Below are 144,179 nucleotides of genomic sequence, written 5' to 3' on the forward strand. Positions count from 1 at the left end.
TATATTGGTGCGTTAAATAGATTGGCACTCTCTGACATCGACTAATATTGAACATTATTTTGCCTGACTATACAGGCCAAGGTGACAGGTTAACAACCAGGCTGTCCATAGCTGGAGGAAAGAAGGCCAGTGATGAATGAAAGAGATACAATTTTTGCCTCGGAACGACCTCTACATTTGACGACACGCATGTTCTTGAAATATAAAATAACTTAAATTACACTAAATGAAAATAACAACTGTCTTACGCTTTTGGGAAAGGTCTATTTATTATTCAGGTACAACTGATTTGGTAACAGTTTGGAATGTGCATTTTACGAATTTTTATAGCTTCCTGTAGCAGTATTTCACTCATAAGCGAAGGCGTATTGGCAAATTAGATGACTACTTAATATCATATTGGAATACGCATAATAGTATGCACTTGTCTAGCCCTGAGTAGGCCAAACTTTTGTGGTAGCGTATAGCAGCTAAAGAGATTCGAGTTACAAACCTTAATCTTTTGGTCGAATTAAATGTATTGTCCCTATAGGTAGAGTGTTTGGTCACAAGATTTGCTAGCTATGCAGGAATATCGGCATTTTCATCAGGTATCAAAGGACCTTTGTGGCTCGTCATATCCGTATCGAAGTATTTCACTTATACGGTTGAACGGCCATAAAAAGTCTTCTATGGAAGTCGTCTTTAACTGTTTCTGGTAGACGAATCCAAAGATTGGTGCAAGAACTTTCGATACCCCATATGCAAATTTCCAATGAAATTTCTTGTTAATACCCCTCTCAACTGACTCGTAAATACGTTTGTTAACGCGTTGAGCTAGTCCACGGTCAGATTCTGCGCTAAGGAGCGTGTTCAGAACTTAGGAGACCGTATGACAATTATCCTATTTGACAGTATTCTATTTGCTGAACTTACGCCAAATCATTGAATTTCCTAGGTACGAACAATCTGTCTTCAATAGGCCTTCTATTTTTCTTAACTTACTATTTATATCGTAGTTATGGCTCTGACGAGTTATTCACCACTAATATAAGATCGGGACTTTTTCAAACGAACTACGTCTTTAACGTTGTAAATCGACCAATCTCGCCAATCATATCTACAGAAAATCCGTACAGATAGATAGAAATGTATCTGAAGTTTGGGTCCGAGAATTGCGCTAAAGTGTCGAGCGCTTAAGGTATCATAAAAATTGCTCGCGCTATGTCGCAGTACCAGCAAGAGAACCTTCAGAACGCGGAGCACGCCAAAATAGATTATAGTTATGGTCATCTCGGCCTGCTCAGCAAACGGTGCAGTAGAATCGTCATTGTACGCGATAACAGCATTGATAACTAGCACATCCAAGCCTCCATAAGTTGCCCTAAAGTAGCCCCGGAACTTCTTTACTGGCTTTCGATGGTTAATGCGGCCTCTTACTACGTTCTTTGGTAATTTTTATCTACAGTCTGACTTTCTTTGCTTTTACCAGCGGTTGTTAGTATCACACTGTCTTAGAGATACAAAGGAGACAATTGTCTGTAACCAAATATTCAGAAGTGATAACATTACAGCTTATTTTCGCTTTGTGCATAAAATCCGATATCAAAAAAAAGAGCATACAAAAATTGTTTCAAGTAACTCAAGTGAAACAAATAAGTGGAACCTTGGTGCTAGACAACGAAAAAGGAAACATGGAAAAAAATTTACAATGGCAAGACATTACGTCTCGGATAGAGTGGTCGTCGAGATACTAGAGCCATTAGCAAATTCGAATCGTACAATAAAATCTCGTTTAGAAAGAACTTGAATTATATGGTACAGTTTTATGATTATTCTAAATATTAATGCGCTTGATAAATTATTTCTTTGAATTGGTATGCAATAAGCTTACATTTATAATGTTATTCTGCTATTCTATTTAATAGTCGATTTGTCCAGCGATAAGGGCTAATGTTGGGATCCTCCAAGCATGTGCATGTTGGGATCCAAGCAAAACTGTATGCAGAAATATTGTTACGCAGTCAATAGATTATATTATGGGTCTGATCGTTTTGAAGATTCTGCGATAAAGTCACTTTCACCAATGAAGTTTACAGTGCGCAGCGATGCTGCGCATGCACTCCCATAGATCTGGTTTGACCCTCTAATTATAACCTGTAAGTAGAAGCTGTATGCACAAGCCCATGTGTACCTACTCGTCATTGACCATGAAAATAAAAATCCATTATGTAACGTGGCATCAACATTTCATATACTTTACGGAAAATATCCGCAATAACATGATAAGGCGAAAAGGGAACAGGCCTGGATACTGATAAACGCGTAAAGTCTAGATGGGATGGATCAAGGAAGATACAAGGAAAAAGACGACTCCTTGCGAACATAAATAAATTACCTCTATGAAACGTGAACCATGCCTCGATTGTGGTTTTTGTATCTGCCTGCATTTTCTACTAGGCATTTTCAAAATAGAGTACGTCGTTTTTTGAAAATTTTGTTTATATTTATAGATGGGTCTTTTTTAGCCATGACATACTTCAAATAACTGTTTTTTATGGATACTGTTTTTTACGTAGCTTAACAATAATTTGAATGGAAATGACTGCCTGCAGATTGTTGTTTACGCGTGTGGGCTCGCGTTTTCCGACATTTGTTATTCGAAGCAGAGTGCGTTACTGCACGTGCTATAGAGAATAGGGAATGAAGTGTTCATCATCTTAACATAAACCGTAGAAACCTACAATTCATTTTCTTCGACAGGTAGATAAGGGAGTACTTACTGACATATCTACGGCTGCACCTAGATGTTTCCCTACCAATTTCCCTTAGTTTAAAGTGATATAACCCGCTTCAAATACAGCCGGAAATTGAGCGCAACCTTTTAAATCCAGAATTGAGGACTGGGTCTTCCTATCGCATATGACCTTCCTGGCAAGTTATTCTTGATAAATTATGAAAATGCAAACAACTTATTTTGAACTCTCGGTTGTGAAGTTCTTTCAGGATGACACCGGAAAGTAGAGTACTTTTCAGCCTACATGATTACAACCGGAAATTATATATATATTAATCCGCCTGAGCAGCGCAGCTGCGAGTAACCGCCGACGAAGTAGCACTATGACCTTTGAAAATACCTGGGAATGAGAACTCTTTTTCTTTCACGTGTTTCAAAGGTCTTGTTGGTAACCTAATTGCATTATTGATATCACAACTCCTGACAATATACCATACATATCTATGATGTAGTCTTCCAGCTACCGTCGCGTAGCTGATCCGAAGATGCCGCTATGCCTAGATACGGTTATGTAAGGTAGAAAAAACCCTAGACTTCTACATTACATCCAGCATCCCGGCAAAAATCTTTTCGCGCTGGCAGTATTTCGAACGTGAGGTGAACCACTCTCCACGTCACAGTAAGGAGACAAAACAAACCAAAGTAACAGAAGATATCAATATTTATGCAAATAATTAAATGAACTACATGTCTAAGGTCAAACCCATTATACAATAATACTTTATGCGTTCAGCAAATTTCGCTTCATTAATTAGCAGCATAGGTAAAAGTTTAGTGTATTATTATTACAAAAAAAACTGAATATATAACGTGCAGTTACATAAATTTGCGGCACATAGGAATCGCATCCCAGTTATGTGTTAAGAATTCCTACGTTAACAAGCCAGCTCCTTCTAAGCTCTTTAAACGCATCTTTTAAAAGGCTCTTTTCTGAGCTCTTCAGACCTTGTCTTTAAACCAATATAAAGAAAATAGTGCAGGGCATTCAGTAGAATTGCAACTTCATATTACAGTTTTCCTGTCATGCCACATACATTTACATGACGTCCTTGGTTCAGGCGATAAGGACAACACTGTGAGTAACCCGGAGCGTCGGCTTTTTTTTTAATGTAAATACGTATACAGGATTTATCAGATTGACACTTACATCGTCTCTGCAATCGTTAAATCTAAGGCAAATTAAGCCCAATGTCAACACAAGAACCTTCGACTCGCCTGCCGAGTTGCTTATCCTTGTCTGTTTTGGCGGATCTGACGAACTCGTTTGCCACTGTACTTAGCTATTCGGCAACGAGACCGGGAGATCCTGTGCTATCAATCAATTACTAGATTCGTCTCTGTACAAGGTGTCCTGCTTTAGGCAATTACTAATGTGATAGTATAATACGTAGTTCTTTACCCCTGAGTAAAAATCTACTTCAGAATTAGAGCCAGCAATTTTTTCTTGCAAGAACTTCGTTTCAAAATTGAGTTAGCGAACAATAAGAGAAAAACCATATACATATTAGTATTTATGGCATTATTTGTATAGCATCACATTTTACCAGTGCTATTGTTACATAACCTGCAATATCATCTTCTAGGCATTTCACGTATTTTTTTTTACAAACGGCAAAAAATCATTAACAGTCTACTTTCTGATTATTGTAAACTATAAAAAAGTTTACTATTAGTAAACTTTGTATAAACTGGCCATGCTTACTCATGCTTACGAAATTTCATTTCGAAGTTTGGATTAGATTTTTTTTCGCTTATGGTCGATTGTTGGTAACGACACTAATAATACATACCCATAGATATCAGTTGGCTTATTTTTTAAATACGTTCCCACCAATTCACTGTCCTGATAAGACTGGCGGTTATTGATATACAGATTTTCCTTTTCTGGAGAACGGTAGAACCGCCATTGTTTGTAAGCCAATCAATTTGAGGGTATTTAATTGTATCTCATACATGGCACAACAAAAGGGCCACAATAGACTATATATTCTCCAAATATTAATTAATTGAGACTCCAAGCTATACATTGACGGATTCTTAATAGTAAACTCACTGAAACTCAAGTAACCTATAGATTCACCAGCAATTTATATGTTTATACATATATATTACTACTCTGCATGTTTATTAATTTAGCAAATTAACTGACACCGACGTCTAACTATCGAGCCGCTATTTTGAATGACTTCTTTTTTTCTTTTATTAAATCACACACTCTGTAATGCATGTCGAAATTTATATGCCCTCATGTCTACAGAATCGGTGCCGTAATCAAGCTGGCTTAGTGAGATGATGGAAAAAGAACTCGAGTTAAAACTAGAGACGCGGTTAAAATATTTTATTACGCTGTTTGATACCCAGTTAAGATAAAAAAAATTTCCAGCTAATCTGGCCTCTATGCCTAAGCAAAACAAATGTGTATTGAATAATGCTGGTTGGGATTAACAAGGCCGTGTGACGAAGTTCTAGGTTACTATGGGGTCGCGCTTAAAGGTGAATGAAACCATTAAAAGAGACGATTTTATTTAATTTAAAAAAAAAAACGTTCAGTCAAAATCTCTTTTAGTGTACTGTTGGTGTAGTACCATAATCAAATTATGGTGAATTAATATTGCTTTGTAAACTAAATTAGACAACCTTTAGATTTAAAAGCAAAACACGAACTGTATTGTAGTCAAAATAAACAGTAGTTCGTCCTCTTCAGCAATGAGCCAAAAAAATAGTATGCGTAGGAACGAGAAATACTGAAATGAAATCACTTTTAGGGGGGTTTTAGCATACTGACAAGAGATGAACGAATCGTTCAGTCTATATAATGCATATAAACATCACCAAGTAATACTGCTTTTTGATCTTCAAATCTATCCGTTAGTTCGCATACTGGTGAAAGGTGACCTGTTGGGAATTGTTCTATCAACAGCTAGGGAGCTTACATCACTGGTACGGAATTCGAGTCCCAAGGGACGATCTTACGGTCATACCAGATGTATTTTCCCTTTGGATTGTTAGCATCTTTAGGCGGCAGCAGCGCCAAGTAGGCTGGAGCATCAGCGCCCTGGTCGGGCGTCAGTGGGCCCTTGTGACTTGACATGTCCGTGTCCACGTAACCCGGGTGAACAGAGTTAACAATCAGATCTTCCCTAGAGTCAACCTCAAACTGTCGATGGTGAATCAGAGCCAGGGCTGAAACGAGAACCTTGGACACGCAATAAGCAGATGAGCCCCATCCGAGCTCCTGATTCTTGCCGTTTTTAGCTGCCTTTACGAATTCATTTGCCAGTGCACTCAGCTGCTCGATGGTCAGATCTGGCGCAGAAAAACGAGCCTAAAATTACAGCAACATTTACCATTAGACAATAACAAATAAATATATATGTATACGATTATCCATCCATTGCAGGGGCGGAATCTGACGGTGACTCCATTTAAGAATCTGTTTCAATAAAATCCCGAATGTATGTATACGGCAATAGTTCGTATAAAACGAACAATATCTAACATAATATTACGATTTTGATTATGAAACGTATTTTATCACGTATTACAAATACATAAGCACATGTTTCAGCACACCTGAAGCTCAGCATTGGGAATCTTGCTTAGGTGTCCACAAGACGAGGAAAGATGGACCACTCGTGCGCCAGGTCGTAGCAGCGGAAATAGAGTCTCGGAAACCCGAAGTGTTCCAAAATAGTTCGTTTTTACCGTTACCTCAGCCTGTTCGGCAAAGGGAGCGGTCGAATTGTTCTTATACGCGATACCGGCATTGTTAACGAGAACATCCAATCCGCCGTATACCACCTTCAACCAATCCCGCAACTTGTTAACAGAGTTGGCATCATCGATGTCCAGTTGGTGAAAGATTGGGGTCTTGCCGCACTCCTTGACCACTACTTCTACTGCCCGTCTTCCACGATCTTCATCTCGTGAGCAGAGAATCACGTCGCCCTGTAAGCAAATATCATGCGATCAAGTTAGATTACAACAGAAGCTACACATTGTGCCTACGTTTAGGTGTTTCATATTGTCTCCATCGATTAGGGCGTCTCAAGCAAAGGTTTTCAGGCATTGATTTATACTCATCTCAGAAATTCCATACTTTTTATTCATTTGTTGAGTTTTTTTAGCTGTTTTACGCTGTACTGTGCCTGTTTATTATTTCAGTTTACCTTGTTTATAACTGTACTCCAGAATGTCTACATATGCTGAATACTCGTCACCCTTCGTTACTAGTAGTGGCATATCGCAAAAGCACTTTAATGTAAAAATTACGGCAACACTCACAGTAGGCAGTGTGACAAGAAATCACACGCATTGCGACTACTATTATTATTATTTAATATGTACTATTGTGCCCGAAGGAATGTCAACCGTTCTGTTGTCATCGATACCTATAATATACATGTTATTTGCAATTTTGCAATAAATACGTTAGATCAGTCCAATCTTGTTGAGTTTATCTGTGTCAAACAAATAGTTACAGCTATCAGGACCTATACAAGTAGGCGTAATATTTCGCTAAAATTCGTTTTTAAAATAGGCTTTTTAATTTTTACAATGATGAAATGATAAGGCAGATAAACGTGGCGGCCGTAAAACTTGAATGGATGCCAATAACCCCAAAGCAACGGGCACCACTTAGCATATGTCACAGTGCACACCAATGATAATCAAACATTTACGATAGCCGCTCATACTAATCAGTTATTAATTGTGATACACTGATTCCTGTGGGGACTGAGGGCGAGCTTCGCCAGACCGACTGTTCTTGTTAGCAACGTCAAAAACATCTATGAAATACCTGGGCACGTCACAGTCCATGGCTTTTAGCTAGAAAACTTTGTCAAAACTGAAGCATAAATCCATTTAGAAGTCTGTGGAAGATGCTCATGCAGTTTTAATTACCGAAATTCAGTTAGGTAAACAAACTAATTTATTGATTTTTTTTTACCAGAGTATATACGACTGAACAGACAGATCATATTATAACGCAGTCGTCTGCACAATCTCGGCTGTCACCAGAAAACTGATCTATGTAGTCAGCTCTACCCAGGCGTAACGTGTTAGCGGGTCGGGCGTCCACTTACCTTCTTATCCAGGCATTGTTTCGGTTAATGCTTTCGAAACGTACTATTTGTCTATGTGCATGTCTCAATGACTTGCAAGGTGTGGATTTCCAACCCCCAGTTAATAGTAAGCAGATCCGTGCTTGACAGCTGTGTACAACAAACTATCAATTCGCTTACATTTTCAATGGCGTTATGTCACATAGTTCTTTACAACGATTCATATTCAATGCTGAAAAACGATGTCATTTTTAATGGGTTAAACTGGGTTGTAATGAAGAATGAAAATCGGAGAAAGGCGCGTCGGCGCCAATCGATTACATGGCTGTCACACACTTGTATATAAGCTTTACTTGTCCCCGGAGCCTGTACAAATCAAAGAAATCTTTTCAGAATACATGTCCCTTCTAGTGCACACACCTGTCACTCAATAAGTAGTTTTAGCAACTGATTTAGAAACTGACGTTTCGTCTTTAAGAGACCTGAGGCAATTTCACTGTTGGAATTCTTTAGGAGCAACATACCGGGAAACATCGATTAAGAAGATGCTTTACGATAGACAGACCAATCCCTTTATTGGCTCCAGTCACAACGGCAACTCGCTTTACGCTTGTCATGATAGCAATAGAAATCCCTCGGACTATGACTTGCTTTTTAAACCCGTTTAGGAGCTTGAAAAGGACATTCAGATGTCTTGATTCAACAGTAACCTCCACACGCAATTGGCAGGAATCTGCGAATGATAAAAATTGCTCACCGACTCCAAAAGGCATTCGATATACATAGAAGCTTCGTTGCTAGATGCTGCACCAGCACCTGCCGTGTATTCGCGCATTTCTCAGGTCAGCTGAATGAGCAAATCGGCAGGTCGAAAATGTTCATTCATACTCACTCTTAGGATTTTTTTTTAATCCTTTGCATATTCCGACATTCACGTAATACAGATGCGCAAATGAAGCCCCACCTGTTTACGATTTTGCAGTATCGATTCGTGAATTCGACGCGACGCTTACTCAATCCACGGAACTTGGTAAGCAAAAAGATGATTTGGTAATGAGTATCTACTAACTCGTGACGCCCACTGAAATACGCTATACCTTGTGCTGCGGCTATAAAAACTGCCTATATTCGAGATGGCAGTAATACAAACGGTTTTCTAGCGTGGCTTCTAAATGGGTCAAAGCTTAGCAAAATAAAAAAAGTCAAATCAATAACTATGCTCGATTTCTAAATACGTTGCATGTTTAAAACTAGTTAAAATAGTATAAAAGTTAATTTTAGAAACACGAATCACGCCGGTAGACTTAACTCGGCTATCTTGATATTAAGCATATATGTCGAATCTTTGTTAAGCCGCGCAAACACACATTCAAGTGAGAAACAAATTTACTCTAAAACGAGCTGAAGCTTAAAAATTAACCTGATGATTTCATACAAGAAATAGCTATAATTTTCCAAGTCTTGTCCTGACATGTGCTTTCTATACTTGAGAGATCGTAAAATGACAGATGTTTTGAGTGATTTCAGCAATTTCTATAAGTGATTTCCACAAACGGTGTTGCTTTAGTGCTGTGATCTATATTTGCACTGTATTTGACTCTGAATAGAAATGTAACACGTGTCAGATGTACAATTATTGACGTCTTGATTCAACCACAACAATTCCAGTTAATTTAATTTCGCTAAGTTGCTCCGGGTTTTCATTAAGTCTGTTTACTGTGCACTTTTTCAAATCATCACATAAGAATACTGTTATTTTCGACAGCTTGAGATCAATTCTAAATAGGTATTCCATGAGTGCGCAAAAATGAGCGGCTCTTAGCGATACAAAGAAGCCGATCAGCTGGTCAACAATACGAGTGACTAGTGCCCGTAGCTGACGTCAATGCAACGGCAAGCTTCTATCCTCTACCTTCTTTTCAATGATAAACAAATAGAGAGAAAACTAGAAGAACAACGTTGCAAGCATGTGATCATCCGGTCTCTTTGTCGAGTGCGGGATAGTAGTGTTGCTAAGCGCCTTCGCAACTCTCCCTCTTCTCGTGTTTGTGTGTCTATCTGTCCGTCGAACTGCCTGTCCAGCTGTTAAGTAGGCGACTGGAACGTACGAGACTATGCCCGGCGGCATTATTCGCCTCGATACGGAGACGTGTACAGTAAATGCTGCTATTCAAAGAAGGCAACGTGGAGTGAAGTATGTCTCCAGGGAAAACAAGGCTTTTGCCTGTTCATCGTTCGTTTGTTCAAAATGTATAGAGACGGAGGAAACGCCTGGTAGACACCGACTGTCTATACGGATATAAATAGAGGGAAGTACTTTACTGAATTCTTCATCAATGTTGACTAGTTGATCGGAAAGTCTAGACGTTCTCAAGAGAGAGCCTCGAAAAAGAGTGCAACTATGACGGATCCCTGCCGGGGTTACAGTGTCACAGCACTGAAACAATTCGAGTTTCCATTGTTGCCCGAAGATATTGCCAAAGTCGAAATCTCTCCATCAAGCGAGAGAATCAGCTGTTTAACTACGGATGGCGATCTGTGGACTCTCGACTGTCCATCGGGAGAGTCGACTCTACAATTGACGAACGTGGCCGAGTAAGTTCATTACCATATAGTTCGTCTATATATATAGCTTAACACGCCTGTAAACTCTTACGTTTCCATATATGTTTATGAATAGATTGCCATAGCGATTGCTATCAGGATAATTTGAAACTAATATAATATGATAAAATGATAATAAAAAAGATTCCCAGTTATCGATAGTAAAACGAACTAACTATAAATAGGTATTTTCTATTTTTGAGTATCCGAGTGGCAGTATAAAACTCGCTGCAACATGTAATGATACAATTGATTCATTTGATTTGTACTTGTTACAAATAGCTTGCAAAAACTCGTACTCATTGGAATGAATTACTACAATCTATTTATATATTAATAAATTATGTGATTTAGTATTGTTAAACAAAGTACTTATAAACAAGGCCGGATCAGGGTTATTATATGTATATGTAACCTTATATGTAAAGTAAAGAGCACCATAATCACACGCGTTGTCGCGGCTGAATACTCTAATCCTAAATTATCCACCTGCGATTACTGGCTACAGCTCTACAACGATGATTGCTAAATGTTGAAAGGTTATTTATGTTCATTATGTTATTTTTAGGTTATTTTTTGTTAAAAGGTTATTTATGTACATCAGATAGAAATGCATAGCTTGAGGTCACTGTTCAGGAGAGAACCATTTTCTACCGTCGTGACGCCGGTCGCTATTTTTGATACCAAATGACATTTTCAATTTCTGTTTGAATAGAGTCTGGGTACAATTTTATACGTCACGAATTCTATGCATATTGTTTAATATGCAATGTGACAATCGGTTCCACCTTTGGAAACATATTTTCTCCATGCAGATATCGCTTCTTAAGGTCGTGGGTCAACAAAATCGCTGAACCCCATTTTCGAGGTATACATTAAGTATCATTGCTGCTACGAATCCATGATTCGATGACGCGGTTTTATTGGTTAGCGAGGTTATATTTCTCAAACTAGAGATGACCTAAAGCCAAAAATGCTACTTTATATTATTATAGAAATACTAATAATTCGCAATTATGCGAAATCTCTCTGCATTTAGCTTCATCCGAATGAAAATTCGATGTCACATTTAACTGTCTCAGCAATTGTAAAACACTAGGACTAAGCAGCTTTCAATTTCATGATCTCCTTTGGCCATTCAGAAATATTTCTTTATGAAGCATGTGCAGAAATTAACTCATAATAATGCACCTCGTAAAAGTTTACGCCATGTATGAATGTGCCAGAGACGAACTTATTGATTTTTTTTTGTTGAAAAACGCGTCGGCTGTGTTATATTCTAAGTGTGCTGTAAAAATCTCTTATAAACCAAACAAGGCACAAACTATAAAAAGAGATCTAGGTACAGTGTATAGGTGAGAAACAGAATTTATCTAATTGAACTTTAACAACACAAGCGCCGCCATATTGTAGGCTTGAGAACTGTGTGAAAGTATTATATTTACATCCATCCGTCGGAATCATCCGAACTGGTACTATTTGTTTTACGTCCATTGCAAGAAGGGTTTACCAGTTATTTATTATTATTATTAAGCGTACGTTCTCATGTCAGCATAATAATTATCTTTTTAGCTTCGCTTGGCAGCACAATACGACGTCTGATACAGTATTTATCATAAAAAAAAGTGGTCCAGATATCTACAGCACGTATCAATTTGCTTCAAAATTCGTCACGACAAACACAAATTATACCTCAGAATTTACAAGTAAGTGGCTAGAAAAATAATACTTACTTAATTTGCTAGGATGCTTTTCAGGGTCACCGATAATTACGCTAGTGAAATACTAATAGTGATTGTCGTTTTTAGGCAAGCGTATAATTATGAAAATATTCAGAGACACCTTTTTGGACCTACAATACAGCAGCGATTTGTATAAGCTAGTTAAGCCTTATTCCAGTTTTTGGGTAGGCTGTATGGCGTCGAGAACGTTTCATAATATAATACATCGAGAGCCTTTGCTTTTGAAATTACCCATTACCTTGGCCTATGACCGAAAGTAGGGCAACCAGTTGTCGCAGTGAAACTTCAAACGGCTACATCTGCACGAAGGCGTGCTGTAGGGATAGAAAATGAAATCTCGCAAAGTAGTTTCAGCTAATTCATTTCGAGTGTTTGTTGTGAATTGTTATTACGAACGTTTTTATTTGCTCACGCAGGTTCTTTCAGCCAAATATCACTGATATATTGCAGCGACAAGTTGCTTGTGATTCTACTTGACAAGGATAGGATCCTGTATAAAACAATCTCATCTGTCGTCCTGTACGTACAGTGGACCTTCAAGCTTAGCGGAAATGCCGTTGCATTTCATACGCTCAGGAACAAGTACATCTTTGTATGTACTGAGCAAAAGGAAATCAATTGCCTAGTGCTGGAGGATGGTACCCAGATAGCATGCTGGCGTCTCTGTGAGATGGTGAAGGATAATATTCAGGATTTTCTGTTTACGGCTAATTTAAACAAGCTATATGTCTCGACTGGCCGCAAGCTATTAGAAATTGAATGTCAAGGCGAGAGCTGGTATAATTTTTCATGTTTCCTTGGTGGATCTCGCTATAGGAATTTTCGACGAACAAGGAAAGTGAAGGTGATTGTGGACTCTCCAACGCCATTTGCGTTGGGCATGTATCGCGGTAAAAGTGTCATTTGCGCTGGAGAAAAACTTACCCTTATTGATAAAGTTCCCATTGTATTTCCTGGTCCCATAATGATTATTTCAAATACGATTACAATGGAGACAGGAATTCCAACGTTTCTACAGAAAGATTGCCTTAAAGTTCTTTACCATGGGATCACTACAAGAAGCATTCTTCAGCAGGTCCTTGAAGGAAAGGGATCGGCAACAGCGGAGAAAATATGCAAGTTGAACAACTGGAGTAACATTTCAATGGACGTGACTGTCCTGCAGCAAGGCATCGCCAACGAGCATCAGGACATGATCCAGTTTTTTTTCAAGACCAAGCTAGAGCTGTCACAATCGGCTATTCACACTACGATGAGCCATGAACGCTTAAGAATTGAATTCTCGTCATGGCAAGCTGTCATTCAAGAAGTGACGCGTAACGTTCAAGATGCCCTTCTCAGAAGGGAGTTTGCAGAGCGACTGATTAAGCTTATAGTTTCGTATATAGCGCAGTTACTCCACTGGATTTCTTCAGTTGAGGCGGCCACGCCAGTGCAGGAAGAATTTGTCTCGTATCTGTGCGCCCAGATGAATGTTTTTCGAGGGTTTCTACTTCAGACGTCAACGTCGATACTAGATTCGAATGAAATCGTTGATAATTCCCTTAATGCGTCATGGGATTATTTCTCAGAAGAAGAGGTTCTTCAGGATGCCATTGCAAGGGGCAAGCTCAATCAAGCGCAGGTTTATTTGAGCAAGCGTAAAGATGACCAAGACCTACAGGACAAGGCGACAAGAATTGGTCAAGAACTTGTTCTAGATTACGTCTTGTCAGGTGAGATGGCTGATGCATATAAACTGATGGAAAGTCTCGGATGGGATGTTGATGATAAGCTGAAGTTTTTTTTCCTTCACGTAAAGTCGCAAGACGCACGAGTGACAATTTTAAGAAAGATTCTGGAACGGCCAAATTTTTCCGAAGATCTGGTTAGTCTGCTTGGAAAAATGGAAGTTTATCTCAAACATTACAGTTGTCCTTCTGCAAAAGGTGTGCTCGATTCGGAGACGAGAGGTGAAGCTATTTCGACAACGGGTAGCCTGTTAGAGGGACCTAACGTCAGACTGATTCAGCACCACATGATCATGGGAAGTGGACGTTGCTCCTCTGGTCATTATACCGGGATAGTGCTAGCTTGGTTAGCAAAATGGGACAAGGAGACTTTTGATAAAATACTGTTACACTCCGGCACCGCAAAGGACGAAGTCAAAGAGATGGAGCCTAATTTAGTGTGGAACCATCTGCTTAAATATGTCAAGACGGAGCAAATAGAAGCGTTAATTAACTGTGTGGCCGAGTCGACCGGCGAAGTGTTTTCTGAAGAGTTTCCTAACGTTATAGAGGTAACCAGCGACATGCTGGATGCGTTAGAGGATGACCATGTTCTTCCTGACTTGGCAGAGGAGACTCGATTGCAGATGGCGAGGAAGAATTTGTTAAACGATTCAATTTTAGAAGATTTTCCCCGTCTGCTTAACATTATGTCAAAGATCAAAGTGTCAGTTTATGATTTGTTCGATGTTGAAGTGCTCCTCGAAAAGCATGATTATGTACATCGAATGATTCATTTCTGCTTGTCAAATGGCTACTTGCACTTCCTCCATACGTTTCTAATGAAGGTGCAAATACAGCCCTCATGCAGCGAATGCATGACACCGCTGCTAGTCGCTATTATCAAGTACAACGAATGGAGGAAACAGCCGAAGAAGATCCTTGGCGTTACGCTAGCATTTGCCAACGAAATATACGGAGCTGAGACCGTTGACGATCTTTGGTCAAGTGGTCGATTGCGGTTGGCATGTATTGTCAGCACAATCACCCTGAACTGGGCAGTACCTAGAGAGTTTATTGTCAAATTACCTCTCCCTCTAGCAGGCTTCATTGAAGAAAGCAGTGGCCAGTTTCGTGAGGATATTAGCATGTATCAGCTTCTCTCCAAGAGCACCTTTTTCGATATAACGAAAATGTTTGGCTTCCAAAAACGGAATAATATCTACGAGGGCGAACCGATGGATCTGCCTTATTTCGCACAGGAAAAGTTGGTCAAAACATACGGCTTAAAGGAGCCATTAACATACATTTACTATCTACTCAAATATCGGGTCGGCTGTGCAATCGAATGCTTCTTCCGAGACTACCGCGTGAGTCCAAAAATCCTCAAGGCTGCAGCTAAGCAAACCACGCAAATTGCGCTAAATCTGTTTACTGATGACAAATTTGTGACATGCTGTGTTGCCTTTATTGAAGCCATCGGTCAGGACTCCTACAGTCTCCGACTGCTGGTCGCCGTTGGGCGCCAACTTCTTCCACGCCATGCTAAACAAGAGGTCGTCGAAAATCTATGTCACGTGCAGTTCGCTAACTTATCATCGCTCACGGCCAGCCAAAATGCTGTTTACAGGGAGACCGCACAGGTGATCCTCCAAGACTTGGATAATATTGTGAGGGAGCAGTTTGTCAATGACCATTCACAAATTCCGCTGCTGAAACCGGACAGTGTCGTCTTTCTACAGCACGATTTTAGCCAACTCCATCAGCTAGAGATACCGTGTACGATTCTAGAGCTCTGCGCAGAATCGGACAACTGGTTGGGCTTCATAATATGGGCTCAGACGCTCCAGATTAGTCGGCGCAGAGTCATGCCATTGTTAAAGAATTTCTCGAACGTAATCTATCGTGAACATCTCGAGAAGGCCCTGTCTCAAGTCAGTTCTCTAAAAGACATGAACACCAAAAGTCTGACAACGCCTCGTGGACGGGTAAGTCATTTAGACCAACTGCTGCCTGATTATAATTATTACATTAGAGCTATATTTATTATATGTTTGTACAGACGCATACTTATAGTATACCTGTCAGATACATTTCTTGGCATTTACCTCGTGTATATTAGTAGTTACAAACTAGAATACTACTACGATGTTTATTCTCCGCCGTGGAGAGTCAATATCAGAATGATATTCGGGGCCAGTATTTAGCTACTCCGTTTCCGAAAGCATGCATATTTCACATATATATATATATATATATATATATATAAAAGAACAAATGAGTGTGTACAGAAGAGAGGGCTTATAGAAGACAGGCTTTATTTTGGTGGAATTTTCATTCTGATACAGCCGCTTCATACACACCTATTGGGAACGCGGAGTGCGTTGACAACGTCTTTTTCGGTTTGTCAACGTCTGTTGCGTGATGGCGTCGTATTGATATTGTTGTCATTTCCCGTCTCGCTGAGCATCGTCTACTACATAGTGGAGCGTTACGAGCTATTCCTAACTTCAAACGGCATGCAAATATACTGCCTGTTGTATATGAAGCTCTACCATTTTACGAAAATGCTAAAAAATGTAATTTACATTTACTCCGCGGTTGATTCGCTGCAAATATTACGACCTCAACATAGTAACAACACACAATTGCCTTCGGCTCACAGGACCTGAGAGCGTCATTATATAACAAAATCGGAGTGGTTAAACCACAGCAACAAATGACTGAGCGGTTCAGTTACTCACCTCCAGACCAGTTTAAGAAAAGAGAAAAAGACTCGAACTCGAACTCGGATCCCGAGTCGTTCTCGGTTACGAGTGACGACTCTTCACACACGCTGCAATCATCCAACACCCAGGGCTCAGGTAACGCAGTTCACCCAAGTCGTACCGTACGATGCCTAGTCGAAAATTACCGCCGTAAGATGTAGCAAAGCTAATTTCGATAACTCACCAGTGCACGCAGAAAAAAAAATTCTTAGCCTTCTTATACAATGTTCCGTCGAAATAATTATGACTTGCACAGAAAAAAGCAATAACTAAATCATCTTCCAAATTAGATTTTAGATATCCTTGAATGTAAAATAAAAATCATTATCGACTGTTTGTTTACTTTGGTTTGCTAAGTACCTTAATCATCGCTGACATGAATGGTCATGAGTGATACTGAGTTTTGTGGGCCAGTGCTTCGCTCGGTTCCACATTGCTTCATCACTCACTGTGACAACTACCGCTGTATAGAGCAAATTAATGTGAATGCTAATTCATCATTAATGTATTATTTCTATCGTCTCAGGCGGAACTAGTCGTAAGTACCCTTTGAATTTGATCGATCTCGTGGTTTCTGCGCATAACAGCGCCTCACCGGTGAACGAGCTTCTAGCAGCAGCTACTTACCATTGGAATCCCGCACCAGCACTCATAGCTACCTACTACAACGAAAATGTCCAACAGTGCTTTGCCGTCTGGCTAGAAACAACGACAATTATGTCGCACACAAAAAACTCTTCAGACAGAAGTCTCAACAATTTGCTCGAATGCGTGGAAAATGCGCTTAAGCTGCGATGTATTGCCTCCTTGCTCTTGGGCTATCAACTGTTCATTCCAGGTTCTGTGTGTACACCTTTGGTTACTTACATTTACAAATTTCTTATCAACAAAGCCTATTTTGGCGGTGAGGAGGATTGGAAATCGTTTCTCGACAGATATACCAAGGAAAATGCTGACCACGAATACGTTCGAAAAATTCTTATTTACGGTGTGTTAATTTGCGAGTCAGTTTATGAGCAGCGGCTTCTCCTGCGCAAGTATAAGTCGCTTCCGCAAAAAGTAACACCGAACTTTACGTTCTTCGCACAAATTCTCGAGAGTGTTGCCGACGCCAATTGGCAGCTACCATTCGAGCATCTGCTACTGGCCACCGACGCCGAACAAGTAGACGATGCGTTACGGAAAGAAGTTACGAGGCTAATTAATCAGCAGTTATACGAACTGGCTATCCGGTTCAGTCGCGCAGCATGTTTGCCTTTTGATGATATCCTCTGCGAACTGCTCGATCATCAGTTCGAGACAAGGACGACGAGAGTAGTGAAACAGGTGGCCGCTGTCAATGACAGACACCTGCTCAGGCGAAAGCTTTCAGCCTTGCCCGGATCCTGCGAGAATGCCGTTAATCCGCACCAGATGATGCGATCGGGAAGTATCGGATCGATCGTAAGCGACAGCAGTGAACGAAAGATCTCAGCATTAGCGACTCAGCGCAGCATCGATGAATCTGAGGTAAAAGAGAAATCTTTTTGGGAAACGGCGCAAACTCTATTCCGGAAATACAGTGTCAAAGACACAACGGCATTTCTGTTTTTTAAAAAAAAGAGTGAAATTGTGGACAACTACAGAGATAAATTCATAGCGATGAAATATGGACTCCGATGGATAGATGCTGAGGTAAGCGGATGTATTGACTTCTGGTTACGCATGAAAGATCTAACCTTATAGCAATTTAGACAGCATTCTCTAGTGCAGTGACCTGAGCGACTAAACACGCTTATTAATGAAGTTTTTACCGATGCCTATAAACTAAATGCACATTGTAGTAGATTGGTTCTGGCGCTCCGTTTCAAGATGGCCTTCGTCTGAGGCTTCAACTAAGTCAAGTGCGTCTTCGGTTGACATTAAAAGGCGCTTGTGGGTTGAAAAGCAGCAACACATATCTTGGAATTAGATGGAATTTGTCAAAGAGCTATATATATATTCTTTATTTCCTGTTAACTAACAATAACTTTGGGGTATTTGATTATACGGTCGGAATTATAAAGGCTCCAAACATTACTAACTTTAAAAAGACTTATTTCTAACGTTGCTTTGACTAATTGAACTAACAGAAGCGTACTTTAGGATGTTTGGAATGAACGTATGATGTGGACTGTGTAGTTATCGATACATCTAGAATAAACATGTGGCTTGTGATAAGCAGACTTTGATGTAAGTGAATCGAGGCGGAAGATGACCGCATCTCTATGAAAGGGGCACCTACAAAGATGGAAATAAAGCTCGAATAAATATTGCTTGATCTTACTACCTGTCTGCAGTGTGCCATCTTTTTTCGGTGTTCATCTACTGCTATTTTTCTATGTAGTGGTATAAATTTTCATTCGTCTGTTTCTCAAGTCTTAAGAAACCTTTTATTGATAGAAAGTACTAACTTGCTAAGCTAGCGTAGTCTACGTAGTCTGTTTCACTGCTCTTCAAGTTCTGTCTGTGTGTATCTGCTTCAAGATGCATCGAGTCGTCTGTTGGGACTATTTGCTTAAATGTATTGAAGCTAAGGATATGGACATCTTAAATGAAATTGACTGTGAGTCCGAGGAGTTGACTCTACTACGTAATCAAGATATTCCATCCGCTAGGAGACACGTCAAAAGTGAATCGGTACCGTAACCTTTAGACACATATTTACATATTCGTTTATGTCCCTTTAGTTCACCACCTATACGGCGACAAAGTGTAACAATTTTTTATTTGCTTCTTATCGCTCACTTTTCCAAGAGATAAAATTAAACGTGCATACTGAATTTTTAGTTATAAAAAAAACACAAACAAACAAACAAGCGAGTGCTGTTATATGAAATAATTACTTCATAACTAATGAAGCACTAAGCAATCTAATAACGCAACTATATATAAAAAAACAAAAAAAAAACAAAATATCTACGTTGATGCAGGAAAGAAATGCTGTGCAGATTGTAATAGACGCCCTCCTGGCCAAAGTAGCGTTCCGTCAGGCGCAGTTTGTATCAACGGTATTTTGCACTGAGACGTTGGAGTACCAATTAGCAGTAACAGCTGTCCAGCTTTCCCAGGGACTTATTGTCAGAGATTCTTTTCATCCGAATATCAAAGAGTTCCTAAAAAAACTGGAGGAAGACCCGTCCAGGCCAAAGGTATGTGTTCTTAATTAGACGTATCGTGTGTCTAGTACTATAAACGTCATAGCAAATTGGAAGCGTCATAATAGCTTGACCGTTGAATAATGCACCAACTTTGTTGTGAGAAGTTTTATATAATAATAATAATAATTTTTATTAGAATACACCGAGCTGAAGTGCGCAAAATAGGGTTCTAAAAACAAAAATATTCTTATTCGTTTTCACACTTGTATCTGCGGTGCTCGTGCCTTAATAAATGACATGTTTTGCATATTTTATTATTATAATAGTTTAGTTGGGCATTCTTATTGGAAGTAACTCTCAATCATTCGAACGTTCGTGACAACTCGGTTTCATTCATATACGCCGAACACAGATATTGCTATTTATTTTTGCCAATAGGTTCGCTTGTCAAATGCACTGGATTCTGAATCTTGCCGAGCCATTGAAGATTTATCGTTCATTGCTCAATCGTCAAAAAGAATCTGCCGACGGATTTTGATTCTACATCTGTTGGCTTTGTCGCTCATGGTCGAATTCGATAGTCTTGCCAAAGAGTCTGACCCACTGCAGTTACTAAAGCGAATCCTAAATAGTTCGCTCAAACCAAAATTCGCGTTGGCCAAGGAACTTGTTGCTGTGTACTCTATAGAAGACGTGGTACTGTCGTCCTTTATCTACCGCGAAATACAGAAGGCCCTCTCGTTCAACAATGAAGAGTTCAACGAGTTTGACGTGCTCGGTAACTTTGAAAATGTTATTAGCATCTGCAAAGATGCTACGATTCTTGGTAACCGTATCTTTTATGGACTTAAAAAATATGAGGATGCTCAGCTGGAGACGGACAAACAAGGTAAGTGGAAAACACAAGTTCCAATGAACTACATAAGAAAACATTTCGAAAGGCTCGTGACATGCAGCTTGTCTTTGAAGTTAATAAAAATTTTATGAACTTTCACCTATATGCTCCATATCTGTTTCAGTACTTTACAACGAAGTGGAGCTGTGCATTCTGGCTCATAAATGCTTTTCAGTCGCGTGCTGTATGGAAGGGATTTCACACGTGCTCAAACATTGCCACACCCTTGTTCACTGGCTGATACGGTAAGAACAGGGATGTGTACATACGTCAGGATGACCTGTAATTGTCTTAAAATTAAGCCCCGCTTTCGTATTGACGCGGCATCCTTTATATCTTAATAGCTCTCCACTAGTCGAGCAGATGGCTCTATATATGAGACCAATTTACGGAGGCTTTTTTTCAGTTAGACTGTACATTATTGCCTCTTTTATTACTTCGTCCGTCTGTAACCTTATTCAACTCGTGTGCGTGCATTAACACCTATATGATATCTTTGTTATTCTATTGCAGACACAATAAGTTCGCTTTAATAATTCGTCTGCTAACGGGCATCGGTCAATACAGTGAGATGACATTCATATTTGACGCGCTCGGTAAACATGGCCACTTTGAAATGCTCATCCAGCAAAGCATGGAAAAGGTTACCACCGGCAGTACTTCGACAAAAACGGCTTATAGTCTAATTGCAGATCTCTTTAAAACAAGATCTTGCATATTTGGGTCATTTGTTCCCGATTTGACCTCTGCACATTAACGAATTACTAACGGTTAAGAATATTGCCAAGATTATTGATAATCAACAAATGCGAGGTCTGTTTATGATGCGCTAATTTCTCATTATACACTTTTTATTTCGGACATGTTGTGATAACTGTACAGGGACATTTCAGTTACTAGTACTAGCAAAGTCAATGAAATCAAGTTCATTCTTTAATAAAAAAAAATGTACGTAACGCTTTTTTTAAACTCTAATATATGGAACATATTGCAAAAAAACTTTATTGTTCGGATTACGATATGTTCGTAGACTTTCATGAAAAAAATTATTGATTTCACTCTTTAATTTTATTATAGGTACCGCATCTCAAAGTCGCCTTACTAGACTACTTGAAAAAAAAAAAAAAGCTTTCGCAGTTAGACAAAATTTTCAAGCTAAATTTCGCAATGCACCGTGAGATCGCGGAAATGAATTCTGAGTCGGCACAGGAACGAATAGTACAGATCGCCATTTCCGATGGTCAGTTAAACTTTTTCATTGAACGATTTAAACAGGATTTGTTTTTAATATGTTCAGACTGTGTGAATATCAATCTACAACGCTCACAAGAAGCGACAGAAGGCCTTTTTCGTAGCAGAATTTAAACATTAATAGATGTTCATCCCTGTTTCGTTAGTTTACACACAGCATACAGAAGTAGACGGTCCGGTGTTTGTATTCTCATTTTTACATCTGAATTGATTAAATATTCCCTTTTCAGTTCTAGTTGCATTCAAGAGACACTTACATGAGAAATGAGTTATTCAATTTCAAGCGATGGTGTGCCGTGCACATTTTCTCACCTAATGGCATTTGCTTCCTTTATGCATTGTATTCGATGGTGCTTCGTATTGCGCATGTGTCGTGGCAGGCATTACCTGGCCGGATTCCGTCGACCTCAATGAAGCACAAGCTGCCCTTGATGTCGTTATGGTTGATCTCGCTGATGCCGCCGAGGCTTTCGTGAAAGCTGATTGCCCTATGCGTGCACTTGAGTGCGCTCACAAAGCCGAATTGCTTGCACTTCAGATACATTACCTCAGCAGCCCCCAGCTTCACGGCATTGGTTTAAACAAACCTAACAAGATCATCAACCTTTCTGCCGAAAGTAGAATAACTTGGATAAACAACCACACGGTTAGTCTTTATCATGAGGTACACAGTATACACACGAAAGGTGAAAGCTAATTACGAACGCGCTCATTATACACAATGCTCTAGTACCAGCCATGGCCGAAAGCTATTGATGTAAAATGGGACTATAGGAAAAGCTGTTTTATGAAGTCAGATAAAGCATTTTAAGTGGTATTATAATGTTTTCATTATAATGCCACTTAAAATGGCTTGTTTACCTTTTTTGCGATCCTGTGTCTACCTTAAGAAAAGATATGAAACGCGAACACAGAGAATCCGTGGTCAAATTTTGTTGTTGACCTATTTTTTTAATATAGGTGTTTCCAGAGGCGTATCTTGTCGCAGAGGCATATCACATGCGGGTCGCTTGGCATGCTCCACTTTTCCTCAACGTTATAGTTAAAGGCAATGTTGATTACCTCAAGGACTTCGAGATGCGCTTACATCTTACCCAGGAAATCGTGCAGAAAATAACAGATTGGTAAGAGTCCAACTCGGCTTTGGCCGAGATGCTGTTTCAAAGCCAATGACTTTAAATCATCGCTGAAGTGTTTTATTTTTTTCAATTATTATGATATCGGTAATGATAATATCGTGAAAACAGGGTAATGCATTATCCGTTCTTGGAGTTAACAGTGATTTTCTCAGCCGCGGTATAAACTACTATATGTTTTCTTCGATCTGGATTAACTAATCACTACCACTATACTGTTAGATATTAGAAATATTCAACCAACTAGTAAAATGGAGCCCATTAAACAAATAAACAAACTAAGAAAAATGTTACGTTAAATAAAATATCCACACTTTCTAACTAAAAATTAATAACCTAGGTCAGTGTGTGGTAACGAAAATGCACGAAGCACCCCTACAAGGAGATTGAGATTTTATTTATGTAAACCATGGACAATATATAAATCTAAGTATCTATTATTTAGCTGTTCCAACATTCGTTACTTAACTCAAATGTATAGTGATCATGTAGGTATTGTACATATTTGCTATTCATATTAGAACAGTAAACACATGATGACAATTCGATATAACGCATATTTCGCATGGCTAACAAATGATTCTTTACTAATTGATTGTCTAGTTACGCGCGCTACCAGCGGCCGACACCGCAAATGGCTGAGGCGATGGAAAATATTCTCGAATGTTTTAATGATCTCGAAACGAAGTATCGCTGTGCAAGAAGACTCGGCTTCCAGCTTGCATCGAGGCTCGCTGCCAATAACGCTATACTCGCGGATTTACTCCAGGAGGCATTGGACCATTGAATAGCAGCATGAACCCCTAATGGAGCTTAATATACGGAAATGCCTGAGGTACAATTGGGCCTCGAATAAGAGACGTCGTTTTGTTTGTCAATATCCCAAATCGGAGTTTACCCCATTACTGTTTATGTGCCACTAGAGAGCAGCGTGTTCTAAAAGTGCGCTAATAAAGAACGTACTTTCCTCTTTGGAAGAATCTCGCTACCAGTGTCACATGTTTAAGCCCATTAGCTAGCTGGTAAGAAATTGCTTGTTATATTTAATTACTGACGTCACTAAGAAACTTCTGAATAAATAGATGATAAGGATATGGGATGCCGCTTACTTAGGCGGCAAACCAGGGTCTAAGAAATTGTGTGACAGGCATATGTAGGTTACTTTGTAGAGTATTTATAAAATTAATATAAATTTATGTCATGAATAAGGATGTGAAAAATCCTTAATATATTAATAGAAAGAGTACCTAGCTTCGTCGCTAATACACACATAGACAAATGGACCTTGCATGTAAAGAAATAGATATACCACTATGCTTTTTAGGAGCGGCATGTAGGAGGATGTATGGTTTAAAGTTTGCAGTGATCGATTGCCTAATTGTTGCTGAAAAAAGTGAGAACCAGCAACCATAAATTGATGAGAAGCACATATATTTATATATACTTATTTTATAATTTTGTTATATCAAATATAGAACAATTTCGTTATCAAATGATATACTGTAAAAATTAAATGAACATCTAGTCTCCCACCAAGAGGTAGGCTTATATATAAAATGCCACCGTATATTATTTGTGTACCAAATATTTCCGAGGTATCACCATACGTTCATCGATAGAATAATACGTGAAAAGCTGCGTTATAGTTTGTTATATTTATGAAATGATGCCGTTTATCGCTATAAGTTTCGACCGACGGCGGACGAAGTTGATATTTGTATATGGAGATTTATTTTGTTGAAATTCCAGTGAAAAGTAAAGAATACAGATACATGAAAATTCAAAATATGTACGTGTTTATGTATGCATACAAAATAATGCAAGCGTCTGTACCATGATATGCGGTATGTTGTTACAACAGGTTATGAATAAATGTTCCTATATTCCGTAGGGAGTCTATTAAATAAACTGGTACTGGAAGGTATTAAATGGAACAGAAAGAATCAGACGAGGAAAAAGGATAAATTAAAGTAAGTTTGTTGCAAGGAAGAGTTTACTATTAGACTAAATATGTAATAACTATTACATAATCATTGTATTTTACGGTTATCTTTCGTCGAATAGTCAACTTTGAATTCTACTAGTTTAGGTAGTTCTTTGAGCGAAAACCTAGATACGAAAGCGTCATTTTGCTTCGATCCTATATATATTTTTTAAAGACAGCCTATACCCAGATGTATAAAAAATCACGATTTCGTTCTTTGATTTATTCTTTTGATTCTAAACATCAATACCTATACTTCCAGACGAGTCTCGTACAACGCAATGAAAATTGCTATCGGTCAAATATCGCAAGCAATCATATACGCAAATCCTGGCGGATTCTATGTTCAGGCCTGGTAAACGACCTAATAAGTTGGCAAGTGCATCCTGTAAGCCAATTTTCTCGTTAATAATAGATGGTTCTCTATTATTTTTCGTGCAAATAATATGAGTATGTTTGAGCCAACTAAAGTCGCCGAAAATTAGGATTAAGCAGGATATATGTATATTTTTTATCTGCTCGGCAAAATACTAGATAGGTAAACGCTATATATTATGCTAATATAATGCCAAATATTTAACGGTTACTGGCTAAACTGGACGATACCTGTTTTGCTAGCTACACTACAATTGGGTAGCGGGCTTGTCTGAACCAAGACGACCGTTAAAGTGACACGATATAACTATGACCTGCTGATTGTGGGTCGCTAAAGCTTCGTAATGGGAATATTTGCGCGCGAGATTGGGCCGATCGGCTAAATATTTGTTCCGCCAACGGAAAACATTCTTTGTCTTTCAGGGAGCGTAAAGTTCGTCTAGCTGATCATAAGTGGAGGGCAGCAGTTTCTTTTTCATTTTCGACATTTAAAAACCAGCATTTACAAACACCATGGTGGCTGATAACCACCCGTGCTGATATTTCACCAGTTTGAGAATTCTGTCATGCAAACAAGCGTGCTAAACGTGCGTTGGGTGAGGAACTGTGGTTAAGAAGTGCGCCAACTAATACATTTTTTAAAGGATCCAGTTTACGTTTGCCTGCAACACCATTGTGATATTGAATGCTTCTGTAGGAGAGGTCATATACAATAGTGGTTAATAATGATACATTGTCAATAGACCAAAGTTGTAGGAGCCGAGGCGAGCTAGTCTTATGAGGGAATTCGTTCGCGTGGTTTATCCTCCTGACGAAGCGGCACTTTTTTGACGTTAAAGTCTACATAGATTTATTCACGAATGGAAAGCAACCATTGATTAATATGATTATGACGACCAGTAGCACTGTCGCCGAAGTCCTATTACCACATTATGGAAGTTAATACAGAGATCCCGTGCAAATGTACACATGCGTAAAAATTAAAAAAAAAGCTCCGACACTCAGGTCAACCCTAGTATAAAGACAGTCTGTCTCTTTGCCTCTATACAGGTAAAAGATTACGTGTGTAATAGCACAACAGGCGCGGAAGAAAGCCCGAAGCCGAACCAGCTCCGTTGCTATTGCGTTGCACGTATCACAGTACTTGTGATACGTTGACATTGGACCGCACAAACATATCTGCTCAAGTTTCGATCAACTTGTACCGCGCTGCGATATTCGGCCTGTTCAATCACGCTCAGGCAAGGCTGGCTAGCGCGTATAGTGATTCTGCCGACAAACCAGAATCCAGCAGTGACAGCGAAGGCTCACACACACCAGTCGAGCACGACACCCTGAAGCGCTCCGACTATATCAGTGAAATCTCACGAGAGGGCCTAAAGCCGCCTACCGACAGCGCTTGGACGTCCGGCATCCTGCCCCATCATATAAGCATGCCCAGATGTCATACCCTCGTCCTATGTTAACAGTGACAACTCCATTACTTTTACACGATGAGAACTAAGATATGCATTCGCTTCTCGTAACGGTGGACGACAACCCCGAGGGATACCCGGTGGGTCCGTAGCCATCCTTTCTTGTTAAGCGTACCCCCTGATCAAAGGCGACCTGTCAATAGGCATATGAGTGATCAATTCACAAGCCTATTTATAACGGCTTATTTAAGCATCTCAGTAAGAAAGGAACATGAGCTAGTGAAATAATCATTTATAGAATACGTCGAAAGGAGTACGTGAAGAGAGGTATGTTCAGTACTTACAGGCAAGTCGACAAAATATATAATTTTCACGTGCTCCAGTAAAATATTTGTTAAAATCTGCAGTCTTTCAAGCTGTTATAAGATAAGAATGTGTTGCAAGAAATGACGGCAAAAATTAACCGTCGAGAAGACTCTCCGTAACAAGCAAGCGCAGGAGGCGAACCATTTTGCCGTTCACCAAAATAAAGAGAAGTCTGATATAGGTAAGAAAAATATTTTGCCACGTTCTGTGATGGAACTTTAAACAACGCAAACCACAAATGTACATAGTATAAGTTGATAACTTTGTTCATTTGAATTTCTGTTACACGATATAAATTCAATAATTATTTTGACATAGTTTAAACAGGTAAGAGTGCTCAATGTTTACACGAATCTGTTGTGTATTCTTTGTTATATAGATATTTTAAAAACGTTTATCATCGAAAATGTTGGTCTTGATGCTTGGCTTCACTGTGGGGCTCAATGAGAATATTTCTTTCGAAAACGAGCTGGTGAAAGCGAAAAGGGATTGTGCAATTTACCTTCTTTACATAAAATATTATCACACGGTCCAGTACAACCAGGTGCAAAGTGACAGGCCTTGCGTTTCATTTCTTCTAACATCGCGGACGGTACGGTCTGTATTTGAGAATGCCAACGCGGTGCGATTTGATGATGGTCGTGGTTTTCCAGTCGTTATCGCGACGGAGTTCACGAACGACATAAGGACATTTTGAGTAGATTTTTTTGTCACCACCGGGTACTGGTACCGGAATTGTTAAAGTATGCTCTCCGCCGAAGTTGTAAAGATGTTCGAAGAAATCAACCCATTCATGTAGCAAAAGCTTGAAATATGACACTAGCAAATGAGGTCATAACGGTACATGTATCCAGCGGCATCAAAAGATATGCTCAAGATTCTATCTGCTTCTAATAGATAGATATCCTTATTTAGTAGAAATTTGCTGCAATCATAGGCATGATCTAAAAACATTTATCATTTTTTCATGATCGACCTCGGGGAAAACAGATTTCTATTCAAATATTAAGGAGAGCTTATACATAAAAGGATAAAACGCCTTTTAGTTGCTTGATACTCATCGGCCGAACTTTACCTGTTGTCAGTATTTATGTTTACTTCTCGAAGATATGATAAATTTCAAATCGCTCACAGGCGTGTCAGTGCTACGACCCGCATCTGACGTGTCACAAGTCAGTGAGCTGTATCTCGTTGGAACACGTCGACAGTTGAAAAAATGATAACCGACCATTGCTGAGAACGAAGACCTCGGAGCTGCCAATTCAATTTGAGCAAAGTAAATTAGTACTTCCGCCAATGTCAACGCTACGCGATAGAAGGACCTGTTCTTCAAATGCGAAAAATGTAACTCCAGTTTCATTCCAGGGAAGATAAAGTTGCCCGACATATAGCTCCTCGAGGAATTGGACCATTTATACAGAAGGGACAGAACCGGTTGTTCATTTTGAAAAAACGACTGCCACTACGATATGCTTGTGTCGACGACTTCATTTGGAGAGAGTGGGGTGTTCCGTGTTGTCGAAGGCACGTACAGTTCTTCGCTAATTATAAAAAGTCCAGTGTACCATAGCGTAGGTCCCCTAACGTAACCTTGTCACGAGCCGTGCCAATTTCTGCAGGTTTACTTCATAAAGCTTCAGAACATCGTTTAAGCCCTTGAAAATACTCAGACGGATCAATCGCTACTTTCTCCGTATGACGATAGGTAAAAGGCCCCTGCAGACGTTCGAGACGCTCGTATCATCATTGGGCCGGACAGGCGGCCAGTGAGGACCATGAAAGGACATGTAATACCCAATCAGCTAACACAGTTGGACTATGTAAACCGGCGCGGCCTCCCGTGTCACATTGCCCCACAGAAATTTAGTAGACATGGTTGCCTTGAAGGTTCAATCGGAGGCTTTTTTCTGTATTCAGGCCAACCAACAGACACTATGAATTACTAAATGTCGGGACCTCACCGACGCAGTAGATATTGAAAATGTTTTTTATATTTTATGTCTGGTATTTGAACCGTTAACTGTAACCTCAGGCTGGCTTTCGGCATGAAATGAAGTATGTCTACGTCCGGAGTAGAACCTAGACCACCACGTGTCTTTAAGTTTAACAGGCTCAGTGTATTGACTGATTTGGAACATGAAATGCGTTGCTATAGCAGGTCGCAAAGCTACGTAAAAAAAGGGTCCACAGGCGCTAGAAGGAATTGCCATTTTTATTCGCCGACAAACTTAAAATACGGTATCGGTTTATGTGCTCCGGACCCACGTGGACAGGCAAACAGGTAAAGTTTTTCCCTGACTGATTCTTGGTCAAGAGTGCCTCATTTTCATTTGGGGCCCTTTGAACGCGACTGTATAAAATCACGAGGTATTGATAAGTAAAAACAGAAAATTGTTCGCCAAAATCAGCACGAGATGACTGGGAGAGCGCTGTGTCTTATCATGACTTCCCCTTAGTTGGCGAAATTATGAGGTAAGTTTGCCCGCATATCGAAGCTCACGTAGAAGTAGACTTAGCTATGTTCAAATAAAAAAGGCAACATCGTTTACTTTCAAGATAGAACATTTGTACTCCGCCAAATGGGCTGATAGAATGGTTTTTGATTATGACAATTAATACAATTCGATCTTCTGAATTGATTTCTATACTTTAACGTTTCCCCGCGTCCTGTGCCATAAGGAAGCCAGACGATCAAACATTAAAAGATGCATGACATCAAGTCGAAAATAAGTGAAAAAGAAACGTTTTATACAAAATTTTCATTCTTCCTACCTTGATTCTTGGTAACTGTAATATTTATTCATCTTGAATTACTAAAGCCTTGAAGTAAAACTTCTGGGTAATGTTAATAGATTTGAATTGCCGTCTTTAACCAACAGGTGTCATTCACACGATTACATATTTGGTTCGCGTTGTCGTCCATAATTTTTCTTTTAAATAAAACGAAGCTTCTAGATCACGCATTTATTCAGGGTCGAACTTTCTAAATCTATCAAAGTAATCCCCAGCACTGGTCTTACAAAACATGCTGTCACGTAGCAGTTTCTGAGAAAAGCTCCCGTTTGATCGTAGTCGACCTTTCCGAAATACATATAGGCCAATTACAATTTAACATGTAAGACGACAAATTATTCCTTTTCTTATTTCATTAATCAGCTCCTTGATAGCAGCCACTCGTGTTTGAAAAACAGGACGCGAGGATTTTTCACATACAGTTTGCTTAATATAATCCGTTAAGACAAAGTAGGTCTTCGCATTACCCAGAAACTTAGCTGATACACTGCCTGTAACATAAATATGATAATAAACCTATGGGAATTGCCGTTGGAAAACAGTTAATGATTTTAGTTCAGAGCCATTTTTACACTTGCAGCCTATTACTTACACTCTGAATGGTCGAAGTGTACTTTGAAAGTGGACGCAGGGCACGTAATTCGACATAGCTAGCTCTTTCGATAGCATACAAAACAAAAATTTGTTTGAAAATGATTTCTGATTTACCTTTTAGGTTGGTTCGGAAAATGGAGGAATAGGATTACTGTTATAACAGAGCTAAAATGTTATAGGTAACTACGACGTTATTATTGCAAATGTTGCCGCATTGCTATATCCCTGCAATCCTGGGACATGTAATTCATGGAAGACGAAATGATGAACTCTAAATTGCCGAAGTAGCAAAAGGCGTTGCTTATACCTGTGCACTTTAGCCTCGAGTTTAAAAAGGGGCATTTTGTCTCAAAGCTACACTTCTTCGTTGAGTCTTGCTAGCAGCATCGACAAGCTTTCGGAATATCATATAAAATCGCTAACAAATGTGGCGGAGTACCACGCAGCTCAGTTTAAAAACGGTTTAAACGTCCGGTTTAGTGGTACTTGCTCAATTCGCACAATAATAAGTTGTCACAAATCGAGCTTTATAAGTATTATACCCATATTGAGCAACGACATCTGTCAATTCAAACGTCAATTCTACATCTCATTTCATGCTGTAATGCATGTTAGACACATCTCAGATTAGAGTTTTGGTCCTTAATAATATGGAAAAAATACTCCATCAAAATGCAATTGACGTTAGAAGCTTGAGAGCGTGCTTAGCAAGTTTCCAAGATAATCTATTGTTCCTGACAACGATTTTTAACGTGAACCGTTCTAATAATTCGGGATCTGTTATGCAGTTCAGCGCCAGTTTATTCTTATCCGAGCAGAAAAAAGAGGAAGTTAATTCTAGTACGATACCAAGGTTGCAGCATTTCGCGCAAGTTAACTCTTGAGGAAATTAGATATAGGGATAGCGATCAATCTGAGAATGGAAGAATAGGTGGATTAATAGAAATAAACATCCTAGAAATAATAAATGGAATGATAGAAAAACTACAACAAGACTTAAAACAGTGCAATAGGTAACAAATGAACCTACATGCTGCACTAAAAGCAGCGGTAGCTCTACTGCTTTATTTCAAGGCGCCGAACAAAAGATGCCGTATAAAAAATATGCAAGACAAAAAGGCGGTGGAGAAGCAACACAAAGTAAAAAAAAGTCTATATGAGGACAAGGGACAAAAATGCAGAAAAAGATCAACAAATCAGATTCATTTTTATTAGTAGATTATTGTGTTGTATTTGTAGTACAATATATCACAGCTTTGCTAGGTCAAAGTCGACTGCATACCTATAAGCTCTGTTAAAATTAAGTAGTAGAGGGCTCTCACTCTCTAATGGTCTATTTAGATGATCTGAAAAACCCAAGTTCGATGCTGACCTTCCTGCGAACCAGGTTATTGAGATACGAGTCAAAGTGCTTTAACACTGCCCAGATGAAGATTCTGTACGAGATCTTGGAACACGCCTTCAACAAAGGCTACGTATCGAGGGCTGCGCTCAGTAGCTCCCAATTTGTCAATCAACAGCTTCCAAAGATTTGGTGATCTTCCGCATCCTTGAGAACAATGGCATCGATCAAATCTGTCGCGTATACTGCGCTAAGCGCTGCGTAATCCATTTTGGTATGAGCGCTCCGTCGCTAGATGCGCTAATTGAACACGATTAGAACTTTATTTATAAACCTGTGATACAAGCTGGATTTACAGTATATGAGAACAATGTCTAACTATACAAAAGAGGTGTGACTGAAGACATACGAAAACTATTTTCAAGCGTTGTTCCACCATTTCTTAAAATTTGATCCGTTAGACTTGACGTTACAAGTACTGGAGTGTTGGCAAAGGCTACAAGGAAGCAGGGATGCTGAGTAAACATGTGTTCGGATTTACGTGGTGGTGAAGAGTCAAAAAAACGCCGATTGTTTGACATGTTAGTGAGACTTTTGCGGGGTATGAGCATGAGGCTGTCGAAGATTCCTCACAAATAGGTGGTTGGATACTTGTTGCATTGTAAATGTAAAATTTTAGGTGTAAAATCGGAAATACGAAGGTAACTAAAAATTTAGAGCATACAAAAACCGCTGCTGCTAAAGCTATGTGAGTTCAGCGGCACAAGTTCTTTGGTCACTTCAAATTCCACTGCAGGCCCCTTAGAGGACTTGGGGTCTTCCTCTTGTTTTTTAAGCTACAAACGTCGAACAGGTTTTATGGTAGTCATAGTGAAAGCAACAGAAAAAAATCTGTAATTCAACAGGTGAATAAGTTGTTCGTGGCTTCCAATAGCCACCGAGAATATATCGATTGGAATCATACACAACTTAGTATATAAAAATGTCCTATTAGCAGATCTTTCTTGAGACTTTAGGGAAAAGGTGTACGCTAACTGTTTATTACAGCTCTTTTTGGGCGTGCACATCCTATACGGATATGATTTGGCAAACTAAAGCTGTTGAAGTTGCATACGTTAACAATTGGCAAGGTAGACCTCTTGTGATGTGTTATATATCGTTTCTTAAGCTCACATGACAACGGCATTACACTTGTTAAATTTACAGCCAAAAGGACTTACTTATTATTCCTATAGTAGAAATCATTCATACCTTCGTCGTAACATGTTCAGCCTGGTCTTTTCCGTCCCGGCGATTGCGGGCCATATCTTGGCAAACCAGATCAACCTGGAACACACATTATGAAAAATAAATAGGTTGTTTGCATAAACACTAAGTACGTTTATTATTTCCAGACAGATAGCAATTTGCCACAGCAATTATCATTACTAAATCATTGCAAGACTGTTACATGAATTAGAATACTTATAAATCTATGGTTCAATATCAATCAAACAAATGTTTCGAGTTTGATGTCCGATACTGGCGTAAGGCATTGCTTTAAAAAACTAGTCCTCATGACATGAAATATGTGGCCTTCCCGCAGTTGATTAGCTAATATTAAAACTGGGCACGCTTTTCTAGGCTACGTTAGTCTCCAATAGGCATCAACGATAGGTCAACTCAGAAAATGTGTCTATCTCTTAATGTAGATTGAAAAATGTCTCGCTTTTCTAAGCTCAAATACAATATAGTGTAGTACATTCAGTTCTGTTTTTTTCCCCATCTATAGTGTTCGACAATTTTAACGTGTCCGTAAATAGCCGTGCTTGATGGCCTTTGAAGTTTTCCCAGTAAAAGGGTAGCGATACTATTTACGACGACTATATTATCCGCAACCAAAAGCTTAACGTAAGCTAAAGAGGATGGTTCCATACTTCCATGATTAAGTAAAGTTCTATATAGCAAGGCGACGTACCACGGTCGTACTAATAAGGATAGTTTTATACTGTAAGCGGACATGCACTTCTCCTCCAAGCAGTTGAACTCAACATTCATAGTTCTCCGCACACAAAACAAACTTATATGCGCGTATTAACCACTTCGTCACCCCACGAAACTACAAAACTGACCAAAAAATTGTATTGTGTTAGCCAAAGCATGGCAAAAGGAAGATCGACAAATTCAATACTTTGAACTACCGCATCTACTTGTCGTGAAAGTCTTGCTGTTCCATCTTGGTAAAAATTTGCGAATAAGCCTTTTTTTATTCTGATTTTCAGGTAGATTCGCTAACCTGACTACAGATCATGAAACCCTAGAGCAAAAAACGGACACGTTCATGACAGCTCGTTGCTTATTTTTTTCACCTTGATGCGGATAGGGTAGTGGTTGGAACAACTTAACCAGTCCTCGAATTAATAGATTATATACTGAATTTATTAAGCAACGCGCAAGCTGTCTGATTCAAATTGCTTTAACCTCTTACCAATTCATTATCATTGTGTTAATTAGCACATTTCAGACTATCACTGAGTAATGTCTCAGTAGATATAGATCTAATTGACAAAAAGGTCTCAGTTAGCCTGTGGATATCTACAGGTCACTTGTTCGTACTATGTGTCAGACATGACTATAATAGAAATTACCAAATAATCCTTCAAAAACTGGTAAAATCGTTTGTGATCGGATCTGGTAACTAACGGCCTCGTTCTAACACGGCTTCCGTCTGCACACTAATAGCCGCAATACCATACAATTACTAAAACCATCATTTATTAGCGCAGGGCGTCATTTATGCTAAGGATATACTTCCATATAACTGTGCTTTTCTTTGCACTCGGCACCAAGCAAACTTTACTATTTTATTTATTAATAGGCAAACTTTCCTTCGAGTAATCCTATTATAAATCGTATGCTTAAGTTTTCAATTCATCGCATACTGTTTCAATAGAATACTAGCTTGATTAACGCTATAGTGTATACTTTAGGTATTATTTGCACGTCATGATTTCAAAACAGGTGAACACCAACGGTAGTTTACCGCACCCGTGTTTTCGTTCTATTTGTTCAGATAATACATGGGTCGTTTCAGATCCAACCACCACGTGATATATTCGTATCATACATTGACCTTTGGACTTCTTTCCTCTTTACCTCCATTGAAGCAGATAGTAACAATAATGGAGTGATTGAATTGCAGATTTCTCCAAAATTATTAAAACACACTCCCTTATGTTAAACAAATGCTCACGCATTGACATGGCGTATGATCGCAAACGTTCAGCCTGCAAGAACGCATTTTCAAATATGATTAAAAGAGGCTTCCAGATGCCATAAATTATTAACAAAGTGGCGCAAGTAGTGTTATAAAACTATGCTAGAAAATATTAGGTCGTATCCTTGACTTCTGTTAGAAAAAGACGTCGAAACTTTAAAAACACACGTATTGAACATTTGAATAACAAATTGCATAATCTGCATTGTAGGAAAAAAAAATATCTTTTACCTAACTTAAATCAGGTCTAGGAGAGACATTTCACTATATACAAATTTACTTAGCCAGAGAGTAGGTGAAGGGCCTGATCTAATAGTTGCGTCTTTAAAAAGCAAAACCGAGGACAACTTCTGTTAACCCAAAGATGATTCGTTTCGACGACTTCAAAAACTTGAAACGTTAGCAGGACACTAATTCATATGAACGAAAACTTAACAAGCTATCCTGTGCAAGTGTATCACCTCTCCATATTAAATTAGCTCAAGCAGCAGATATGGTTTTCCTTCTTTCAAACTAATGTTAATAAGGAGGTTAAATTCACCAAAAACCCATGTTTGACAATTACCTTTTATTCATGCTTGGCAGTAAAATTGCTCAGTAGGTCTTGCATAAAATACTCTAATTTGACCAAACACCTATACAAATCAAGTAATTCTGTTTCCCGTATCACTGAAATAAGTTGTGAACATAAAAACCTGAGGCCAACTTAACCACTGCAAGTATTCCAGGAAGAAACTTAAATAAGCTATGACAACTAAATTTATCTAGAAGGTTATTATTAATATGAAGAACGGCCCTAATTTCAACAAAGACCTATTCGTTTTAATTATATTATTTATTCCGGCCAATATTTGAAAAGACTGGCCAGAATAAGTAATATAATTACCATAACATAAGGTGCCCATCTCTTTCACGGTAGTAGTGCAATCCAAACATTGATTAATACAAAGCTCGATGAACACCATTGCATAAAGGAACAGTAACGCTTAGACCGTGTATAATAATAATACCTAATAACCTAGGTTCTACTAACGTATTATAATTATATTCCAATAACAGTACTAATTGTTTACATATATTCTATGAAAGAACAACTCATCATTTATTATTGGCCCGGAAGCACCACAGTTGTCAGCAAGACGACTGTTCATTAGTTCTTATTTTTTATTAACAAATGTATGCCTTTTTTTCTTTATCATCACCTGACGCGTTCTTCTGGCTTTCACAGTTTTATAGTAGTGGTATTACTTTATCTTGCGTACAACAATTTTTCCATACAAAATAAATTGTACAACAAACTTCAATCTATATATCCTGCGCCTGTCGCCGATGACAAAACCGTTCATCTGATATAGTCGAGTCACGACTTACATTTTCGTTTCATTGGTCTTACCACCTATTCCATCCGAGTCTGCACCGACCCGACGTTATATTTCGCATCTACCACGATTATGCATCTTTTATTTCGTAATCTTATAATCATATCAGCCGATGCACGGATTGATCACCCAGCCACTTAATGGCGCCCATATGCACACACAAAGACATTCGAACGGGCCAGAGACAACATGAACACTCAACACCCAAATGTCATCAGCCCCATAACGATCATATGCACATACACACCTTCCCCGTTTAACCTCTTTCACACCCACGTCGTTTTTCTACTACTTTGTTTTTTTTCCACGGAACCTCTAAATCCCTTTTTACGACATCGGAACCACTGCAGAAACTACTATTCAGATATTGCTCAGTGTTACCGGTCATTTACATTTTTCTGAAAGGAAATTACCTGGTTCTTTCGTTTTTCTTTAAAAGTACGCTCTACGGCCATCTCCCTCCTTATTGACACCTCATTCTTCTGCACTTATCGACATCACATGCTCCCAGTGTATCACCAGTTCTGTACCTGCGCGCACAAGTTCTTCCTTAGCGCTGGTACATCCTTCACAAATAAAAATGTGTCTAGGACAAACAGGTATGAGTGACATTACTAGAACCTTACAGGTTCTGTAATAGCCAGAAGATTAGATAGCCGCTAGTTAACTGCATCTATCATATCCCTGACTAGTGCATGCTACACACGTAGGATTTAACCCTCCTGAATGGCATGTTTGGCTGGCAGATAGCAACGGTATTAAAGACACATCTATGCCTAATCCACCCGCACGTGCAGGTCGAGCCTGAATAATGTGTTATGATTTTTAGTCATTACGTTATCCTTAGTCAATCACAAACTTTATCTGCCTACGGACCCATTAATAACATCATCGCATAATAATTGCCTATTTTTGTGTGTATGCAGCATATATATATATATACTGCTCTCTATTTAGTATCTTCATTTTCTCTTCGTTTAAAGAGGGGGAAGGGGTATGCGCTTAGGGGTCGAAAAACAAGACAGGAGGGTACAAGGAAGATTGAAGTGTCGTGTTGATCGCGACAGGGCTCCGTGACTGATACTATCCCGATGCCTGCTGGGCAACTATATCCAGATGTGTTCTGATACGTTCCGGTGTAGATCATACTCTACGGTCGTCTTCGTCGTTGCTATGGCTTACTGATTTCCCTCAAACTATTTTTTTTAATAATCCTACATAAAGTCGTCATATTCGCATATATCATCACCACCCGTGTACGCGTCAAGTTCGCCCCGTTCCATCTTCAGTGAAGCTCCCTTCTTCTTCTTGCCTTTAGTTCCCTAAATAATTCCAAGTTAGCAAAAATATTTAATAGGAGATTTCATAGTAAACATAGAGATAATTAGCTTTCTTTCCGTTTAAACTACTAATGGGTCTTACCCGCTGGAGTACTTACTTTGCAAACTTTCTAAGATAAGATACGCGGTCAGATTTTCGAGACAAAGTGTGTGTACGTAAAAATCGAAAAATTGAAGCGTGCGTGCGCATGAAACGTAATTTTTATCTTGTCTGTTCTTTTGTTTTTATTCAACTTAGTCCTACTTACACTGAAGCTCTTCATATTCACGTCGTTTTTCTGTTTCTTATATATACGACCTATACAACTAAATTAAACCATTCTCTAGGTTTATCAATCAACCGGAATACATATGACGATTACAATCAAAGATTCCTTCAAAACTATACGCTCACTTTTGGTTTATCAAAAAGTATAACTGCTTTTCTACAATACGTGGTTATAACGTCTGTTAAATTTCAGCTTTTTCCTCAAGTAAAAATTCCATGCCTATCTTCCTTATAGTGATCTCGTTTTGGAATGTGATAATTACCTTAGCCATTTTTATTTTTTCATTTGCCAGAGTGTTGAGACTCGAGCTGAGCTTCTTAATGTCGTCCGCTTCAAGGTTAGCAGTGAGGTCCCTCAAAAGATCGTCCAAGAAGGGTATGTAAAGAGGGCTCTTCTCGTTCGGAGTCAGTTTGGCGACAAGCAATTTTCGCAAATTTTCATAGTCTTCCCGCTCCACTGGAGTGATACTGTCGATCGTACCTTGCGTGCTTATACCGAACGTCTCCATAGCCGCACGTAAGTCCGCTTCCTCTTGTAGCTTCTGACGACGCAGCTTTTCCGCGTTTTGTTCCTCGGGACCGGCATTTTTTTCCTCTTCGGCCTTCTACAGAAAAGGAAAAGATGAAACGATTGTCAACGAGCGACGCGGCGAACATCTTACATCAGAAAATCTGGTAAAAGATCATTCACAGATCATTGTATAACGCTACAGAAGCATTAGGCGCTACACATAATGAAGAGAGGTGGCATCCCACAACATTACAGGTGCAACTTGCGCTCCTTCTCTATGAAACCTAAACGAAGAAAACTATGATAACTCTATAATAAATTCAAATTGTGGATTATCGTTATGTATATATGTATATATATATATATATATATATATATATATATATATATATAACCTAAATAAAAACGTCAACGAACTTGTTGCTAAAAATCATGGCGATCATTTTTATTCAAGACGAACGAGTTTCTATCAACCGATATCGTATGTTTAATCTATGACTTTTTTTAGGTCATAGGTTAAGCATACGCTACATACAAAAATATCCAGGCCAAACGTCTCAAGAACGCGAAAAAAATGCAAAATTCTCAGAACGGTCGAACTCAAAAAGGCACGTAAAGTCTCAAAAAACTAACCCTTGGAGCTTATCTCGATAACCCAATTGAATATAAATATTGTCCGCTATTAAAAAATCCGAGTCATTTTGATTAGTTTTCAAATTCTTTGTCTTTCAGGGAATCTTTCGGCTTGCCTTATAAAAACCTTCCTAAAAAACTGGCACTATGGTAGGCCATATATTTCAAACAAAAAAGGAGGCTTTAATCTTACTGAGGAGTTTGTCTAGTGAGAATGTACTGGATAATAGCCCATTTCCAGTTAAATTGAGAGAAGGATGCGTTCTTTTTCTGCATAAAGTTTACTGCTTTGTTCCCAAAAAACATGATGTGCTGTAATGCAAAGAACGGCGGATGAACTTATAACAAACATAACTATAAACAAATAACCTGCCGAAGATTGTGCAAATGTAAGTACCGTGTATATACATATATAAATAAAAATGAAATTCACTCGCCGTTCTTACATTACAGCACAGCCTGTTTGCCGAGATTTTGCCTAGTGATTTTTTTGATATTCTTGCATGTACCGTAATACCTCATTCTCGCCCTGAACAATTGTAATCCTAATTTTTAGCAGTTTTCATGCTTTTGTGCTGACGTATATCGTTTGCTCTTTATCAACGACTTCGCAATACCATCTACAGCCGGCAAAGCTCCATTAATTTTATTTTTCTAACTGTAGGGTCCTCTGACGTACGGTCCAACTAGTTATGGCTCCATAGACATCAACCAGAACAAAACAATCAAGATAAAATGACGGAAAAACAAAAATTCGACAAAATGCTACTAACTCTTCTACGCCGTTCCTCGGCTTCACGTCGCTGTTTCTCCTCCTTCTCGGCTACAATCTGTTGGAAAGTCTTTCGTTTTCTGGGCTGAGGTGCTGGAACGCCAATCTGCAACTTTTCCACCTCCTCGTCCTCGTCATCCCAGTTGTCTTTAACCTGTAGAGCGTAACCGATTGTTCAGAATAAAGATCGTAAGAAATTGCTCTCATACTAATGGTACAAAGCAAGACGCGTGGAACTTATTGAGCATTGTTACTTCAAATAAGAACATTATCCCCTATTGTAATTCTTCATAAATGTCTGTACACGAATGCTATTTATGTACAAAAGTCGGTACATTTTGCTTTGGAATGTCATTGTTCAATATCATATACAGGCATCTATTATAAAAGATATTGTGAAAAAAATTCTATATTCTGCAAATGTAGCAATATATTCATTTGGTTTTTTCAATGTGCAATTGTCTTTTCATTGACTGATACTGTTAACACTATTGGTATTGTCGGCAGCTGCACATAAAATTGTGAGTGAGAAACCGTAATATCAATTATGTTTGCAGGCATGCAACAATACCCGCCATAGACGTAATAGGATCTCGACATGATATAAGAAATGTATCACATTACTACAGATCGAAAATGCGGTTCTTCACAAATCTACGATATCATTGTGTCTGCCAGTATTGATAAAACATCAGGATCATTATAAGCAAAACATGACTACTAGGTGCAAAATTTACCAGAGGAAAGACCAAACAATCAGCTCTTGTGATAGTCATCTTCAGGGATTGAATTACATTCACCAACGATAGACGAGATCTGGAGACTTGTTTACCGAAAGCCAACCACATTTTTTAATACATGCACTATACCCTCTACTCGAAGTCTTATACACGCCTGACAGAGCCACGCTGCAATGGCTGTGATTTCAGAAATGATTTATTTGAAATTGCAGCCAGCTCGAAATATATGACTATTATTGAATGAACGCTGATATTCCCTGACTACTTACGTCATCCTCGTCCTCGCCTTCCCAGCGATCCATCAGAACTGGTGGCTTGAAATCTTTACTGTCTGAAAATTAGAAAATAAATAAAGACGTCAACAAAGCCGTCAGTGCGTTCGCCACTGCATTCAATTATTGGTCTATTCAATATGATCGCCGATACGTAAAATCACAATATCTAGAACTATTGGTGAAACTCGCCAACAGATACATCGAAGTTTCTCCACAACGGATACATCTAACTTGCATTATTTTCATGATATCTCGCGATCAATGAGTACAGGTCGGTCAATGACCAAAGCAAATTTTGGGTTGAGCTGGCTTTTACAGGTGATCTGACCCATAACGTGCCTAGAACAGGAAGGCGTTGCTGTGCAATTGCCCAATAAGGTAATAATCACAACCATTGAAAAAGATCGCTTGTGACGATAAAAGCTGGCAGGACATGCGCCTCACGTTCGTCGAATTTACGTTACAAAGTAATTATCATAATGATGTTTCAAGACTTAAAATGGTGCCATTCTTTGATTAGCCATCTCTTCTTTCACTATTCCATCAGATACTCGATGACTCATTACTGAAGGACCAACATAGCGCTTCTTATTTTCCCATATTAGATCGAGCCTTCGAGCTCCGAACCAGACTTTTTTTATCGGCACTGTACACTGATAATTCATGTTATTTTTACCAGCATACCTTATCATACCATATGGCAGGTCCACATCATTCCAATATGGTTAAATTATTTAGGAATATTCCATTGCTCTTCGTTTTCATTATTATCTACATTTATTATCAAAAGGCTAAACATACATTTGACGGTGGTCACACAAACATACAATTTGTACAAGTAACACTTGGGAATGCGTCTACACGCTTCAGTCTTGAACGATACCTCGGTTGCACGACATTCAACGAAACTTCAACACGCGGCAGTGTTATACGTGTGGCGTAAAGTGACTTACGGCCACGTCTTTGGTTCCACTGCTGAAACAACAGACATATGGAACTTAACTAGATAGCGGGACAAGTTGGCTTTCACTATATATACATTTCATGATTCTAAATTAAGCCAAAAAGCCTACCGCATATGGCGTACGGTTTGTTTTGTTCGAATCGACAGTAACCGCCAGCCTGAACAACAGATTCCTTGTTCGTACACGAGGTCATTGACGACAAAGCGAGGTCAGATCAGACATGTGCTGCCCGGAACCCATCGTTTTATTTCAGCGAGATAATAAGGCGCTCGCTTACGCTAGCAAGTTCTCGAAGTTACCACCTTTGCAAACATGGCCAGCATATCGTCAGCCAGACAAGACAGCACGGAAATACGCTGACTGTTGATTTCGTTTTTTTCGTATTTCAGTGTGTTAAAATCTAACTAGTTATAATGGGCGAAACCAAAATCAGAGCAAATTCCGCTTCGGAAAAATGTCGCTCGTTTGAGTGACAGAACTTTCAAATTTCGCAAACCATGGTTGATGTTCAGCAACATCAAGGCAGGCCAGAAGGTGAGTGCACGTTCACACGTAGGTTCGCCATTTTCGGCCATATGTTAGATGTTTTGCCGGTTTCCGTTGTAGAGTTTATCACCTATCGTATTACAGTAATCGACGAAATTTTATTAACACCACACTTCGCACCGATATCGCTACTAGATTTTATGAAAGATTGGTAACAAAATTCACACCCCAGTCGTCGCTCATGACTGTGCCGGAATTTCCAGAAAGTGAACGCGGGCAATGTCTCGAAACAGCAGTACCGCCTTTTTCGGTGACAACAATTTCGAAACTTTCAAAAGGCCGCGAATTACCCGTCGAGAGGGATGAAATCAACTCGACGGTTCAGTGCAGCCAGCCGGCATTTAAACAACCTCCAATGTACAGATACAGTTCTATTTTCGATGCAGTTGCACGTGGCCGCCGCCGTCTACTGGCATTCGAAAAAAATCGTGGTGCCATTTTGGCCAAGCAGCGTGTACGGGGCTGAAATGTTTTGTTTTGTCTGCTGTCCCTTTTTTGATGTTGTTGTTCTTCGAACGAATTTGAGCAGTGTCTAACTACACGTAGCAGTCAAGATCCATGTGTTTCCCTGGGACGCGTGCTGTTCGTATATGTGTGTAATTGTTTATGATGGCTCCAGGCACGAGTTTTGAGAAGAATGTGTTTTCTTATGTCGACAGCGAGGTCGAATCGCTTACACAAGATATCACGCAATTTCTCAAGTGAGTCTCACGGTAACTGAAAATTCAGGTGAATATACAGGCATCGCACTGCCATGTTATGTAAGGTGCGCATTAAACTGTATCAAATAGAAGAATAGCACAGCGTAATCACTTGTTAATTTTCTTACACAGTTGTATCCAATGATCGTGCACACCTTTTTTAGCTTTATGGGTGTGTCTATCATAATTAATTTTCCTAGTTACATGTGTGCGAGTTATATGACACGATATATATATATATATATATATATATATATATATATATATATATATATATATATATATAGTCTTATATATGAGTGTGAATATTAGAGCTGTAAATTAGTACGTAATATACTTTCAAGACAGTTATTAGAATTGAACTAACCGGCTGCTCTCTAATAACTCTGGTATATCTCCATGATGGTTCAGTGATAACATGTTCACCTATTAAATTTAAGGGCACATGGTGCTCTGTGTTCGAAAGTGCATCATTTCGTGCTAATAGCAAGCTGTCTGAAGCAATGCTTAAGGCCAGTATCGGACGAAAAACTCAAAACATTTGAATGTGTATCTGTATACATTTGTATAGGACCCTTGTATAAATATCTACAATGTGAGGGTTTTCACGACAATACTACTGGCCGTTGCCAGCATTGTTGCTTTCAATTGGTACGCACACTTCGAAGTAAAAAAGAAGGTACTATTTGGTGTGGACAACGAATTATTTCTTAAAAAAACCTAGTTCAGCTTGCGCCCTACAACGTGGAATCTGTTAGTAACGTCCACTATTTTGACTTACCTTTCTTGTTATAGAAATCACAATTATTTGAGCTGAACAGGCAGTTAGTTCATCGCGAGCTTTAGAATGATGGTGCAAAGGAACATCCTTTTACATAAACCGCCCTATGAAAAGAGGATACCGTTTAATCAGGAAACCAAGTCCCAGACAAAGTTTCACCAAAAGATAACCTATACCTACAGCTCCAGCTCTCCATACACAGTCCTAACAAATTTCAAACAACAAAAACAAACAAAAATCACTCAAATAGGCGAATTTATCAGGAAGACCACGATAGGTTTTAAAGGCCAGCTCTAAACTTGTGTGTTTATTTGTGCAGTTGTGTACGCTTGCAAAAACCTTTATAGAAATTTCCGCAGTGCCATAGAGATTCCATGTTTTTACGATAACGCCGGTGACTATCGTCATTATGTTATTAAACGTCTCCTTTTGATGCGTGCCAAAAAAGAACTTCAAACACTTTTTCGAACTTATTTTCAGTAGGACGGAACGCCTGCTCATTATCATTGTGAGTATATCCTTATGAGTCTTCGAAAGAGTGCTATCGGACAAAGAAACAAAAAAAGACAAACAAAAAGAAAAAAATATGATAGCTTGATTATTTCAAGATCGGACGCCCGTGGGATTTTGCCATGCAAATGCATCTTGATCAAGTTACATTTACTCATCATTGCTGTTAATTCATCTCTTATCGATCAACAAAACAATATACCATTGTCAGAGAAAGTATACAAAGCAATTTCAGTCACTTTACGTCATTTAAGCTGTAAAAGTCTTGTTAAATTTATAAAACTAAGGGATCTGCCATATGCCTAAAGATGGTACTAGGATGCAGTGAGTGGCTTAATATCTATCGCAGTTTTCTCCTCATCTGGAGAACCTACGTGTATCGTCATACTCGTGAAAACCTGGTGTCCTGCAGGGTTTATGGTAGGCCAGCGTGAGAGACAAAACGCCTGTTTTCCATTCCCTTTCTTCTCACTATTCTTCATTGCACGCGAAACAAAAAAAACTCATCAACTTCCGCGAATTTTTTCTTTCAGTTTCTAAAATTGACTTCGGAAGCTCTTGTTGTTGAAAATACAACAACAATGTAGATCCTTGAATTAGTAATTATTAACTGGCTAGAAGATAAGGTTTTGAGTCATCGTGTCCTCCCAGTAGTTCTTTCAAAAAAGAAACGTTAAGACAAGTGAATTGTTTGCGGTTATTCACTGTAAGAACGTTCCAAATAATGTGTATCCCGTACGTTACAAGGAGCCATTCTAAGGCCGCACAAACCGACAGCGGTTACGAGGGACAAGCTATAAAACGACTTGATCACCAATACGGTCAACTCTGCCTTCCTGCACCTTTCGATTAAATGTGCGGTGAAACTTCTACTGCTCAAAGAAAAGCCATTTCAAGTGCAGAAACTCATTTACATAGGCAAAAGGCGACTTGGAAGAGCACAAGGTGATATTGCTTCAGTTACAGTCAAATTTAGATTCAACTCATATCTGTGACTGCTTTGTGGAGTCGAACTAGAGCTTTCTAACCTAACCTAATCTGTATGCCACGTATAGTACTACGTCGTCTTCATAAAAAATGACTTCGACAAATTTTTTCGGTCCTCTTTTATCAGGCCCTTAAACAAGATAAAGTATAAGAGTGGGCTTAGAGCGTCCCTTTGAACCAAACATTGTTTCGCGCGAGTTCAGCCATTACATAGTCAATAGTTATGCTTTTTTGCAGAGTTGCAGCGACAAGGATGAGCATAGTCATAATAGGGACATCCACCTCGGTTGGCGTGAGCATACCTTGTGCTTGAGCGCCGGGTCGAAGATCGCCTTGAAGTCGAGGAACACCATGTATAGAGGATTACGCAGCGCGGCCAGTGCTGTTTAGACTTTGGCCGCAAGAACCCTGCACACTGTTTCAATGAAGCATTCTATTCGAAACCCATATTTCTCTGTTGGGATGGGGGTACTTATTTAAAGCAGCTTATGACAAATGCTGTTCTCCGCTATTCCCTGTCATGATAACACTGCGGTGTCGGGTACTGCTTTTATTTACGGGTTATTAACAGGGTAGCATATCTCCACTGTGCTGGAAATGTACTGCTATGTAAATAATTATCTAGCAGTATGTCTAGCACAGCGGCTTTCTTTTTGCATAGGCTTTCAAGACTTTGCGTTACTACCCGAGGTGTAAAATACGAGGATGTCACATTGTATTGAGATTCGCTCTTCCAGGGGAGAAAAGGGGTACCGCGCGTAGTGTCGTATCCTTTGAAGCAAACATTTCGAAAAGCGATTTATGAGAGCCGAGGAGCTCATCGTACAAGCCGCCGATCTGCCATGGCGCGGTAGTCACCTGTATGGTTAGCGTCCTGCATCAACAAACAAACATGCCTCCAGGTGTTCATGGTTTACGCAGTACAGATGGTATCCAAAACGAAGGCTAGAAGATATAGATCCAGCTCTATTTTGGCTGTAAGCCTGAAACCATCTGGGTACTCTGAGCAAGGCTGCGGGTGTAGTCGAACTACGGCCTACACTTTCGGAGCCAGTAAAGATTCCACTAAAAGCTGCGTACAAGTTTCAGCATTCACCTCATCAGGTATAGAAATATAGAAATAAATTCCTAAATGCTTTCTAGGAGTTTGTCTATATGTAGGCACGCGATGGAACTTGGCGCTTGACAGTCCGTGCACATAAAACTTGCTCTATCGCTTTTGGTATGTGAACACGAGTGATTATGCCCTCTAACAGAAAATAATCCTCACCCTAAAACTTTACCTTATTCCTGGTTACGGTCGTTGTAAATATATCGATAAAAGTCAGCGTCGAGGTGGGACTGATTACCCACCAACGAAGGTTCGTCAGAGTGTTTTGAATGCCGTAATGCAGCTTGAATTCAGCTGGTCAAGGCAGGCGTTGAAATCGCCCGCAAGGATTAAAAAAGAGGCATAGTGAGAAGACAGCGCTTTCAGTCCACCATAGTCACTGGCCATATGGGGCAATCACGTTATTCTACACTAGGCATGGCGTGAAATCACCTATACTATGATTGTACAAAAGCAAGATGCTTTAATTAAGGTAGCATGGTTCGCTGTCCTTCGTCGCAGGGCAATACACTTAATATAAACGCCGTAAATTAAAAAAGCTAGCTATCCAAGACTTTGTTAGTACGTGAATGTTTGTGCTCGTAGGAGTGCCTTAAAATTAAGCCGACTCTAGAAAACCGACGACACTCGCAGATTTAAAAGCCGCATTCGAGTTAAGACAGGGCACGACACCTAATAAAAAGTATTAAGTTTCTGAATTAAGAGCCGACCGTTATATGTTGTGTTTTGATCAGAATGGTCACAATTTTCAATATTTGCGGTAAAAGAAAGTTGAATATTTTATATTTTTTTGGCGGTTTGAATATTAATTTATGTAAATAAAAATTTAGGTTATAATAACTAAAACTGTGTATGCATTTTTGGGGGCACTCTGTATATAATAGGCCCTGGTCGCACACAGACACCGCTAGCGTCAAAAGGTAACAAAAAAAAAGATAGAATAAGTAGACTCCTTTATTTACATATTTATTATTCAAATATTCACATCTGATTACTTAACATAATAACACAACAAAGGGTCGTGAGATTGGCCACTTGGTACAAATGTACCATTTGAAACTACGCCTTTTGAAAATATATATGCATATATCTTGTGAATCTGGTGTGCAAAATCCTATGAATAACCTTCTGTAAATTCAAAGCGATTTCATATACTGCATGTCATCTCTGATGAACTCTATTGACGGCTTTCAGAAAAAATGACAAGTCTGTAGACAAATTTCGCCAATTGTCGAAGTCGCTTTATGACGGATTGAAACGAGATGAACGGTGTCTGGATTTTCAGAGCGCAGAAGATCTTGATCAGCTGATCGTTGAAGAATTCGACGATGAACAAATCTGGTAAGCCAAAAACAAACCGCTATTCGTTTTTTAAGTGCCAGTTAATTTGATGCCACAGAGAAAGCTTCAAAAAACCTTAGGTTCAGGTTTGAACTCTGTGCTTACGTTGTTGTTACAGTTATCGCTTAACGATGTATCTTTTTTTTTTTATTAAACTGAGCATTGATTATTGAAATTTATAATGCTGTTAAATAGTATCTCCAAGATTTAAGTAGGAAACAGAGGTTACTACTGTTTCTTTCTGTAAAGTGTTGGTTTCGAGACGCTTTTAAATATGAAAATTTTCATCGTATACTTCTCCGACCCAATGTATAGTGTATAATACCTGGATTTTGCTAGTTGCTACTACAATCTTATGCCCTCGTTTTTTTTTGCTACTTGATGCGGATACATACCTGAGATTTATTCTACAGTTGTTAATATAGTGAACGGTATTTTGGAGATTAGAATAACGAGTCTCTTTGTTGTTTTAGGCAAGAGTTAGAACTGCGAAACGAACCTCTTTTCAATGTCGCATTGGCAGCGGTTGCCCGGCTGAGAGCCAAGACAGATCTTGACTTTGGAATTGAGCTTGAAAAAGAAAGTGCGAATGGCGATGAAGGTTAGTTCTTAAGCTGGATGCGTTCTGTAATCCTTGGAAGTTCCTAATTTCTCGGATATCAACAAAGGAGTTGTGCACAAGTAGCCGATCAAAGTTACAGCGTTTAATCAAATAAAAAAGGAAACGCTTTAGTTTGAAAAAAAACTAAAGTGTTTACTTCAAATGTAAAATAAACGGTCACTGCTCGGTGGACCACTATTGCTAAGTAAAAAGCAGTTGCTTGCAATTGTGCTTCTGTACACGTGGACGTGGTTGGCTGCAGTTCACTAACAAAATTCCCTTAGCAGATAGTCTTTTTACATTATCAAGGGGACTCTTTGATACCATAAAAGAAAAATTTGTTCATTTCTCTTCATAAATCGTTTCTAGAGCTCCACGACGAAGAGGTGAAAATGGGAAGCGAGGATGAAGACCTTGATAAAGATGAAGAGCTCGGCTTGGAGGCACAAGCTGCACATGGGAACAAAAAATCTAAGGAAGGTTCTGTCTTCTCGCCAGCTCCACGCCGAAAAGCTTTGCACAAAACGGCCGTCGATGATAATTTCTTTAGCTTGGGAGCGCTCGAGGAGTTCCTCAATAGTGAAGATCAACGGGAACAGCGTAAAATGAATAAAAAAAGACAAAGTAAGGTGGTGCTAAGAATATTATCGATACATTACATGAGTTCTGAAATAAAGCGAAAAGTAGGCTCAGCAAATATATATTAAAAAAAAAAAGAGAACAAAGTGCTGTACGTTGAATCGTGTTCAATTTTTCAAAGACGACTGTTGTGTAAATACGTTCTACTCACTACTTATGCAAAACGTACTCTTTCTTTGCTTAATCGACTCATCAGCTCAGGTCGGTTCTGTAATTAAACGTGTTTTGGTGTTTCTTGCAAATTATCATGATCGTTTATCAGATAAATTAATTCATAAAATAAATCTATACTAACTACATGTTTAAAAGCAAAACACACCGATTGTTAGTGTCTATATATGCACATAAATTTCGATTTAGTAGGTACGGAAATACAGTTAAATCTGTCTTAGACCATGGCCTAACAATTAATCTGTGTAATACAGAAATAACGTGATGCTGCGTTATTAACGTCTCTGTTCTTGATACGCAAGCTCACAGAGTTTGAATTGATATTTTCATGTAAATTTAGTAAAATGTGCCCAACATGTCGTTTCATCGAATCAGTTCGATGTGCTACACAGAATTCGCGTACGTCTGATAGGTACAACTAGCAAGGATCGCGCGTTGAGGTGTTGTAGGCATATAAATTCGTAGACATTTGAAAGCTGTGTTGACGAAACTTTGTTTGTTTTATATTTTTCCGGTATCCAATATATAGGCGAACCTGAGTTAGAAAAAAGCGAAAGCGAAGACGATGAATGGGTAGATTATTATGGAAACTTTACAAGCGATGATGAGGGGTGCGAGGCCAAATACGAAGATTTCTTTGACCCCATCGTGAATCTTAGGGAACTGGTAAATATTTCAACCATTTTATAAGTCTACCAATCTGGTCGTCAAATAAAGTGGTAATCTAATTCATGCATGAAGCAAATTTTAGTTTTCATTATCAGTCATAATTATTAGGTTTATTGGGTATAATATACTTTTATATATTATATAATATATAATACGCACACACATTCAACATTGGTCCGACCTATCGCTCAAAGTGGTTGATTTAAGTTACCGGGACGTTTTTTTTTACTGGTGCATACATTTACAGATAAAAGATATATTGTTTGTTTTTTTCAGGAAAATCAGGAAAAAGAAAAGGACAACGATGATCCGGCTTCCTGTAAGTTGAAAGCATCTGAGGGTCGGAAGTCCGTCCGATTTATTGACGAGGAAGTTAGTGAAACTGAAGATGATGATAAAAGTGGTGACGATTATGATGGTTATAGTAAAACAGAAATGGACGAAAAAGACAATAACTATGATTTACGAGACGCCGAAGACGAAGATGTTGAAAACAATGAACTTGAGGGGGCCTTGAAGACAACTCGAGACCTCTTTAAGGATTCAGATGATAACAAGACAGAGGACGAAAACAAGATGAGCACATTCGAGAAGAACGAGAAGAAGGTTCGTTGCAAAAAAGGGAAAACTAATCGTAATTTTTTAGCTTGTATAGGTTTTTCATTTCACTATTTTAAATATTTGAAATATGTTGTCGGGAATGAATAAGAGGAAGAATAACAGCCACACTAAAATATACACCAAAAGTTATCGAGCTTTACACGCTTTTAGAAATTTTAAGAGATAGTGCAATATAGAACAATATAGGAAAATTATAAACATCATGGAGTTTTAAATACACGTATTCAATGTTTCTGGTGTAAACCTTTCCAGTTGCGTGAGAGGATCACTAAGTTAGAGGAAGTCCGCTTGGCCGAAAAAGGGTGGCAAATGCGTGGTGAAGTGTCGGCCAAAAATCGACCGGAGAACTCATTGATGGAAGAACACCTCGACTTCGATCACCAAACGCGGCAGGCCCCACAGATTACGAGGACATTGACGCAGAAGTTAGAGGACTGGATTTTGCAACGCATTAAAGACAAGGTAAGAAGGCAATAGAAGGTTGAGAACTGGTAAATATCTAAAATAAGCACATTTGGCTTTTCTCACACGCTTCTAATATGAGAAACTATTATCTGCCAAGGCTACACCTATCGGATGCCCCGCTGCGCTAGACTTGGCTAGACAAGAGTTTTACCTTTCTTTAGTGTAACGTGCTCGTCCACTACCGATAGTTCAAAATTAATTGAAGTCCCTTCCGTACAATCGTATACAGATAAGGCGTAAGGCTTCATGATATTTAGTTCTCACCGTTTTAAACAAAATGTTCGTATACGTGATTCTGGGGGCGTAACAAAAGTTTTATAAAATTCTGCCAACTATAGTTACAACGTCTATTAGCTATTTAGATAGTTCTTTTTTCTACAGCATTACCGGAAGTTCATCTAAATAGTGGCTCTGGAAGACGGAATTAAGCAAAATAGTATAGATTTTGGCAAGGGCTGCCATTGTTCCTGAATTCTCAAAAATGTTTTTAAGCTGCCGCTAAAAAATATTAAACAGGCGCATATGTTTTTTGGTACTGTCGATTAAACCAACATATAAAGGGTACTCTTTTATTTCTCATAATAGAGTTCTTCTGTGACATGTGTAGCGTCTGCTTCATTTTGTTTTCTATTGGTTCACTTTTATTCACCTGTTGCATTTATTTATTTTATACTTCAACATGACATACCTAGTGAAACTAGCCGCCTAAAATTTTTCTTCTGGTAAATATTAAGTCCAAGCAGAAATAACAATGGCAACATCCTAATGTCGCTTTATGCCAATTTAAGACAGCAAGTTATTCGCCGATCATGTTAGTTCTATGCATATTAATTGTAGCCTAGGTTTTTTGAAAAAGAAAATACTACGAAACGTTATTGGGGCGTATGTTTGTGCGTTGTTAATAATTGTATTACGTTAATTTCGGAATATGATTGAAATAAATTTTATTTGCATCCGCAATGCTCTAATACCTTATTTTTTCGCACACAGTTGTGTACTTTAAGGCAGCGACTACTCCTTCAGTCGGAGCTTTAGTTAGGTATACGGCACAGTAGCATACTCCAATCATAATGATCTACTAAAACACAACAGTTTTTCATGTGATTGTGAAATTGCGTCCGAAATAGGTTGCTTTAGTACGTAAAAAGGTGTGACTCAGATAATGACTGACAGGCTTCGCAATAGTATATGTGGGGTGAGCCACCCGATTGTATATGTTCTATTCAAGTGCAGTCGTCCGAAGCAACGTTACCAGCAAATGGTTAGTAAAGGCAAAAGCTTAACAATATTCCAGTACGTGTAGATGATACTAGCTCTGCAGTACTGGGGAGCTGTGTCAATTTACCGTATGTTTGAGACAGAAAAGGCTTTTGTGTCTGCTTCTACAGTTGCAGTCTGTGATGATCTTGTTTGCGGAATTCAAGCTAATATTCATTACATAGCGCGGTCAGTTAGTATCTGTTCTCGAAGCCGATACTCAACGACTCTAAGTGGAGCCCCATTTGCATTAGACATCGGCCATCCCTTTTCTTTCCTCCTCGACTTCTGTGTCTCTAAGCATCTGGATCTGTTTTGCATGAGCCACTTCTTCACCGACTCACTGGTATTAAAAGTTTCTTTAAGAATCTTGTATTATAAGGCGATACGCTGTGGCGACACGACCCGCCTAAAGAATCTCTATATGCACGCTCGTCTTCGACCCGTAGACGTTCAAACGTATACAGTTGCAGCTCAGACTAATATACATACTCATTTCCAGAAATATTTCAAGTACAGCAAAGTTCTGCTAATATAATAATTTTGCATCCATGTGAAAGTAGAGGCGAGCTTGAAAGAATACATTGTGTCTAATCGAACTGGCCACTACAGTTCGCAATGTATAATATCGTAAGAATTCGCTAAAAGGCTTGATGATATTTGGTGGCCGATGATATTCTCGACAAAATGTTTCGTGTTCGCTATAATGGAAAGAGCTCGGTCGAGAAAAAAATGATGTAGAGTGTTCAAAGCAGATGCGTTCTATATTCTTATCAACGTGGTGAACCTTCTACGCACTAGAATGTATAAACAAGCGAATCTGCGTACGACCATAGGATCCTTCCTTTACTCAACCTTTGCAGATTAGCCAGTTGGCGTCAGAACTAGCTTTGGACTTTAGCCAGTGTAAACCAGATAGAAGGCGACACGTCAGGGAGTGCGCACATTTCTAATGGGGGAATATACGAGCATTACCTTCATACTCTTGGTATTGCCTTAGCATTAGCTTGCCTAAATATTTGCCTAGTAGTAGCCTCTACCCCACACCAGGATTTCAAACTGGCACCCATTACGTAAGCATCCGTAAGATGGCGTTCTTGGGGGGGGGCTTATGGGAATCGAAGTTTTAATGCTCACTGATTTTCGAACCGCTGTTACTCTCGTTCCGAGAGATTCATTCAGTACAGCAGACGCTTATATGTGCTTCGTAACGAGTATATAGGCGTGATGAGCAAAGTGCTCCCTAGAGTGAATTCGTTTCTACAGCGAAAGTGAGGCTCTCTCGTAAACAAGTGATGTGGATTACACAAGTGGAAAGTGTCCAAATTAAAGCTGTTCTCGCGGAGGAGTTACTATGATCTCGCAAGAAGCAATATGATAGTAGTTTTATGTGAGAAAGTGATGTAGCGATGTCTGTATAATTACCTGGTTTCTTTGCGTGCGAGTAGAGCACCTGCAATCCACCTGAGTATAGTGAACATGTTCACACGTTTTTGATCATTAGAGCAAATGAAGTTGCACAACAAGTCTAAGACAATATGAAGTCCCCAAATTGTACAACTTAATTTGCTTCTTTTTAATATTTTTAAATGTATTGAGTTTAGCCAATTTTGCGTCGGCTCTTTCGCTGTCGGCAATGAATAAAAACAGACTTCATTATAGAAATACAAACCTTATGAGTTAAACTTTCAAAACGATTGGCTTCATAATACGGTCTTTCGTATTGCATATGAATTTCGTGCGATTTTTTAGTAATTTTAGAGTCGCCGTTGTTTCGACGCCTTTATTTTTTAGGTACCGCCTCACCTGATATGGCCTTCCTCTGAATGGCCACCTCTTTACGGATATATTCAGTTTATAGGTTGCATTTCGTTGATTTCGTGTGGTCTCTACGTATCTCGACAATAATTTAGTTGAGAACTATATTAGTCTTTTATTTTACTACAGACTTAGTCCAAACGGCAGTTCTCTAGGCTAAAAGGATCCTGTTAAGAAGTACGTTGGAGCGCGACATGGAACAACCTGTTTTTTTAAGTTAACCTAACTTCAAATTATTTATCACGCTACGTACCATGCGTGTAATCTTTGCCAGTGCGAATAGTTTACCATTCTACCCTATTTAACATAGAAATAAGTCAAGAGATTGTACAAATCGACTGGAACACGCGATCTCCAGTCCAGACATCGCGCGAAACAGTCTTATGGATATCATTGTACCAAGAAGATATCTACCGACAGAATGAAGAGTATGGCTATGACCTGAGAATTCAGATCGTAGAAGGCAAATGTTGGAAGAGTGAGATGTCTGTAGATATTACCATAAGCTGACATCTGAAGCGCTGAAGAGAAACATGGAAGTTGCGTGGCTACAAGGCCTAAAGCGTTACTCACGGATTCCGTAGTAGTATTTGAGATTCCAAAGCTGGCAACTTCTAGACACAGCGAAGCAAGGATTGGTTAAAGAATTATCTACCTTAGTATGACACTTAAGGAAACTACCTGAAAAGAATTTTGATACGTTGATACTGTAATTAATTATCCGATTTCATTGTGACAGGCATGGGATGACGTTGTTAGGAAGGTGAAACCAACAGAAGAGGTATTCGAGTTCCGACGCCGTCTAACACTCGATCAGGAAAAGTCGAAAGTTGGTCTGGCGGAGGTCTACGAGCAAGAGTTCCTCAAGATGAAGGAAGGCGAAAAGGAAGCCACCAATCCCGAATATGACGAGATCAAAAAGCTGATGGGAGCACTGTTCAAACAGCTGGACGCCTTGAGCAATTATCACTTCATGCCTAGACCTGCGCAGGCTGAACTGAAACTTATCAATAACCTGCCAACCATCGCTGTAGAGGAAGTTGCTCCAGCTACTGTTAGCGATGCTACGATGCTTGCACCAGAAGAAATCAGAGTATGTAAATTTAGGCTTTAGGTAAAAATATATAGCTATATATGTGTCTTAATGTAAGTAAGGTTAACTTTAGCATACAAAGTAGATCAAAAATAATTAATATTATTATAAACTATGTCTTTACAGGAAAAACCAAAGCGTGAGGTATTGGCAAAGGACGAACGATCCAAGACAGACAAGAACCGTGAGAGGCGTCTGAAGAAAATACATCAGAGGAGAAAACGTTTCTTTGAAGAGGAGAAACAGAAAAAGCGTGCTGAGCGAGATCTGAAGTTTAGGGAACGTCTTGAACGCAAAACGGCCAGAGAGAACCTGCGAAACAGTACCAACACAAAGGTTCTAAAGACGGTACGTAAATTCACCTTCATGTTTCTGCCAAACCCGGGTAAAAAACGCATTAACTTCAATCTTTATCCTATCCTAATACAATTCAAAAGTTTTTTTTATATCCAAAAGGGTAAGCTTATTATAAATATTATCTGTATTTTGTGCCTATATTCAGCTCTCGGAACCTATTACAAATTATCTATGGCTCTATTCTATGAGAATTTAACACGAAATGATTATTTACTATACATATCTTGTTTACGTCAAAAAGTTCAGCACTAGCTTGCCGGTAAAACACAAGTCTCATTCACTTTATCTTGCCTAAAGTTTTCAAACACTGGCGGTTGGGCAGTCTTTGTATTTGAGTCTCATAAATGGGGCGTTACGTGCTCGATATTCATTTTCAACTGCACTTTTTCTAAATCAGTTATGCCGCTTATTATTTGTATGTTTCAGCCAAAAGAACGTGATTCAGGGTTGAAATCTTCGACGAAATTCTTCCAGCGGCTAGAGGATCAGCTTATAAATCAGGTCGACGCGAAAAAGAAAGCTCAAAAACAGCGCGAGCTGAAGCGAGTACGTGTGGGCAGTTTGAAGCTATAGGGGATGTATGATGACAATGATTATAACAGGCGGCATCGCCGAAAATGGAATGCCTGGGAAGCTAAGCAGACATGCTTGGCTTGTTGTATAACACCTTGTGTATAAATACATCTAATACATCTATCTATACATACTTCCATTAATGAGGTTGAGATAAATTGTTCAAACTTACATTTTTTTTTTAATTAATGGCTGTTGTTATTGTCGTTTTCAAGGCACATGCGAGCTTACACTACATAGAACCAATACATACTTAAAATAGGCTGTTTAAGCATTATATGTTTTGGCACGTGGATGGGTTAATGATACTTAGTTAAGAATAATTGCAGCACATACATTTAACTAGCGACAAAAGCATCGTTTCTAATTTTGTTGTCTGTTTGTTTTTATGGACGTTTTACTGAAAGTGTTCATCATTAATCGTTTGTATCGTAATATAACAAACGATACTATGGCTTTCAACCTTAAAGTGTGACCATGGTAATAAGATGGATGGAAGCTTATGTCGATTTTAAAAAAAGAATCCAGTTCCCACAAAAAATTCAGTTTATAATTTGTGCAATGTGTGTTGAAACACACGTATAGATTACATTTAATATAGTGATGTAAATTTAAATCTAACTTCGTTGTGTATAAAAACTAATTTTCTTTAGCGTTACTTACGTCCAAACAATTCAGCAATTTTAATTGACAGATTCTTTAACCATACTGAATTAAACTATTTTTACCATCCTGACTTTTCAGTTTTTAGTCGTTTTGATAAAGGTATTGAGTGGAAATTTGAATTGGCTTTCGGTCAAGCCTAAATTAACGTTCCGAGCTCTGCGTTAGTGCTGCCGCAAAGCATTGCTTCAGACGGCTGGCTCCCAGCACGAAACAAAGTGTATTTATGCCCAGTTTCGAATCTAGATAACCACTTGTCCTTACATTTTGTGGACAGTATTACGAAGGGGGAACTCCGGGCCAAAGGTACGAGATCTGATGAAAAAATATTTTGATAGGTCGGTACGCGAGATTGATTTTCACATTACTCAAATAATAATAAGCCTTGGAAACCTCCAAGCGAATCCTGACAAGCATATATACACAAGATAGTGGAACGGTGGACAAAGGACGGTGATCAGAGAACTAAAAATCCACCAACTAGGCCCAAAACAATTTGTGAAATGCATATATAACACGACAAGCCTTTGGATAATTGAGGCGGCAATTGCAAGAGATATGTTAGCGGACAAGGGCGATTCAGCCATATCAGGCCACAGAAACAGCTAGCAACTGAAATACTACGAGAACAAAATGCTGCTATACATTTACGCTTGGCCGGAGAAGAACGTATAAGACCTCGCTCGGGCCTTATCACGTCCGGTGAGGAGGAGAACCCGACAAAAGGATGGACTGGAACGCGACTAGTGGAGCAATAGTAACTCACTACCACTACTGTTCTGCAAGTTTTGGTTCAAAAACTAAGTTCCGAATAAAGGCCCAATAGCACGAGATCCAAGACTTAGTGGAGGAGGGTCTCACAATACCAGATAAATGCCTTAACCTTAAGGCCTGGGCTGCAAATGCGTTTGCCCTGAAGCACTTTTGAAAAAAGGTTTGTAGACAATTATTCTACCACTGCGTCGTTCTACAGGCAGTTCAACCAGGTCTCTCTACGTGTCAAGTTTTACGTCCGGTATCGACTTTAGGCATTCTATCAGATGATTAAGTCTAGCAGACATGCAGAGGCAGAGTTGGCCTTTGCCAGGACATCTTTCGGATTTAGTAGTTCAGAAGTAGTGAGTTAGTAGTAAGTTAACAACATACGTCTGAAGTAATACTTAAAGGCAATACCAGACGTAAAACTTGAAATACTGAGTCATAATAACATACTCAAAAATTCATTTTACATGTCAAGAACTTTCGATTATGAAAGTGGTAATTCTTATGCAAATTTTTCAACATCCTGCTAGTTTTTAGAATATAATTAGAATCTGATCCCTGGTAGACATGTAAGGATCACACAAAAAAGTCAAAAACGACGTTAGTTCCCGTGTCAGATAGACACACAGGAATGCGATGAACATTTTTTTCCGTATATTCACTTCAAAGTATACATTTTGTGCAAAATAAACGTTTTTTAAATGTACGTAAATGATAAAAATAACGGATTTCAATACCCGATGCATAGATATTGCCGATAAGAGTCTATATGCCAGAAAAAGCAAGAATATATTCTTGCTTTATGACTCACTCAATGTCACCTCACACAATAGATCTAATTAGGCAGGATATTGTTTCGATGTTTTTTTGCTAACCACTTTAACAGCAAGTGTTTTTCCGCATTTCTCCGTAGTAGTTTGTTATTTAGAGGTACGACAATTAGATGATCATAATTATGATTTTCTACTGCAAGGTTCATTTTTCTCCTCGACGACGCGCCCTCACAAAGGTGTTTCATGACAGTCAACTGAAACATATATATATCCTGGTCGCACACATTTGCATTAACCGACTCAAATTAAGCTGAAATACTAACTTAAGCTGGATTTACAAACCTGCTTAACGACGTTTGTCAAGCATCACAACCAGAAACGAGCATTAATGCCATAATGCACAGTATAAATTGAAATATCAATTTATATAGGGCAATAGGTATGGCTTTGAATATTCATTTCGTTGGTACATCAGGTGTCAAATGGTACGGAAAAGAAGTTATATGAAGAGAGCAGTTAAAAGAAAGCTAAACTATAATAGTCAAAACAAAGTTAAGTGCATTGCACGATCCAACAAATACATCCTCGGGTTAATTTAAATTTAGTTCGACAGATTGAACTTAGACCGCAAAGGCTTAAAAACAGCATTCATCTAAGACTTATGGCGCTTATCGCTTTGTTCGATATATAGCAATATTTGTTACGTATGCTGTGTACTTTTTACTTTGGGTTAGGGAAAATAAAAAGTTAGCGCGAACCTGCCACTCGATGGACCGTGGGGATGAAACGTTGGACGCCTAAAAATTGCAAATAACAAAAAAGATTTTTTGTTATTTCACACTTTGTGTTGACGAATATGTGAGAATACAGAGCTTTCGTAATGTTCTCTCGTCTTGAGAATGTACTTCGATAAACCGACTTAATCTTACAATTTCGCAAGATTCTTTGTGCTTTTTTTGAATCTCTAATTCATAAAAATGAACGGCTTGTTTTCCTGTGACCTGTGCAGTCACGTGTTCAGAGTTGATACCTTATTTGGGTCCCTTCGACTTCGAGAACCTTCCATATTACGATCGAGAAATTACTTCTAAGGCCGCTCTAAAAGTAATTACACCGTTCCTGTGTGGACGACAAATAAGTAAGGACCTAAATGCTTTAACGATATTAATCATCGGAGTTATGGACTCTTAAATACAACGGACCGTAGCTAACTGAATTCATCCGACAGCGATTCTACGATGCCGATCTTGGCATTGAGGGCCTTTTTACAAGGCAGCCTTTCTCACGGTCGGTTCTTTATAGTCGTAATTCTCAAACAAAATCGAAGCTCGTGCCAGCGTTCGATAAATGGTCCAATTGAACAATGTCACATAGCTCATTATTACGTACATATGCCATTTTTTCTTGTGCCACGAGCGCCACTGTCCATCAGACGTAATTTATCTGCGAAACTGTTTGCTGCTGCAGTATGGTTTATAGTTAACTGTAAACCGACAAATCTTCCATATGTGAACCTCTTTTAAAGTTTGACGTTCAGCCTATTGATCCGTGTTGTCCTTAAGATTTCTACTGTACTGACTACTACCACGGTATAGATTTGATCTCGTGACGAGATGCGTCACGCAATTTGGGTTGACTGAATTTGTCGCCTTTACGGAACGTTTCATAAGAGGGGGTATGAGCCTCAAAAATGAACGCACAAAACGCCAGCAGCCGACGACTCAAAAACAGGCAAGTGCCGTACGTGGAGACACGGGTTTCTCGGATCGTATTAAACTTCCTATGAAGAATAGAACGGCGCTTAGAAAGAATAGATTATAATGTACGTAACAGTCCAAGATCGTATTAATAATGAGGAGTCAATATGATGATGAGTATTATAGACTTTGGGCACAGTTCTAGCCGGAGACAAGAAGTCATGCAATTTTATTAAACATATGTGGATTAAGTCGCTTAGTAGTAGTTTATACTTCTACCTGATGTCAATGTACTATTATCTTTTTCTAAGCAAAATCAGCATTACTAATACATCCTGTATAAAACGTTTTTCGTAGTTGTATTCTTAGGTTTGAACTGAAAAGTAAAGAGTGCCGCATCGTAGAGTCAAACTTAAAAGTTGGCTCTAAATACTTCACAAAAAGTTATGTTTTTTAGAATAAAGTAAATAACTTTTAGATATGTTATTTGCTTTAGTCTAAAAAACATAGCATTTTACTGTGCCGTGTGTACCGCAGAACACAATCGCACTGGAACTAAATGCTTTTTCTTTTTTTTTTTTTATAAAAATGGCTACCTGAGTGCTTTAAAGATTTCGAAACTTACTCAGCCTCTTAAAACCAAAGCCAGATAACAATCAACTACTTCCTAAGACATCGCTGTTCCAAGTGATTGACTAGAAAACTTTCAAGGCCAAAGGAAAGGATAAACAGTGAAGGATAAGAGATTAGCTATCGTGCAGCTGGAATTCGCTTTGCGCTCAAGCCTTTGAGATTACTGATTAGGTGATGACCTTGCCTAATGCTAAACTATAATGTAGACGGTTTTATAGGTAAGAGGATGTTGCGTATGCTCAGAAGTCTGAGCCTCGTTTAACTTTCGTTTAATTATAGCATGTGAATCGTCGTTGCGAACTTAAGTGTCAGCTCAAGTATCTTCAGACATTAATTGTTAGTGTCTTAGGAAATGTAAGGAAAAAATATATGTAGAAATTTGGACTAACTTAGCTTTGATATTACTGCCGAAAACGAGCAGTGCTATGAAATTCACTTTGCACCTTTAGAAGTGTGTTTGTTGATTCGTATCACATATTTGCTTGGTCTCATCTATAATCTGCTATCCCGAAGATTTTCTGTGGAAAAAGTTCACATTTTTAAACGACATAGAAGAGTTATCGCCGTAGCTGATACGTGGATTTTTCCAAAAATTGACATCACCCGTTGACAAAACACAATAAGATGCTTGGTTTAATTAAAATAGCTGTGTCTGTTGGAATTAAACCATCTGAACATTGCATTGTTTACCCGCTACGCTGCTGGCGCTGCGGATAACTTTACGGTAGAGGAGAACCATTGAAAGATTTCAGCGCAAAACTCAGCCCATAGATACATTTTCCATATATTCATTTTGTGTCCCATCCTCTAACTGGCCTCAACGAATGATTTCCAGCACGATACTGAACACACCCCGGAACCTTGTTTTTTTCACTAGTAGCAACACATGAAGGTACTTAGTATATACAGAGACCATGCAGCGTTTTGCTGTATGGTCTCTGTCTATGCTGACATACTGGCACACAGCGCTGTTGTTATTCAGACAGACTATTTGGCAATGACACAAGTCTAGTCGATTCGGCTATTGAAAACAGGCCAGATAAAGTGATTGACAAAGCCAGTCACGCCTGAACCCTAAGAAGGCAGCCCCTTCACCTGATTAGACGACCGGCTTATTGGTTCTAACTCGTATTTACTGTAAGGCATGCATGCCCAATTACATAATATTTGTTGAAGGTGCAATTTTAAGAGATCATTTAAATGTACGTATTGTAAGGCCTGAGAGTAGATTTTTAAGGGTAAATTGACGGAACAGTGGACGTAATTATTTGCCTCGATCGAATTTGTTGTTGGACACGTCTCGTTGGACGACCGCCCCATTATTAATGTTATCGTTATTGTTACCAACTGAAAAAGGTTATCAACAATTTTCTTGTTAGCCTGTAAAATTTACTGGAGAAAGATGCTTTCGCCCAACTTTCCTTCGACGCGCTGAATATTGTTCATGATTGATCGTTCATGCCACCAACTTATCCCTTCGATTGTTAAGAATATCTCCTTGTCACACAAACTTGAGTATTTACTCATGCGTTTTTCAAACGAAGGTTTTTTTGTTTGAAAAACGCATGAGGAAATATTTTCTGAAAACAAATAACTTTTGTTTCTTTTTGTTTTAGTCATTTACGTCACAATCTAATCTATTTGCGTAACTATAGACTTGAAGTAAAGTTGTAAACTACATTGACTTGTACTTGTGAGTTGTAAAGTAATCACCTAACACAAACTAGCGAAATATAGAATATAAAAATACCTGCAAATAGAATATATGAAGCAACGAATCGAAGCGAAGAGCAGATAGCTACATTTGCCTGAGTAGAAATAAAATAATTCAATATATATATATAGTAACTTTAATTACAGTTTTGTCATCCCTGAATTACAAAATATAGATTAAATGTGTATTTATAACAGTCGCAGCATTAATTTGCTTGAAAGTCGTTAGCCGAAATAACCAGAGATCGCTGCTAGTTAAAGTTGCATTGTGCGATATGTGCGTATACGTTTTGAGTGAAGGAAATGGAACTAGTTCGTTGTTCCCACAGCTACCCAACAAAATAACATCTACAGATGGCTTCATTTCACTGTATCTCTATTGATATGTGCACCAGTTCAATTTTCATGGCTACAGAAATTCTAGCGATTGTGTGCAAACGTCTACAACAGATTATGTACCCGTCCGTTCGCCATACGTTATTACAGGACGCACAAATAATTTCCCGTATTGGAATCAACTGAATCTCATTGTAATACGATTACTGGCATTTAAAACGTTATTCGTGGCCGTCTCAGTTAGGAAAACTACCATAAGCGCAGCACGTGACTTAACTTTTTTTCAGGATCGCTAGCCTACGGTTGGGTCCGGACTACACTGGGCTCGCTGTTAAATCAGGTTTTTGCATGCGTACATGTGTGCTTGTCGAGCCGTCCAAGGATCCCTTCGTGGCTTGACTAGCGAAAAATTCTATTGGCTGCCCAGTCCAGCAGCGGCAGTCTCCGCCTAGCCTTTCAAGTTCGTCGTCAACCGGCAGCCGCCAATCTGTCCGTTAGCTTTCGCTAGCCCATCTCGACTAGTAGCAGGTCGAGATTCGGCCTGTAGGCTTGCCGGTCTGCGGACCAGCCGACCTGTAGGTCTACTGCCTGCCAGCCTGACTACATTCAACGTATATGGCCTGCTGAAAACGCTGTTATAAATATAATAAGGGGTTTCTCACACAATTTCAACCATTCTCTCATAAGCCGCCTGGTGGTCCGCCGCCGGCCGCTGAAAAGCTTACGCCAGCCGAGTGCTGAGTGGCGAGTCTGTAGACCCTGAATTCTATACCAAGCCAGCCAGATGGGTCGCACGGCTGGCTATTCATTTCGTTCGGTGGTAGAGGCAGCCGTGTTACGATTTTGGTCAACGCTAACTCCGATGGTTCACTTTCTACCCTACGCAAAGCCTTGCCCATCCAGCTATCCAGAGGTTTCTTTCCTTTTGTACGTCGTCCTTACACACGGACCTACCCCATACACAGACAGACACGGTCATACTTACTATGCCAGCTGTACGAAGTATGGTATCCACAATCAGGCGTCCAACACACACATAAAGCCTAGTTCGGCTCAGCTCACTGAGGCTCGTCCTCCTGAGCGGTAAAAAGCAGATCTACAATGAACATAAAAAAATCTGCGCGTAGACCGGTCGCGGCTCAGGGTGTGGGTTCGTCTCCTCTGCAGGGAAGATACATTTACATCTTAAATTTAGAAAACTTTAATCGTTTATTTGGCGTACGTACGATTATCCATAGGGGCTAACTCGTATAATTAGCTATCCGCAAGTTCTAAATCTGAAATAAACGAGCAGATTGTTGTATCAAAAAATAGTTCCCCTTTTACAGCTTAGTCAACCAATGTAATCCACAAAATCTATGATAAATGCGGCACTGAAATTCATCTTATTATTTAAAAAAAAGATATTATATCGTCTTATACATAATTTTTGCCACGATATTTAATCTACTCTACTGTTGATCATTGGTAAAGCTGTACGAATCTAAAAATGGCTTCATTTACTGTCCGGACGAAATAAAGTGAAATCTGAAGTAATTCCACAGAGTAGCGCTTAAGAAAATTCTTGTAAACAAATTATCAAACATATTTTCCACATTTATCCTAGGCAAGCGATGGGGCTAGGCGTGATGGACATTTAGAGCCATCCTACAGCCACCTATGTTCATAGCTCTGGTACTCCGTATAGTATTTAACTGAGAAATAACTCATATAATTATCCTCTCTATACATATAATGAAATATTGATTATATTCTAAGTTGAATCTACTCAGTCTTTTATGAAAATAGTTTAAATACCCTAAAATTACCTTGTCTATGGGTGGGAAGGAATACGCTACATTCAGGTGACGAATTTACTAGATGATATTTTACAAACTATTAAGGCGTATAAAAGGAAGATAGAAAAACAATTTCTATCAACGAGGTACAGCGGCATAGTACTCACTTGCAGATAAGCGCTAAAATATTATATTTATACGACAATCAAAGCCATGTACTGCTAATGATTGATTACTTGCTGTGCCCTCTAGCGTGTGTTCCGCTGTATCTCTTTGATACACTACCCTACCCTGTTTCTGCTTATACGTATCATGAGAAGATTAACGAGACCCGCACAAGTTCGTTAGTTGTTCAAGCGAGCTCAGTGGTCGCTTTGCCAGCGATAGTGACAGAGAGCACTGAATGGAAGGGACGGAATGACGCAACAAAGAAACGCTTCCTGGATTTAATTTGATAGCGTCTTTCGAGCAGTACGATAGCATCTGAGATTCACTTCCCTCCAGATGCATCGGACGACGTCTAGTCAACCTAGTTGGTATGTGTTTCATCTTATACCCGATCCTAGAGCTTAAGTATGGACTTTTGAGTTGACGTGCTATTTGGAGAACGCATACACGTGCTCGCAAAGGACCTAATAAGAATTTGACGAGTTTGGATGTATTGAAAATCGGTCTGCCGTTTACTCATATACTTTCCAGATATCTTTTAAACCGATGGCCAATCAATACGGTGAGTTCTATAGGGAAGACAGCAGTAATGAACGCTGATTTTAGAAAATCATTCATCGGGTGTTAATAGCGTTCGGAAAAGTTTTTACATTTTGGCTCTTCTCAGAAATTTTCTATATATTTGGTATATGCTTCGCTGCTTCGAGTGACCCATTATTACACGCTGAGTGCCAGTCCTGACACTAATGAGGATCTAGTAAAAATAATAATATTGTTCTTATGATTATTAATACAGGTAAAGCACTCTGATTATGCCAGTGAATAGTTGCAAGCTTCTGCTTGTACGGTGTTAAAATATTTAGCCAGCAATTTTTAGGATTTTTGCCAGATTTTTTACTTCAAGACCGTTTCCAAGCTGGTAACAAAGCTGTACCTATTACTAAATGCTGTATGGGTTCATGTCCTTGCACGAACCGTATTTAGAAGAGATCTAGAAAAATTAATAGAGCAACTGAAATGCAACAGTAACAACCACGAAATAGTGCTCTGAGGAAATATAGTTTTTATACTATCGTAAGACGACTCCACCTAGCACTGATATCTGTTTTATCATGAACTGGTTTTCCCCTGGACTATCGCAATCACAACACGTAGGGAAAATACAACTGAAACATCATTGTCTATAACAACGTATGCTGAATTCCATACTAATTGTAGTCTCACGTTTTTTGTCCAAACGTATTCTGTCCAAATTACATGACAAATTATAGATAAGCCTCACTTTCTCGTGGAGAACTAATCTAATCGTGCTAGCATATAGTTATATATTGGGTATTTCGTCTGTTCGGCTATTAGAGGCCGTCCCTCAATGTTTGTATGTAGAGCCCATTTCAGAGCCAATTGCTTCTTTGCGAGCTGAAAATATTACGTCAAAACGTATATTCATTCGGTATGTATCGTCGCACAGGGATGTATAAGTGAATTTTTCATCATATTTTTATTTACCTTCCAAGGCACGATCGTGTTACGCGAAGCCAACCCTGATCAGGCATCTGAAAGTGTATTGGCGCCGGGTTATTACTAAACTTCTCGATTTTTTTATTATTATTATTACTATTATTTCTCAATCTGATGTCATAGAAAAACTGTGTTGACCGTTAAAGGAAGGAGGGTATTGTTATCGAGGTCTTACAGTTCAGATTATGAAAAGTTACGATGTATGGTAATAAAATTGAAATACCCTCAGCTGAGTGAAGACTACATACGGTACTGTAAATAGATCAGCTAAAGGAGAAAGCACATTAATAAAAGGAGGATGTTTTAAGTATGAAATGTAGCTATTTATTTATGATATTTCTGCTAAGTATGGAGATTATAACTAAGGCTACCGAAACCTAGCCTATCAATAAATATTAGATACTATAATAACTAGTTAAAGAGCGTTCTCGCATATTTCTGGTAATAAAATACCAATAATTCATTGGAGTGCTCGCTGATGCACAAAGGTAATGTTCCCACAAAGGTATGTAATGTAGACAACTTTCGCATCAAATTAAATTAGTTCGAAACCTTTCATTAATACGTGCCTAGGCTCGAGGTCGCTATCGCTTTGTATAGAATATATAAATCCTATCTTCTAACTATGAACCGGTACGGGTCTTCGGCGACAGGATTTTTGCATCAAATATTAAAATTAGTCCAATGAGGCAAGAAATGTTTACAGTCCGTTTATAGGGCGAAAGTTTCGGAGGCGCTTTCATAGGTCCTAAATAAGCAAGATGACCGTGGCAACAGCATTCGCGGCGGTAACAACTCCTGGCACAATAAGTTAATAGCTTGTTATTGGCCATTTCTCAATAGATTAAGAAGCTTTAAGGGACCAAGCAATATGACTCGTGCTTGTAATACGATTTGGAGTTACTGAATCACGCCTATTCTACTGGGATTTATTTTCTATGGCACCGATCGCCGAAATTTACGCTTTACCTCTGAATTAGGTTGCGCTAGAACCGTGCTACCATGTTCAGAAGAAATAAGTGTACATACATACATACATACAGACATACATGTATACATGCATGCATATATATATACATATGTATACATTATATATACATATACATATATACATACATATATACATATATATATATATATACACATACATACATACATACATATATATACACATACATACACATACATACATATACATATACATATACATACATATATATACATACATACATACATATACATACATGCATACAAGAAAATCATAAAACAACCATATTCATCATATGTGTATTAGACACATGAATTGCCTCATATTTCTAGCATTTTAGATTTATCTCAATCAAACAATATTATACGCTGTAGACTGGTGATTCCTAACTTTGTCTAATGTGGACTTTGAGCCTTGCTCGACTGAGGCCGAACCTTAATGTAGCCTAACATATGATCGACTCATTTTCATAATTTGCTGGCAGCATTTAAGACACAAAGACTCGAAGGCTTGAAGCAGACGTCGTTTGAGCTCGAAATTTGCATCGTTTTTCGATGCAATGCAGGCGACCATAGGCGAGAATATTAGAGGGTCCCCATTCGAGCAGGGTCAGCAGCAATAAAGCTAAGCAGATTCTCAAAGAGTTGGCTCAGTCTCTTAGTATTACGACGATCTGTACCATTTCATTTTATGTACACAGCTAAGCACTGCGACTGATTCCGATGAAAAAACATAGAAGAGGAGTAATCGGACCCTGGGGCCGTAATGATTTTAAAGGAGAAGTAGAAGAAATGGAAAGAGAAACAGATTTCATACGAGGAAATGGGTAGAAGCACATCTACCCCTAAGCAAAAATTTACGAGTAGAGAAGAGTTCGGCGATCTTTGATCGGCTTTCTCTATGTAAGGGTTTTTTTAGGTGAGTATAAAAGCACAAGGATATACATAAGGTACAGTGAGTGAAGAACTGTTAAACAGACTAATAAACAGAATTCATTAGATTATTATTAACGTTAGTGACTGTCGGCAGTGGTAGCTAGAGCACCAAGCTGCCGCCTGAAATAATGCAATTAAGGGTTTGGACGTAAAACATTTTGGTGGTAACTAGAGGTGGTGGCCTAAGTTATAAGTGGACGACCCACCTGGAAGGAGGCTGGTCTGTTTCATATATTAAGCTAGTTGATGAATACATGTATGAATAGGGATTATGACAACAGTTTGCAAAAATGAGCGGATACCGCATTTACGTAAAACGAATGTAGGCATTATGCTTTAGCCATTCCATACTCTTCCGTTCTTGGCCTCTGATAGCGAAATGAGGTACATTCATAAGCGGATGACATTGCTCATTTGAAACACCTTGTAGAAAAAATGGTTATCTGATAAAGTTGAGTCTAGATGTTGGATAGAATGAAGATCGATACTATACGATTTCGGCAGAATCCTGGGCAAAAGACTCCAGAACTAACGGAGTCTGCTTGAGTAGTAAAGATCATAAGGTTGTTTGACTATACAGTGTCTGACCATACAGACAACAAATTCAAGGAGAGAATTTTCTATCAAGACAAAATCACACGTGTAAGTGTATGTAAATATAATATTTCTTTTCTGCCTAGAAAAATTTTGGTATTTTGTCCTGACAGGCAAGCATGTTCATGTTACGACAACACAGGTTACGATGAAAAGCTTAAATGGCCTTCAAGGTAAATCATCGTCACATTCGTTTCCCCATATGGTCCTAACGGCCACAGGCGATACTACAATACACATAACAAATATTATAAACAAGCTAACATGCCCCATATTTGCTGTGCGACTCCATGTTCACCTCACTAAAATCTCATTTCCGCCAAAATCAAACACTTGTTCTAGTGACCACCCACGGTTCGTTAGTTTTTATATCTAGTTAGCTTATGCAGCGTTCGATACTTGTTTGACGATGAGAATACTACCATAAAAATTGTTAGACTATCTGATTTGCTGTAACGTTTTTGTAGGTTACACAAACGAGCAAAACTGTCGAGGGTTCAGTGACTTCGGACTTCAGAAGTTGACTATGCCAATTCCCGTAGAATGCGTTATGCGCATCGATGGAAACATTAATTTCCTTGTTATGTTTACTTTGTATGTTACTCTCTGTCCATATCTTTTTTTAACGATTAACAAAGATTTTTTAGAGCATAATGCTTTCAGCTTTTGACAGGCAAAGCGTTTCCTGCCATCAATAACTAAGTCCGCATAAGCTATAACGAACGTGATCCGACCAGAAGCAGTGAAAATCACAAGTGCTTTGCGTATCAGACAGGCGTATATACAAAATATGATGACATATGTACGAATATATTGTTAAATAAACGAATGCATTGGACCCTTTACGTGCGGGTATTTTTTTCTCTTTCCTATTTTTGTATCTATTTATGTTGTCTCTCGATCGAATTGCTTTAAGACATAGTATCGACAATAGGTTCTTTTTCACTCACTGCGATCGATAGCTTCGTCTAAATAGTAAACATCATTGAGTAAACTCACGAATCGTGAACGGCATTTCGTTCGAAGATCATCCGCCCCGTTTACCGACCCCGAAACGTCTTTTCTGGCATTACCCGTCCTAACAAATCTTTGTTGTTAGAAAGTGAAGAAGTTTTTCCACCAATAATAAGTGCAACGGCAGGTAACTGGTCATTGGTTGCTGTTACGTAAATAGCTATCACGTTCGTCTCTTTCATACTCTTTATGTTGCATATTCTTGCTATTATGCAACGACGAAAAGTGGGCCACTGATTTCCTAGCTCATGTGGCGCTGATAGTCTCCGCGAATTTGTCAAGTAGAGTGCGTCGCTTCGAGTGGAGTGTCGTTTGCGAATTTGTGCCAAACAGGAACTGACTGGCAGCGAGCTCAATGAGTGGGCCCCTCTTTCAACTATGCGCCCTATTTCCTATACGAACACATATACATGGTTTGTCTTTGTATTTGACTTTTTTCATAGCTCTTCCTCGTTCTCTCTTTTCCTGTCTTTCTGAAAAACGTTTTGTAAAAGAGACGTGCGCTCCGCACAACAAGTTGTGACGGACCCCGATTTTTATGTTACGGCGGTAGGGCGTCCAGTTCATGGCGCACCCGCCCCTATGGTGGCTTTCAATGTAAGAATGTTCACTTTCTCTCTCTCCCTCCCCCCTCTCTCTCTCTCTCTCTCTCTCTCTCTCCTGCCCCCCCCACTGGTCGGCCAGTGTGGCTTTTTTCTTAAATATTCACTCTTCCCGGCTTGCGTGGATATACGGGACTTCCCGTGAGCGGGCGTGTTGTTGGGTTTGCGATTGTGTGTGAGAATAGGTGTGGACAGTGTTGTCCTCGTACAGGCCGGTGAGTGGCAAGCTGTTTATCGGCTGCTGTTTATTTTCTGACTGTTTCACGCGTTGCTGAAGTCATTCTCCGCCATGTCTGTACTGATCGACCAGTCAAAAGCAATTTTCTAACTTTGAGGAGTGAAGCAGCAGACGAAATGGAACTGAACAACACAACTGAACGCCATTACTGCTACTGACTATTTGGGCCGGGTATTCATTCTTTTTACCGACGCGCAGCCACGCCACAGTATCCAGAATTCGATGGCAAAGAACGCTGTTTTTTTGGAAGGGTCCAAAGAAGACGGGAAAAAGTCAGTCAAATTTATGGGTACGAAGAAAGGCGAACTCAAATGGTTACAGGCGAGGATGTACTTTACATTGTAATCGTGACAAGCGAAATAGAAATTAAGCTATTGCTAGAGATCGATACCTGACATTTATTGTTTCTTTATGTCCTCCTTTGCTCCTATTTCGTTTGTCACATGTAACAGCTGAGGTCAAAATTGGCGGGACATTTGACGGGGGAAAGAGGGGGACAAACTGTAATATTTTATTCGTTTTTGCATTTTCTATATCTACGGGACGTTTGTCCTTTGTCTCCTTGCTTCTTTAAATGCTAATAACAGTTGTAATTAGTGCGAAGTGTTACTAATCTAGAATAATAATCAACTTATGTGATCAATGTTAGCGTGAGAATAGAGCGGCTCAACTGAGCTACCCGCCGCAAATATTATGGAATAAACCTCAGCGTCGTGGAACTGCCGACGGCCAATAAACACAGTTAGTTTTATGTTGCTTGTTTTGCCGATTCATTGTCATGGGCCGTAGCCGTCAGGGTTATCTGACTGAACTCGCTGTACATACACGAACGTTTTCTTATTCTCGCGTTTAGCAATATGTGTGCGTTAGATTCCCTTCAAAAGGACTGAGGGGTCACAAGTGACTCGTGATGCGCCGACTTCAAAATAAATACTGACGTAAATTACGCTAGGAGCTTGATGCTTAATGTCGCCGCTCTATTTCTGATGTTGATCAATCGCTCATTTAGCAAACCGTACGAAGGGCTTTCCTGTACGAGGAGCGAAGTATGTCAATCGAAGTGAAACTTTACATTTAGCCAACTCATTCAAATACGAAAAATATATTCAAATTAGATGGATATACTCTTAGCTATCAAAAATATAAACAAAAAATGTCGATCCAGCGATCCTGTCTAGGTCTTTGATTACTTTGTTGCGTAGGCTCAGTGTATTGTCGGAAAATAAAAAACAACGTAGATATATAACGATGTTTCGACACTTAGCAACGCTCCAAGACATTTCTATCACTTAAACCATCTACAAACTACTACCTGAATTAAACAAGGACCAGTGCGTCGCCATTAATATTTACATAGATATAATTATCCTCACCTTCTGTAGCTTATATATATATATATAATTAACTGAAAAATTGAATCTATTTTTAAACAGCTATATGTTATTTAAGAAATCTTCCCAAATACTCCATTTGAAGAATCTAGCTTCAATTAGGATGTCGTATTATGTGTCTGTCTTCCAATCTTAGGCAGATTACGCATTTAAGTGTTGCACGCATAGATTCGTTATTTAGGGCGTAGCATCGGCTCATATGCCAGACAAAACTGAAATCAACTGCTTGGAATAAAGGTAGGTGGAGCAGATAACAAATTTGTAAGAAGTGGTCATTAGTGGATCTACGAAACGTCTACAGTTCCTTTTGTTGTTTGTTTGTCATTTTTAAGATATTAGAAAGCTTTCCTGATTTTTTTTTAAGTGACAAAAAATGGGCTTCCAGCCATGCTCACGTTCTGAGAGCGAAGCTTGTACGTCAACAAGCTGCTCGCAGAAGAATGCTAGGAAACGTTCGTACTGCAATCTTTTTAGTTGTGGACGGCCCGTTCTTTTCTTTGATGCAGAAACACTCATGGAAAATTCATTTACCTATAGAAGAACTAAGCTGGTTCCTGCTGACTTTCAAGGTTTTATCGGGCGAACAGTATAGTCTGTATACTAAGGTAAAACTATGTCTATCTGGTAAAAACTTTGCCCAAAATTGTGTAGTCGATCTCAATAGCCGACTCCACACACACTGAGTCTGCAGCTTCATGCGATTGTAAGTTAGATATAAACTCGACCATGAGGTCCAAGATGAGAACGCGCAGCCTTTTTTTTTTTATTGTTGACGAAGATGAATTCGTATACCGTCCTCTCTTCCCCAATTCCAGCCTACAGCTCCAGCGACAGAGATTACGGGCGTAAAAACTACGCTGTACGTTGACGTCACTCAGTGTTGAGCGAGGCGTATACCACCAGAACAAGAAATGGGGAGACGACCTCCCTAACCAATGCTTTCCGTTGGTAGGCTTCGTTTTGACGAGATTTTTTTCAGTCGTATGAAGACGCGGGAAACTCCAGATAAAGGACTATATTTCCAAATAGTACAACTGGCTAAAAATAGGTACCAAGCACAGGAAAGCCAAAAAACGACTCGGAAGAAAACCCCGATGTTAATCTAGCTCGCTGATTGTGTTTCTGATCAATAACAAATTGGTTTGCCCTGGTCAGCTCATACTCCAGAGATCCTGATTGGAATAAGTATTTTTCAGACAGTCCTTTCATCGTGCGCGATCACTCGTTACATTACATTCGTTACTGTAATGTGATTTCTCATATTGTCTTGTTATTGTTATGGTGGTGTACCTGTGCTGAGAGCTTTTCTAAATCGATGCGCGCAACAATCTTGTACTCGAGCGGTTTTGCAGATCGGGTTTAATGAACTGGGCTGTCTATCTCTCGCTTGAGTACGCACGTCTCTGAACCCTATCAGTTGCCTCTAAAAGTGCAGGAAGAATAACTCGAGGTATTTGACGTCACTTATTCACACGGTGGCTCCTGTTACTGCAATGTCATGGACTTCCAGTAACCTTACCTGTGCTGTTTCTCTATCTTTTTCTGCTATGTAGTCGAGATGGTTCCCGACATTGGCAGGCTCAGATTTATTTTGTTCCATTCTTGTTTATAGCAACGTCGAGAGGTTATTTGGCTTCGGCGTAAGATAGAAGATCTCTTTCTCTTCAAATACGATCCTATTCTGCATAGACATGACCAACGTGGCAGAAATTTAGCCAATGGACGAAACGAGCGTATTTTGCATAAGCGAACCCGTTAGCATATTCGTAAACCCTTGACAGGTCCTTCAGAACCCTATTTGGCATAGTATCTGGGACATAAGGGTTGCCCAGGCACCGACCTGTCACCTTGGCAACAGCAGAGGAAATCCTGTCTAACTCCAGCTGGCAATACACAATAATAGATGTTCACTCGCGCCATGAACACGTCTAATGGGATTTTCACAACACGAGCTGTGCGGTAAAAAGAAGAAATCATTTAAATGATTCTTCACAAATTTACGTGCTGGTCGTGGCTGAAGAAAACGTATATGTAGGTTAGCAATGAGGTAGAACAGCCACTTGAAAATAAAAACAACTGCGGCCGATTGCTTTCGTAAAGGAGGCAACGGACCGCAAGTGTCGTCCTATGATAGTGTCAGTTTAAACAAATACAGTATTGTATATCATATAAAGTTCTAAACAACAAAAGGACACTGTCTGGATGAGCTATACTGTCATAAGAGGTTTATTAGGCTCGTCTCACGCATACATCGGCAACTTCGCATCTTGAGATATGCTTTTTGTGCAAAGTAAAATACCTCGTTGGTCTATCATACTATTAGATATATATATAACCGATTATCGTACGCAATCCACGTAACCCGGCTGTGAAGTTTCTTCGCTCGCGATGTGGTGTGTTTTTTGTCACCTATTGATTTTGTCCTAGGTGGTCAAATGGAAATCGGTTCCCTTATTGATTGTTTTGTCTGTGTCCATTCAGAATGGTACTACGGTTGGACTCGTTCCTCTGTTCCATTTTGTTATCGAACAAATCTCAAAATTTATATTCAACGTGCGTATCATCCTACCGATAGTTATGATTCCCTGTCTAGGGTAAAACTCCATGTTCACTGAAACTGGTTAGCAAAAATTAAAAAAGTGATCTATTAGTATACGAAATACTACTATTTCTTTGGAAACCGAATATGTGACGGGGGGGTCTAACGAATGTCGGTATATTAAAAGACATTAGGCAAACTTAGGAGCTGCCTAGGTGAGAAGTGAAGTTTAGATATGAATTAATGTGCTATATTTAACTACAACTTACTGGGTATCGGTACGGTACAGAGCAGAACAGTAATAAACATTGTTACTGACATTATTATTTGTATCAAAACCGAATAGCTATCGCTACTTTTCCTTTGTGCTAATAATCGGTACCAGTTTATTTTTATTTATATTTAATTTAATATATTACGTTGGACGGTTTTAAGCCATTTCTAAGCACAGTCTGAGGCCTTTCGGCACCAACGTTTACGGCAAAGCCTAGTTTTGCGTGTTGAAGTGGGGACTTATTGCGAGAAATCTAAGACTGAGCTCAGGGCCACACAATTTAAGTGAAACGTCATACCTACTTTGTTATTGCGGCCGATTTTATGAAGATAAGATCGTGGCAATACCGAACCATGAAGACAACTAGCTTAAATGATATCTATCAAAGCCTCTTAGTGTTGTTTAACCCCTATCATAACAGGCATCACTCTCTCTATTTAAAACTATTATCAACGTCCTGCGCACCGGTACTTGCATTGACTAATGGTTATTCTTATGAAACCCTTGATCATTATCAGTATTCTATTCTCACAGTAATCGTACACACGTCGCCTACGTACGCTTGTCTTGCAAGTCTTATAAAAGCAACGATACAATGATCACGCTCCAAGTTCTTTTAATCGCAGCTAAGACGATTTAATAGCGACATGCACAAACCTATACGCCCAAGACTTTCACAATTAAGTGATCTGGGCGGAACTTTTCCCTTCTTTTTTGTTTCTTGAGTTTTGCATTTTCTATCATTCACATTTGTTATATAGACCCCACACTAATTTGTGGCCGTAGTCATCAATATAGCCTTAGTTTTTGCCAAAGGATGATGAGACGGGAACAGCAAGATGGTGACGAAGCTTGTAGGCTTCAACTGTAGATCACTTGCATGAATGTTTTCTAAAAGTATAAATGGGCGACGTCCAAGTCAAATAGCCATTGTCTGTGACGCGACAGCGGTGCCGAATCGGCTTATGTAAACATGCACATGTATATTTATCGGTAATGGACCCGGGTACATGTGTGCGTGCGAGTTGTGTGACGAGCTCTATCGGCGGTCGCTTGGATCCGCTTGCATGCAGCTATGCTGGCTTATGACTCTGTGCGTCTGTCACCCACTAGCTAACGGAAATGAACTAAAAGAACTACTTTCTAGGTGTCACAGCAGCCTCGGATACTATGGCTACTAGATCTTGGGAGCTTTCAATCCTCATATGGAGACGATAACTCTTAACGCCTCAAGCATTTTTTAGTATTTGATGCTTACGGCTCAAATTCCAGCCGTTGCCGTGCGATCCATAGTTAATGTCGATTTCGATGCACGCGGCGCGGCGCAGTTCGTCCCCTTTGAAGACGGAAGAAGACTCGCTACCGCCCCCGGCCGTGACGCCCAGCAAGTGGTTGAACTTCTCGATCAAATGAGACCTAGGATCTCGTCCCTAGGATCAACCCGGTGCTTAAAGCAACTTCATTTGCCTATGTACTACTATCGCCACTTCTACTATCACCACCAGCTCATGTTCTAATTTCCCACCAGCATCAACAGCCCTCTCTGATCTCATCATACCCTCTTTAATCTAACAGCAAAAGTCTGCTTTCATTCCGCAGTCCCATATTCACTTATATAGCATTATATGGCGGATTCGCCTCCGGCGTCATCGCCCCAACAGCATCACCCTACATGTTAGTTGAGATGAAACGCAGCGGAACGGGCATGTGAAAAAAGACCTGAAGTAGCTCACATCGATCTACACCAATCCTTGCTACCTTACACACGTGCACATGTACACGTACACGTGCACGCTTTACTCCGATCTCTCCCTTGATTTGTCCTCATCCACCGAAGTCGTCGCCACCTTCACCCTTACCACCAGCACCACTAGTGTTACAACCTCTATCGACGGATACAGCGCTGCGGCTTCTCCCACCAGCTCTTCGTTCAGCCGATTTGATTGGCGTAGACGCCGACTGCTTGGACCGGATAGGAAAATAGGGGGCAGTGACGGGACGCGGATGTGGAGATTGCGGCATACGATCAGGCCAGACTGGGACCAAGCGCCGCCAGCGTGTCGCGACGTCAACTTGGCTTCGTTCTAAGGAGCGACTCATCTAAGTCGGTATCATTTTTGCTCAAAGCAATTTGGATTGCAGGTCGAGATAGATGTACAGTAGCTATTCAGCTTATATTTGGACAAAGAGAATTCGCGCTCTGTCTGTATCGGCATTCTGGAACCGATATAACACGCTCATTATCAATTTTTCCGACGATCTGTTTTACAGTGGCTTCGAATCAACATGTCTATAAGAGGCACTTAATAGCTGAAGGTACTAGTCAGCTGCGGACCAACAAGTAAACAAGAACGGAAGAAACTCGGTATTTGTTGTAACGTATGGAACAAATCTGATATATTTATGCGTTGCTACGCTATTCTGTATATTTGCTCCGATGATTCCGCCATTGCGTCGAATGTGCAGTTTATAAACGGTGAAATTCACCGTTTATAAACGGCTAGTTATATACAACTAGGTAGAAAAAAAGTGGTGCCGTACAGTTCACGGTCGTTAGCTATGGCGACAAAATCAGTAGTTCTATAGTCGAGTTTCGGAAGAGTCATCAAGTTATACCATCCTCATCGAATGCGTATGACGTTGTGTTCTATGTCACAATAGCGACATAAAAAATTTCTTTAGAAAAGAATAGCTTTAGGAGTTTTTGAGTTTTCAGAGCTTCTAGACTAGTCTGACGCATGCTGAGCGCAACCAGCTTGATGCTAGATGACTTCACAAGGCCGAATAACTAGCCGGTCAAACGGCTAGGCGGCGGGGTGCCGACGGGGCCTTGCGATGGGGCCAAGGATACACCGCACACATGGTTGTTATATAGTAACGGCACGCCGAGACGGAAAGTCGGCCAATTCATCTGAGGCCAGCATGGCCTACTGTCTATGAATAAACCCCTGCCTAGACTGCCGATGTTAGTGAATAGGTTACCTAAAACGTACTGCCGGTGGTATGCGGCAACCACAACGATGACGGCGTCGATGCCATGTTCCCGACGGGACCACTGGGACTGCGACTGCTGTGGCAGCTTCCTCCTCATAGCCAACATGCTCTATCATGATAGTCCCATGAAGCACTTCGGGCCGATGAGGTAATGAAGCAAGTTATGGCGCAGTGAAGGAAATGAAGAGTGAGCAAGCCGGGCCTATTGAAGATCGAGGAATAAGCTAGACGTCAGAAGCCTGCATCGGAAGTCGGTGCAATGGAGTCAGTTTGGTGGGTTACGGCGCCCAGTTTGACTAAGAAAACTTATCCAAGAAAGTTAATTATTGATCTTCTAGTATAAAGGACTCATTTGAAAAGCCCTTCATTGGGCTTCAGTGTGGCCCAGTTTTCTTGTACTGTACGGATGCAATCAACTGAGATAAATAAGCATGTTTCAATGATCTGAATAAGCACAATACATTACCGCAATGCTACTTAGAGTAATAGTAAACAGATATCCTCTTAATTTAGAGAATTTAGTTAGCCGTGAGAAACTCACGAACTCTATGTACATCAGCCAGTACCTTAAGGAAGCTAGCATACATGGTAGTACCTCAATACTTCAAGGCGTACCAATCGAATCTGATTCGCATCGTGTACTGAGAAGGTTATACTGCTTCAGGGTTGAAATAGCAACAGTCCAGCACTCATCTGCTCCAGCATGATAAATGTCATAACCAAGGATAGCCCTTCGTCGACATAGTAAAAGTTTATACTGCTGTTATAAGAGCCAGTGATTTTACCAACCTAAACCAAACGCATATGAAGATCTTTTCTATGTCCTTAAATGTCCTATTATCTAAATTAGACAATACCCAGATCTCCCGAGGTAGGCAATAAGGAGTTAAATATTCTTGTAATATAACAAGGGTTTGGCGCGCGTAGACTTTAAATGGCTTCCCACTGCCCTTTTCATTTACCTTTAGGACCATATAATGGGGACATGACAGCGATGCAGTCCATTGAATTGTAGCAGCAAATAGCACTTCAATGTATAATCGTAAAATCGTTGAATTTTTATTTACATTGATATCGCTTCATCTGTAAGACATTCCTGTGCCACTAGATAATCTGGGTCAGGACAAATGTAGTCTAAGGCGAGAAACTTCGCAATTACACTTAACTGTGAGAATTCGGGAAAGGAGAAAATTTGCATGAGCTGACGTGGATGAAAAATCTGAAGAACTCATAAAAAATATGTAGAGGGTCATATATATATTTTTACAAAGATTAAAGGCCATTTTGGGCTGGTTTACTTGATCGCCCTTGTCAAGGTGCGCCTTAACGTCTAGCCGTTCTGAGTTTGTAAAGAGCTTTAGACGTTTTGGGCATGTTGAGCTCACTAGCGGTACACATCTAAATACATTAGACAAGCAATACTGTGTCATGTACGATTGCTGAAATCCCTTGTTAATTTGTAAAACGGTTTTAATTAATACGAACCGAATTATTATAAATGCAAAAAGAAGATGCACCAAATAAGGTTGTTCTTCGAAAATTCTTCCGCTGAAATAGCTCAATACAATTATCTATCCTTTCTTCAATTAAATTAATAATAAAGACACGGTTTCGTTATTAGGTGCGCACCCCTCGATAAGCTTGAACAGTAACTGCAACATTCTGAAAGATTTGTTTAATATCTATCAGAGCTCGCGCAGATTTACTTTTTCCCATATTGGTGCAAAAAAATAATGAGGCGGCATACTTATGCCAAAGGCTAAATATTCCGGCGCGCATCGTAGGATCTCGTCTGTCGTCGTTTATGAAAAGCTAAATGTGACCTTATTGACTCCGTCCTTCGTATATTTACCTCGGGTCTAATTGTGCTAACGTTTATGGGGTAAACAAATGCTGTAAGCTGCTATCCGATTTAAGTGCGTGACACCAACGTATAAGGTACGAATAATCCGTTCATATTTTGTTATCCTACAGTCTTCTAGAAATAAGTATTACTGTCTCCAAGAATGTAATAAGCTTATTGCTATCCTAAACGTTGATTGTCATTAACAACGATGATGCCTTGATTCGTCCTTGTTTAGTGATAGTGAGAGCGGTGCGGACAGTCATCTGCAGGACACAGGCGTAGTTCATCTACAGTGGGCCTGATGTCGCTGGAATCTGAGCGTACGTTGACGGCAAAATCTGGTCTTTGGAATAAAAGCATTCTCAAAGTGGATTCAGCAGCATCCTGCGAAAATCGCTCCGGCGCTGAAATCAGGGTTGCCCGGTTTGCTTGGAAGGGACGCAAACTTCACAGTCACTAATTTTTGCCCCTGCTTCCCAGGTTCTAGAATGAAATAACGAGTATTGAGTTGATATAGAGTACTACAATTTTCCATAAGAATAAAAAAAAACGATGCTTCTTAGGTGAGGCATCCGGCTTATCGGTAATACGTTTATAGTGGCTTCTCAAAGTGCGATTGATTTAGAGTGGGCTCGATTTGCAAAAGCTTTTAGGAAATCTCGACTCAATTGGTGTTTTAAATTCTCTAAAAAAATTTACCTTCCGTTACCACGAGGTTTAAACAAGTATTTTCGCATCAATTGAGCATAGAACCAATACATCTAAGATAGCTGGCCTAAGTATTTTTAAAATTAGTTTTTTGTCGTGACGTGAAAACAACAATTCCTCAAAACAGTGGCTGTTTCACTTGACATCGCGCTTCATTCAATCAATTCATGCTCCGGAGTGGCTCCGAAAGTTAATTGAGAATAGACCTCATATCGTTAAAAACCATCAAGGGGTTCGGCAATGATACTGACTTTATTATAGGCTTTATCTGGCGATGATGCCTGTTCCATCGATGAACTGAGTTTCTGCCACTGCGGCGTTCATGTAGTGCTTGCTAAAAGTCTCTTACGAAAGGCTGTCTCGCATAACCGCGTTTTAGCCTCTTGCTTTAAATAATATCTCGCTCCCCTGAAGTCCGGCTGTGGACTGCAAATACGCCCGAAATCCAAAACCTTTCTCCAGGAACATTTAGGAATCTTCCGAATGTTCGATGGATTCAAGTGTCTTACGTTGTAAAACTGTTTCTCGTGACGATGGCTATCCGGCCGCATGGACAAGTCAAACAGTTCCAAAAACGTTTGGAAGCAGAACGAAATGTCAGTAAACGATGTTTTTAGAACGAAATGTCAGTAAATATGGCCAAATCATAACTGATTCGTCTAGTTTAGTCTGAATTCGACCACATCTTCAGAAAGAACTTTCTTTCTTGGTTATGGTTGATCGCTTTCTGATTCGTGCGTCCCCAACTTTCATCCGACAAAATTCACCAGACCTCTATGAATAGTGCAACAGCTACTCTTGATCAGGGAGGTTCGCAGCTCATGAAGTTTGTAATATTTTGTTTGAGATGTAGGCATAAAAAACTGCAATAAACAATAGGCCAATTGTTTGTTAAAAAGCATCCGTTGCATCTAACCAGGGGCGCCTATATACTCCAATGAACGCTGAGTTCGAGGTCACCGACAACTAGTGAACGCAGCCATTGTAATTAGCAGAAGTAAAAGCATCTCCACACTGGTTCTTACGCTTTAGGCAACTAGCCTATTTCACTAGGACTCTTTGTATTTGTTTTGCTATAAAAAAAAGTCTATGCCACGATTTGCTAAAGACCCGTTCTTATGCTAATACACAGTTTCGGCGAGCCTACGCAGATGCAGCGAATTTCCTTTAAGATATTCATTTGAAAAAATTTCACATACAATGGTCATCTTTTTTCTGAGAGAAAACTCTAGCTTTCTCTGTATCTAGTTCTACAAATGGATTTTACTCTACTACATAAAGACATAGTGCCTCCTAATGCTATGATATTTTTACTATCATAACTTGGCGTAATTTACGCTAGACAATTACCTGACGTATGTTTTATTTCCTGGACATGAACAGCCTACAGTAAGTAATCTCGAATTCGATAGTATGCAGTATAAAAGTAGATAGACGATAAGGTAAATGGCTGTGCTACTAAGCGTCAATCCCAAAAGGCACAAGCTGGTAAATTTAAGCACTATCTTTTACAGCTGTATTCCTGGTAAGTATTAGTCTAGTGCAGGATGTCTATAATGCAGCCCTACACGTGAGATCCATTTCTCCCTAAAACAAATGGGAGATTTAATTCAGTGATGAGTTCATGATGGCTTCGCTGAAATACGACTTGTCTAACCGATGATGCCAAAACGACACGGTACCGTAGGCTGAAAATACACTGTTGAGCACTAAGCAGATTTTTCTATCTCCTAACATATATTCTAAAAAAGAAAAAAACAAAAGTAAAGAAAGGAGAAAAAGAAATAAGGATTATTGGCCACCAACCTAATGCAAGCTTTTCCAACATTGTTGTTTTTATAGCACCTGTACTAGGCACATGAAGATTTAGCTTTCATCTATTACCTGAAAGTCGTCGATGAATTTCTTTGCCTTGGGCCTAATTGACGCAACTAAATTCAAGAAAGGTATGATAACTACCAGAGCAGAACGTTCGGCAGCAGACAGAAACAAGAGGTTGTTTGTTTCAGATCGAGTTCCCACGGGCAGGTGGGTCACGTTTGATAAAACCGTTACTCTGCGTTAAGATAGACTGCTTAGCGACGAGGCTAAAATCAGCATGTTTAATAGCCCTGTATGAAGACAAAGCGGAATGATACGACAGGAATAACGGGCCACCTATTATATCTTGGTTCTATGTTGTCCTAAACCATTTGAGAAGCCGTTGAAAAACAAGCCAAAAAACACCTCGCGAGTTTAAGCTTTAACTTAGGGCCAATTTTTATCGAAGTCAGCACATACGATGCATGTGGGCCGCTGTAACGCAGCGTAAAACGTATGCACCTAGAATCGCTCTAGAATACTGGAAACCGGCCTGTCGATGCGTAGAAGGCATGCTAGAGTGTTTGGTCAACGAAGTTCCATCATCCATCATAAACACTTTTAAAATCCTTCATTTGCATATAGGAGAGTAAGGCTATATGACCAGTTGCAAAGTCCGAGGCCACTCGAAAGTAAAAAAGATAACAATATCCATATTTTTTTATTACCATAAGTACATGTAACTAATCCGACAAAACAGGTTTTCCTTTAGTCAATTTGGCTTTTCTTCTTATTCGTGGAGCTTTCTCCGCACTCGGCTTTTTCTGATTCTCGGCATTCTATGATCCATCGATGCAGGCATCGATGACAACTCAAGATAGTCTCATGGCTGGCTATGCACAAACCCTTTTCGTCTTAATACCCCCCGTAGTAACTACCTAAGCACCTAAAAGCGTAATCGTCATAGGTGGTGATCTGGTCAGAACTTTTAGTTTGCACCGCTGTCTGTTTAACTGTGATTTGCAACTGAGGTTACCGTGTGCGCTATCTTAGACAACGAATCTGACCACGGTAACGACGCTGATATCATGCCTAATAGTACGTATATATAACTGTGCAATCAAAAGTCGTGAAGTCGGTGGCTCGCAATGTCCCAAATAGAACACGTTATAAACGATGACCCGAACATTGTCGTGCTTTTAGCCAGAATCTTACTTTGAAACAAAAAAAAAAAACAACAAGCTAATTCTTGTGTGAGACGCCCGAGACTTACATCCATGGGGCTGGAGGCTCAACTTGAAGTTTGGGGTAGTTTGAAGGATCTAATGCTACCCATTACATCTGCCTGAAGTCACACAGTGATCAACGCTGAGCCCCTTAGAATTCAAGAGGTAATCGCTACATGCACCGCGACGACACCCACCCACATCCGGTTCAAAGCTGTTGTGGACGTCCAGCCTTTTATAGTAGAGCACAAACAATACGTAACGACATCATATCGGCCCTTCTTGCTTTCACTATATAACTCGTCGTTGTGCGTTGTCTTAATATCATTTCAATTTATTAACTATACCAATCTTTTTCTGCAATACGAATCATTTTTGGGAAATCCTCTATTATTCTTATCACGGTCAAAGCGTTACCGAGCGCGCGAATTCTTGTCTTCATCGTTTTGATGTTTTTACATCAATTATATTACAGACGGCCATCTCGCGTCATAAAGTGAGCTTCCAAGTGAGAAACATCAGCTGTTTTCACTTTCGCTACTAGTATATCGACTTTTCCTTGCTATGAAGTTTCTATTAAGTATACGGCGATGGAACGAACAGCAGGGCAACGAAACGGGGGGAGGAGCGGAAACTAGTGTGTTTGTTACAGTTATGTTCTACATAGTGCGTTTTGTACCTTGATTCACGTTAGCGTTCTCAGGAAGCTTACCCGCCATAAAGCATATATTCGGTTACCATATATGTAGCGAAAACGCTGACAACACTTTTTTCGTGACACTGATTGCCAATAGCAGACACTTCGTACCGAATGAAGCAGGATGTGAAACCGAAGTTACGACCACTTCCTAAACCATAACTGAGATATATCAGAGTGACGTTGTGTTTCGTATTTTGATAACGCTATCGATTATTGTTTAGAAGCATTGCTGGATCCCTATTGCTGGGATCCCTACAAAAAATCCCCTGATTTTTTGTGCTTATTTTTTTCACTTCACGATGTTACCTACACCACAAAACAGTTACGCGTCTCAGTATCCTTCAGTTCTATTTATAGAAGAGTTTTATATTTGAATGGTGTAATATGTCCTGATATGTAGTCTGAAGAAAAATTGTTATTTCCGTTAAGGGGCTGCATATTGATTCAGTTCGACTGTTCTATAAAAGCGCAAACAATCGATAAACGTTCAAAAAACAACGTGTGTTCAGATTACCGCTATTCCAATAAATATGTAGACAAAGTATCTTCCGGAAGGGAACCTACCAGCTGTGGTTATTTGGTCTCACTTCAAATATGTTATTATACCGATTGAAGTATTACAGACACAAACTAATTATTTACTCACGCTAACCATTCCTTGCTGTATGTAAACGAAGCTCATGTCATTGAAACGGTTATTTTCGACTAAACGTTAAGCAAATAATTGTACTGAACTTCGTTCATGCGTATCTTAACAAAACGGAACGTGGGTCACTCCGAAAGGGCTATTGGTGTTTCTGAAGACGGTAATGCTTTGCTATACTCTTGAGGCGACGGCGAATGGCGCAGCTTCAAGACGACAGAGGGAGTGACGGAAGGCTGCAGCACTCTCAGATATATCCACTACTGAAATTTAGTGCTATTTTTTCTGGCGATTTGCGAATACTATAAGTCTAACAGTGCACTGATTTCGGCCTGGCTTGAACGAAGCCTCTGACAATATGCGAGTTACACGCCCGAAGTACACCTACAAATAAGCGTAATAAAGTACGGCTTTTTGCTAAGGCAGTTTCGCCGAACCGGTGCAACAGACTTCGCGTGATGCACTTGCTACAGAAATTATTTTACAGTGTGTAAACGGGTTTCGTACAATAGCTGCTCTTGTAGGTAAGACCGCCATATATATATATATGCTCAAGAGAAATGGACATCAAACACAGATAAGGTACTTTATTTCTCTAGCAAACGACGCTCTATTTGCTGTACTATCTTTCGGGCTCGGTGGCTACTCCCAAACCTGCAGTCACTACGGATCGGGCAGGGTATCTGACGAGAGCTTACCTTGGGCGCTGATGCCGTCGGCGTTCCTGAACGGCGTCACTCTAATTTAAGCACAGCACTGGTATTGGGCCCTACATACAAAACATTGGACGCTGCGACAAAATGTAGTACAAAAGAACAGAACCAGCCAAGGCAGGCCTTTAGCACTGACAGGTAAAATTGTGGCCCCGTAATCGGTGCTCAACATGATGCTTAATATTCATCGAGTTCAGATGTTTGAAGACCCTTCATCTCAACTCATAAATAGGACTCCTGAACAAATGAAGGAATATCAATTTGTTTTATATTATACGTAGACCAGAGAACTAACATGTACTGAATGTACAGAAGGAAAAAACAGAGCCCTCGTAAAATAAAAAGCAAACTTACAAGGTCAAATAAACGTTTTTTTCTACTAAGTCTTAAGTTCTCGATATTTTCAGCCCTACCTATTTCACTACTTAGTTATATACTAACCTTAATACCAAGAGTGTAAAAAATTCCACATATCTGTTCGTAAGTTTAGGTTTTGACACTGCATAGTTTAACCTGAGCAATTGAAAATACGGATCGGTCACGATACTACCATTTTAAATATTGACTGCAACAAATGATAATATGTCCTTTTATTTATTTTTTGTGTTCAAAATGTTTTTGTCATAAATAATTTTTTTTCTGTTTAATACTTGTTTTCATCACATGTCCAAATAGAACATCCGGATTTAAGTATGGTAGGTTTTTATTAGTTCGTACCCTATTTTCCCTTGATCTATAAAATTACTTTGGTTATATGTTTGTCAACAAATAAAGATATTTTCCACTTCGGGCTCTACTGTACACCGTGATAGTTGCCACTGCACCAGATTTCTAGATAAAGTTTTCATCCTTAAATTCCCGATTCAGCCCATATAAGTACATCCAACACGTATTTGTGGTTAATGTTTAATACACCGTTATTTATTAGGTTCCACTCTATACAACTTGATAAAGTTATTCGTGTGTTAGAACGCTTCCTGTGATTGTAACCGAAAGCATAAAGGGCTATGCTAGGCATTGTTGTAACGGTCATAATCTTGGCTAGACAAAAATTCGGGCAGAGCTGGCTCTGACTTCGAGACCGGCGAGTCGCCTAAAGCAATGCTTAGTGGCTGTATTGTATATACAACTCGGAAAATTTGAATCGAGAGATACACGCGGTTCGATCCTCCAATTTAAGCAATCAGCGTAAATCAGATCGGTATGAAAACGAATCAATACGAGGAAACACTTTTTCTGCTTAGCCTTTACAGTGAGCCTTGCACCTTCCCTGACATATCTTTAAGGCAGTGTTATACGTTAAGGCCAAAAGTTTTTGTCGAAAAAAAAAAAAGCTTGAAAACCAGTTGTGGAACAGTTTAGTGATAGAACTTTCATTTTTCACAATACGCAATATAGAACTCAAGCCACAGAGGTGGTGGTAAATATCCTGCCTTACATTTACACTAGATACCGAACGAACTCAGAGGATACCGAAATAAAATATCTTCATTATGTACTTTAGAATATACTCACAAATCTGACAAACAAGTAGACACCATATCCATGTCAATATTAACGCTTCTTGCACCCGTCATGGCAGCCCTATATTTGCATAGTAAATTTTCACATGTATGCCTTCAGGTTGGAAATTGACACAGCTGTTTAGTGTCAAAAATCAACCGGATAACGCATACAACATGGAAGATTTACTTTTAATATGAACACTTAACAGCTTTGATAAGTTTTTAACTATTATCATACGTATTACAGTAATCGATATCTAACAAGGCAGTGACATGTCGTTACCGGTATTGGAACACTTTTAATTACGTAAACCTTTAAAAAAAGTCTCCTCTTAGATTAATTTCGCTTGTTTTTTCATGGGTGCACTAGTTTGCCGCCAGAGCTACTTCACTGTCTGCAGCTGAGCTTGTGGTGTTCAGGAGCTACATCATGGATGTGAGTCTCCGAAGGGCGAGGTCGCATGCTATCGAAACGGTCCTCCGCCGTGAGCCTCTCGAAACTTGGACGACTTTTTGGCTCCTACTCTAAGTCAGCCCCGGAGCTGCTTTTAGCCTTACAAATTCGGTTTGCTAATCACCTTATAACACGGACTTGCTCAAGGGCAGATATGTGCGGGAGGTGAAAGGTGATCCTGCCCGATAATTAGTAGATTTTATCGATGTTTAGAAAGATCGCTCATGAAAGTAGATGAAAAATAAGTACCGCACTGAATAGCACTTGATGGCATGACATTGCATGCTGTCTAATTCAATAACTTTCAGCGATCAACTCAACTGATTAGAACAGGAGCGGACATTGTTCGGAAGTCAAGAAGCGAACGCACTTCAAGACTGGCCGCTTAAGGCTCTGACTGTCTGCTATAGGTGTTCGATGGTGCCTCAAGGGACACGAAAAATACGTCGATGGCTAGCAGTATCATACGATGCTATTATCGTCAGTTACTGATCGGGGATTCCATTAAGGACAAAGCGTATGTTAGCTGAAAGGCGAGGCCTACGCAAGGTTATGCGCTTGGCGCAGTCGGGGTATTTTTTAATCACTTTAGGGTAAAACTATGTCGTGCTTTTAATTTGAGCTATAGAAGTTCGGAATTGAACGAAGAAAATACTGGGGGTGCCGACAGAAAGGGCATCATATCGCATAGCACACAAGTAGGTGGTAGTCCGTTCAAACTGGTATCATCTGCTGGCAAGAAGTATATATAAAATTTTGCTTATATTTGTTGCAGCATTCGAGACGGGCCTATGGGGTAAATTAATGATCGGGTTCAAAGCTCATTTTATGACCAAGAATTTAAATTTATGAAAAATGTAACTTGAGAGGATTTTCTGTTTCCATACGGAACCATCCCGAAGTGTTGATAAAAAATAACCCAATTGTTTAGCAATAATAAAGCAGATTGATTTACGCCTTGAAGGCTGCTCAGCTACAAAATTAAAGTTCATTTTTTGTCCGATTCCGGGATTTACTGACATTTTATATGATGGCTGCTTTTAAGCCAAAGTACATGAAATGTGATATTTTAGAAAGCTTGCTTTCGTGTTTTATCAATGCTTTATCTGTAGCCTCTTGAAGATAGGAAAGATGACGAGCAAAAATTGAGAAAAAAAGACGTTCGTTCAAAGTTAGTATACTAAGGCCCAACAGATGTGATTTCATGTCATGATCAGGAAAACCCACAAAACGTGGCCACAGTAGAGACCAGCAAGAATTTAATTTTTTGATCATATTTTCGACCGTGACACGGACCCCTTACGCTTGGTCTATGAAGCCGACAAGATTTAAAACATTCGAAGTCACTTTTGAATGGACAGCAGTTGGATTCTGTAGAATTTAGCGTTATGGCCTATACGGATTTCCTTTTAATTGTAGATATAAATTCAATCAGAGAATACAATTCTCGTAGTTCTTGAATTCTATTCTAGACCTAATATGTTTGCTCGAAATACTCCAAACATCAGCATATATGCAAGGTTTCATAAAAGTCTATTTATCAGTACTCAGCCAACAGTCATACTGTACAGCCGAGTAAAGGCGAAAAGCCCCGTATTTCGTAGCACTCGAAGAAATATTTTTTCAGCTTTGTTTACCGCGATATATATATATATATATATATATATATATATATATATATACAATTGATCAGTCGAAAGATCCACTTTTGACTATAAAGGCAAAATATAACTTTTTTTTAAAAAAAACTTACCGTTGTTGTGTTTTAACATTTTTTTATTTTTAATATTTTCTTTTGTTGTCACTTCGTGAAGGACCTGTAGAATTCTTCTTTGTAATATTTCTCCGGTAGCGACGCGTTCAGCCTACTAGTCACCCATTCCTGATTGGGCTTCCACCAGACTCGACCACTGGGAACCTAGCATCATCGAATTACCCACCGATCAACAGCCGTCCAGCAGTTATGGTCCAGCAAGCATCATCAAAGATAGCATTTGCTTGTAGCAAGATCACTGCGAGTGAGGCAATTTCCGCTGCAAGCTCTGAAAAACTTCAGACCGTCACGCAGCTAACTTAGGATTAGCAGACAGAGGATACTGAAAGATCGACAGATCTTCAAGACAGGCATAACATGCCAGTATTTAAAAGTCCACACACGCCAACTGCGTTATCTCCAATGTGGCTTTGACCGTCGTGATAAGGGTCGCCATAGTCGTCCTGCTAAAAGTGAGAACTGAGCGTGACATACATAATACACACATGAAAAGGACGTCGTTGCTGCTTGTCCTATTCCATTTCGAATGAAAATTTGGGCCGGCTAGAGTGACCTAGAGTGTAACGGCTGCAATGCACTCATCTACCAAAATGTATGCGGGGAATGGAGGCAGCTAAGGGGGTGAACGAAATTGTGTGGTGTAGTTTGACGTCGACTTCGACGCCGTGTTGCAGCCACCTTCATTGGCATCGGCGGCTCAAGCAGTCAGCAATAAGCCTTGACGACGGAACAGGCCAGCCGTCGCTTGCTATGTGAGGTAGCGGAAAAGATATGAACAGTACAGAATACAGACGCAGGCTCAAGGAGGCTTCCTTTATTTGCTATGTAGCCAAGCAGGCGTGGGACAGGTTTCCGCACCGCTGCCCTTCAACTTTTCGATTAGTAGTCCCTCCTCACATAGATCAGATTGCCGAAAGGTGATGTATACACACGCACAACGGCATTTTCTCTGCCCCCTCCCACCGGCTCAGGCCTAACTAGGCTAGGTCTGTAACCTCAGACGTACGCACAACAGGACTACAGGAAAAGTGCGGGTGACGCCAACGGGTTGGCAGTAGGGGTTCGATGGATGCAAATGCAAGGTAGAATGAACATGTTGAGTGTGAGCAGGTGTCGTCTTGGCGTGGTAAGCAAGCAGTCCGATGATCAGACAGCATCATCTTCCCTTTCAGGATGAATATTAGCAGAGCTGGTATCGACTCTGCCAGTGCACATAGGTCTCATTCTTAGTTTGTACATATAGGTGCGCACGCAGTGAGAATTCGCACAATATGCGTACTTGTTGCAAAAAACGTACGCGAGCTGTGAAAATGACGGGAGTAGTCAATTTCTAGGGAGGTTCCTGCCGTACTTTGTGAACAAGAGTGTTGATGATCACTACAGGTTATATACAGTGTTTATAAGCGAGAATGTGTGGTGATGTATCTCTGAGCAGACCAAACTTAACATAAAAATGCGGGACACTACATTGGTTCAATAGTAAATTTTCATTTAGCGTATGCCAGTGAACATATCCCATAATCGTTTCGTATGTATAAGCTATGAACTACTTTTAAACCAAGGCAAAGTTGGCAAATCCCACGGTAAACTATAGCAAGTAAGAGAAAAAAAATTGCTCTTTGAAACATACATAAAAATAGATAACCACATTACGCATTTTCCATTCAGTACTTTTAACACTGCAGATAGGAATAAACTATATTTATTAAAAAAAATGTGTTGCCAACAAACATTCACCTATTATCGGGCTATTAAATCATTTCTCTAAACTAGCTAGACCTCAGTGAGCAGAGATGGTAAAAACCAACAAACTTACAACGTTGTACTATAACGTTTGTTCTATGAAAAACAAAGAACAGCTATCTTAAGATGTGGTCAGTGCATATTAGGTTGGCGCGAGATTGACTACCGGCTGCCTTATCTGATATATTCTTTACCCATGCTGAAAGTTTATACATTGCCTTACGCCATTTTATAAAGATTCAGTCCTGCCGTCTTTGGACGTCAACGACGACTATGACAAGTGACAACGTCCAGTTCGTACTATTTTTTGTCAAAAAACTATACAGTCAACTCACAGTAACTGTTTTACATGTGATGGAAGCTCCTCAGGTATGAAATATAGTTTAATATAATAGCTGTCTCCTGTGAAAACTAGTCGAAGGCGAGCTTTAATGAATTTGAAAAATCAACCGAGCTAGTTCTTTGGGCTAAAGATGGTATTTTTAATGCAACAAGCCACTTTGAAGTGCTACGTTCAAATATGACGTCTTCGTCATGTAAGGCGTAGCTGCGGCAACTTCTTAATCTTAATGAAGGAGAAATAGCAAGTACCGAAAGTGTTCGTTTTTACTACCCGATCCATCCTCGAAATTTAAAGTAAAAGAAAATTATGATCCAGATAAGCGATAACAGGAGCACTGTTGAGTGCAAAAGAGGATGTTTTTGTTTATGTGCATAACAGCAGACGATGCGTAAGCAGATGACAACAGCAAACGAAAAAATAGAAAAAGGAGAGTAGAAAACAGGCATAAACGGTACCTGTGGATTAACCTAACATTTGGCTCAGTGTACTTATACAGCTCGTTTTGTCATTATAAGTATGTTGTGTACTTTCAATATATATTCTGACTGTAACGCATACAACATAATTCTGCGTACGTTGAATGCAATTAAGTGAATAGAGTATGCAAATGGTCCTCCTGAGACTACATATAGTTCCATAGATCCTAAAAGCTATGGCACTAAACCCAGTCTGTAAATCCGGTTCTCCTTGAATACTGGGTAGATTGCCTTTAACCATTTTCGTTTCTACGCTTATGGAAAAAAAAGATAAAGGAACAGGTGAAGACGCCTTTAAACAGCTACTATGATTATAAGAATGCGCGGACAAATCAGCGACGTCCTATTCAATTTTGCTGAACTGATCCTAGCCATGGAGCGTTAACTATTCTAATTATTATGTCTACGCATAGATTCGATAGAAGTCCATGGGGATACATTGCTGTGCAGGCTGTCCATTCAGTTGGCAACAGCTCTCAATAGAAACTTGCGTTTAGCCAACGAATAAGCTAGTACAATTTACTCAGTAATTGCGTATAATACGAAATTCATCTGTGATGGCAAAACAGACAGCATCCTCTGGACGGTGTAATCCCAAAAGGACCAACACCGTACTACTGCCCGCCCTCCTGCAATACACGAACTGGATTTCGACTAAATGTGTTGCCAGCGCAGATGTGAACAGCCGCGTGGGTCTGGGTTTTATGAACCGTTCAGCAGGTAGCGAAGAAGAAATGACATAGAATATGCATAGAGAAGCAGAGAGAAAATTGCAGCTATGCACTTTACCATTTCCTAATTGTTTGTCTTCTTCGCACGGTTTCAGAGTTTGCCTTTGCTTAGCCCACCAGAAGGTAAGCACCATAGGATTCCCCGTGCATCCAAATCTCCGAGATTCACTGGCGCCTTGAGCCTGGTTGCTCGTTGCTATCCACCGCTCTACCTACAAGAAAACTTGCACGTAACGAAATGAACTCTATCACGATTAGGTCTGTAGGTAGGTGGAGGAATTAGCGGATACACAAAGGGCCAAGGCATGCCTGCTGCCAGCAAGCAGACCTAAGACAACGCGTATATGATGCCTGTAATGGGCAGGAACGTTTGGGCGTCTTTTACTGACGGCTGTCGTCGGCGCAGACAACAGATGAAAACGAGGTCATAATTAATTACCAAAATTAGTGACGAAAATTATGGGACTTAGGTTATGTGGGACTTAGAATTGGACGTTAGAACTAATCTGACAGTTTCAAATACCTTGCATAGAGCCGTGCTTGAAGAGAGCGTCCGAAATGGAAGCTCGAAATATTTCTTAGAATCATATATTTCTCTGTAACTAACCAAAAAGTTTTAACCGTCTTCAAAATGTTTTCCAAGCTCATATATTTAAATGTGACCGCGCCGGCATTGTCCTTTACACGATCGGAACGAAACGAAAATCTACGTTGAATTATAAAAACAATACTTTTTCAAGGATCGACCACTTTTAACGGCCACCATTGGGATAAGTATGCAAAAGTGTTAGTCGGAGTACTGTCTGGGTTATGATGTATGCCTTCGCGGAAACCTCTGTGAGCGGTGCTAAAGAAGCTTCAGTCTAAGAGCTTGTTTCATCAATAACGTCAATAGCAGAGAACGACACTGTGGCTATGGCGCTCTGTAATACGCAGTATATGCTATATCCCTCTTAATCGAATAGCTTCGAAATTCGAAAAGTGTTTATATATATATATATATATATATATATATATATATATATACAAGCATGAAAATAAAGAAGTTATGCTTGCATTGCTAGCTCAGAACATGCCTACAGAACAAGCGGTAGCTCAGATAGACAAACACGCCTTTCGGTACCGCTTCCCTCCAGCCGTCAAATAATTTCGATCAGTGAACTTTGCTGAGGCTCGTTTATTATTTTTTGCTATAAAAAAAAAAAGTAACTTACTTTATTCACGCTGGTTGTGTATTACGTATGCTGTTTATTGTTTTCTATACTGCTGGCGTCAACGCTCACGATACACCCCACTCGTGGAGAATACCAGATAAAACAGAATATCATTATCAAGTTGCTTTCCTTAATCGGTGTCCGTTTAGATGCGGACGTGGTTGCGGTTATAAATTTACACTGACTCAGGCGTTTGTTTCCATATGTGTCATTTTTAATTCAGCCTGGCTGCAACTGTTAAGCGTCATTAAGTGAGATCCTATCGCCTGACAATGAGTCCTCGTGAAGTGGAATTAATTCTACATGGAACGGAGCTCAGAATAAACAGATATTCAGCAATCGACGTATCTGAACATGTTGCATAAGCACAGATAAATTTCGTAAATTTCGCACCGTACGAGAACGACTCAGTAAATATCGAAAAACTTCAGAAATATATCATAGAAGGCAAATAAGCTGAAAATGTCATTTTGACTTATCGAAACAGTGGTCGTATGAGGCTGGCTGAAAGCTACCGAAATCGACTCTTATACTGAAAAGTACTTAATAGAAAAAAAGATGTCGAAGAACTTTAAACTAACTTTTGTTCATGTTTTTAATTGTTTCAATACAGCTATGCAATCAACAGGGAGCATGTCCAAGAGATGGTTGACTATCGGTCTTAGATTCTGCACCGAAAAATTGAAGTCTGCACTTCAAAGAACAATCTAAATTTTTTTTGTGAAAAAATCAGTTGCCTTGCTGCACCAATTTTCGTACTGACCCGAGCTGTATCCGTGGAGTCAAGTTTGTATTTTGAGAAACTTAGAAGAGTAAATTATAGACAAACTGAAAATGCGGCCTGGTCAATCTCAAAGGCACTTTTAGGAATGTAAAAACGTATCATGTTTGTATTCTATCAGAAAAAAGCGTATTTACGAGGGACAAAGAGACAACTCTAATCTTAACATTAAATTTTCGAAATCTATTGCTTCACTCTTGCAAATGTAATTACATGTAGCGTCAAACCTCTTTCTGTGTGTTATTCTGGATTTAAGAAAAAAAGAAAGAAAAATTGTCATTTATAGTGTGACAACACGTCCCAGTAAGAGTAAAAGTGGTTTAAATAGGTCTCGCAACTTGAATGAAGTTTTTTTTTCTATTAATTCACATCTCTTAGTTGAAATTAAGAAAAAATCGACCTTGCCAAACGCCTGCCACTCATCGCACCGCTTATTTATGCTCGTACGTATTTTTATAGGCAATACAAGAATTCCATTTAAACGTGAGTATTTGCTGAGCTGATAATAGTAACAACAATAATAATAGATGTTAGTGGCAAACCGCTGTGGTGTAGCAACAGCTTGGTTAACTTCAGTTAATTACGAGATCTCCTGGTATATCAGTCTGTTGCTTGACAATGCCTATGTCGACGGCGCTCTATTTATAATAGGTAGTCCATCTACTTTGTAAATCTTGTATGTATATTAATTTTATTAACTTAATCATCGTAAACGTTCAGACCCTTTCGTATCCGGAGGCGATCCTGCCACTTTGAGCTAAGCAGTTCGCGTGAGATACCTTGGAGACTCTTACCCACCCAGGCGTAGCCTGTATTCTGCCTATTTCCAGATAATCTGTCCTGAAGCGATCCTTCTTGTTCCTGCTTCCTAACTTATCCAGACAAAACCGTCCAGCGTACGATAGATTGGCCACGGAAACCTATTGCTGAAAAACAGCTTCAACTGCGATCCTAGCGCGACGAACTAGATGAACTAGAAATGGATCAAAAGTTAATAAATCTTTCAAAAAAAAACCTATTCATTCCTGCGGAAACTTTTGCGTGTCATCATAATAACTTCTGAAATTGCTGGACGGAACTTCATCAAAGTTAAGACCAAAACTTGCACCAGAATCTGTATCACGAAGGTTATTAATCGTTGTCATATGGGGCGTTCCTGAACACCTAGCTCTGGCAAACAATTTGGCTATATGTAAAAAAAGACCGAAACCCTGCTCATTTGTGATCTTTGTATGCACAAAAGACGTGCATACGACCATTAAATTTCGTCAAACGTTGAGCTTATTTGAATAGCGCTGTAATATTACATTTTAAAATGTAAAATGAAGAAGGCCTGATAAGGCTACCTCGAAAGACAACGAGAAGAATTTTGAGGAACTAGCAACGTTCCAGCAATGTCATCCTCTCAAAAACCCTTTCGGAACTGTTTGCTATGTACTGTTATATCTTAGTAAATGTTTACTGAATATCTATAGAGAAAATATATCAAAGGTTGGCCGCATTTGGAGATTACCATTGATGGCAAATAGGCAACGTGTCTGTTTACCACTATGGCGAACTAGGCTCATGTTTTGTATGATGAAAAACATTTCCTTGTTTATATATCGCTAATTTGATCATCGTCAACCGCCAAAAGAGTCAGCATTTCATTTTTCAGCTTAAACTGGGTATATTGAAAGAAAGCTAAAGTTCCACAACGTTAATCGTTAGGTCGCACTTGAACACACTGTACTTTTAATTCATTTTTAACCCAAATTAAGCTAGAAGGGAACTTGTGCTTTAGTTCGTCTGTTTTTCGATAATTCTAAGTGAAATATATCGTAAATAAATATAAAATAGTCGGCAATTTCTCATATTTTTTTAAGTGCCCTTTCAATCAAATATATGAATGTATCCTGTCAGGCTTACAACAGAAAGGTCGCACTGCATTAAGTTCCCCGACATTGCTGGTATTTGTAGTAGACTGCATCGTAAGATGTACAAATGCTGATAACTTAAAAGACTTAATTGAATGTATTGATCCGACAAAGTCGTGTAAAACTGTCATACTAATGAGGGAATCGGCGTTGGCTCGTTACAAGCCACTCAAGGAATTCTTTTATCACCGCTAGCTGCCCAGTCCAATTGTTTGACCGCGATATAACAAAAGCTGCGTCAGTACCTTCAAGTTTCTATGAAGAATTTTCATATTGTTATTTTAGATGAGTAATTCATCTGAATATGCACTTAGCTTGAAGTGTTTAAGACAGTAGAGATGTACTATTAATACTATTTTCATTTGGACGAGCTCATATAGAACTGCAGATCATCAAATAGATGTACCCTGTATAATTGAATAGAGGGGTACGTGTCAGGAACGATTATATGTTGTCCGACGGATCCGTAATTCGGTCTTCAAATATCGACTTAATGTCTTGATTGAAAATTTTGTCTCCTATTTTTTCTTGATAAGGGACTGCCTGGTTCAGCAACTGTACCTGAGTAGTTTTAGTAGTAGCCGTTGTTTCCCTTTGACAGTCTCATCAAAGGAGATTATAGAAACAAGCATACAATATGAACAAGTTCAAACACACATTAATGCTGCGTTCCGTTGGCTAATAAAATTATGGACATCATGATATACTATTGTAGCAAAACAACAGAAGAACCGTTGGTTTTTTTTACGAACGAATATAGGCTATTATATGTTGACTCAATCGCAGTGTGTTTGACTTCACGTCGGCCTAAGATAAGGTCTCGAGCGCACCACGCAATTCGAAGTTCGCGTCGATTTTTCCTGTACCAGGTAGATGTAGCCCCCTTTCTCCCTTTCCCCGTAGTCGCTTTATTCGCTGCCCGGCCAAGTCGTTTTCAACTTGGTCGTGCCCATAGACGGGTTTAAATTGTCTGTCCTCCGGGGACGCAATATCCATGGTTTGCTCTGTGGTAGTTTGGGCTTCGTCTTTTGCTTCAACGGTCCGGCCTCAACATGATCTATGCGTGCGTGTATGTATCAGTTGTCTTTTAGTACTTCTCAGTCGGCCATACTCGTCGAAGCTATTAGTATACGTATTCGTACCACTCTATTCTCTGCGGCAGGCTTTACGTATTATACTATAGGCAGGATCGCTAGTTGCTTACAACCTGCTTTTTCTTTCCATCGTCCCAACCTTTGCGTCCAGGTTTTGCCAAATACATCTTGTTGTTTTTGGAGTTGTACTTCCACCTAATCGTATTGTAGCTTTGTGAATGAATTCTGTTGTTTTAGGCCTACAGGCATAGCAGGCCTAGCGAAGGCGTGCTAGCGTGCTCTCGTCAACCTTCGGATCGAAATGTAGGTCGAACTTCACTAAGTGTTTATTCACCGCCAGCAGTGGCTGCACCAGCATTCTGCAATGTGTGGCATAGTCTCCGCGGTTTGAGGTGTTTTTATATGATGTAATTTTGTCGACAGACCCTAGTGTTGTAGCGTTTGCTGTTCTAATATCATAATAATAGCTAGAGTACGTTATTCGTGACGTCCCATCAAACATATCAACAACGGTAGGCCTCTAAGTAGGCTTTCGTTGACTCATTGTTCCAATGGGTCCTTTCAACAAAGAACTTCCGCAAATGTGAATGTAAGGGTGTCTTGAGGCTACGCACTCTCCTCGTTTTATTATACTATTTTGCGTATGAATGTGATCCGTTTCACTATCAACAGAGTCTCGTCCAAAGTCGTGGTATTTCATTTTCAGATTATGTTTATTAATCGTGTTATTTTATCTATCCAAGCACCATACCTTTTTCGCTACAAATGATTTTTTGGAAATCATGTTTTCAGGATGAGATATACACGAAGCTTGCAGTTGCGAAGTCAGCAAGTTTCTTTATTTGCCTCAATGACGGCGTTATATAGCTGAATACTGTATCTTTAAAGTTCACCAGCTCCGCTTTGTTGCCTGGTAGAGTTGCAATTCAGGAGGACATAATGGTCCAACCAACTAGATCTGATAACAGTAAGGATATGTGTAGCCATCGCAAGGCGTTTGCGTCGTATTGACTTGCCTATTCGCGTTTTACAGCATTGCGCATCGTACTTTTGTAAGGGCTTTTTTACATAGATGCTCGGAACGGCATCTGCCACGCAGTTACAAAAATAATAGGCGACACGATGCGAGCGTATGCAACATCGAGTTTCGTAAGTTAGGCGCTGTACATGAAATCCTTAACGTAAAGGATTTCTACGTCTATAAAGCAATTTATAATGTGTTTAAATGGTCCATTGGCGATTTTATATGTACGGTGGCAGACTGGCCTTTCGTTGGCACTTCAACTCGGAGCCCATCAGTTAAGGCCCTGTGATTTTTCGAAGAGATACACTTTAAGTATGGCAGAGACCGGAAGTCAAGGCCGAAATTTTCCGGACAAAACATCGTAACAGGGTGTATATTATATCGAATGTAAGAGGTATCTTATGCCAAAACGTACGTATTTCTGTACTGTCTATGTGTGACTCCATAATTCTTTGAAGTTGAGTGCACTTTTAAATTAAATCAATAATGTCGATGTATCCTTATCAAAAACTGGTGTCACAGTTTATGTTGAAAGAAATACACAGTTGTTTACCACAAGTTTCTCCTTCTTTAACGTTGCAGACGACCATTACTCTGCTTTGGTTTTACTTGGAGGAGTATGGTTAATTGTTGCGTCTAAAATAACACTTTCTGGGTACAACCCTGAAGCGTTTCTATGTGGTCGTCAACCAACACGTATGCCTTTTAGGAACTGAAGGCAAGCTCATAAAGTAAACATGCTCGTACATCCTGCACCGTTTCCTTCTTTTAGATCTTGTTCTATTTTCGTCTGCTGTTTAATGGCTAAATGCCATTTATATCCACGTGGACCAGTATTCGTCACCGATTACAGCGTGAACTTCGCATGGCCAGCTACCCCGACGCTCATAGCATCCAAACTTAGTTTGCTGAAATAATTAGTCAGTTATGGGTCTACAACGCACCGGCTGGATCGATTTATTGTCTTATCGTTGTTATTATCGTACTTGTCGCGCAATATATCTTTCGCGAGTGCACTTCAATTAACGGTCCCCCTAACTAACACACCCCAGCATCCAACTCTAAGTTGACCTTTTAACGCATTTTCCGTTTCCCATTCCACCCACTGCAATAATAGTACTAGCGATAAGTACTAAAGCTTAACTTCCTTCTTTAATCCCTTACTCCTTCCCTATTCTTGTGCTCTTTGTGGTTTACCTTTCTCGCTATCTCATTACCATTTTTCTTAACATACAATTGATATTTCTCCGCCGAATCTACTTTTTATAGCCATATCGCAGTTACCATTTGTTGTCATGACGAGTTATCCAATTTCTGCCTTCACCTTTTTCTCTTAACAACTTAAACGGACTGCAAACAACGCTTTCTAGCTTCTCTGGCCTTTATTTTTACCCTTTTTCTTCTGTTCTTGGGTAAACGTTCCACTCAGATATTCTAATTGGAATAGCATCTCTCGGAGTCGCGGTATCTCGTTAGTCTACTCTTTCTTTGTTGCTCGTCATTGCTAGCTTAATGTGTGTTGCAGATCTGTAATGGTAATGGCGTTTTTTGCCTCGCCGCCCCTGTGCTGACTGATATTTTTATCCCTAGTTGCTTTTTTCAAGTGCTTCAATATCTCTTCTCATTTCGTAAGTTTCTAGGTCTCCAGAGTTCTCTTTCCTTTTCGATTGCTCCTGTCCTTATTCTCCCTGTTGCTGTTCGCTCCTCGACTTTTGCTGTGCCCGATGCTCATCTGCCTTGCGCGCCGGAGCCATTGGCGCCTACAGCGGCAGCTTTAGAAGGAGCGCGACATCGCGTCGGACGCGCGCCGCTCGATGCAAAAGTGTTTGCCACCCCTAACGTGGGGGTGTGTTTTCCCTCTCTCAGGAAAGCCACGCCCTGATGCGATCGCCCCCGCCCCAACTCCACCTAACCAAGCACACACCTGACATTACAACTGCTCCTCCTATACGCTCAAAGAAGAGGCAGTAAATATAAATAAATAGAACCATCAAAATGGAGATACATCGATAAATAGGAAGGGCAGGTAGCACGAGAAAGAGATGACCCCGCCCCCCGCTCCTTACAACCCTCCGGCTGTCGTGGCTTGGTGGCGTGTTGTATTCTCCCGCTTGTCTCTTTCCCTACATCGTTGTATCTCATTGTCGTGACGCGCGTGCATGTGTTCTAATGTTATCTTCGTCGTCCCTTTATCTTTCTCTATTTTCGTACATTGGAGTCCTCCACCCACCTGTTGCTCTCTCATCATCTTCGGGTTGTATCGAACAAACGAATTCTAAGGAGTCAATCCCGCCTTGTCCCACCGTCTTGGCCTTCATGGGTTCCCTGTCAATAACTACGTAGCGTTCCCGCTCACACCAAATCCAATTAATAATCATTATTATTATAGTACCATTACTACTTAAATACATCTGCCAAGAGATGACCACAGCCTCTGTCGCTGATACTGCCATAGCAGGGCTGGCTGTCGCCGCCGCCGCGGCTCTAACGGCCGTCTGGCCGGTGTCCGATCTTTCATTGTGTTTCATTTGCGTCTTCCTAGTGAATATTACTGTCATACAGGTTTTCCGCATCCTTTCCATTTTCTTTCTTTAAAACGCCAGGGGCTGAACCAGTACGGCGACTGTCGAGGATCGCTTGGTCAATCGGTTGGGTCCTTTAGTTACTCTATCGATATGTGACTGTCGCTGCTCTGCCGGTACCTCTTATTTCGTCTTTGTTCCAGCAGACGTCCATAGCGTGCGCCTTGCTTCATCTCGCCTCCCTCGTTGCTTCAGCCATAACATGAACCCGAAAACTCGACCTCGACTTCGTTCAGTGCGGGAATTCGCTTGGGTCGACTCCGTTCGACGCACCGCCAACTCGAGTCCGACTGTGCCGGCGCCTAGTGCGCGATGGCAGAGTGGCAGTAGCGCAGGCTCCTCCCCTTTACCCCCTGACGTCACTTACACCCTTGCTCAAAGCCCTTCCCCTCCTATAAAAGAGGATAGCCTGCCTAGTGCTGGTAGAAGTTGTTGCCTGCGTTGCGTGATCCTGCCGGCGGGTTGCCAGCCGCCAGGCATTTTAGCCAGGTCATCCGGCACCCGTCGTTGTCTACATTAACAACTAACCGCTTACCTTCCTACGACGTCGTCTACCCACCTCAGGGCAATCCAACGCTTACGTTCAGCTAACACACATATCCCTATCGCGTTATCTGTGAGTGCTGCTATGGCGAGAAACGTGTAAGAAATGTTGCGACAGACGAAATGAAGCTGAACGAGCACTCCGAAACGGTTGTAAGGCGGATTTTCAATGGCGCCGCCGTAACTAGAGAGAAACGTTACAGCCTTCAAATACTACTACTATAATACGTTATCGAAGTTCGAGGAACCACTGAGGCCACTGCTTCACATGTTCGCTCTGTTTGTTTTCGTCGTTCTATAGTCAGCAGTGACTGCGTGTTTATCTCGTGTTGTGGCCGTCCGCCGGTCGCTACAACTGAGTCATAAGCCAGCAGCCACAGGTGTCATTTGCGACCCTCGCGCCGCAGTTCGCGTAATTCCTTCTCAATTAGTAGCTTTTGCCGAATCTCCAGTTCAAGCTGTTAACCCAAAGGAATATATTCCTCTAAGTTCTAATGTTTCTAAAATTAGTTGTCGCTTGCGAACATGTTGCATGTTTCTGATATCGTACTAGCCAGCCACTATCGCATAATTGGTTGAGTACTGACCGAGTCGAGCTGGCATTGTCGAAGGGTGATCGTCGAAATTAAGCTATCACGGCCAGCTGTGAAATAAAACAGTGTTTGGCCTGACCAACACGCAATCTATGTCCGTGAAGCGCATCATGCATCAGATCATCAGTGCGGTACATCTCTACTGGCACCTACAATAGTGAGACTATTTTGCCGGAACTTCCTTCAACGAAGCCTCATTTTCCCTACGATTGAACAAACGTAGAGCTAAATTTATTTGCTGCACCCTTCAGAGATCAACTAAAGGGGGAAAACTCATACCCTCTAACTGGGCTACCCCGGAGCCGGGCTCGATCATTAATCAGCCACTCGACAGCTACTCATCAATAAAGTAAAGATCAATAGGTAAAAGAATCACCTTGTTTGAAGCCAGCTCTGCCTATCTTCTCCCCATATAAAGTATCTCATATTTTATTACAAAGCACGAAGACAACAAGCAATCGGACAGCACTCTAAAAGGGTCGCTTTCGATCAACAAACCAACCATTGGTCATAGCATTATCCAGGTAAATTCGCCTCTCGTTACTTAGTTCGAACCATTCTGCGTATCGTGCCAGGCATTGATACATTCATCCTGCCCGAAATAGAGGACGGCGCCCACCATTAACTTTAAAGCAGAGCCGCTCTCAATGCCATAGGCATCAGTGACGAAAATGTCAAGCGTGCAGGAGTGCCGACTTTAGGACGAGAGCGACAGAACGATCGCTGGAATCTCGTTGTTGGAGCTGCCTGGTTATTGCGTGCTCCTTCAGCCTACGCCTATCGGGCTGTTAGTGATCGATCGTTTGCAACAACATCAATTTAAGGCGCTAGGTCGCCCTGCCTCCTCCGGCTGCCTAGCTACGGCCGCTGCCAGTGGCAACTCGACTTTCGCTGCTGCCACTGCTTCTTCGCGCCAGCGTCCGTGTCCTCCTCGCCAGTGGCATCGACGCCGCTGACGCCGACGCTAACGCTGACGACGGTCACGGCGACACCCACCACCATTACCATTACAACCACCACCACCACCGCCGCCGCCTCCGCCGCCGCCACCGCCGCCGCCACCGCCACCGTCGTGGCGTCCACCTTTAGAGCGGCTACTATCGTAAGAGCATTCACTCTTCCTCCCTATTTCTATTGGTGTGTTAGGACTAGCGAGCGTACGCCGCTGTTACCCCTCCTGCAGCCTTCACTGCTACAACAACGACGAGCCTGCTTTCTTCAACAAGTAGCACGCGCCGTTGCGCTTATCTGTAGTTGTTGCAACCGCTGCGTGCCACTGACAATAATAAGACAGTGCCTGCTGCAGCTGCTAGAGGGCGACCGACGTCGCGCATCAACTAGCAGAGCTGCGGTTCGCTTGTCAGCGGAACGAGCGAACGTGTACGTCCATGTCGAGCCGAGCCAGGCACCAGGTCCGGCCGGGCAAAGTAAGTGCAAGCAACAGCGATCCAATCGGTAGAAAGCAAGTAAAAGCCGGAGTAGGGCGAGCGGATTGCTGGGCTGACCAAGCAGCCCTACGCGGTGGTAATCGACAGAGAGGTAAGAAGGCTTGGTGGAAACTGTTTTATTGCTGTGGCTAAAAAGTCAGTCGTCCAGTTCCAGCTAATACTGCAATGTGCGAGCCGTACCATGATCTTGTACTCTGAAAGAACAGCTACAGCTTACTCGACGGCCAATCTCTCAGGGTGGACAGTTAAGTAACGGAAGTCGGCGAAAGCCAGGGACAGAAGCCAGCCTGCTTGGTAGAGGTCCGTTGAAAAGTGCAAAAGCTTAGAGCCAAGAGCCTAAAGCCGTTATCCGCCTAGCAACAAGCAGTTTAGAGGTGGTTCAGCTGTACGCGCTGCTGGTTAGTTTATCGTGGGGCATTGGCAAGGTGGCATCGATAGCATTCATGGTTGTCAACGCCCAACTTCGTACGGTCAACGTCGAACGTACGTGGCAGGGAGTTTTAACCGAGGGGCAATTCAACCTCATAACATTAACAGAGGCATCACAACTACTAATTAACTTGTTAGCTTCATGGTGCTGCTACAACGTTTATTGTTGTTAGATCTACGTTTGACAGTAATTGTGGCTTCCTGTCAGGTTGCAGGAGGCCGTTCAGGAGTTCACCTCGACGAGACCAGAAACAGAAACCGCTTTAAGGCAACGAGAAAACAACTGTGCTTAGAAAAATGAAGAAAGCTACCAGACGTTTTTTAGTGCAAATCGTAAGCTACATTTTCGCAAACGCTGAATTCGTAGAGCCAAACATATCAAATTAAGTTTCGTCAACTTCACAACTTCAAGGTTCAGTTGTTTGCAAGCGAGAACCACACTTATTTAATGAAGTCAAATTGCGCTCACTAGCGATAAAGCCGACTCTCAAAATTTTAGCTACTATTTCCTGTCATAAAGGCACTTGGAATTCGCAAGTGTCTCTGAGGTATTCTCGCTTTTCTACGCTAAACAACAGCTACATCTTGTTAATATTATGAAGACACTGCTATTATTGAATCGTGACGCGCGAAAGGCATAGATTTTACAGTGTTTCAGTTAGAAAATTGTGAAGGCTGCCGCCTAAGGCAGCCGCGTAGAACTAAAACCTTAACCAGGGTGTTTCAAGTGTTTGTGCTCAATGCTATCCTAGTTGCTAGAAGTTCTCGTCAAGAAAAATGACAGTGACATCGACAAACGCGGCCACAAGCACGCCAGCCAAAATCCGGTCTGCGTAGTCCTTTGAAGAGAAATAGGCCTCTTAGATGCAACGTCCGTAGTAATAGTCATCACAACACTGCGCGAATCTGCAGACGGCAACTTCTACATTTCGTCAGCTAACGGCTAATGCGCTCGACAGTCGACTAGGAGTAGTTTAACGAAAAATAAGAAAATTAGAAGCGATCGTTATATGAGACAGTGAACTGTGTCGGAAAAACTTTTTTTTTTTTGTGTTCTTTCAAGAAAACTCTGTCGAAAATGGGGACAAGATCAAGTAGAATTGATTCAATGTAGAGCTGACAGTCCGGGACAATTCTGACGTACTGTAAAATCGTATCGCTAAAAATCCAAACTCATAAACAACAATTGTATACAAAATCAACAAAGACTAATACGTCCAAGATCAACACACACAGGTATGTAAGTAATGCACGATAGACTTCAGATATCTGCACGCGTATAAAAGATAAAGTACGCAGAAAAAAGTTAGAAAGCAAAGGCTACTCCCATTCTTAGTTATGAGAAAACTAGAAGAACGCGTATGCCTCTCAAACATGGACCGAGATGTACCATCGTTCGTACCGTAACGAGCTTTTTTTTTTGTTCTACCGGTGGCATGTGCATTTATTTAGTCGAATGTCATTGCCCACTTCAAATGCGGCCCTTCTCTTCACGCTTGTCTTCTTGCGAGATAACAACAGAAATATGTACGACTAGTGGCGCTAGTAGCTGAGATGAAATACCGTTAAGCAAGTGAGCTCATTCAACCGTTTTAATCGTGGGGTAGTTGATGAGGCCTGCCAAACTGAGACGGAGGCCAAAAAGGAGCCGCGGTTCATCAGCCCGTCTTATGTCTTCCACCTTCTCAAGCATCATACGCAGTTACGTCGACATCGGCTGATCGGTTCCCAGTCGTCATTGAGGTGCGGGTGCGTCAGAAGCTCTTTGTTTGCCACAGGTGGTGCCAGTTAAGTTAGTCAACAGGTGGTTCTCGTTGTTAAGGTCGCGAACTCCCGTTAGAGATTGTTTCATTTCGTCAACTACGTAGACCTCGGGTCTGATTCAATCTATTCGCTGCACTAGCTTGTTTTTACTACGTACTGGCCTGTCGTATACTCTGATTGTAAGCTATAATCGCTACTGCCGATGCTGCCACCGCTGCTGCTGCTGCTGTTGTAATTTCTGCCTATATAACGTAGAGTGCGAGTAAGAAATGAACGTTAAATAGCAGGCCCCATACACTTTGCTGTATCTGATCTGCAATTGTAATCGGCCAGTTCTGGTTTACAAGGATCTATTCAACGATTTTGCTCGCTTTGAGCTTCGGGTGCTTCGAACTAGCACTACTAACATGTACTAGCTATAGTAAGCCAACTATAGAAGGTTGCCTGCCACGAGTGGTCACGTTAGCAAAAAGGATATTATGGCTATTTTGTACGAACTTTTACATGATATAGTAGAAATCGAGGACAGACGTACCAGTCAGAAGGAGCACGCATACTCTAGGTAAGATTTAATCATGTCTAATCGATAGAATCATTGAAAGTATTTGTGTTTAGAAAGCAAATAGCTTATTGTCTGCAGTTGTCCTGTAATACAGTAGCGGCATGCATTCATATAGATTCAGACGTTTTGGTATAAAAAAGTCTTAAACCTGCTTTTTAGCTAATATTTTGCCCACACATAACATACTGGTTGCGCAGAAACCCTTGTGCCTCGACATCTCAACAATTCAAATTATGTCTATATATAGCCAAATCTAGTAATAGCCTACCGAATGTTGTAATGATGCTAGCGCCTAACTTATAGTAAGTGCAAAAATATTAGAAGTAGAACTTGAATAGGCGGATTACGATATCCAGTCGAAGTTCATCGAATTGCTTAATAATGATAAACAGAACTGTCGCTACATGGTTCTGCGAGATAATGATCAGAAGTGTGTCAGGGCAATGATAACTGAAAGCCTCTTCCTTCACTCTACTAAATCGGAGGTCTGCGATTTTGCCCCGAGGTCTCTACAGGTAAAGAGGCTTGTCTATGTGGAGTTTAGCTTTGAAATTAGCTTACTAATAAAGTTGAAATACTTGTGAAGTAAAAATGTCCGAAAACATTGAGGCGTTTCAATGCGCTCAATATGATGAGTGTCGCTGAAGGGTTATTATGGTGAAGTATATTATATTACGTGGCCTTCAATTTTCAGCTGGTTGAATATTGGCGGAACGCTTTTTCCGTGGCTTTTCTTGTACTCGGACTGGTTCGTTTTAAAGTGGTTTTCTATTGTCTCAGTAATAATTTAGCGTGATCGTCGAATATCTCACTCTCCGACTTTTCCATTATTTAGATGTAATATTCAGCAATAGTTTTCACGTGCCTCCCACTGGCTTTGGTCATCAACACTTCGCAGATGTAACTATTGCTACAAGAACCTCTTAGAGACAATTGAATTTGCCAACAAAAGCCCTGTCTACACTGAAGGGGAGCTGGATAGCATTTAGGTATATATGTTAAGTTACTGAAAATGGAACGCAAATTACGTTAATTGGCCTAGAGGTTTTGCGAACGAATCTTGGAACATTGCTCTTAGCAAGTGAACACTTCTGCATCTATGGCACGCCAAGGGACAGATCTGAATACATTATAAAGACCGATATTTACTACGAATCGAATCAATAAATTAAACCGACTGGAAGATTAGACGTAGTTTAGTTACAGTTAACGAGAAAAACCGTTGCCAAGGTTTAAAAAATAAGCGTAGAAAATTTCGTTTATTTATACGGCAACGAAAACTCGACAACTATTCAGCTTGATGGCTAAGAGTGGGATATCTGGCATCTCTGAGAACACTGATGGCAATATCTTCCGTGCGTCTATAGAATCTTTGCGTCAGCTGAAGTCAAACTTCGGCTGAAGTTTACAACGATTCTAGCTCAACAGCTATCCGCAGTTCTACTGCCGTTCTATTCGAAAATCGAGATGATCTTAATAACGCAATTTCAGTCTACCTTCTATTGTGCTTAATTTTCAATCGATAGTTTTTATATATTTTTTATTTCGTGTACTAGATTTCACTCATAGTATCTAGCATCTCGTACTGTCGATCTACCATTTGTACACCATGGAACTGAATCTGTTATTATATTCATCACTATAAGCGTAAATAGCATATTGAGTTTCGCTTAGGCTGAAGGTTTTTCTATATTCATCTAAATTATTATGCCCTATATTATCAATTTACAACTTTTCGCGCCATATTTTAAACACCTGCTAGGGACACTCAGACATGTAGGATATGCTATAGAAAATGATCAGAGGACAGGCCGAGATTTCAACGAACGCTATGAGTTGACGTGGGTAATGCCGTTCCGTAGCACGCCGCTGCGAATAGCTATTGCCTGCAGTCTACTAATTATCATTACTGATATTGTTTGAACGTTGGATTTTAAAATATCCTGGAGAATAAAGAGGATCTATGGCGGACAGTCTGATCTTTTAAGCGGCGTCCGCCGTTACGGCTAACAGCTTTACGAACAGGCCAAACGAAGTGGGTCAGGCAATAGGGTTATACTAGGCAAATTTTTAGGTAAACTATTGGGAGCTACATAAAATTGACAGCCTATAGCCATTCTTAGAGGCAGGTGTTCCGTAAAAGTCCCTTCTGCTTGCGAGAGTTTACTCGAATACTTTCAGCCATAGCCCCGACTGCCCAGATATGAACACCGCTGGCCCTATCTAAAAATACCGTGATAAAAATATGTTTTCGTCAATTGTTATATATTATCATGGTGCATATTCAACGATTTCAAAGTTTCAAGGTTTTCGATTGCAAAGCCAGGTTAATTGTTAAGGACAGTGGTGGGTTATTAGCATAGATAAAAGTATCTAAATCACCCGATTGTAGAAATGGTGTTAACAAACAAAGTACAAAAGTTTTATATATCAATGTAAATAATACGCCATTCGATTGTCTCTAAAAAAAAGTTTGTCTCACAAGAGGACTATATATAAACGTTTCAACATGAAGATATATTATTATATAACCGGTTCTTGCTAAAGTTATGCATGTAGATCCTTCCTCATACTGGGTTGTCGAAGAAGTGTTAGCTGTTTTTAGCCGATACTAAAGCATTTTTTTTTAAATTTCAAAATAATGTTACTGCACTAAATATGCGCGATTTCAATTAATGATCATCTTTTCATTTTTTTTTCTTAGTAAAATCATAAGCCTGTATCAATAGAGCTGTGCTCTCCATTTCCATCCAACATTCAATTGAAATTACTGCAAAATATGTAGAATTCCTTATTTGAGTTCCAATAGAAGTAGAGATTCTGATCATAGACGTTTCTGCGTATAGTCTGCGTCGCGGCGTTTTAAGACCTACTCTGACGGTACCTGGGCAGGATAGTGAAACAAAAAAAAAAAAGGTGACTAAGCAAATTCGAACCTACGATGATGATATTTTAGCTAATGAAGCAGCTATCATATAATATAAAACTATAGCATTTTGTACGTTAACACTGTTGAGAGAGGGTCGAATAATGGCTACGTCGTCTGCCAACGCACGGTACGGTAGATATTGGAATTAGCCACTCCATTATTATTCAGCTTCGCAAGCCTACGTGAAAAAAGCCAATGCTTATCTCTGTTGAAGGAAGCTTGGCTGAGGTTAACTGTTCAAGTAGCAATATCGTTCCTGTTGAGAAAATTCAAGTGGTAGAATTTGTATTGTTATGTAATAGCAGGGGTGGCACGCGCTCGGGCCAGCCCAACAATATAGAAATGTTACATTGAAGTTTCCTAGCTGCTTCGTATCGCATTGAAATAGCGCACTTGCTTGTCTGCTTCAGATGCCGTGGTCTTATGGATGGATCTGTTTGCGGCAAAGTGTACTGACTTAGATAACAATGCACATTCACTCTGCTTATATGCTACGTAACGATACTGTTGCTATATGCGAAAATCGCGAAGTTCCTATGGTGTTTGTTCTCTGCTGCTATTTGACATTGCTGCTCCTGTTCAGGAAACGCCAAATAAAGGATAGTTAGTCCTGTTAAGGAAACATACATTGATCACGGTATGGCTTTGTACACGGCTAACGATAGTTCTGCTTCGCAGCCAGTTACTTTGTGTCATCCTATAACTATTCTATCAAAGAAGCGATGAAAAATCGAGTGGTAAAGCTGTCTGATGATAGAGAAGAGGGTAGCCAAAGACTATGAGCACGCTCAATTTGCGCCTCGGTTGAGCGAATATTACTACGCTTCGTATCGCTGCGAAGGTAATAGTACGTAGATTTTCGGGATAGGCTGTCAATAAAATATTTAGTGCATGTTTGCTAGGACATATCTACCTTGCCCTGCATACGCGGCACGACCTAACCTAAATGAACATGCTATCACTAGTACCCAGCAGAAGTCTTTTAGCTTTTGCGTGCGGACTCGTCGTTTTCGTAGTTGTCTACGAAAACAGCAGCTTTATAACTTTTTTGCTTTACAGTGTTGCCCCTAAATGGGCTGTACGTTGCATCTGCGAGGGGCAAGTAGTCTTGTAGTCGTTGAGTGCAGGCACAGACTTGTTCAGATGCCCTAGAAAGGCTTAGGCCGATAGGACGTTGGCTCTCCCACGAGGCAACGCTAAAAATGCGGGAGTTGCTTGACGAGAGGTGCTTTAAGAAGCCTAATTGATGAGAAAGTTGCTTACTGGGAGTTCAAGTGGCAGCTTCAGGATTATGTGGAGCCGGTCTAAATTAACGAGGTAGACAAAGGAGTAGAGTAGTTCTGTTTGATTCACATTGTTTAAGGAACACAATTGTTAACATGCAGTGGCAGTCCCATGATGGAAGATTGGTTTCATAATGAATCGCTTCCAGGAATATTCGGCTTGGGGCCACCACGTTTCAAAGTTAACATACAGCTTTTCCTTAAAGCTTTTGCGCCTATGGCCAAAATGCTCCTTTAATCTTATTTTCCATATTGATAGTAAGCTGATGTTTTTATTGTCCCTATTAACTGAAAAAAAAACACACTGTACAGTTATGTTTTCTGGGATCGCGCCACTTAGTATCCTCTTTCTGCCAACGTACGTGTATTGTTATTTTTTCGCATTAACTTTACCAGTAACAATACATTCATCGTATAGCAATGGATGCCAGGTTCCCCATTAGTTTGCCTATTTCCGTGTATACTTGTGTGTTAAATCTTTTTTCCCATTTGCTTTCAGTGTGTTTAAACGGAAATTTCTTGCAACGTTTTTTGCACAGCAGCAGCAGATGGACGGGCGGATGATTGGGCTCTTTCTGTGATGACAGAGCAGTTAACATAAAATCTATCGAAGAACCCACTTTTAACGCAGACAGAACGGCCGACGCATGCTCCCTATCGCCTCTTACGGATTCGTGCAACGTTCATCAACATACACACGCACACACACAATCGCTGTGTGCGGGTGTTATTGGATAATGCGTTGCCTCTCTTCCCGTGAAGTAATAGCACACACGAAAGATCTGATAGCAGTTTGGGTAGAAGTCCGTTGTTCCTGTGCTAACTTTCCATAATTATACTTACAATAACATAAGCTTTATGGCTATGAGCCTTTACGAGTGTATATGTACATCTGTATAGTCGTCTTTCTCTTGAACCGTTATTGCTTGACCTGTATGTCTGGCCGTTTGCCGACGTTCCCGTTAGCTGTGTGTGACTCTATTTTGAGCGAACGAACGATCCATGTACTTGTTCAACTGGCTAGTGGAAAGGAACAGTGGTCGTAGCGTCGCACTGGCAAACCTGCAATATATGTTCGGGGACCTGGCCAAAAAAACCCGCCGCTTATTAGGGGCCTTGCTTATGGGTGCCTTCTGCTGATCACGGTGTCGATAGCAGCGGTTCGACTTTCCTTACGTTTATCCACTATTGCTAAATGCTTTAAGTTTTACGTCCGGTACCGCCGTTAAATATTTCCTTAGACAGATCTACTGTTGCCGGTGTTACTGTTGTGATTATTGTTGTGTCAATGTAGATTGGATGACCTTCCGATAACCCGGTTTTTGATCGTGGCGCTCGTGGTGGTTTTTGATCGTGGTTAGTAAACGGTCCCTCTAGGCGCCCTTACATCGACGTAAAATAGTCATTGTATCTATAGACGATGCCACCGAAACGTTAATAAAAACAAAACAAAAGGAGATAAGATATGAAGATAAACCAAAAAAAGAGAAACATGAATAAGTATAGGTGAACAGGGTAGAGGAACTTTGCCATTGTTTCATTTACTGATAGAGTGCGATACGAACTAAGGATTCTGAACAGGCTTGCATATTTGGCTCCTTAACCCTGTCTCAACCGTTGCACCTTCTGTTTATCTTTCTGTCGTTCTCGCTCTGTGCTATTTTATTGGCTAGCCAACTGAATAGCGGCACATCGCAAAAGACCATCTCATGGTCACATCATCAGATACACGATTTTTCTCGCGAGCCGCAACTGATTTGTTCTCAGTCGTGGTTCGTGGCTCCGTGACTGTTTATTTCGGATGTTCGGGCCAATTAATACTTATCGTGGTGCAGCTTGCGAACGGGTCGCTCGCGTTCTTTGTAAGGACACACGTCGGCATATGCTCGTATAGGCCAGCGCTTCCTTTAGATAATGTTGTTACGGCAATTGATAAGTGCCTTTTCGCGCATGTGTGGTTCTCCCGTGGGGGGCGATAGGTTTTTCCACGAGAATGGTAGGTTCCTCTATGGAAGCCGACTCACTTATTCCTTCGCCTTAGGCTGCTGTTCGATGTGACCTATTGAGACCTTTATCCCTTAGGCCCGTTCCGTTGCATGATTTTATCGTATTCATTCGCCGCCGCCTTCATCGCCCTAGTCGTCGTCAGTAACAGCGGAATCCAGCCGTCAGCGACACAGACACGGAGACCTACGAATGGCACCAAAAGCCGACTAATTTGACCGACCAAGACCTGGTTATTTCCAGTACAAGCCTAAAAGGTAACGGCATTTACCTAAAAAATCAGGGCGGGGCGCCTTTTATCTCCAGACAAATGCTCCGACAACTGAGTTCTGTTTTTGACCACCACTCGATTCAAGCCACGTAAAGGACTGTGAGGTCAACAGATCGCACAGTGACAAGGCGCGGCCAAGAAAGAGCCGGCTGTTACCCTCTGTTTTAGGTTGTTAGTTGACACCCAACAATTTACGGAAAGAGAGTTCTGTTGCTGCTGTTGCTCCCTTCTCCAATCGCGTGCAGGTTCTGCTGGCACCAGCTGAATCGAACGGGGTCACTCTATTAAACGTGAACGCGAACGTAGCTCTGTTCATAGACTGCTGAATTAGCGATCGCTACCCGTGTTAATAATAATGCTGCTACAGCTATCGATGTTCTATAGAGGTCTCTCTGCTTCTCCATGTCGGCCATTGCTCCTACCTTATGCTGTGGAGGAAGCGAGCTATTTGATTTGATCATGGTCGATTGGCGCGAGCGGACACTGAGCTCAACAACAGCAATGACAGAACAGAAACGGGACAGACGTCTCTCTCTATTACGCCAGCAAGCTCCAGCGTTAATAATGCCCGCTCAACCACTATCAGACTAAACAAAAGTATTAGCATCTGTTACAGGCTGCATGGCAGCGGGTAGCGTTCTGCGTAACTGCACACAATGTCTCGAAGCTAATACATCCAAGGCCCAGCGGCCTTAACGGCCTTCATCTGTCAAAACTTCGAACTAAAAAAATATTGGCAGCAAGACGAGCTCACAGGTCACATACCCGGACAGAAGCACTAAGAAACATAAACTTCTCTTGTAGAACGTCAAGCATAACGCCACAGTTTAGTTGTCGTGATTGCTAAACCTTAAGTTAGGGGATTACAAACATGTTCAGCAATAGGACCAAACCCGTTTTTAAGACCTGAAAGTATATATATATATCGAGTACATGATTTATTGCGAGGTCCATTTTGATAACAAGATTGTGTACATTCCAGATTCTTCAAATCTAGTCTAAGTGATAGCTAATGATATAGAGAGGTTGTTGAGACAATGGTATTATATATATAATATGTCGATACCTTAGATATTATGAGTTTGTTTAAGTAGGTGCATTTTACCAATTTCTATGGTACTCACCGTCATGTCTTACGTTAGAGATAGATGCATTATTGATTGTCTGTATTCTATTTTTCTATATATATATATATATATATATATATATATATATATATATTTACCTATAGAAACAAGTTGAAACAACACTTGATGAAAGTTAATTTTCCGTTGATTGCTACTGTTTTCAAACACCTATTATTTAATGAATACATATTTATCAAATATAAAAACTGAAACAGTCAACGCCATCTTCGAACGCAACAGATCCGGAAAAATCGTTCATTCAAAGAGTCAGCATTTTGTTGTTGTCAAAGAAACATTATCGCTACTATTAAATCTACCAATGCACTGAACGACAATTGTCTATCTAATATGTGTCACTACGCGACTGTTTTATCGCTGTGTGGCTTCCGGCGTTACAACGCTGATTTGATGCTATGATATCGTTAGTTGGAGTCTGGGGACCTGTCCCCGTATCAAATTTAGAGAGGCTTCCTTGGGTTTCGTAGTATACTTTGAGGAACTGACGTCTGTTCACTTGCTGCGCTTATTCTCCTTTGCCTCAAGATCTCTCTAGAGCATCTGTCGAGTTTAAGACGATCGAAATGAAAGCCAATAATAAGCAAACGGTGAACTTCACGTTTTCCCTACGTACTTATCTCACATTTGAAATAGATGGAATAAATAGGCTGATACCATATTGCACCGAGGGTGAGACGAGTCGATCACAGAGACCGAGCAGCCGTCAGATCTTAGTACTAAGGTCAAGCATACCCAATGAGACGCCTGAGTGTCTCCAAAGAACAAAAGTGTTGGAGGTAGTGAAAAGCTTCAATGAACTAAGAGGCATGATAGTGTCGCTTGTTCAGCTATCGCCTTTGCCCCTGTCTCTTTCTTTCCCCATATAAATTGGCTTTTAGGTAGCGGGTGCTATCATGCCCTGTTAGCCCACGTTGGCTTTACGACCGGAGTTCCAGGTGAAGAGCAGCTAAGCACCGAAGAAGGACATCCGCAAACCAAGACAGTAGCTTAACATAAAGTGGGCATGACAGAGCATCATAACCTTCCCGTACTTCTTCAACTTTTGGGCTTCATATCGCACTGCTGAGAGCAACACTATTAGCATGAAGAAAGAAAGCGCTTTGTCTTGGCTTTCGGCTCGTTGGCCTCCCACCTTCGGCTGAGCTGTTAGTGGCGTATTTTCGTACTGGCGGCGTTGAACCATATTTCTACGTGGCGTTGTTGCTAGGGGATCCTGTTCCTCGTGCAAGACCACACGTGTTGCTCCTGCATCTGTTGTTAATGCCATCGACCCGGAACACGTCACTATGGGGACGTGCTACATGTTTTAAGAGAACTGAGATGCGAATGAAATTGCAAAGAGGAATGGTTTCAAGAACTGCAAAAACGGGATAGGCAATAGCAAAACAATCATAAAGATAATGATTGTTGCTCGCGGTACAGTTGCTATTATTAGGAACCGAAACGTCAAGAAACGAGGCAACGACAAGCACTGTATATGGTACTGCGGACTCACCCCATCCCTTACATCGTTATTACTCTAAAAAAAAGCTGCGGCAAAAGATGGAACAGAGACGAGGTACGCGCCCATACATCTGCACTGTTTCCGTCAGCCGATTAACTCTTGCTTCTTCCTAACGCACCTTGATCTCATCTGGCCATGTATAGCTGAGAGTTCGTCGTTGAATTCTGACTTTATAAAGAATAGCAAGCCTACACGTTCCTTATTGCCAGTATAGCCGCTGCACGGTAGAGATATAGCGCTAGCAACAACAACAACACTCTAATTACGAAGTGTAGAGTACAGCGGCTTGCTCGCTTGGGCATCCATTGCATCTGTGTATTCATGGCTGTCGTGGTCTTCTTCTGAAGAAACTGCTTTCCATTCCGCTGACGTTTATCCTCAGGGTTACAGCGGCAACTACTCCGAATCAAGTCAACGTATCGACTACTGCCATCTTCTCCGGTAACGCGACGAAAGCGACAAGGCGCAGTAACGAAGGTAGCGGCATAAATAGCGGCAGCAGTTCATTTCACCAAATAGTTTAGTTTACGCCTATACTCTATGTACAACCGTCCTGAGAACATAGCGAGAGGTTCTGCACATAGGGCAAAGCTGTTGCCACGGAAAAGGACACGAAGATAGCCTTGTGCAATAAATGAAAAGTTGCGGGACAGCGGAACTTCGGGGAACAACATAGATAATGTTCATATACAAGGTTGTTTGTCGGGGATTTAATGCATGCATGTGTCATATGTATGTGTATGATATGAATCATCACAGACTAATTCATGTATACGACGTATGTTTGACGAGCGAAATTTTAAATTGATATAAGAGGTAGGAAATACTTTCCTCTTAGAAATTAGTAATTTTTTTACTAGTCAGTAATGCAAAAATGGTGACTGATATCAACCAACCTACGAGACTACAAGCTTTGTCACTTTGTATGTATCCTCGTAGATTCAAAAAATAAGGCAAAAATTCGAAATTCGATCAAAAAAAAAAGGAAAAAAAATGCGTCATTGACGGAAGTCGTCGAATAGATTTCACAAGCCAGCAGCGATCAGCAATCCCCTCGGTGGCTGGCTCTTGAGCTAATATCATTATTCAGTGACTTCAAGTGCAAAACGTATCGTCATGGTCTGTGCCCCGTCAGACCTACCTTGTAGTATATAGAAATCAAGAATATACTAAACGGTTATGCGATCGTGAAGAAAAAAATACCGGAGATAACATTTCTTTGTTAGTTATTCGAATCCACAGCGAACATGGTTCAAGGTTTGAAAGCTAAACCTGGAAATAGCCTCTAAGCCAACGTGTTGCAGATAAACGTGAGAGAAAACCGTTGGGCCCAGTGCTCTCTTCGAAACGGGGTAGGTTTGCGCCGGGTCGCGGTACGGAGGTTCACTAGCAAAAAGGAGCAATATGCAAACAGGTGTACGCCAATCTTTTAGACAATGGGTTAAAGCTCGGCACCAAGTAACGGTATATGTTTGGGTCTTTCCCATGACAACTTTTTTTTACAGGAGGCACTTCCATTTGGCCATAGTAGATGTGCAACTGAAGCGTTTATGGATTGCAATTCCCGGGCCGGCTCGTAGAATCTAACGGGGACTCTGACAAAGTTTTCGTCCGTCGACAGAAAACAAGCTTCAGAATTGAAGTGGCAGGTGCCCATGTATCTATTTAAACACAGCATGAAGCGGAAGCATCCGGATTTTTAGAAAGGTGTGATATAAGGCCAGAATTAGCGCTTGGTACAGACGGCGAAAGATGGGCAAGTGCGCAGACAAGCAGTATCCGCTTCCTATCAGTTAAGGAGACTATCTGTTCAGTTTTTCATTAACACATACTCTATCACCCCTTCCCTTCTTACTCATCGTACTCCACGTCCACGCGAGGGCGGGTCCTTCCGTTTTAATGAGTTTTATCCGTCGCCCAGAGGTTTAGTGGGGTTAGTTATGGGAGTGCTGAATTGAATCGAAACTGATACTACTGCCGTGACCCGCCCTCTAAACAATGAATGCAAACAAAACAAGAGTGCGTGTGCCCCTGGCAAGAAGAGTCTGCTCGGTCTGTCGCGCGCGGAAGTGCCAGGCGTCGCTCTACGAATCCGAGCAAAGACAACTACACACAACAAATTTTCGTTGTCGGCACCCAGTCTAGTCTCTGCAAATGTGAAATTTATCGCTTGACAGTTTCTCGTTCGTCTTGAACCTTGATGCTATGGCCGATGCTTTTCTGTCACTAACTCTATTGCTGTCGCAGCTGCTGTTGTACCTCTGCACCTCTAGGTCTAGCGTTCCAGCCGGTTTATACTGTTTCTTTAATCTTTTCCTGATGATACTATACATTGAATTGTTGCTAATTGGAACGTCAGGCTGGATGGATGCTAACAAGACTCAACTGTTTCGAGCCTGTTTGCCCTTTACAGCTTCGCCAACTTTTGGAGTCCATTATTACTTTGATTAATCAAGAAATTTCATTTTCGGGTCCTCTTAACGCTAGAGCCTTCTCTTTCCATGTTCCGTGGCCTGGTGCCCACCTGTTACCGAAATGCGTAAGAAAATAGGCTAATGCTGCTAAGTTTAGTCTAAAAGAGAAAATGAGGTGGAATTATTTTGATGAGATTCAGTCGTCTTTTAGCTTCAATCTATACTTTCAGTTCTGTTTCTGTTCCTTTTGTTCCAAGTGTTCCAGAACAGTATTACCCAATAATGTAGTTAACCTGTCGACACCAGTTGAGGTCCTTATCGGACATAGAAATAGTTATATGGGACACTTAAAAACGTTATCAAGAGGCAGTGACTCTATCCGGATGTCAAACGATTAGCAAAGAAAGAGATAAAAAGATGAAAAACACCGATAAAGCAAAAATATTTAAATTAGAACAGCAAAAGGTATATGATTGTGTGTAAGCGGATTGCACCTTGTAGGAATATTCGACTTGCCTTCCGTACTGAGACGCATTTCCACTCAAAGGATGACATCAGCCTTACTACTAGTCCTTAGTTGATGTCTTGGGTTTTTTTACACAAAACATGGTTGTCAAGTTAGACTGTTTCAACCTACTGTTGCTGTTATTATTGTCAATGCGGCACTTCCAATCTAGCTTTAATTGACTTTTCGCGCACCATCTATGGCGAACCTCTCACTGTAGAGCGTTCCCCTAGCTAAGACTAGCCCTTTCGCACCTCTGCCATCTCATTGCGGGTCCCGTTTAAGTCTTCTTACCCCATTCCCTCAAATTCTGCCCACTACCGACCTCATCGAGACTCACCAGGCCTTGTTGCTCTCTGTTCCCACGCCGCGCTCCCCACTCTTTCGAGGAGCAGACAAGATTTCGTGCTCTGTGGGCTTTCGGCCATCAGCCTTGTTCGCCGCTTGTACGCCATCAGGAGTCTTCTATTCATCCCAGGCATTTTGCGCCACCTCTGTTTCTACCCATTGCTATAAAAAGTTGTCTCTATCTTTAGGAAAAAAGAATGTTCGATACAGACATTCACTGAGAAAAAAAAACACGAGCTGAAGCGTGTACATACTTAAACAACACACATAAGCACATGCACACAGACACGTTTAGAAACACAGTACATCGATAGATCGACACATAAGCTCATCGGCGGCGGCCAATACAACCGACCGAGCAAGAGTGATTGACAGTGACAAAGGAGGAATTCGAAAGACGAAAAAAAAGGCTGTCATGGGTAATTCGCTGTCCGTTTGCTATCGTTTCAGTAGCAGCGGTGGCCACGGCGGCGCCAAAAACAGTGGCACGTCGACTGTTGTTGTCTTTGCTGAGTATTTCTCGGCTCGGCTTTCGCCTTCCAACTGTCCTCGTTTCCATTCGCTCGCTCACTTCGTACGACAATTGTCGCCGCTGCCCCGGCCCAATTCCTTTACCCGTCCTAGCTCCGAGATCCTTTTACGCCCTGAGGTCGGCGGTGTTACTCAGAGACAGTCAACCTCTGTTTGTGCCTCTTCCACCTTCTGCGTCCTGCCACTTCTCGCTGCTGTCTCAGATGGCGATGCTCCTCTGCGTTGTCCCATTTGGCCTTTTAGCTTGCGCCTTTTCTGCTACGTCCGGCACCTGAGGTCGTTCTATTGTTTGCGCCTTATCTACCTCTTGTTGCCTCTTCTCGAAAAGCAGCTTCGAGGCTCAGGAGGGTAAGAATTGGGGTTCAGGACCGGGTCTCAGTTTTTCACATCTTCAAAAAGCCTGGCGTCCCTTCAGGTTTCCCGATGAGCGCTTCCGACGAAGGAGGCGATGGCGGCCACTTGAGTGAGCTTGATCAAGCAAAAACGAGGGACACTTCCTTCTACTACCGGTGACCTGCTTTGCCCCGAGCCAACCTACCTGTCGTTCATTTCGTCGTAGCGCGATGCGATCTGCGCAATGGCGATGCGACTAACTCCGGTAGACCTGGCTCTTTCTTGTCTTGGTAGTCACGAACGATACCTATATATAGACTTGCTCTCTCGTTCTTTCCCACGGGGGTTCTATGAGTACAATAGAGAGGGTGAATGGGTTTAAACGATCGTCACGTGTCGTAAAGTGTAATCGCTTTAGAGAAGGCGAGATGAATAAGTCAACTCAGCTCTTCGACGAATTTCGATAGCCTGAAAAAAAATATTCCAACCAAAGGCAGTTTTACATGATTACACTATCGATGAGTTCAGGTAGACCGTTCATGTCTGCGTAGTACTTTTTTACATTTTTAGCAGACATATTCGGTACTCTTTTCTTGCTGTTATAATATAGGCATTTTGCATAAAACTACTAGGACCATATAGATGTTCAGATTGATATAGGCCAACTAAATTCGATCTAAATAGGCTCGCAGTTTACCAATGATTCAACTTGAGAAAAACCTGTTTTTCAGCGCAACAAATTTGATGAGACGTATACTACGCCTATGTACATGTAACTACCTAGAATTGGACATAAATATTTAGCAGCGGGTGGTGAAATGCGAACTCGACCGACAGGTCGGCCCCTTCTTTCCACCCATTCGGAGCTAATTGTTTCCGGAACTTCTTTTTCTGGACACGTGACCTCAATAACGCTATTAAGCTTGCCTTTGTGATGCAAGGTAATGCGATGTCATAATCATACGAACAGCACTGCAGTTATTCATATCTGTCACAAATGCCTGCACTGAAAGGGTAATCCGAGACAAACGTTTAGCGTCCGATTCTTTTCGGGAAGTGCTCAAGACAGCCCACGTTCAGACCCAGCTCAGTTAAAACATTTTGACAAGCCACGTACAACTTTCGAACGCCTGGGTAATGGTCTGACCTAACCTAACCCATCTAACCGATAATGGCGTAGGACACTTTTTAATGGCGCAACGTTTTACCTAGACGACTTGTTCCTTGCTGATTTGATTATACAAAAATCGCGTGGAGAAAATACCCTTCTTCCGCGGCTTACCCAGTATCTATGTTCCTTACTATATCGTATTGCAAATAATTGTAATAACAATAATAATGTATAAATACTGAATTGTTTGTCTCGAAAATATCCCGATATTCTCCCAGTGATATTGCTAAATTAAACTGAATGCAAATAATAAAGAATATAAACTGAATTGAAATTCGGCACGACCTTGGCGTCTTACGTTGGGTGGGATGGGGTAAAAGTTGTGCAGGTAGGGACTTGAATCTCACACCTACCAGATTCGACAATACATAGGTATAAAAACTAAAGCGCGCTGAAACCTGTGCAGGCTATGGCCCATTTCGAGAGAAAGCGAAACCAAAGAGGAGCGGAGAGAGGTTTATCGACACTTATCTAACACCTGTTGACAAATGGCAATCGGCCCAAAAGTGGGAAAAACTATGGTTGACCATAGCACGCTAGAGACGGGTCTATTGTATTTTTCAAGGTATACAAGCACTCTCGCAAACTACTCGAGTAGCTCCATTGAATGTAACCGCGTTGTTTTGTACACTGTTACGTCGGCCGAACTGGCTTGTAGGGGGTCATTGTGTGCGGCACAGAATCTAGATTTGTATTAAAAAATGAAAACATTTTAATGTGTATATCACAGTCCGTTGGCAATATCACTTTGACGATAATGCAATAAACGACACCATAGAGTAAATATCATTCGACTGAATTAGTAACCGCCAATAGAGCTGCGGCGCCACTCAGTAGGAATTCTGAAGGCTTTTTCATCAGGTTTGTGCATACTTGAATGAAAATATTCGATTTTTGGCGCTATGCTGTGCATTTGTGTGCATGTACCATAGATTGTACATAGAGCAATAACAGGACTTATATGTTTACCAGGCCTTCTACATATCCATACGTATACGTCTGCGTCGATCGCAAATTTGTTTCGCATCTGTGTGAATTGTTTCTTGCATGCGTTATTTTATTAACCGACGGCCTTGTCTCGACGCGTATAACATCAGTCGAGCTAGAGAGATACGGAACTCCCATTTTAATAGCGTCTGGTTAGAGGCCTACCTAGCCGCTACGTAAACGGCCATCGCACAGAGGCGGGGAGCAGAACGAACAGGCGGAGTTGTTCTTCGACCTTAATAGAGGGCGCCGAGGCCGCGTTATAATTTTTATAACTTGTTGCGTTTAGGGCAAAGCACTAATAATTACCACGACGATGGTCGTATAACCAAAGGACGACATGAAAATGGGCTGGAAGATTCGTTAGAACGATACAAAACCGCTGAACCCCGTTGGGATCAAACGGGAGGTAAATTTAATAACTGTGTAATAACGTCTAAAGACACTGATAAGAAAAGATCAGACTAGCTCTTCATGCAATTTCTACGCGTTTCATATTCCACATCTGAACCACTGAAGCGCAACTTCAAACAGCAGTAGAGTCCCCAAGAATACGCATTAGACAATTACAGATGATATATCCGGACCTAGATTTCAATGACTGTCAAGGATTTACTTCGCTCAATCGTTGGTCCGTGGCGTCGAACGCAACATTTTTGCTGCAAGGGGTATGGTACATCAGTGTCAATCTATTTTGACTGGAAACTAGTCCCATCGCAGTCTCAGGTACAGCAAGTTCTCTATAAGTAGTTTACCCCAGGTCCTCAGCCCAAATCGGCCACTTTTTCAATCCTGCGCAAAACATGAGCGATACGGGCACAACTTCCTTGTGTTTTCGTGGCTGTTTCTATGGCTACAACACCAACAACTGGCTGTCCCATTGAATCAAGACATGACGCCTCCTTTGTTTAATCGCTCACACCGAGGCTATCCTCTGCCCACAATTGGGACGCTAAAGAAATCGTAGATTACGGTACCTCATTCACTTGAAGGTCGCGCTGTTTGGTGCATCGGACGCGCTAGGTGACACGAAGGGGCTTTTAATATTTTACCTTCGACCTCACACATTTCTCTGCGCATACTCATACCCTCATTTGCCACAAACGCATAGGTTCGTTATTTTCTTCGACGTCCGCTCAATTAGTGCCATAAAGGCAGGCTCAACATACGTAGGCGCGGTCAAAGGGGGACATAGCTGATGGGCAGATGGCTGCCGGTAGCAGTGCGGCAGGTGCGTATGCATGCCGGTAAATACGCGGAGTTGCCTCTAAGGTAGCGATGTGGGTGAATGTCTTAGTAAGCATGTGGAAGTGTACTTTTGTTATTTCTATTTAAGTAAAACCGTAGACAAACTAAAAAAGAGTCAGAGACGCAGAGGTGCAACGAGAATAGACTATACAGAACTAGATAGAAGGGTGAGTGTTTGACCGATCTAGGCACTTGTTTCGATCCTTTTCTGCTTCTGGCCCCGGTGGTGAAGTCCATTATCTAATCGTTACTGAATCCTGAAACCATATCGTTCCGCTAAACGTCGCGTGAGGTAGACGTAACCCGGCTGCAATTCGTCTAAGAGAGGAGACATGGCCACGCATCAAGACGTGCTACGTCTCAGTGCCCTATTCGCAGGCCTTCTAAGTGCAGTACAATATAATCATGTGCGGAGACGCTAGTTAGTCGCCGAGAGTAAAAGGGAAGAATGCTGCACACGTACAGATATACCTGCCACCAGAATCACCCTCAAAATAGTATGTGCGTTTGTATAGATACACAATTATGGCGGGCACTAGATAGGTGCCCAACATACGAAAACAGCAAAAAGCAAAAGCAATGAGCTTGTCGACAGACGGCGCACCCCATAAACCGTAGGCTGCACTATTCTATTTAAAGCCAACCATGGCTGTACTTTATACTAACTCGCTAAGCTATATAATTGGCTCCCTGACATTGTGCTTGTCTGGGGTACTCGCGATCTGCTAGTGGTTCTGCCAACGCAGACTTATTCACTCACTGGCTTACTCACTGACGTCTAACAAATTCGGATGTGGCATGATAAAATACCTAGCTCAGACGAAAGGCAACATATTTCACCAGAGAGTAAATACTGCATATTTACTGAATCATTTCTGAATAGTTACGTTTGAAAACGGGATTGAAAATAATTAGTAATAGTGTGTTACAGCTTGACTATTGTTCTATAATTGATTAAAATGATGCAACGCATATTGTACAGAATGCTGGAGTAGTTGAGTACTTAAGACACGTCTCGAACAGCAGGTGGATGTGCAGTGGCAACACTGAAATAAATTCGAAATACTACTTAGTACTGAGTCGTGTTTAGAATTGCGAACGTTGGATTCTCATACGCCGTGTTACTTAGTCTTTTCTCTTTGTCACAAACTCGCTAAGGACAGCCTCGATGACAACCAATACAAGCAGATCGCATGTCGTCGGTATGCTCTCGATCTTTCAGGGACATGTACATGATTGCAAGGAAGTTTTTTCACTAACGGGGCTGTTTTGCTGACTACGCCACCCATCTTACGTTACCACCAACGAACGGACGTTTCGACGTAACTAGAAGAATCAGCTTGTCCGCTATCGTAATCGTAGTCGCAGTTGGCGCTGTGTCCCTGTAAATGGAAACAGCAAAAGGGCTGCGAACACCAATCGAACAGAGGATTTCAACGGTGAACAAAATCATAAAGAACGAAAATCTCAGTGACAAGATAATTCAATACCCGCCTTAGCCTCTTTTGTTTCATAAGAAATAAAAAAGCCCCTTGGAGAGCGGGTACTTCTTCGTATTAATGAAGCACTACAAGTAGCAACAATAATTGTAACGCATAAAACATGCGGTGAGTGTTATATGACTATAGTTGTCTCGTGTAACTGACCTAATGACCCACATGTTGATCTTGTCTCGTTGGAGACGGTAACATTATGTAACTAACATTATTTATTATTAATTAAATATGTATATTAACAGGAGTTGAATGATATGACTCGTGTAGTGCTTATCCTTGTGCGTGGGTTATACGAGTAGTTTTCGGTGTCGCATCTGTGTATGCACTAGATTATACTATCGAAGTTACAAAGGTGCGCGCTGTTACCGCTCGTCTGGGAGACGCGACAGGTTCGATTACATTAGTGAAGCAAATGACGACCTGTATAAGTGAAACACCTGAATAGGCTTTATAGGACCACTGATGTTTGGGCATAGTATGTACGGTACAGGAAGATATGATCTGAGATAAGAGTAAGGTTGTACTGAATACCTATATGTTGAATATGCACCCATTAGCTCGATACTTATATAGCTGGATAGGCCAAATTAGCTTGATAGGATGCCCATTCTGATATGTTATTTGTAGCCCGACCTATTGAACGAGCGAAATTTACTGTGTAATCGTTTATTATCGCACCGCAGTTTTTTTTCCGCCCAACTGATGGGAACTTTAACGTTCCTTTATAATTGGTACTTATTGGTAATCATTTAAGCCTTCTACCACACTGGATGTCACGGAGATATTAACAATAGTTGAAATTAACTGTAGTAAGAGGTACTTATCGGTATCCGTACTGGCTGATTCGAGCTAATTTTCGCAGTGATGAACACTGGTTCGGGTCAAACTGTTCTCAATAACTATGGAAAGGACTCCATTCTAGTATATGCAATCTAGTTAGGTAGGCGGACGGAATAGGCCGCCTCTGTTCGACACGATTGACGCCGACCGCTGCCTCTCAATGTAACCTTTTTTTATTCTGTTAGCCGTATTCTCTATTTTTGGACAACCATCTAAAGGGGCTTCCACTGGGTAGAAAAGCAACTATTATCAACGTTTGCTTCCAGATGGCAGATTGAGTTTAAACATACCTTTGCCTGTTGTTTTTGCCTACATATACTGACAACTAAAAGGTTGCATGTAGTTGTGCTGCAAATCGGATCATCTCGGGCCTTTTCAAGCATACTTTGCTCGTAGAGCGTACTAGCCCTTTATTAATTAACGACGATGTAAGTAGAACGTTTCTGATTTACTGAGGTATGTCACAAGTTATCTCTATATTAGTTGATCAGGCTGTAAATATCAGAGGCGGTAGAAAACATCCTACCGAAATCGATCATATGACTGCTGGTATATTTGCGTAGCGAATAAGGGAAGTGTTTCTAACCAACGACTACTATATCGTTTTAGTCTATTATGTTTCCATGCCTGTTCTGCGTTTTGATTTCTTTACCGGAATTGAGTCGGATCAGCAAAAAGTAGAGCGTGCCGTTTCTCCAAGGACGTCAAACTCGAAACTGCAACAAATGTGTGCTCAACAGGTACTATCCAGTCCGATGGTAGTTTTATATGGGTCTACGAACAAATGGTAAAAAAAATAATAGAGTGTGAAACGCTAACTTCAGTAGGGACACGCTGTAAACTTGCTCGATCGGTAAGCTCTGATGCCGAGAAAATACAAAAGTAATGCACGCATGGTCAAGACCAGTGTGAACAACGTTGAATATTTTTTCAAGAAAAACCTAACTTCCTGAGGTTATCGATAGAGTGTTCAAGAATCTTGTTTGTATCCTTCAAGGGTGGACTAATGGCTTCAATATATGTATATTGACAACCAGGTAGAACATAAATCCTGATCCTAAATGCATATGGCCTATTTATTTAGTGCTGCGAGCTAACTTGAGCCATCTAAGCTAGTGTTTTTGCATTGCAGATCGCGTTGATACGAACTAAACTGAAAAGCTACTCCAGCCGTCTATGCACTATTAGGATCCAATTATAGCTATTTATTCTTCTACGACGACTCTAAACAATTTTCTTAAGGTCTATTGTTTTTGTAGTTCTGTAACTGGTGGCAACGGTTTTTTTCTTAACGTTTTTTAGACGAACTTGACCAAATCGTACCCAATTGAATTTGCGAGTTCTAAGATAGAAACGTAACTTAAAACTTAATGTGTGCTCTTATGGACCCCTGTATTATTTTATGAAATTTCTAGTATCGATTACCGCACCTACGAAAATGGTTCGCGATCTATCGTGCGACTGAGGAAACATATTATTTTGTAACCTGGCATCGTTCAATAAAACAAATAGGTATCGTTGACCCAAGCCCACCAAAGGCGTATTACGCGCCACGTATGATTCAGCCGAGCAGCAACACACTGCATACAAACTAGTAACCGTACGACCAAAACATACATGAGTCGAACACCTCTATAAAAGGCATGAACAAATTACAGAGCTGTAAAGACTATGACGAAAAAAAAGTAGCGTCACCTGGACCTTTGTACGTATATACCCCCAAAAAAACCTCCTGCATTTACTATTACAAGGGTTGGTTGTTCACATGAAATCATCGCTCCGATTCGGGGATCATGATACGTCTCCATCTCGTTAACGCTAAGCTCTGCGAAGGAAAACAACAACGATCCTGTCTAACGTAAAATGGTTGGTTTGGCGGAGATTTCGAAAAACAAAGCAAAGGAGGATAGCCCATGGAATTGAAGAGGGATTCTGATTGCGTCACTGAATCGTAAAGCATCGGCCTGCTTTACAACTTGATCTGCTTACGTGAGAAGCGCTTATTGAGGGTGGAAGAAGTCAACGCATAACTAGGCGATTCCAGAAAGAAACCCAACGCTGTCCCATACTAAATTTTTAGTATGTTTTAATCGTCGTCGTAGATAAAGACTGTTCGGCTACGGTGGTACAAACTACAGTGCAGGCAAATAGTGAATATCGATATACTATAGTACCTATATGGAAAAGTGAGTGGCTGTATTTGTCGGAAGACAAAAACGTTTTAATTTTATAGCAATTCGTGGATTCGTTGCGTTATATTATTATCATAAGTTGAAAGTTGACAACGGTATTAGATTACGTAATCATAGAGATGACGAACGATGATGAGATAAACGTGACCGGTAAGCGCTTCTAACACAATTCGTTGATCAAAAATGTCCCAGCTAGACTCTGCTGGGCGCACACGAATCCCCCTTATATTAGCGTATTTAGATAGGATCTAACTGTAGAACTGTGACAACAACGAAGCCATTTCTAGCAGAAAAATTGGACGCACGTATTGTACCGGGTTTAGTGCTAACCAACAACTATCCATGTATTCAACTTGACTGTATCAATAGTTATTACTGATAGCAATGCCGTCCGCATGGACACGCCGGAGGTCGAGTAAAAAGCTTTTCAGCTTCAATGTGCTGATAAACCCGCGTAATGAACGTGTAAGCTGGAAGACGCCGATAAATAAATACGGACGACATCTTTCAACGATGGAAAAAGCTATTACACTCTTATAATTGGTATTAGGCCTTATTAGGTATGCCATCAAGGCTTAGTCGTCTAGATGATGGCAGACCCGCTATGCGGATAAAGTATTCTGCTAGTTGGGTGCAACATCGTGTCATCTCGATATCGAGTAAAATTGATAGTAGCTGGCCTATACGTAATCGTAGATAAACCATAACGAGTTGAATATTTCTATTGAATGGAAATTTATTCTAGGTACTCGCTAGGACACGTACAGAGGCAATAGTCGATTCGAAATGCCTAGAAAAAGTCCTTTTTGTAATAGCTAACCCAGTTGTCGCATCGAAAGTTGTCCTGGATCACGATGAATAATTTCGAATAGGAACGAGTTTACTTAGTCTATTTTCGATTCACCTATCGGCTGCATTCACTGCACGACCGAACGACCTTCGCTAGAACACCGCATAGAACTGTCAAGTACGCAACTGGCTAACTACTAATTGCTAATAATGCAGGTAACTTAGTACGAGCGGCTGCGTTTTTGCAGTAGCTCTTTATGTATTACCGATAGAATTGCTCTATTGCCTACTTTGGAACGTGTGTTAGTGTCTGCGGCCTTACGGGTGGAACGATTGCGAGACCTATCGTGATCTTAACAGGCACAATTGTTTGTGTAGGTGGCCGTTTTACACGGACTAGCAGAAGGTCGTTTTGTCTTATGCAGTGATTGATTATCTTGTCCTGCTCTCGTGTCCCTATTAATAATCGTATCGCAGATATGATAGTGTAATGCAGAGGACGCACGCCAAGCATCGACTTTTCGGTCAGGTCCTATTTGAATGATTTGTAATACATTGACTCAAGTGTTTATTTAGGTTTAGATGCGGTCATAGCACTTATCGTGTGAGAAAATATTTATTTCTAAATAAACGTACCTTTTTTTTTTTTTTTTTTTTTCATTAGACAAAAGCTATCGATTTTGTAGTTATCGTTGCGTTGTGACCAGGACGGTGCGGGAATCGCTGGAAGTCCAATAATTGGCTTGTGTTTCAAACTTTACCCAATGCGAACGTTAAATGTGTTGCAATCCGACCGATATTTTTCAATCATTTCAAAACTATTGTTTCTCAGTGAAATTTGTAATCATTTCCTGGTTACTGAGTGTTAATTATAGTAATAATAGTTGTCCAAATTTAAAGGACCATTTTAATATTTATATATTCGCCCCGGTTGATAAACATTCACCACACCGAGGAGTTTGTTGTTATCGTTAACACTTATTTCCTTGTGCACGGAGGCTCTGACGCTGGCCACAGGATAATAGGCATCCCGTCGTGCTTCGCTTGTTTTAGGCAGGATATTATTACTTTTTCTACGCATCGGCAGCCCAGTGCGTGGGTATCAAAGACTCTGTAATATGTAGGCAATTGTAACGCTCCCGTTTCCGGCTTAAAAATGGGAAATAATGCCACACTACCACGAATTTTGCGATAGAATCAAACTGCGAGAACATTCATATCGACCAAGCTCTTCAACTAAGCAGAGCGAGACCTATTAGTGCTAGATAAAACCTATACATTGTTACTTAATATGTATCAAATTCAGACTGCTATATTGTTTATTAGGAAATACAGCCGGCACAACGCCGCCATGCATACATTGTATCAGGGTTTCCGTGCTTCATTGTTTCACTTAACAAAGATATCGTCATTCATTATGGGAGTTCTTGCCTGAACAAAATATATCTCTCGTAACGATGGCGTCTAATAAAGCTGTGAGCTTCATATTATTGTCCACGAAAGAAAAGTAAAGTTTAAAATTTTACACGAGGTATTTAAGTTGAAAGTGTTCTTCAACAACGTTAACGGTTTCTAAGCGAAGTCTCTTCTTTTCAGAAGGTTCGATCAATTAGAGAACTGTGTCGCGCCAAAGATGGCATTGGCATTGCTCATATATTAGAGCATAATTCATGGTCTATAGTAATAATCGATCGGATCTTCCGATCGATTTCGCGGGTTTCTTTTCCTTGTGCTGAAATCTTTCACGGCGCTTTTACTAGCCGCCTGCACTCGCGGACAATTACAGCCTAGGTAGGTAAGTCCGATATTACCTACTCGGGCGATATAGTTGTATCACTGTGACACAATTGCTGCTAAAAGGAGAAACGTTTGTAGTTACGATTATGTGGACGCCGAGTACACTGTCCTTGCTCTAACATTACTCAAGGCTAAGATAACGGATACGTGTCCCACTGACGACGATTGACACCTGATTCGTGTGTCCGAGCAACAGGAGGTTGGCGACCTTGAAAAAAAAAACACGAATGAACTCATTTTCAGAACCACGCAAATATGTATCGCAGGAAATAGGTGTAAGACGGTGGGTGTGCATTCAGTTGGACCTAACACAATCACAAGGTGTACAATCCGAACAGGATTGAAGTCAGTCGTATATGCAAATAGTTATCACTTGATAGTCTAGTTTGCATGTACAACTAACTTAACTTTTTGTAGTTGCCAGATTGTTAGTTGGCCACTTGCAGATTTCAATTATGTCCCATGAGGGATTCAGTAGCCCGGTGACAGTGGCGAGTTTCAAGTGTACAGTCTGAATAAGGAAAAAAAAGCTTAACATCGGTAGATATATTTGACTCTTAATCATATAATTATTGCAATGAGCAGAATATTATCCGTACGTCGGATACATTTCCAGTGGCCTCTAACAGAACAAAGGGCAAGTTCAGGAGGGAATCGGATCAGTTAGCTGCTCGCACGGGTAACAATAATGTCAAGCCAGCATGCAGGCTTAGGTTCAGTGTTGTTATCTTACATAGCTTCTTCTTTCGTCACATGTGGCGCGTTTTGTGCCTACGGCCTATCGGCAAGTCGATTGATTTGCTTGTCCTGAACCAGTGTCCCGCGCAGGATCTGGAGAGAAGATTCGGTCGCTCTTATTCCTCGTATGTCTGTCTTTTAAGGAGCGTGCATCGGTGGAAGTGATTTGCGAGAGGACCTATTGTCATTTCGCTAGTACGTACTCAACCGTAGGCCTATTCGTCAGCGATTATGCCGTGAAGTATGATTTCTTGTGTGTAAACAGACCACGCTAACCAGAGACAGGTGTATCTCGCATGTGACAGCTGCCACGGTGGTGTACGTACGTAACTTTCTGCGCACGCCTATGAAGTTTCTGTACGATCAAGAATCGTGAACAATTCACGTAGGCATTTTGTCCCTTACGCCCTGCGGCATTCTACAGCCACGTGAAAGCATTCCATCTCGGCACGGCGAAAACATCCACTGCCGTTAATAGCGTATAGAAGCAGAGCCGGTTACAGAGTTCTTAGGCGACGAATAGGTAAACGGTTGTTATATGCTAGTGAATCAGAAGCTCTTAAATGTTTACAGAACCTAGACTGTATCCTCTATTTACCGCTAAGCGCCAGACGTATTTAGTTAGTGCGTTTTGAATGGATTAATTTCCCACACGAGTGTTATCAAAATGATATAACGGAAAAAGATTATAGACAGAAAAGCTGTCCATGATTGATCGTTTGTTTTCATATGATAGCACACTTTTTGAAAGCACTTGTTGCGACTTGAGTCATCATGTTAAGTTAACACAAAACTTTGCCTCATGGAGAACTCAAAAGTAGGATATATAATTTAGATGCTTAGACCCAAAACATGTACCAATATTACGCGAACTGACTCACGTACAGAAAAACGTACGGAGAAGAGAACTCGAATGGGTTTGCGGGTCCTAGTCCAGAGATTTATAAACCCTGTCCGTGATACAATCGTCGTTAAAGATACGACTTAAGATAATCTTAGAAGGCACAGTGTAATTAACTTAAAAACATAATAGGGCATCTTCTTTTAGCTTCACTGTTGCTTACAGATTGGTCAAGTACAGCCGCGTAAGTCTTAGCAGCTTCACCAAGAGTCGAGGCTGATTTTGTGGCTAATCTGACCATGTGCTTGCTAAGTGAATACTCCTAATGTCGCACAAGTTAGCGTCAATTGAAGAAGCAGTTTTTTTTTAAAATGTAGTTGTCGCTAGGGGACGGATACTAACGTTCGTAGAGAGCGGTCGTTGTTACAGCGTAGAAAAAAATCAGTGTCTGAACCGTAATATAGTTGCATCAATTTCTACATCTAATTATTTAGAAAAACAAGGATGGCCAATAGCAGGCAGGACTCAGCTATCCCTACCACGAAGTTTGTTGTCAAGAGCATAATATTGTACAATATAAGCACAACCTTTTCTTATCTGTAGCTAGAAAAATACCCTCCATTATGGAAATATTCAAGTGCATCCTGCTTGCCCCAAACCTAAATTAAACACAAAAGTTCAAAGTAGACCACTGCTAGGTTAGTATGAAATTATGTCCAATGTAGTACAAGATGCTAGGTAATACGATCAAAGTAAATCACATCCTTTATACAACGTTTATAAAATCTTTTATTTTTTATATATTTATAAGATCTTGGTCTTTTTAAAATAGATGAATATTACTAGGGCACGCAAAATACAAAGGTTTAACATGAAATAATTTTCAACCCTTTCCTTTCTTAGAAAATTCTAACTAAGCGCCACCCAATGTTACAACAAACGTTCAATCGAAGTTGATAATCTGTCAAGTAATATGGAAGAACTTGGGTGACCGAACGGATGGCTTTATACTGCTAGCTCTGCAGCCAGTAACCACCGCCGCTGACGGGACTTCTGTTACTATAATTGTTCTATAGCCCCGCCACTCTGCCGTCGACTGTTTTACACAGATTGCTGTCGTAACGCTGTCACCGTTGCCGTTAAACTATTCTAGAGAGTAAAGTTCAAGTTCACTTGACGCTTTCGACGTTATGAGATTTTAAACGAAGCCCTAATCAGACCTATCTGCCGGCGGTACCTGTTTGCTTGTTTCGTCGGTTTGCCGGCACTCTGCCTAGCTTTCGCTTCACTATAACTACATACCAATATGATGTTTAGAGTTCACCGGCTTAATGCCAGCAGCATAAAGGTTGGCAAGATAGTTTGCCCCACGCCTACCCCTGTGTCTATTGACAAGATTCACAGCTTCTTCAGCTTAACGAGTGGCGATGGCAGGTGCGACGACGCGCGGCCCGAGAGAATTCCATTTAGACAGACAGGCCGGATGACGAGAAATACACACAGACACACAGCCAGTGGTTGAGAATGGACGTTCTCCGAGATACCGTGTTTATGCCATATGACTTAGTACTTTTCCGACAGAAGAGACAGGGGACAGTGGCATTTTGCGTGGTCTAGTGAACGTAGCTGGCAGTCGTAGTTGCTCTATGGATTATAACGAGGCGACCGCTACGGTCTGGAGGAGCTTCGGTACTTTTGAGTCGTTCTAGAAATTTGATTTTGATATTGGTCGAAACGGACACTGCTTTTCTGGAAAAAAAAAAGGTGCTTATTATATCTGGGCTTATCTGAGGGGTAGGCATCGAATGTAAGGGGGGCAGGAAGAGCTCTGGGGCAAGTTCGAGTTGCTAAAGAACTTTCAGCAACCTGTTCTGTAAAATGTCTCTAAAAAAGTGCTAAGCTTAATTTACGACGTGGGCTAGAAGGTAGCATAGGAAACGATGTCAAGCGGAAAGGCAAAATATATTAAATAAAGTAATAAATAACTTCTGGAGAAAAATCTTGTTAAAGTTCTTTTTACAACTGTACATTTGTGATATTACACCTGTACGAGTAAATGTGGATAGCTAGATGATGATTTCAGAAAAACGTCAGTAAAAGTTTGTTGAAATTTTATTTTTTTCAAATGTAAGGTTATTTAATTAGCAGCCATGCTTCTGAGAAGCTCAAAAATACTTTACTTTGTTATACCTATCTCTCTAAATAAATGTGACCACAACTTACTTATTGCATCCCGTCGATGTTCCCTGTACGTTTCGTTTTCGTCTTAGCTAGGATGGTACAGATAAGGGACGTTCAATTGTTAAGAAATAAATGCATCATCGATAATTCATGTATCCCTAGGCAATTTACAACAACGACGTAATCTCATACGGTCACAGGCAGCTGCTGCTAAATTGTCCTAACAGAAAGTTTAGCTGTCGTGAGCCGTTCCACTATTAGTCGTATCGCAGAGCCCTTAGTGGATCCCGCATCTTCACGAATACTCTCTTGTATTTCATAGTCGCGTTTCAATTAATGCAGATGCAATCAGCATTATATATATGTGCACAAAACGACCAGTGTGTCTGGTCATCATAACCGATCAAATATGGCCGGAACGGCGACACGGATACAAATGCCGAATGAGCAGCTGGCGTTGCTATTGATGACTTTAATCATGCATTGCCTAATCCTTTGTGGTCGAAAGGTTACTTCGATAATCTCTCTCTCTCTCTCTCTCTCTCTCTACGTACGGTGTTGGCTCTATGCTGAAACTTCGTTCGCAATCTAAACCTTCTTCTATAAGAGAAAAAGATAGGAAGCGACCAGCGGGCGTCACAACGACGCCGTTGTATTCTCCATATGTCTGCCGACTGCTTTCGATACGGCCAAATCGAAACAAATAGAATAGAACGTATAGACGTTGCGTAAAAAGCTGTGACCATTAGAGCACCACCAGTTACTAGCCAACCCTATTGTGTCACCTAACGTGCCGATGCAGCTATGTATGCGGATCCGGTCCGGACGACTTTAGCGTTCAGGTAATTCATATCGGTATTTATTTACTGATTTAACTTTTCTACAATTTTTTTTTTGTTGGGCATACGTGAACGTTAGTCTTTTCTTTCGGACATGCGCCTTTTTCTTTCTGTCGGGTAACGAATCGAGATCAAGAACAGGGAATTTAAAAAAGTGAGAACAAAAATTTAACGGGGCGTGACTGAGGGACCATGTGGTCTTTTATAGACAGCTGACTCAATATGCCGCGAGCCCTATGTGCAGGGCTGATACGAAACGTCGATTTCAGCGCATTGAATATACTGACGACGCAAGCCAACCAATGACGGCTGTGTTGTCGATGCTCCTAAGGGGCATCAAATTCGGCCATCGTTTTACACCGTGGTAATATGCCATGCTGTAATAGTAGTAGCGGCGTTGGCAACGAGAACGCGGTGATCTGATCTGATCTGATCTGCTGTCTTTCAGACGGAGGTAGCAGAAGCAGCCTGCAAGCAGGTGTGAATACTCGGGAGTATGCAACACGTTCGCTGTTGATATTGTTTATGTTTTATGGAATATGGCGGCGATACAAACAAAACATTATATCGTATCGATACAGCGGCAAGAGGCGTAACGACTATTCGCGCATGATTCAAGTGGTTAGATTATTGTATCTTCCTAAAACTTAGCTAGAGAATACTTGTTTAAGTTTTAACAACTTTTCTGTGTGAGGAAACCCTATACTGAGACTTGACCAACGAGAACTTGAGTTTTAGCAAATATATTACATGTAAGATTCTGTTTGTAATATTTGTTTGTAAAAGATTTTCTTGACTTTTAACGATTTTGTTGTAAGCGGCAATTTTGTCTGAAACTTGGCTAAAGGAAGCTTGTTTGAGTGTTAACAACTTTTGTTTGTATGAGGAAACTCTGTCCTGAGACTTGGCCAATGGGGGACGTATTTAAATTTTAACTTTTTTGTATGTGGAAATGTTGTCCTAAACGATGGCCAAAAGAAAACGTTTGTTTTAACCACTTCTTTGTATCTTCCTGAAACTTAGCTAGAGAACACTTATTTAAGTTTTAACAAGTAGAAAAATAGGTAGGGAAAACATGGGAGAAAATTCAATAATTATTTTTTTCTTTTTTTAACTATAATAACTTGTGCGTTACGATTGCTTGTAACGATTAAATTTGATGTAAAACAAATTTACGATAGGAATCTAGCTCATTCGGCTTTCTTTATAATAGTGTACTTACTTGATACTTTCAACGAACTCATATCGATAGATTACGCTACACAATGGCCTCTTCTCAATGATCGTCTTGTCGATCAAAGGGTTCCAGAGGACTTCTGTGTCTAGTGTATTTTGCACATTCATTTCATCGAGAAAGACTTCGAGTAAGAAAAAAACAAATAGTTTTACATTTCCACACAAAAAAACTGACTTACTACACAACTTACTCAATCAACGTGTCAATGTTGGCATAATTTTCTGCATAGCTACAATCATAGGTGACAATAAACCAACTATGTGAGTGCGCGACTCAGGTTGTGGCACTAAACCGTTAAGATATGGTTCGGCCGCACTCGTATAATAAATGCAAGTGAAGGGTCGCCATGGACGACCTGAAGTTCACGTTCGAAGTGCAATATAAATGTATGAAAAAATAAATAAATTAAACGTAATAACAGATAGCACTGAAGGAAGTTTTGGGGGAAGCGGACGACGTCATCGCTAACTTTCAAAGTTGAAGTTCAAAGAAAATCGAAGAACATCCTAACCTAAGGGCAAAACTGTTGTGCTGGAGTGAACCAATACAGGGAAGCGTGTAATGTTTGAGGACGCGTATGTGTTCTAATTTTCGTCATTTGGAGCTATGGGAAATTTGTACTAATTGAAATTAACTACCGACCCACGCTGCTTCGTCTGTTTAAACAACAAAGTTACAACGGATCAGAAAACGATTTGATGCCTCTAGGACCGATTCTTGCTGTCCATTTGAACGCGGCTGTTATCGTAGCCACAACGACTGAATGCGAAGAAACAGATTTGGCTGGGTCCTAGGTAATGACGTTCGTTCAGGTGATAAACTTCCAGCGTGATTCAATCAAAATCGTAATAACCATATAGGAGATTCCATGTGTAATTAAGCTTGCTATGGAACAAAGGTTGATAAGTATAAAAAAGGAACAAGTGGTTTGTGTCGATTAAAATATTCCTAAATTGTAAATAAAATAAGACAGAAAGGAAGCTCAGATACAAAATAGAAAATCTATCTATAGGTAATTCATATCGGTATTCATCCACTGATTTAACTTCTAAGCTAAAGGTCTAAAGAACTGTTCGTCTCGATAAAAACCTATGGCGCCTTATAATTATCCCCAATGATTCGATGACGTTGAGTTAGACATCCTTGCTCTGCTTTTTGACTTTCAGTGTACTACTTTACTATGGAAAAGAAAACATTGACCAGTGCGAAAACACTTCCGTTTTTGTTTGGCTGTTATTATTCATGGTATCACATCAACGCGTAACTTTATTTTTGCGTTGAACTCTACAGACCAGGCTTTTTTTTCTAGCGAAGTTCTCCAAAAGTCAACTGATTGGGCAAATTCAATCTGGGTAGAGAATCGAAGTGAACTTTAGGTACTTACAACTGCCTATTTCCCTATTTATCCTAAATTATAGTAGGTCGAGGACGAATTACTGTGCTATGCCTTCCGCGCTAATGATCCACCTCACGAACTATGCATTGCACGTCTGAGATGAATACTGCTAAGCCGTTAGAGTTACTGAATTTACTTGAGACGGGTCTTTTTACCGAAGTTCGTTCACTTTTGATTGATTTCCTAAAACTGAAGATTGACTTCCTAATCTTATACGACTCAGAGAAAGATAATTCACATAAACATCCGCAACTAGCTCACAGAGCGTCTGAGATCGCTTCAGAAAAGACAGACAAATATAGTAGCAGGATATAGAGAGCAGCTTTTGCTGGCATGGACACATATTCTTCGCTTATGGGAGAAGCCATGATTTTCCTACTCTGTTCCCCCGTTTTCATCGTATATGAATGACGTGTTTGATTATTAGCTAAACAAACAAATACTTTGACGGGGCACGGATTTTAAAATCAACCCGCATGCTAGAAATACCGAGCATCAGCTGTATCACCACAGGAACGGCTTGACGTTAAATTGGTATTTGTTATTTATTTCTTCATAACGCAAAGCAGCTTTTTGTTGTCATTTATAAGGTCGTCTCTTCAAAGTTATGTTAGTTCATCTAATTGGCATAGTTACTAAATTTGGGTACGTTTTTTTAATAAGTGCAGCATTAGAAGTGAAGCTGGAAGCTCACAAGCGGGGCTAGATGCGCTATAACCAGTTTCCAATGAAAAACTACAAACTAGGTTAGGTATCTATTTCGAGAAGAAACTTCCCATCATTTGTTAGCAGGAATAAGTTATACCAATTATAGTTGACATCGCCGGGACCCGTGAATGCAGCAAACAAAAATGTTAGCCACTTAGCGAAACAAGCCAATTAATCTCTTATAAATTTTGTTACTATTTTAATAATTACGTATAGAACAGATGTTTCGTCTCCTATTTAGCTAGCCAATGCAAGCCAACAAACCTGGCCTGACGCCTAATATGTGTACGTACTACTTTATGGGCGTTAGCTGAACAAATACTCTTTCATCTAAGGCTTCATAAGTCGACATATTGCCTACTGCTGCCCTCAGCGTTTCTGTTTTTTTTTTTCAAATCGAAGCAACTGCGGTCTTGGCGTTGGCAGGAAGGGACCTTTCAGGGACGTTGTTTATGTTTGATTGAATTGATCATACTTTTTCTGTTTTCACACAAAAACAGGCAATTGTAGGGTAAAATGAAAGACAGCCTCGAGCTGTGAATCGCTGCCGAACAAGAGACGTCTGCTCTATCTGAACGACTTCAGACAAATTTTATTTCGCACGTGGTCCAAAATGCGTGCGGCAATATTAGCTGAATTATTCAGTTTGCTACGATTTAGGCCACTGCAACGAGCTGTGGAACCAGAGGGATCTAGGCCGAACTTCCCAGTAATTGTTGCAGAAGCAAAGCTTTAGTAGAAAAGAGTTCGGTGCTCTTGGCGCTTACCAACCCGTTAGACTCATTATGTGATTGTTTGTATTTTACGTATTAGTCACTTTGGACACATTACGTCAAAGAAATAGAATAATGTAAATTAATCATTACACTGCAGTGCAATATGTGTGCTCTAAAACTTAGGGCCGACTGCTCGTATAAAATGTTTGTTGCTTAAGGGCTGAGCAGAGGATTTCGAATGGCGTTTTAGTAGCTCCTTCAAAGCTTGCTTATGTCGTTTTCCCGCAAATCACACCTAGCTCCCAATGGGTGTTATTTTCGTATATGGTGGCGAAAACCTTTCCTGCTGACAAATAGCCACTGTCGCCATTACCTGATGTACTCCCCTAGTCCTCATTCGATAGAGCCCTGTTAAGAGTGGTGCTATATCCGTTTGTGTCCTCTTGTCGTCCTGTACAAAACACATACTGTTCCTTTGATAGACTTCGTTTTCTTGGAGGACTAATCTTTGCTAATGTGTTGTCTAAATAAAATGTGCTTGGTCCGAGTGGAGCATGGGTCAATCAAAAAAAATTAAAGAGGATTAAACTAGGTAGATTGATAGATCTCAATCGACACATCTGTTCTCTATCACGTACTTATATTTATGCACCGGAACAGATGCGTATTTGCTAACTTTTTTGGCCCATACCGGCTGCACCGAACGTTGATCGTTGACTGCCACTTCACTATAACCCGCCGACGTTCTGCTCCGCAATAGCTGGCCGCGTAGATTATAGCCCGTCCATTCGTTAAATCGGTAAACAGCACTTTCTGTAATTTTATGGGCAAACCTAAAGGACACCAATGGTCAACAATTATTTTTATCGCCAACTTAGAAAAGTGTACGCTCGCAAGCATAATGGCGTAGTTTCTAAACTCGTGCGCAAGAACGGTTTGTGCATAGATTGGGTTGAACGATCGTCGATGCATATTGTTAAAAAAAAACCCAGCTTTCGAATCGAGTCGAATTGTAAGTTGACGTTCCGGCCAGCCGGCCAGTGACAGCGGTAACAACTGGTATTACTATAACTATAGGAAAAAGTAGACAATCACAAAATAGCTTCAGCGGTCATGTAATGACAAGTATAATCTTTGGAGTACCGCTGCTACAACCAGTACAGTGACTAACGTCAATAAGCAGCAAGAGCGAGATAGGCTACCTTAAAAATTCGACAATGGCGGCGTCCCGCATTACACGGCGCCAACAGTCACTCGTATCTCCAACAACCGACAGCGCGAGCCCTACACGTGCAATTTCATCGGGCATAGCGTCATGTCGCATGGTGCATGACATGCCTGATGTAAGGCAAGGGCCTCCACCCCGTCAGGCCATCCAAGTCGCTCCACATCAACTTTTCGCCCATGTCAGCTCACAGGCACAGGCTGTTGCTTCGTATAGAGAAGGACGATAGGGAGACTATAGGCAAGAGAAAATGTGAAGCCACCGTTTGCCCATATGTGCGTGCGTGTGATTAAGATGCCTATACATCACAGGTGCTGTTTTGACGCTCTGCCCGTGCATATTAAAGTTGGTGTAGATCGAAGAGACGTAACGCATAAGTGAGTATACAAACAAATGTAAATCGTTTATAGACAAACTCTACTGGCCGCGATAATATCTCAGGAGTGTTGAAGAGCCATCTTGCACGGTATATCACTAAAACAGCTACATTAACAGATATACACAAAACACGTTTTGTACGTGACGTTCGCTAATGCAATACCGTTCTGGCGTAAGAACCGCAGCAGAGTGTTGTGAAACGCTCTGGATGAACACACGCGTAGAAACGGTGTGGCTTCTGTCGGGCTAAACTGTTATAGGTCCGTTCAGCAGGCCAAGTGGTTACAATCAGAACACCTACTTAAAGTCGAACCTGTGCCAAGATAATCGGGAAATTTTCTGCGGCATTTTATGAAACAGCTATTTCTTCATTTTAACTGAGGTATGCGAGGTCAGGTTTGCCGCCGTCGTTGTGTTAACGACCGGGCTAAGATTTGGAAGGGTCTAATTATTGCCTCTGCCCAACACTATTTCTGTAGTAAAAGCTTTCGTTTTTTTTGAAAAGGATCCAGGTTAAATACGAAATTGTTCGTCATTTATGGGGGAAAATTTACGGAGGTCAATCCGTGGACGCTGGCTCTAAATAAGTATTAGACTCCTTTACGCATTACCAATTAAAAGGTCGAACAGCCTTTTTGATATGTGAACGATTTCCGTCTAGTAAACAAGACAAGACTTTGCTGCTATCTACAATAACAAGAAAAACGTGAGCTGCGCAGTCACGCTCCTTGATTTCGAGTGTTTTGTTACCTCAGTCTGTAGCAAAATTCTTTATGTAACTATACAGTTAATTCTGCTAGATTGAGTCCTATCACTCGGTGCTTTCTGGGCATGACAGGCGTGTATGTAGAGCAGTACGTCGCTATGCCATTCGTGAGCGACGATCATAAATGTTCTATGATGGCCCAAAGGGCGAGTCCGATGAGAAATTAAAACGCTATTTTCGAGAACAAAATATAGATGTTTCAGGTATACCGATATGAAGTGGGCCACGCAAGTAAGTGCGCCGACCTTGCGCAGACTCCCGACCGCGAGTATAGATATTTCAAATACAGAATTAGCTCATAACCCACAACAAATCATCAAAAAGTTGATCCGAGGAGTTATAATTAGCGCGCAGCAAAGTGCTGTACTAATTGCTTGCGGCAAGATAAACGTTCTATTCATAAACAGTGCCTCCTGCTAGTTAACTTCGAAGCGAACCAATACCCAACAACTTACGAGTAACTACTATTCAATAGAAATTGTTCAATCCTGTTCGAAAGTTTCGACCGCTATGCTAAACAACGGTGCATAATTTATTTCTAAGAACATTCCCGTGGATATTTGTTACTATCGACAAGCAAAACTGCATCGCTGCCGGTTTTAGGTGTTTCTTTTAAAAACCTATGGAAACAAGCGGAAGGAACATTATACTGCATATACGATCGACTATAGTAGTAACAAATGAACAATCGGGCTGTTGGTCCCGCGGTCTAATTACAACGAACGGATCAAATGCTAGATACTATAGGTCAGGTTCGACACGCATATTATGATTGATCATGACCTGAAGTAGCGTGAACCGCCCAAGAACCTAGGCGATTTTTTTTTGCCCAGAGCTTAGCAGAGGCCACCTTTCCTTTGTTGACAGTCTTATTCTTTTTGTCCGCTGTCATTATTAATATTCTGATTGTTGTTGGCAGCATCGTCGCAGATGCTGAAGTTAACTATCGCAGACACCCAGCAGAAATGAGCGGCGGCTTACCTTGGTACATCCCTGTCAGTTTGCTCTTCTAACGTTTGTAATTACTAGCAGCAGCAGCAGCAGCAGCAGCACTAGCAAGACAATCCCTTAACGAAAACGCCACTCTTCGTAGCATACGATGTACGTGTGCTACGAATGGAAGCATTTTTAGAGGAGAAAGCGTCCCCTTTCCAGCCGTTTGCCTATATGTGTGTGTGTGTATATATATATAGGCAAGCATAGATATATATATCGTGATATTACTAATATAGTACTTATATTGCTGTTCGACGAACACGGTCAGCTTATACGTCAGCCCCATATCATTTAAATGGTGAAACTCAGCGAACCGATCTGTTTCTTGTAAATCTGCATTAATCATTGTGGACGTATAGAACATGATCAACGCTTGATCGATTATAATGGCGAGATAGGCAATAAGCGAAGGCCGCTCTACACAATCGTGGCACGAATATGAGCGCCATTCTTTGCCGTACAGCATTGTATCGCAATAGATACGTCCAACTAACAAGAAAACAATAAACAAATAACCCAATCAATTTCCATTAATGTTCGCACGATACAGGGGCAGTAGGCCAGCCGTCTCCGCACTACTGGCCCAGATTGTGTTCTCTAAACGACGCTTGTCCTGGCTTACTTTTTTAGCTCAGGCCTCTGGCCTAGCAGGCAACTTGCTATAATTTTAAGCTCGATCAGACGACAACGGAAACATCGAGCCACTATCGAACGGCATACCATCAATTGATTGAATCGAAAGTCATAGTAGTAGATATAGTTTCAATAAAACAAAAGCTCAGCTTCAGCTCGTACGGTGCTGGTAACTTAGACTTGCCTTCCAGACCGTTGCCACTAGTAAGTTGGCCACGGGTGCGGATATTTCGTTTATGTTTGCCCAGCATGGCAAAGCGTTGAGTTGCAGAATGTCACTCCGTTATGGCGAAAAATAACCGATGTTGCTAATTAAAGCAGATTGTGCACGTTGAGAACGGTTCAGCTATTAAACATACTTAATATTAGCCTTTGCACGATTCTAACGTTTATAACATTTATAGATCGGTATTCTTCCCAACAACTCAGACCACTCATATCCATACTATCACACAATATCTATTAAATGTTTGTGATGCAGGATTTAAACTATAGGGTTTCCCTCATTTGTACCGATCTCGTTCTCCTGGCCAAGGTTTATTCGACGTCAGGCCGACCTTGACACGCGGCTTGTTGTGTTTTTTTTTTTTGTTTTGGACAAAAACAGATATCTTTTGCGTAATCGCAAGTAATATGCGATCGATAGCTGATACAACTAGCGACAGAAGCCGGACTAATATCAGCCTTATTTATCGTCACTGCCGACCTTCAATATTATACGATAGTCAACGACAACAGTTTCAATGTATTGTTATGCGGGAAAAAACAGAAATGTAGAAAGGAAGAGAGTCGGAAGGCAGGCCCTGTACAGAAGGACAACATATTCTAAATTGGATTTACAATAACATCTATAAAGATCCTATTTTCACGGCTGTTCCATTTTTACTGTTAATACACTTTGGCACAACTGGTCATTGACCAAAAATGCCCCTAATCGTACATTAAACCGTAGAACGGGGCTTTACTAAGCCAGCTCTCAGGGTGTGCCCTACGTTGTATGTTGGACATAAAAGGCGAGCCCATACTTTTAGGACATCGTCAGGGTACGAAAACGCTGCAATAGCGACCAAAAGTTGTAATTTTGCTAAAAATAACTATTAAATTCTACATGACGCAACGCCATTGACGAACATTTCAGGATGAAATTTATTTATAATACTACCGATTAGATCCGGCAGGTGACTCAACTTAAAGCATCTCT

General features: G+C 40.5%; 6 protein-coding genes and 2 long non-coding RNA genes across 62 annotated transcripts in view; 5 read left to right on the forward strand and 3 right to left on the reverse strand.

Annotated features, from left to right (window-relative positions):
• LOC111252025 (G kinase-anchoring protein 1-like) overlaps positions 1 to 253 on the forward strand; it is a 7,418-nt gene extending 7,165 nt beyond the window's left edge. Inside the window, exon 8 of the mRNA XM_022809339.2 lies at positions 76 to 253. Coding sequence (XP_022665074.1) covers positions 76 to 85 — 10 coding nt within the window. The 3' untranslated portion in view covers positions 86 to 253. The remainder of the gene's footprint in view (positions 1 to 75) is intronic.
• Positions 254 to 5,086: 4,833 nt separating this feature from the next.
• On the reverse strand, positions 5,087 to 8,724 carry LOC111252026 (carbonyl reductase [NADPH] 1-like). 2 transcript variants are annotated; one of them, XM_086991033.1, is made up of 3 exons: positions 8,600 to 8,724; positions 6,350 to 6,724; positions 5,087 to 6,101 (listed from the first exon to the last, which is right to left on the reverse strand). In XM_086991033.1, the coding sequence occupies exons 1-3, from the start codon at positions 8,675 to 8,677 to the stop codon at positions 5,706 to 5,708; spliced, it is 849 nt and encodes a 282-aa protein (XP_086847159.1). In that variant the 5' UTR covers positions 8,678 to 8,724; the 3' UTR covers positions 5,087 to 5,705. The 2 variants fall into 2 exon arrangements, with proteins under 2 accessions (XP_086847159.1, XP_022665076.1); XM_022809341.2 differs by lacking the exon at positions 8,600 to 8,724 and adding an exon at positions 8,367 to 8,593.
• Positions 8,725 to 8,728: 4 nt separating this feature from the next.
• On the forward strand, positions 8,729 to 24,956 carry LOC111252024 (spatacsin). 5 transcript variants are annotated; one of them, XM_022809333.2, is made up of 15 exons: positions 8,729 to 8,872; positions 9,925 to 10,437; positions 12,019 to 12,152; positions 12,605 to 15,885; positions 16,563 to 16,761; positions 17,192 to 18,339; positions 19,171 to 19,323; positions 19,617 to 19,835; positions 20,223 to 20,673; positions 20,804 to 20,924; positions 21,193 to 21,322; positions 21,757 to 21,919; positions 22,311 to 22,576; positions 22,891 to 23,054; positions 23,670 to 24,956. In XM_022809333.2, the coding sequence occupies exons 2-15, from the start codon at positions 10,244 to 10,246 to the stop codon at positions 23,851 to 23,853; spliced, it is 6,807 nt and encodes a 2,268-aa protein (XP_022665068.1). In that variant the 5' UTR covers positions 8,729 to 8,872; positions 9,925 to 10,243; the 3' UTR covers positions 23,854 to 24,956. The 5 variants fall into 5 exon arrangements, 4 of the variants coding, with proteins under 4 accessions (XP_022665068.1, XP_022665070.1, XP_086847154.1 ...); XR_015329157.1 differs by lacking the exon at positions 8,729 to 8,872 and having other exon boundaries at positions 9,780 to 10,437; positions 23,670 to 24,088; positions 24,928 to 24,956; XM_022809334.2 differs by lacking the exons at positions 8,729 to 8,872; positions 9,925 to 10,437 and having other exon boundaries at positions 12,639 to 15,885.
• An 11,336-nt stretch (positions 24,957 to 36,292) lies between these two features.
• LOC111250990 (eukaryotic translation initiation factor 3 subunit J-like) lies at positions 36,293 to 42,955 on the reverse strand. Of its 9 annotated transcripts, none has more exons than XM_022807085.2 (6): positions 42,183 to 42,323; positions 41,993 to 42,081; positions 41,104 to 41,165; positions 40,096 to 40,248; positions 38,442 to 38,783; positions 36,293 to 37,892 (listed from the first exon to the last, which is right to left on the reverse strand). In XM_022807085.2, the coding sequence occupies exons 2-6, from the start codon at positions 42,006 to 42,008 to the stop codon at positions 37,785 to 37,787; spliced, it is 681 nt and encodes a 226-aa protein (XP_022662820.1). In that variant the 5' UTR covers positions 42,009 to 42,081; positions 42,183 to 42,323; the 3' UTR covers positions 36,293 to 37,784. The 9 variants fall into 9 exon arrangements, with proteins under 9 accessions (XP_022662820.1, XP_022662822.1, XP_022662823.1 ...); XM_022807087.2 differs by having other exon boundaries at positions 41,993 to 42,084; positions 42,183 to 42,311; XM_022807088.2 differs by lacking the exons at positions 41,993 to 42,081; positions 42,183 to 42,323 and adding an exon at positions 42,788 to 42,955.
• A 121-nt stretch (positions 42,956 to 43,076) lies between these two features.
• Positions 43,077 to 56,500, forward strand: LOC111250988 (U3 small nucleolar ribonucleoprotein MPP10-like). 7 transcript variants are annotated; one of them, XM_086989812.1, is made up of 12 exons: positions 43,103 to 43,321; positions 44,583 to 44,610; positions 47,595 to 47,630; positions 47,905 to 48,051; positions 48,525 to 48,652; positions 49,022 to 49,276; positions 49,992 to 50,128; positions 50,408 to 50,737; positions 51,005 to 51,214; positions 55,032 to 55,385; positions 55,512 to 55,733; positions 56,169 to 56,500. In XM_086989812.1, the coding sequence occupies exons 1-12, from the start codon at positions 43,258 to 43,260 to the stop codon at positions 56,313 to 56,315; spliced, it is 2,058 nt and encodes a 685-aa protein (XP_086845938.1). In that variant the 5' UTR covers positions 43,103 to 43,257; the 3' UTR covers positions 56,316 to 56,500. The 7 variants fall into 7 exon arrangements, with proteins under 7 accessions (XP_022662814.1, XP_086845940.1, XP_022662815.1 ...); XM_086989813.1 differs by having other exon boundaries at positions 44,586 to 44,610; XM_022807079.2 differs by lacking the exon at positions 44,583 to 44,610 and having other exon boundaries at positions 43,077 to 43,321.
• Positions 56,501 to 56,988: 488 nt separating this feature from the next.
• LOC147755355 (uncharacterized) lies at positions 56,989 to 71,172 on the reverse strand. The gene is made up of 5 exons (XR_015328105.1): positions 71,119 to 71,172; positions 66,345 to 66,391; positions 63,878 to 64,053; positions 59,272 to 59,310; positions 56,989 to 58,767 (listed from the first exon to the last, which is right to left on the reverse strand). It is a non-coding gene; the product is annotated as an uncharacterized LOC147755355 (long non-coding RNA).
• LOC147755356 (uncharacterized) lies at positions 69,917 to 71,973 on the forward strand. The gene is made up of 2 exons (XR_015328106.1): positions 69,917 to 70,300; positions 70,767 to 71,973. It is a non-coding gene; the product is annotated as an uncharacterized LOC147755356 (long non-coding RNA).
• A 29,667-nt stretch (positions 71,974 to 101,640) lies between these two features.
• The window catches only part of LOC111251066 (uncharacterized), a 126,314-nt gene continuing 83,775 nt past the window's right edge, over positions 101,641 to 144,179 (forward strand). For 11 of the 36 annotated variants that reach the window (XR_015329519.1, XR_002673613.2, XR_015329515.1 and 8 more), the window contains exon 1: positions 101,641 to 105,447. The gene's annotated coding sequence lies outside the window, so the exon portion shown is untranslated. Of the gene's footprint in view, positions 105,448 to 105,663; positions 106,538 to 124,432; positions 126,287 to 126,678; positions 128,265 to 132,806; positions 134,128 to 134,468; positions 134,927 to 144,179 lie in introns of those variants that run through there. The other 25 variants (XM_022807308.2, XM_086991841.1, XR_015329509.1 and 22 more) reach the window with 24 other exon arrangements.

Source organism: Varroa destructor, unplaced genomic scaffold (genome assembly GCF_002443255.2).
Source record: "Varroa destructor unplaced genomic scaffold, Vdes_3.0 BEIS01000005.1, whole genome shotgun sequence".
Taxonomy (NCBI): domain Eukaryota; kingdom Metazoa; phylum Arthropoda; class Arachnida; order Mesostigmata; family Varroidae; genus Varroa; species Varroa destructor.

Bases quoted from the DNA above. Each gene is read 5' to 3' on its own strand.
- LOC111250988 (XM_022807079.2), top strand. From the start codon at position 43,227: ATGATGGCTCCAGGCACGAGTTTTGAGAAGAATGTGTTTTCTTATGTC. The intron at 43,322-47,594 runs GTGAGTCTCACG...TGTATATAATAG, and splicing joins GATATCACGCAATTTCTCAA to GCCCTGGTCGCACACAGACA. The intron at 50,738-51,004 runs GTTCGTTGCAAA...AAACCTTTCCAG, and splicing joins TCGAGAAGAACGAGAAGAAG to TTGCGTGAGAGGATCACTAA.
- LOC111250990 (XM_022807083.2), bottom strand. From the start codon at position 42,267: ATGACCTCGTGTACGAACAAGGAATCTGTTGTTCAGGCTGGCGGTTAC. The intron at 41,166-42,182 runs GTAGGCTTTTTG...TCTAATTTTCAG, and splicing joins CAAACCGTACGCCATATGCG to ACAGTAAAGATTTCAAGCCA. The intron at 38,784-40,095 runs GTTAGTAGCATT...CCTTTTCTGTAG, and splicing joins CCGAGGAACGGCGTAGAAGA to AAGGCCGAAGAGGAAAAAAA.
- LOC111252026 (XM_022809341.2), bottom strand. From the start codon at position 8,459: ATGACAAGCGTAAAGCGAGTTGCCGTTGTGACTGGAGCCAATAAAGGG. The intron at 6,725-8,366 runs GTATGTTGCTCC...ATTTGCTTACAG, and splicing joins TTCTTAATCGATGTTTCCCG to GGCGACGTGATTCTCTGCTC. The intron at 6,102-6,349 runs GTGTGCTGAAAC...CTGTAATTTTAG, and splicing joins TTCCCAATGCTGAGCTTCAG to GCTCGTTTTTCTGCGCCAGA.
- LOC111252024 (XM_022809333.2), top strand. From the start codon at position 10,244: ATGACGGATCCCTGCCGGGGTTACAGTGTCACAGCACTGAAACAATTC. The intron at 21,323-21,756 runs GTTACCACCGGC...ATTTTATTATAG, and splicing joins TCCAGCAAAGCATGGAAAAG to GTACCGCATCTCAAAGTCGC. The intron at 21,920-22,310 runs GTCAGTTAAACT...GTGTCGTGGCAG, and splicing joins ACAGATCGCCATTTCCGATG to GCATTACCTGGCCGGATTCC.